General features: G+C 39.5%; 1 protein-coding gene across 1 annotated transcript; it reads right to left on the reverse strand.

Annotated features, from left to right (window-relative positions):
• Positions 1–5365: 5365 nt before the first annotated feature.
• On the reverse strand, positions 5366–103410 carry GPD2 (glycerol-3-phosphate dehydrogenase 2; the record flags this gene model as incomplete). Its single annotated transcript, XM_080690136.1, has 16 exons — positions 5366–5491; positions 8394–8492; positions 8661–8739; positions 8818–8930; positions 15779–15937; positions 17286–17417; positions 17986–18161; positions 18387–18521; positions 25778–25971; positions 30603–30747; positions 31581–31745; positions 62418–62581; positions 64481–64578; positions 65908–66032; positions 82528–82699; positions 103309–103410. The coding sequence occupies 16 exons, from the start codon at positions 103408–103410 to the stop codon at positions 5366–5368; spliced, it is 2184 nt and encodes a 727-aa protein (XP_080546262.1).
• Positions 103411–144179: the final 40769 nt, after the last annotated feature.

The following is a 144179-nucleotide window of genomic DNA, read 5'->3' on the forward strand; positions in this document are numbered from 1 at the left end:
AAGATAAGAAAAGGAGACTCTTCACTTAAACCTTTGAGGAAAGAATTTAGTACAGAGGAAAGCCTTTGCTTAAAACAGGGTATTGAACTCAGGTTAAAGAAAAATGATGTGTTGAGAAAGCTCATTATGTTTAGATAAGCAAAAAAAGATATATCCAAATTGGACTTTTAAAAACTACTAATAGAAAATATAGACCCAGTTTTATAATGTAATGTGAGAACAAATAAAGAAATCCCATCTGGAAAAAAATTCACTCTATAATTTAAGATTCTCCTCAGGTAAAACTTTTGTTAGATACAAGAGTCAAAATAAAAATATTTTAAACACATTTAGTTTATACCTCCCCAACTCCTTGACACACTTAAGGAAAGCTAACAGTTAACTAAAAATGAACCTGGTTCTATAAGAGCCATTGTGCCTGAAAAATGAGTACAGAAATGGCCTGCTTAAGACACAATATGGTGTACTTGAAAGGCTCAGGAGCTCATGGAACAGCCACAGCACCTGCCATGATCCAATATCCAAGGCGGCTCTCTGCAATTCAGTCCTCCTAATTCTTCCACCGAACCTGACATATTAAGATTAGAGGACACATTTCAAACCTTCAGTGTGAATACCCATGGTACGGTACAGTGTGCTGAGTAATTCAATTCAATGCCAAATGTGGAGAACAAAGATGGTACCGGCAATTCGGCTCTGCTTGACAGTATTTTGCTTAGATCTTGTGGATCTTATTATTCTGGATCAGGAACTTAACAAAATGTAAAGATACCTATTGGTTTTGTAAAAGGCCCACAATCCTCTCAGCACAGGGCCTGCAGGACTGTCAGTGGTACCATCCAGGCTCAAGTTAGGTAGTTCACAAGTTAGGTAGCTAATTATAGACCTCAAATTACTAAGTATAGGCAAAAACGGCTCATCATTTCTGCCTCTTATCCAGAAATTCTCTCATTGTGAGGGTGCCAGATCAATTTAAAACTTTGGTTGTTTCTTCCCTTCATGAGTCAAATGCCATCAGGTGAAATCTGACAACAGTAATAAGGCAATGTTGACAAAAATGGCAAAATATTGATGCGAGGCTCACATTTTCCTATTCTTATGACCATCAATTTTAAACATCTTGAAAACTGGGGGCAATATGTTGACAAAATTTAAAGTGCTATCCAATTTGATAAGCTGGATCAATGAAAATGTTTTCAAGTACAATGTATTTTTCCAGGCACAAAACATTGTTCCCCATCTGTCTAGGAGCTGAGGCTTTTGGAGTATTCTCCACAATTTTGAAGAACCTTTAGATGCTCATGGATGCCTTTGAGCACAGAGCCAGGAGGCAGAAAAAACGAAGGATGTCCTCCATGTACACGTGCAAATTAAAACTTACAAAATACCAGGGGCATTATAAAATTTGCCCACTGTTAAAGCTGATAACGGCTTTACTGATTTACTGACAATGGAAATATATAACATTTTTTTTTCTGTCAGAGCATTTATCAACACTTGGCAACCCTGCACTAACTTGACATGTAAGATGATCAAAATGGATTATGTAATCTTTCCCATTCATTTCTATTGATTTTAGTTATGATAAAATTCATCAGCGTGCTAGGGAACACATACGCTAAAGGCTCTGGTTGACATAAAAAAAAAAAAAGGAAAGAAAAAAAAGAATTCCAACTGAGTTGTAATAGGATGAATATAATTTTAGAATAGAATTGCACAAATACAGAAGTCATGCCCTAAAGGCTGCAGCAACAAATTAATACAAATAATTCTGTTTTCTCATAAAATTACATCTATGCAGATATTTCACTTTGGAGATAATATTATCGAATACCCAGCTAAAAGAACATGCATCATTAAAAAATTTAGTTTCTGCAAAATATTTTCAAACTTTTTTTTAAAGTTCAAGAGTAATCAAAGTTATGTGTCTGACTGCAAGTAACATCAAAATGCAGGCAAATGGACCATTTTAATCAGTTTTATTGATTCATGCTTTCAGTTCTTATTCAGTTAAAAACAAGGCACATTAAATACATCCTCTTATTGCTCTATAAATGCATGCAGCTCATTCTGTATATCAAAAGTAATAAATAATGGCGATAAAACACCAAGACAGTTATAAAAATGACAACCCAGCCTCAAACATAGTATTTAACAGTCCAATCTAGAACATTAACCTGACACAATACATAATAGTGCCACAGATGAACATGCAGTGTGTATCTCCACTCCAGGACTGGGCTTATACTCTTTGAAAACATAGTAGGGCTTTTGTACTTCCTTTAAAAAAGGTAGACATTATGCAAAACAGTGCAAGGTATAGCGTCATCGATTTCAATATGATTATATTCGTATGCCAAAAATTCTTACAAATGCATAAAAAAGGGAAATAAAAATCAATGATGACCCTTATAGTATGTTTAGCGAAAGTCAGAATAAAATTGTCATACAAAAGAGGAAGCTACACGTTTTGAAGCAGGCAAAACATAGCCACAACGTAGGCACAATAGGAAGCATGCATTGAATAGTAGAAATCCTATAGTTGCACTCAGTATAAATCGATTGATTGAAAGCAAGTATATTGCAGCATAATGGAGAGGAGGCACACAGACATGGCTTAACAGATATCCCAACATTAGGACTATGATGACCAAGGCGGGGTCAGCTTAAAGGAAATCCTATTCTCCAGTAGATGGGAGGGGGGCTTCACCTGAATCCCCTTAAAGGCTGTGTGTGGGGTGGGGAGTGCTAGGGATTGAACCCAGGAGCACTGTACCTTCGAGTTACACCCCCACCCCACTTCTGTGTTTTGAAACTGGGTCTCTCTTAATACACTGCGGAGGCTGGTCTTGAACCTGTGATCCCCTTGTCTCAGTTTTCCAAGTACTGGGATTACAGGCATCCAATACTTGTGGGGCCCCTTGAATAATTGCTTGATCATAAAAGGCAATCTTTGTTTACCTATCCCCAAACTCCTACAGAATTAACTAATGTAATGTTTATACAAAAAAAAAAAAAAAAGTTTTGTGCTTGGAATGAGTTCCAAAGGAGTTATTCCCCTCTCCCCCTTTTAAATCAAGTAAATAAGCTATGTGAGTTTAATTAAGAACTTATACAAAGATACTGGGGTTCTTTATTCACAGTAATGGCTTGAAACTAGTTTGTTTCCTAAATGAGTCTGTGGGCTTGGTAAAGGAGCATATGTTTTAGAAATAGCAGATCTTAAGCAAAAGCAGACATGGTCAAGACAAGCGCACTTTTCTTTGTCCTCAAAGGAACTTCATTCACTGCAAAGCGTGCACGCGTGAGGCCTGTTTTACAAACACAGATCTGCCCAAGCCACATTTTAAGCCTGTCCCTACTGTAACTGAATCAGGGAGGACACAAGTCATCATTATCTTGTTCTAACTAGAAAAAGAAAGAGAGAGAGAAAGGGAGAGAGAGAGAAAACAAATGTATACTACTGTGGTAAATCACTTGGGATGTTTTAAAGGACAGGTATTTTACCTACTTAGTGTCACTGGGTTCTAAACAGGGAAATATATCTTCTTGATAGAAAAACAATTAAGTTGCAAAGCCACATGCTTCCATTTATTAAAAAGAGAGAGAGAGAAAAAGCCAGTGGAAAAATATTCACACTTTAAAAGAAAAAATTTCACAGTAACATCTGGGAGGATCACTTGCTCTGTTTCAGGTTTTCCTTTAAGAAGTGGTAAGTATCTAAACTTCATTAAAAAAAAATAATAATAAACGGAGATGCTGTTTCTCCCTGCAGCTTCTGTTTGTTTCAGAGGCAGTGGGTGAGGGCTTAGGTGAGTGGACTTCCAGTTTATATTATGACATACAAACGGCATAAAGATATTCTACAATGTTAACATAAATAGAAATAATAGCATACAGCTGTTTTATGGACCAGGTTAAAAATCTAGGACTTCGTGTCCATGCAATGAAAACCTGTAGTGAAATAAAGTGTTCCATTTCCTCTTATATGTACAACCTGATCCTGGGGGCAGATAGTGAGCTTCAAAATAAGAAACATAATTAATATTAAGATTATTAAGATGACTTGTTAAGATGCTAAAAAAATATATAGCAAAAGCATCCCAAACTGGCATTTTTAATTCAGTACATGATTTGCTAAATTCAATGTGCAGTGATTTTTGTTTTGAGGTTATATGTATATGGGGGACCATGTGTATGTATGTATGCATGCATGTATATATGTTCATAGTGGGAGAAGGTGCTGAGTGTGGGTATTTCCTTTTCTGGACCCAGAATTTTTCTGTTGAGTACAAATGGAAAAGGGCATTGCAACCAGGCTGACCTTGGACATTGAATTGTTGTGCCTTATTTTTCACATAATTTTTATGAAAATCAACTAATGTCTATTCTACTCTCTTTTACTATCTTCTTACAAATATACCCCAAAGAGACCAGGTTTGACAATACCACCTACCTCAAAATTTAGGATTTGAAACTTGAAAATCATGTAATCATGTGTAAATTTATTAAGATGTTATTAACCCTTAAATATATTACTACTAGAAAGACTGGAAATATTTGGTGGTCTCATCCCTTTTATCTGACTTGCTGCTTACCTGCTGGTTTTAAATTAAGAAAAAAAATATAAAGGATCTTCCTGGCAACTATAATAGTCAAAGAAAACCAGCAGTGACTTGGGGGAGGGGAGAATGAACTGCTGAGATGAAACTATCACAGTAACTCCCAGCAAATGTCAACGCTATCCTTATCTCATACCTGCGATTCTGGCAGCTTTCAGAGTTTCTCTTTTGAGACTTGTAACCAAAACTAAACCAGACCTCAACTTTTTCTTTCCAGTTTTGCCAAGCATCCTCAAGATATAAAATTGTGCAATATTGCGTCGAAGAAAACGGAAATCAAGCTAGAGGAAAAAGGGACTGAAAAGTCTCCAGAAACTATCATTTTGACAGGTCATTCTTTTTAAGATCTAATGTTACCCACAAGCTTAACATCCAGAGCTCTGTACAAGTCACAAAATTTTCTTACTTTTTAAAATTTCTGCCTCTAGAACTGATTTAGAGTAAATTAATAAAAAGAATGTCAAGTCTATCAGGTCACAAAATTAAAGCAAAACATTAATCAATGTGCACTGAGGATGAGAAATATACACTTTTTAGAAGCTAGATTGAGTGGCAAATACAAATGAAGTATTGGCAAAGTAAGTTGGCAAACAGACCAACATTCTACAGTTTTGGAATGTTTTCCAGTGTTATAAAAGGCAGCTACCACAGCCATTACTGTAGAGTGGTTTAAGTCATTTCTGGTTGTCACATGGTGATTTGCTGTTCCTATTGTTTGTTGGCTGTGGATTTACTGGTCAGACTCACAATCCTCCACAGCTACGGTCCACTGGAATCGGCACTCTTTGGTCAAGGTTCTCCTCTGCAGTTTTCATTAGTATAGCAAGCCGGCTTCCAGACACCCTTCCTTTCTGAATGGCACTCATCAGCTTAAAGAGAAAATATGCAACAGACTGAGAAGGCAGGCAACACATTCCCTCATCTTCAGCATCGTAATGGTTCCTACAGCAGCGGACAGAGGAAACTCAGTGCTCCATCAAAAGCTGTAGCAAGGACTACAGCTCAAGTAAGAACAACACAATTTTTTTAACACTTCAGGAAGAAGGGAAAGGCAGGTATTTTACCACGATTGCAAAAAACGTCTACTTAGCAAATCAACCTGCCTTTAAAAGCAATTTGAATGTATCTATTTCGGGGGGTGGGGATTGCCTTAATGTACTCAGGAACATTTTTTTAAGCATCTTCAAATATTGAATTTTTAATTCCATTTAAAAATCTTAGAAAGGAATCTTGGGGATTGCACAAAGACAAAGCATGGCCTACATTTACCCTTTTTTAGTGTTACTGTACTTGACAACATCAAGTCCCCTAAATCCAAATTCCTTAAAGACTTTTTAAAATAATTTACATTTAAGTCCTTAAAAATGGACCCAGAGATCTACCTTAAGAATTGAAAGCACTCCACAACCCAGATTTTCCCTAATTCATTTTTATCCAGTGGATAAAATCAGAATTAGTCTTGAAATTATATGCAGTCAGCAGGCAAAGGCCTTTAATCTGGAAAGCACCTTGCAATTATGAGCATGAGGGTATTTTTTCCATTTCATGTTGATGTGGTTTTAACTGTTTGCTTTTCTTGATTTAACTTCTCCAACCTTTTTATTTATTTACTTTATCAAGAACAGAGTTAGCCATTCATCAGAAAAATGCATGTATAAAAAAATTTAAAATGTTTTTAGGCTTATGGCTTTTAAGCCTCTAGAGAAACGTTTCTTAAAACAGTTCTGCATAGGAGTCAGAAGCATCTGCCAAGGGGCAGGATCAGAATTTCATGACCTTATTAAAAGCTGTTTCACAAGAGATTGCTTATTAGAGGTGTACTCCTACATGCAGAAGTGCCATTAAAGCCAAAACCTGGAAATAAAGTCATGTAGTCAGGCAAAACCTATAGTGATCCTTTTGTGAAGATGTTTGATAAATAGTATCTAAATTCAAAAGTAGATGCTTAATAGGATAAGTGTTGGTTCTTAATCTTCAGAAAAGGAAAATATTTTATTAAAGCAGACAAACAAACCTGGAATCATACTTCACAACAGAGTAATCATGTAATATAAAGAATGTTGGTATCTAAAAATAAAAATAGTAGGCATCAAAATATGAAAATTATTGTCTCTGATTCCAGGAAGACCATCAAAGTTTATTAGAGGTAACAAAACTGAGAGAGAGAGAATTTTCTTTCAGATACAAATAGCATAACATGCACCAACCTCAAAAAGCTAAAATTAAAAAAAAATATTATCTGTTTGTAAAAACCATAATACAACAAAAAATTAGTGTTTGGTAGAAATATATTTCATGAAAAATATGGTCAGCATTTTAATTTAAAAATTAAGCTGTATATTTTGACTGACTAGAAGCATGAACAGTCTATTTCATTTAGAATTGGACAAGAAATACTCAATTATTAAGAAACTCTATAAGAAAATCTGCAGGTGGTTTAAATTATTTTCTATGTTTAACTCTATTCCATTCAAGAAAATTACTTAAAACCCAAACCACATAGCATATCCATTAAATTAGATTCTTAATGTTTCTAAAACCCCAGGTTTTTCAACCCTTAATGCTGTTGTTTATTTACAATATACATGAAATGAAGCGTAAGCCATTTCTTTGAAGACAAGTTTCCAAGATCATGAGACAATACAACATTCTCCAGGAGAGCTATACAAAAAAATACATTAAATGGTTTTTGATTCCAAAACATAAATTTTAAAATTCAATTTAGAATGTGCATTTAGTTCAAGAGTGAGCTAAAGAACTAAACATTCTTTTTCTAATGCTGGACACAACCTGTGAAAATTTTCTGCATTTAGATTCAACAATGTTCTTATCTGCAGCTCATCTCCAGAGAGACAATTACCATTTCCTTTGCCTTGATCTTGTTTGTTTAACTTGACACAGTGAAGAAAGGGCTGACACTGACCAAAATCCTCAGCATTAATTTATTTCATGTTCAGCATTCATCATTGCCGTGGTGCAAGCAAGACCTGGCATTCATTTGAAAATACCTGTCCAAGAAGCACTACAGAAAAAAACCTGACTGCTTAGAAACCAATACATTCTTCACATGATCAGAGTCATATGGACAGCTACAAATAATGTATTGGCTATGTTGAATTTCTTTTTCGTAAGGAAATCCTAAGGAATTATGTATAGCATCTAGTTTGAAGTGAAAGTAACTACATTTATTTCCTTATTGGTTACAAAGATTAAACAAATGAAACTTCAGTAAGTTGAAAATTGGATATGGAAATGTTTAAATGATATGGTCTTGATCCCAGAAAACAAGTTTTCTTCCTTTTGCTCTTTTTTTTTTTTTTTTTTACAAAGGAAGAATCTAATCACTGCATCCCTTAGTAAATATGATTCTCAAATGAGTACAATAATTTTAAAAATTCCATAAAAATTACTTTCCACATTAGAAATATTTGCTGCCTCCTTTGGCATCAATAGAGAATAGTCCAGCAATGATATTCCATGCCATACTTCTTTTTTAAAAAATGCTTTTAGTTCAACCTTTTAATCCTCATTAATTTGGATTTAACCTTAATTGTCCAATGTAACAGAATATTTCTTATAAAAAAGAATATGTCCTAAATAGAGCATTATCCTGGTGAGCAGATATGCCATCATTGCTGGCTTCAAGCTTTCTGTTTTTCAGAATGGAGTCACAAATGTATGGGCTTAAGAATTTATTCTTGAACATTCATTTTCAATAACGACAACTAAAAGATAAAAGCAGATACACCTACTTCTTTTGCCACAACTCACCTGCAAGAATTCATTGAGTTCAACCTGTCCATTTTTGTTCAGATCTACTTCATTCAGAATTTCATGTAGTGTGTTTTCATCCATTTGCAAATTGATACTCTAAGTTAAAAAAAAAAGCACAGAATAAGGTTAATTCAAAGTTGTGCAGTTCCTTTTACTGTCACTAAGCTTTCAAAAATTAAAATATTACTTGTAGAAAACACTAGATATGAAAAATTATCTTCACATTTTTCTACTATCAAAGACTGATACTAAACAAAAAATTACCTCTAATACACGTTGAACATCAACAGTGGTAATAAAGCCTTTTTGGTCTGCATCAAACTTGTGAAATCTCTTCTTGTACCTGTAACACAACATCGAATAATGGGAAAATATACTTATGTAGAGGAAGAAGAAAGAGAGAAAAATTTACTAGAAATACCTGTCAATGTCTGAAGGCAGCAGGCTGATTTCAGTGCGATCTGTTAACTGTTCCGATCGAGATTTATAACCCATTTCATAATAGAGAAACTTTGTGGCAGTTTCAAGTTCTACCTAAAACAGATATTCAAAGTTCAAAAATTGATATAATTAATGATTTTCTTTTCTCATTTTATCTTTTGATCTGCAAAAAGGACACTGATCCTCATATACCTGACCATCACATTTCTTTTATTTCATCCAGTTTTATGGTCAATAAAATTCACCTTTTAGGCATGCAACTTGACATCTACTTTAATACAATCAAGATACAAAACATTTCTACCACCCTAAAAACTTCCACCTGTCCATCTGCAGTTGATTCCTTCCCCTGGTCTTGCCCAAGCATCTGCTGATCTGTTCTTGGTCTCCAGGGGTTGCCTTTTCTGGAATTTTATTTATATAGAATGTAGTCTACTGTGATAAACCATTCTCACATAGCATAACGATTCATGTTGATACATTTTTTTTTTTTTTTTTTTGGTGGTACTGGGGTTCCTGGAAGCCCTTCTACCTCCGGGCTACACTCCCAGACCTCTTTTTACATTTTATATCTGGAAACAGGGTCTCCTAAGCCAGCGCGCGCGGCTGGCTTCGAACCTGCGTGATCCTCATGTCTCTGCCTCCCAAGCGCGGGGATTACAAGCGTGAGCCACCACGCCCGGCGATACATGTTTTGATATACATTTTTATTGCAGAATATTCTTGCACAGTATTGGCCAACAAATTCTATACAATCAAATTCTTATATTCTGTTAATAAAAAGCAGTTAAAAGTGAAGATATCTGTGATTTGAGTAACAACTCTAATATATAACATTCAAAGCCAAGGCAGACATCCTAAGATTAGCTATGTTGAAAGTTTGTCTGATTTTTGGGGGGGTCATAGGAGGAACTCTAAATGAAGAAGAAACCATAGATGAGCAAATAAGGCTGCCTAACTGGGGAGGATGAGAGAGGGGAAGAGGGAAATTCCCTAATGTACATGACATACATTCACAAACATCTCAAAGTCAGTAACTAAGCCAAAGGAGGAGGGAGGGGGAGGGAGCGGAGTGGGAATTGGGGAAGAACTAAATGAGTGATGTGAGAGTATAAGCCTCTACCATCTTGTACTCCATTAAGATGTGTGACTACAATGCACCAACAGAAAAAGAAAAATGTTGACTCAAAAAAAAAAAAAAAAAAAAGACTGAGCATGGTGGTGCACGCTTGTAATCCCAGCATTTGGGAGGCTGAGAGAGGAGGATCACGGTTTACGGACAGCTTCAGCTACTTAATGAGGCCCTCTGCAACTTAGTGAGACCCTGTTTCAAAATAAAGAATAAAAAATAGGGCAGAGGGTGTAGCATGGAGGTTGAATGACCCTGGGTTCCATACCCAAATCCGGAAGAAGAAGCAGGAGAAGGAGATGAAGACAAAGATGAAGATGAAGAAGAAGCTGGGAATGGTGGTGCACACTTGTAATCCCAGCATTTGGGAGGCTGAGACAGGAGGATCACTGTTCGCAACCAGCCTAAGCTACTTTAGTGAAGCCCCTTGGAACTTAGTGAGACCTTGTTTCAAAAATAATGAATAAATAAAATAGGGCTGGGGGTGTAGTTCAGAGGTAGAATGCCCCTGGTTCCATCCCTAGTACTGAGGAAGGAAGGAAGTCATTGGGATTCTGCTAACTAGAGTCAAGAACTGAGCTGTCCTCAATACTTACCCTTTCTGTTTTCAATGGCCCTAGTCTTAACAGATACTGTTGCTGCAAGCACTAGCCTTCTTGGTTTTCATGTCAGTGTGTGACCTAAGTACCTCTAAACTGACTCTATTGTAGTGAATTTTGCTTTCAAATTTCTCTTTTCTCATAAATATGAATTTGCATGTAAACACACAGACACTTATTCTCTGTACATAAACTTTTCCACCCAGGTTTTGTCCGCTTGGCTGTGTAGCTGACTTTTTTACAATGGATACAACATATAAGCCACTTTTGAATGAAAGCTTTTAAGTAACTTCATAGTTTTCCTTGATTTTCTGGCTCCTGTGCCATGACGAGGGCAGGCATTAGATGAGATATAAAGTCATTTTGGACAGGGAAAAGGGCCAGAGCAGCTATCATGCAGCTTTCATGAAGTATAAGTGAAAAATAAGGGCTTGCTGAGGTTTACAACTATGATTCTGAAGTTACAGATTATACTTTATAACTTAGTAAAAAAAAAAAAAAATCATTGCAAGTCTTAAGTTCCCCAATTTCCCAGCAAAGGACATAAGTAACTCAATGAGTTCCCAGTTTTGGTCTGAATTGTTAAGTGCCAGTGAAGGAAAACAAGGAAAATAAAACAATAGCACATATCCGTTGCGAGAGATGTGTTCGTATTCCTTTTCTTAGGCCAGTGATAAGACTTTTTCCCCCCTTACTTTCTCTTAAGAAATAGAAACCATAAGTGTTCTTATGTAGCAAAGACAAAGTTATGAATGCTAAAAAAGTTCTGAGTTTAAAATACTGTGTGTGTGTGTGTGTGTGTGTGTGTGTGTGTGTGTGTGAGAGAGAGAGAGAGAGAGAGAGAGAGAGAGAGAGAGAGAGAGAGAGAGAGAGAGAAAGAAATAACACTTGCTACTGAAATCTCTATCACTAGTAAAGGGCATTCTTTCCTAGCAGAGTTCTCTCCACACACAAGAAAATCCACCAGTCATCATAAATTAGTTTGCTGCTCCTCTGCTAATTTTGCCCAGCCATTGTCTATAAAGCTAGTTTAAAATTCCTATTGTTGGAAATGCCTTCTCTGAAACTTCTCCAACAGTCCCTTTCTCAGTTCATTTTCCTTCATTGTCTATGTAATTTTTCCATCATCCAACAAACAAGGAATCAGAGTTTTTCCCTCAAGGTTACAATGTACTGTCTAAAATCTTTCCTAAGATTCCAAAAAGGGAACCATAAGGCCACTGTCTAAAGAATTCTAGCAATTTGGGGGGTAATAAGTTTCGCTGAGAGTAGCCTATGAAATGATGGCCCCAATTCTTAAAAAGTTTTGTGTTGAGATTAAATCTATCTCCTTGCACGCATCTTTCAGATGAGCAAAACTTTCCTACCATACAGAAACTTAATGTCTATTTTCTCTATCACAGTGCACATATTTAAAGATGTAATCTATCATGGACTTTCCTTTTTCTTCTCTTTTCTTTTTTTGTTTCAGTATAGAACTACTCTTTTGTATAAATGTGACTTCAAATCCTTATACCACACTGAATAATTTCCTCTAGACCACAAATGCTCTTTCACATAATACAATTATCATAACAAAACATTATAAACAAACAGAGATCTGTCAGGTACTTAGAAGACAGTATCTATTCAGCTTCATCAACCTAGATATATGATTTCTATTAATGAAGCTTAAGACTTCAAGTTGATCCACAGTTAACTATTATATATTCACAGTTAACTAAAACCATATTTTTTCTACATGTTCTATGATTCAGTCTTGTTCAAATGTATGCTGAATTGTTAAAGTTGTTTTTCTACCTAACGCAAGATTTGCCATTTATCTCCATATATACCTAATGAAATTTCACCCATTATTTCACTGTGTTAACAAACATTCTCTCACCTTTCAGTTTTTGGTTATTTGGTTACAAATCTACCGGTTTTACAAAAGAAAGATTGCACAAAGCAACTTTAAGACTATTTTATTTGTAAGACTCAATCTACTTTGGCAGTCTTCCTTCTAAAAAGTCTCTAATTAGAAAATGTATCTTTTGTCTGAAAGTTATAAGCTCTACTTATAAATTCTACAGGAAAGCATTTCCCAACACATGTCCTAAGCAATACTAACCCCCACTTCCTGCTCAGCTCTCCCAAAATATGAGGGTTCAATCTATCTCCAAATAAATTCTCTTTGGAAATTGATAACACACTTCTTAAGCATTATGATTCCAAATTACTTAAGTTTCCTGAGAATTTTCCCAACTCTTTTGACCATATAGTGATCTTCTTATATTTATTCATTTATACCTCAGTGTATAAATGGCCTCCTGTCTGAATATCTGTTCTCCATGACCAATATTTATTTTGCTGTTTCACACATTAAAAACCAAAAGAAAGCACTGGTTTTAAATTATAATCTAACCAGATTTGGCAGTGTTGCTTTCTCTAAATGTCCCTGCCAATTCCTTTACCAATCACCAACTCAGTAGACAACACCTTTCCCCTAATCAATTCTTCCAGGTCAGTTGAATTTCAGTCTTGAGTATCAATTCCTCTAAATGTTTCTCAAATTTTAAAAATATAGAGACATTTCTAAGGTATATTTGTATTAAATCCACCCAATTAAATTTTAAGATCCTTGATACTATGAGCTATTTATTATTCCCCTAAAATATTTGGTACAATGTTCGGTATACAAATCACTCATTAAGTATTGAACGGTAAAAACAACCACAATTCATCTACAGACAGTTATTTATCACCTTGTTCCTCTTTCTCTTTTTCAGGTTAAATAATCCCAATGCTTTTAACCTTTTCTCAGAAGTCCAACTTTCTAACCTTTTAATTCGCCCCCCCCCCCTTTGTTCTCTCTAAACTGCCTACAGTTCTCATTAATACTCCCGTGTCTCAAGCATTGAATAAATAACTAGGTCTTTTATTTTTTGCTGCTTTGTTAGGAGAAAAGGAAGAATATTTATTTCTAAGCATATGAGTCTGCTCATAAAATTTGAAATGCAGTTAAATGTAGCTTCCAAGGAAGGCCACGCACAACCAGTTTAGAGAATTTTCTTCTTCCTTCCTACCTCCCACCACCTGAATTCCTAGTACAAAATATGTTCCTACATATTCAAATCATTCCAACCATAATTCTTGTAAGAACAGATTATCACCAATCCTTCTATATGGAAAAATGACACAGCAGTAAGTTTCATTCTGTGTTGCCTTGGTATGGAGCTTTAGCTGATCAAACTAAAACTCCAAACTAGAAAAGCTAAATAGCAGACCGGATGATGCAGAGGCAACAGGGAAAACTGCTACTATGGGATCACAACACCAGGTGTTAATCCCAACTCTATAATTTATTGCTATTAAGAACTCTGACAGGGATTCACTCTGTGAGCCAGTTTCCTCAAATACAAAGCAAGCAGAGATTATACCTCACAGAGGCAGGCACGGTAAGGATTAAAAAATGGTGACTTCTGTCTTCAGTATACTCTAATACAACACATTAAAAATTTCAAATGATACTCCACTTGAGAATATGGCAAGAAGACAATAGTCTATGAACCAGGAAATGGGTCCCTACTAGATGCAAAATCTGATAATCCCTTACATATGGATTTAGCCTCCAGAACTATAAGTACATTTTTGTTCTTTAAACCACTTAGTCTACGGTCTTTCTGTTATAGCAGCCCAAATGGGCCCAGTTATTTTCTGCGTTACAACTTCCTCTTAGTTTCTCTCATACTTCATTTAATTTGACTATTACCTTCTCTTGAATTCTCCCTTATCTTCCCAAATTCTAAACTTGAGAGTGTACCAGGGGTCAGTCTTGGGGCCGCTTTCATCATCTAACTACAATAACTCCATGATTTCACCCAGGTGGATGGCTTAAAATCCAATTTAAATTTATATCTCTAGCTCTGGCCTCCTTCTGAATTTCATTCTGACATACTCAATGGCATGGATTTTGTTTTAATAGAATCACAAAAGTTGTTAAAGCACAGACACCAGCTTGGGGGAGAGGATCTACCATGATAATTCATACAAGAGATGCTTGAATCAGGGTGATAGCCACTGAATGTCTTAAAGCTTTGAATTGACCCACTATTAAAATAAATATGGTATTTGCTGATGAATTTAGATAAGGTGTGAGAAAATACATATAGTATAGTAATAAGCAACTGAAAGGTAAAATAGCTATTTATGTCATGGAGAAGTCTGTGGGAATAGTAGTTGGAGAAGGTAGGAAGAGGTAATCCAAGAGAAGTGGACAGAATCAACTGTGTCAGGGGCTGCTGATTGATCAAATAAAAAGTGCACTGAGAGTGGACAAGTATACACTGAGCAATGTGGATGTTACTGATGAACCTGGCCAGGTCAATATAGCAAAAATGGCCTACATGAAATGGATCCAACTGGGGAAAAAAAGAATTTTTTAGCTTAGAAAGTAATTCTAATAAAAATATTAAAATGTTCATAAGCCTCTGCATATCACAAAAGTTTGGGTTAGTTGAAAACCATGAAAATCTATTTATTGCATAAGCCCACACATACACAAGCATGTGTATACAAAACAGATATACCTAATCATCAATTAGCTTTCTTTTTTTAATTTGGATATAAACATAAACTCTCAAATGACACAAAGGAGAAGCGCTGGGTGTTTGATAGTAAAACTAGTGTTTCTTAACCAAAAAGAAACTAGCAGGATTGTGAACCTCACTAACTACATCCTGAGAGTTTTCAGTGAAAATCAGAAAAGGTTCTACTTCACAATTGTTCATATCTTTCTTTTCTATGAATCATGGCCATGAATTTATGAGCATTCTCTACAAGATATTTTCCAGGAGCAGTGAAGTTTGGACACAAGAATCTCTTTCCATTTTCCTAAAGCCTAGCATATTGGATATATATGAATATAGACATTGACAAAAAAATCTCAAGTCACCATCAAAAATTATTCTACAGAGAAAGCTGTTACAGTTTTGTAAATGGAGCAGTGGTTTTAAAGACTTCTATATAATACCTTTTTCCTAGGCCGGGCGTGGTGGTGCACGCTTGTAATCCCCGCACTTGGGAGGCGGAGACAGGAGGATCGCGCAGGTTCGAAGCCAGCCGCGCTGGTTTAAGAGACCCTGTTTCAAAAATATAAAATAGGTCTGGGAGTGTAGCCCGGAGGTAGAAGGGCTTCCAGGAACCCCAGTACCACCAAAAAAAAAAAAAAATACCTTTTTCCTATTTTCATCCCAATTCAGTTCTCTGCCCATCAGTTCAACAATTCTGGGTAGGGCTTCCTCTGCAGCCTGGACATTGAGAAAAGCCAGACGAGTGCGCCGTGAAATCATATCCACTGCGGTGCAGGCATACTCCTTAATCCCATATTTCACCTACATTATAAAAAAAAAAATCAGTTAAGACCATTCCCTCTCTCTCTCTCTCTCTCTCTCTCTCTCTCTCTCTCTCTCTCTCTCTCTGTGGTACTGGGGATGGAACACAGGGGCCTTCTACTTCTGGCCTATGCTCCCAGACTTAATTTAGAAATAGGGTCTCACTAAGTTGCAGAGGGCCTCACTAAGAATCTGAGGTTGGCTTTGAACCTGAGTGATCCTCCTGTCTCAGCCTCCCAAACACTGGGATTAAAAGCGTACAGCACCATGCCAGGCTCAGTTTAGACCTTTCTTTAAAGAGACAAAATAAAGTTTTACTTTTATAAAATTCATGCTTTGAAAAGGGGACATTTTTCTTTACACTCTCACATTCTCCGGAAGCACGACACAATATACAGGACACAAGTCCTCCATTAGCTGCGGTGGTGGGTGTGCGTGTTGGAAAATGGCTTCATCCTGAGTAGAACCTGCATAAGCAGGTAGACCACATCACTGCTCATCAACAGGCCACAGGAAGCATTACTGCTCTTCCCCTACACCCATGGAGAAGTTAACCTACATAGCGAACAGGCCAAGGATGAGCTTGGGAATGCTCTGGTCTCATCTCTTCAAGCTGTGAGAATACTAGATGGCAGAGGCCTTGGATTCAGTCAAGGATGTGCTTATTGGAAACTGGCGATTTGAGGTCCAATAAATTATGAATAAAATAAACCATGGCCTCTGGTTTCATAAAATATGAGAACGATGATAAACAAGGCTTAAATCTTTGAGAAATTTATCAAAGCTGGATATGTCACCAGGAAAGACAGGTGTGGTACATACTAGAGAGTAACAAATTTACAAAATGGACAAACTGAATTTGCAAGACTTGGCATAGATCTATGGAGAAAAAAGAGATCCAAACTTTATAGTATTACCATGATCAATATCACTTCAGAATTTAAGTTTTATGAGGGAAAGAACCTCCACTGGGCAGACAGACACTTTATTCCTGACTTTAGCTGACACGAACACATTAAAGCTTAGCTACCTAAAAGCCAGGCATGGTTGCAGGCATGGTGGTGCACACCTGTAATTCCAGTACTTGCGAGGTTGAGACAGGAGGACTACAGGCAAAAGGTCAGCCTTAGCAACAGAGTGAGACTATGCATCAAAATAAAAAATAAAATTAAAAAAGGATAGGGCTGGGGGCATAGCTCAGAGGTAGAATGGCCCTGGGTTTAGCCTCCAGAAACAAAACACAAAACAAACAAACATAGTTACATAAAAATTTTGAAGACAATAAGGAATGAACGTATGAGTTGGAGCCTCTGCCAGACAAGAAGTGCCCACTCGACCATTCACATACCTCTGCTTCAATATAGGGGAATTCTGACACCAGACGTACTCCAACAATAGGCCACCTTTTCCCGGTCACACTTGCCATTTTGGCCACCTCGAAAGCCTTGTCACCGTAAGTGGCAGCAAGATGCTGTGCCACCTAGAGAAACAAAACTACATTAGCAGGCACGCTGAATTTCAAGAACTTTCAAGTACAAAGCAAAAAAAAAAAAAAAAAAGTGTGTGTTTATCTTGTCAGCTTTCTTGCGGTGTGTAACTAATAGTTCTCGGAGAGTATTAGGTTTTGATTTTGTGGGAGGAACCACTTGGGCTGTGAATGCTTAGGCCAGCATGAACTCAGCTACTCATGCATCACTGTACCAATGACTGATGAAGCTTCAGCTTCATTTTGCTCCTGATACCACTTTGAGGAACGGCCTTCCTCAGGTTTGGGATGGAGAGAATTTGGAAAGCTCTGTAGACTTGGAACAAACCAAATATACTCCAGGTTTCAAAACTGGAAACTAAAAATGTCCATTGCTTTCAAAGCAACTCTAGCAATAACTCCTTAGTTTACTTTCTCAAAACACAGAGCACAGAGTAATGCACCTGTCCAGCAAAAGGACACTCTCAACCGGGAGGCCACCCCACAGTTGGTTGCTGATGCTGTTTTTGGCTACCGTGAGAAATGAGGGAAAGAGTGAGAAGATGTGGGAATGCACACTCACCTCACTTTCAAGTCCATAATCTTGGACGAGCCTGATGTAGAGTGTGGGGCTCCAGTCTTTGCCACCTTGAAGGAAAAGCCCAACAGTTCTACTTGGTCCTGCTTTCAAATTGTGCATCTTGATGGCAGCGTTCACGGTGTCCTCTGCCATAGATCGATAAGTTGTCCACTTCCCACCTATGGAAAGGTTAGTAAATAATTTGTAAGGGTTGCCAGCCCTTAGTTTTCTTGTAATTAACCATTTGTAAGCTTATTAATAAAATCTACTAGTTTATATCAAACATGTCAAAGCAATGTGTGAAACTGGACTCAAAATCATAAAAATAAACACTTTTTTTATTAGAATTAAATATTACAAGCTTGTATTTGAAGCATATCTAAATAACCCACAATAATCCATACCTGCTATTGTTATAAGGCCACTCTCACTGACATCAACAACGTGATTTCGGGAGATGGACTGAGTGTCCGCAGACTTGGGATCGGTAACGAGGGGGCGAATGCCACTCCATGCTGCCAGGACATCCCCTCTTCTCACTGGTAGGAATCAATACCAGGGGTTATAAAGAGTGCTCAAAACCATTTCAACAAAAGTAAGAAATAAGTAACAAGCAGGAAAGCATTCAGCAAAAGGAATACATGAGGGTGCACTTAAAAAAGAGAGAAAATTTTTCAACAGAAGAACTCTAAGACTGGATAGTACAAGAAAAATTCACGAGGCATCAATCTGCAACAAAGATAGATCTACCTGAAAGAGAACTTGAACATCACTGTGTATTGAAGAGGAAGCAAAAGAAACAAATGTTAGCAGCCCTTCAACTGCGATAACCTGGAGTATTTAAAAACAAAAAGAAACTAAGGTGGAAACAAAAACCATCCAAGAAGCATAAGAATTGTTTAATTTCCTTCGAGAATATATTCTGCTATCTATTCTTTGAGAAGACAAAGATCCTTATTAAACAAGTCTGTAGCAGAATATTTTTCCTATCATCACTATTACTTATTTATTGAGAATTAACAGAAGACTCAGGACTAAGCAAAACACTAAACACTAAACACACACATCCCAACTCCTTAGTCTCACAAAGCCCTAAGTTGGGGATTATTATTCTTACCACAGAGACTGAAAAAGTTTTAACCAATCATGTTTGGCAACCAACTTGCCAAAAACAAGCATCTTTCACATGGTGAAACAGAATCAGAAGCAAGTTCTTTCTGATATTAAAAATCTATTCTTACCTGCTAAACAGTTTCTCTCTCTCTCTCTCTCTCTCTCTCTCTCTCTCTCTCTCTCTCTCTCTCCCCTACTGACAATTTTCATAGTCTACCTTTTTCTTTTTTTTTTCTTTTCTCCTCCTGTTATCTTCATAACTGACACAGAAACAGGTATATTGGCTCTTCTAAGTAGGTATACTTAATACTTGTGGTATAGGGTATTGAAGTCCCTTCAACATCCAAGACACTTTAAAATCATCCTCACAATCTCTGCCAAAATACAATTTAGTCATGATACCAAAGTTTATATTATTATTAGTTGTACAAGAGTACCTAAAAATAGCTGAGAAGAAAAATAATAAATAAAAATAACTGAGAAAAGATTAGATGTGGTTCTGTTCTAACACTGAAGCAGGAGCAAGACCCACAGGCGGGATTTTCAGAATCCACCCTTTTTCTTTTTTATCAATTTCAAGGGTACCCTAGTTCTTGTTTCTGCTTTTTTTATTCCTCTTTTTCAGAGAGATGACTATATGCACCAATCCAACAGCTGCCCAATGGTGTAGACTATAGAAAGGTGAGTATCTGTTTTTTCTGCTGTATTTACTGTGGTCAATCAGTTAACCCAATCTTGATAAGAGAAATATAAGCACAATTTTGCTTTATTTGTGCTGGGTCATGCATGACCTCCTTCATCACACACCCAGCCATTACCCGTACAGTTAAAACATCCACTGTGAATACTTGAAAACCTCAAGACAAAGGGAAAACTGGAGCTTCACATATGAAAGGATGAAGTTGAACCCTTACTTTATACGATAAACAAAAATCAACTCAAAACTGATCAAACACCTAAATATTACAGCTAATATAGCCGGGCGTGGTGGCGCACGCTTGTAATCCCCGCTCTTGAGAGGCAGACAGGAGGATCGTGCAGGTTCAAAGCTGGACGCACTGGCTTACAAGACCCTGTTTACAAAAATAAAAAAGTATAAAATAGGTCTGGGAGTGTAGCCCAGAGGTAGAAGGGTTTCCAGGAACCCCAGTACCACCATAAATAAATAAATAAATAAATAAATAAATAAATAAAATAAGAGCTAATATAAAATCATAGAAAAAAACAAATGGGAAAATTTTATGACAGTGGATTTGGCAATGATTTCCTCAGCATATCAAAAGTATCCAGTAAGGGGTCATATAGAATCATCATTAAATATTAAGAGGAATATTAAAGCAATCTATGAACTTTTTATGTCAGGCCACAAAAGTTTTTATTACAAAATTAAAAGTAAGTTTTCTTGGCCTTAAAGCCAGTATACTGGTCTTGACATAAGATTTCTAATTACTCTATATTTAAACAGCTGGGTGACTTCTTTCAAAATATCTAATTCTACAGGCAAATTATAAGAAAACTATTACATAAAATTGAAAAATGCTTCATCATTAAAGACCAAGTGTTTTGCCCAGATAGCACCTAGTTGATGTTTTAGGTGCTAATTCTCCAGATATTGAAAAAAAGCCTAGGAAGTACTTTCTTTTTTTTTTTCTTTTTTTTTTTTTTTTGGTACTGGGAATGGAACCCTTCTACCTCTGGGCTACACTCAGGGTCTCTTAAGCCAATGAGGCTGGCTTCAAACCTGCGCAATCCTCCTGTCTCCGCCTCCCAAGCGTGGGGATTACAGGAGTGCACCACCACGCCGGGTCTAGGAAGTACTTTCTATCTTAAAAAAAAAAATTTTTTTGACAATTCTTTTTTTCAAAAAGTATTAAAAAATTAAAATAGTTCTTTTACACTCATGTTTCAGATTCATTTTTATAACAACCCAAATAACTCATTTAGGTCTTACAATAGGTAAAATATGAAGAATAAAATATAAATAGTATCTGGGAATGGTGGCACATGCCTGTAATTCCAGTACCAGGAGGCTGAAACAGGAGGGTTGTAGTCTCAAGGACAACCTCAGCAAGTAATGAGACTCTCAGCAATCTAGCAAGACCCTGTTTCAATGTGAAAATAAAAACAGGGCTGGGGTGTACCTCTGAGGTAGAATGCCCCATATTCAATCCCCAGTAAAACTGTGTGTGTGTGTGTGTGTGTGTGTGTGTGTGTGTGTGTGTGTAAGAGAGGGAGAGAGAATGTCTATCTTTATATATATATTCGAGCAGATATTTTTCACATCCAGTTGAAAAAACACTAAGCACGATGTGACTGTTTTAGATTATAACTAATATTTTTAATTACTTGGCAAATCAAGTGTGTGTTTTAAAAATTAGTGGGAAGTGAAGCCCATGGGAAGTGACAATTAAGAGCTTAATATGTGGTTTTGCTTCACAATGGTTATTTAGGCATACATTTTTGAGGTGTCCTTCCTCATGTTTTCCATTTTCAAAAAATATCAATAAAAGCCATGTGAAAAAAAATCTAAATGAACACAGAGGAAATAGTGTCAGAGATCAAGACTTCTCCAGCAGCATGTTTAATCTGCTGAAGTGAAGTGTTAATCACAGAAATAAGATACCATATTACATTTCTAAACTAATGAAACTAGAAAAAGCAAAGCGCGTGACGCTGTAATTAAACAGCTGGAAGACATCCAAGCCTGTGTGAGTGGATAACTCGGGTACGGTCCCTGGCAGTGAGAAGGCAGGTCTGCAGTGAGTTGATATGGCCAGTTCAGTTGTTAATTGAATAACAGGCAATCTATAAACACTGCTAATTGCATATGTGAAAATCTGTGTACAAGTAAAGACGCTGCCCCAGAGAAGCACTCCAGCAAAACTACATGGATAAAGCACCTGGCAAACCCTCTGTCCCTCTCAGTCCTGCAAAGTCATAGCTTAGTCTCAACACTGCAGTGTTCTGATTAACCTCTACATGGCAGGCTTAATGATACACTTTTTCAAAAGATCATTTTTCTTCCTAACTCAATATGAACCGCAGAACTATCAATTACCCATTTCAGAAAAGAACAAACAAGTCATCTAGAAGATTCAGCCTGTGAATGGAAAGCTTCCTAAATTGTAAAAGAAGACATGGTCTTATTCCCAACAGGCAAAATGCTTTTCAGAATTGTTCCATCGTGTTTTTGCAGAAGTGTGGCAGCTGCTGGGAACAGCATGGAGTGTTAAGATTTGACACTTCTTTTTTTTTTTTTTTTTTTTTTTTCCCTCTTAAGGATATAGCCATTTGGGGAGGCTCAGAAACTGTTGTCAGAATTTTACTTATCCATTTAATAAAAACTTTCAGAATGATTACTTCAAACCTGGTGAACATAAAACATTTCAATACTATTGATCTAGGATCTAAACCAAACTTTTTTTAAGTGTATGAGAAGGATTAGTTATAACACATGAAACCTCCTCTAGTTTAGTATTCAAATGCAAATAATGCCAAGAGAGAGCAAAGTTCACTCACAATTCTAGAGGTACCCATGAAATTAATTCATAGACTTCACATCATGGGAACCAGAACAACTACTCAGAATACTGTGCAGTATTTTAAGGACATATTTGAGACAATTTTACTTATACTCATGAACGGCTCCAACTCTAACTAGCTATAGGCAAGAAACTTAAAGCCTCAGTTTCCTCAACTACTGTGGGAATTGCAAAATAAACCTCACAAGGTTGTTATAAAGAATCAAAGAGGTAATAAAGGCCATATGCTTGCTTAAGAGAGTGCCTAAAATAAAAAGTGCTAAATAATAGAGTTTAAAAAATAAAGCATGCAAATGTAAATATTAAACATATGTACCAGCTGCCTGTAATCAAACAAGTAAATGGTATCTGAACTGATTTTCTTTTTCACATTTCATTAGTATTAGAAGAATGTCAAGTCTCACCAACATTCCATGGGAAAATATATGAATGTGAATGTCTTCACTGTAAGGTGTAAATATACTTCTCCCAACTGATGCTATGTATAAAGATCAAGTGTGCTGGCCATGGTAGTGCGTACTTGTAATCTTAATACTTGAAAGGCTGAAACAGGATTCCAGGTTTGAGGACAGCCTTGGTGACTTAGTGAGACTTTCGGCAACTCAGCAAGATCCTATGTCAAGACAAAAACATAAAACGGGCTGGCAGTGCGGGTAGTTTGGAGGTAGAATGTGCCTAGGTTCCATCCCCAGTATCACTCCCCCCAAAAAGACCAAGTGTAACTCCTCAAACATGAGCTAGATATAAGAATTTTTAAAAATGTGAAGAATCATTGTCAATTAGCTATTTTAAAAGCATAAATATGTACACAGGAAAGCTACTATAGATGACACACACAGAGAAATAAATGAAGTCTATGACTGGACTGTTACCTCTACTTTGACCCTATCCAGGTGCAGTTGTTACCTGGAGGACACTTACTCTCAACATCCCTAGGACACCAAGAGAAAGGCCTGACCTGCGATGTTTAGGTGTTGATTTCAACCACTTTTATCAAATATCAGAATTAGCAATAACTTTATTAGTTCCACCAATTCTCTGACTACACAAAAGCATGTTAAGTGAAAAGCTGTTTATGGACCAATAAGATATTCCATCTATTTATAGACAGAATAAAAGTTAATCAGTCCCTGTGAGAGGACTGGTGGAGATCCCCACCCACCGTATGGGCACAGCGGCCTCCTGGAACCCACACTGCTTCCAGCACATCCGGCCTCCCAGCAGCATAAGCAGTTAGATTTCTCATCCTTACTGCACTTGAACTTTAAGATTTTGGAAACTGTCAACATAGAGCTCTCTGCTCTTGAATTAATTTTATGTTTTGCTCCAACAAACTAAATTTCCTGATCTAAAAGCCCAGATATAAACCCACTTTAAAAAATATGATGTAATACATAATATAAGGTAAATGTGAAATGAAGCAGGATTCATTCTCAATAAAAAATGTATTGAAATGCAATCATATCCAGATGCTGAGGCTCCTCCTAGATTTCAAAAGGAAAACTACAGTATAAATATACAGTTGCAATGCAGTTTGAGTATTTAAATATGGATGTTAAACAAGGAATGACTCTTTCTCCCCAAATAAGTGTGAGTGTGTATTTATGTGCAAGAATAAACATTGATCGTGAATGCAGGACATGATGGCATGTGCCTATAATCTGAGCTACTTTGGCGGCTGAGGCAGAAGGGTGGCAAATTTGAGGCCAGCCTGGGAAATATAGTGAAACATCATCTCAAAAAAAAAAAAAATAGCCATTTAAATTTCAATTATATCTCTGTAATATATTTACACTATTATTGTAGATAGCCAAAGAAACTTTATTCAAAGTGAAACTGTATCTATTACTTTCTGATTAAAAGCAACTAAGAGTATACGTATTGATTATTCAATTAAACTAAGAGACAAACCTGAACCATTTTTTAAATCAGTTTGAATGTGATCACACACACACACACACACACACACACACACACACACACACACCCTGTAGGGAAATAGTGTTTCTATGTTAGTTAAATCCAGGTGAAAATATCTAAATTTCCTTCACTAAAGCCAACATAAGAAGGTTGATAAAGTAAATAAAGACTATTTTCCCCAAATCTAAACTTGTCTGCTCTAATAGGCAAAGATTTTTCCAAACTGCTACCAGTGTCAAAACCTATTTTAAGTCAGACATGGTGGCTCACGCTTGTAATCCTAGTTCTGAAGCTGTGACAGGCTGTGATATACTAGCAGTGTGACCAATGTCTCATCAGAGTACAAAGGAAAGGTGGTTTCTGAAATACAAGTAATTTGCTGAGATGAGGAATTGGTGCAAAAACATACCAAAACATCTTTGAATGAAACAAGGCATAAGGGTTTGAAAGGGACTGCCTAATTTGGAATTGATACTATAATGATTAGACCACAGACTGCATGGAAAGGAAGCAGCTGAATATAAACCTGCAAAGACAGTTGTAAAAAAGCCTTATCTTCCATAAGTCAATGAGGAGATTTTTGCAGGAAAGTGATGATCAGAATTATGTTTTAGACACTGGGCGTGGCGGTGCACGCTTGTAATCCCCGCGCTTGGGAGGCTGAGACAGGAGGATCACGTAGGTTCGAAGCCAGCCGTGCTGACTTAAGAGACCCTGTTTCCAAAAATAAAATAGGTCTGGGAGTGTAGCCCGGAGGTAGAAGGGCTTCCAGGAACCCCAGTACCACCAAAAAAAAAAAAAAAAGAATTATGTTTTAGAAAGTAAGTTCTGATGGAAAAACAAACTGGGTAGGGATGGAGACCTACAATATGGAGGCTAGTCAGGGGCAATACAGTAGCTCTGGATCCATCTCAATAATAAGAAAGCATTCCTGGATGCAATCCACAGCATAGCAAAACTAGCGAATGAACAAGAAGAATTTATCAGAAACAAACAGCATGAGTTTCATGATGATGCAGAAAGCAGAGGACAAACGGCAATTACTTTCCACTGAGTTGCATTTTGGACCTCATGAATCTTCTAGAAAAAGTGGACTGCACATAAAAGTCATAGAAAGCCAGGGGTGAAGTTGAATCTGACTAAAGACGAGACAGTTCCTTTGAGAGCTGGAAAGGCCTGGGACACATCAGCAAGAGGACCGGCTTAAACGCTTATGTTACCTTCAACATCACAACTCAGGTAGTTGCGCACTTCATTCAAAATGAAGTTGATATCTTCTTCTGAAGGAATAGGGTGGTGTGTGATATCGGTTGGAGTATCGGTAGTGCCAGCGATTGTCATCTTTTGCCAAGGTAAGAAGAAAATAACTCGTCCATCACTGGTCGCTGGGTCGAGAAGTCCCATGCTCTCTGGGCTGAGGTAAAGAGAAATTTATTTCTAAAATTAGCAGAAGTTTGTTTGCTATTTTATTGGTACTGGAGATTGTACCCAGGAGTGTTCTATCCTAGCCCTATTTTATTGTTTTTAATTTGAAGCAGTGTCTCATTAAGTTTCAGACAGCCTAAGTTGTTGAGGCTGGATGTGAACCTGCAATTCTCCTGTCTCAGCCTCCCAAGTACTGGGATTACGGGCGTGCAAAACCTACCATCACACTCAGCTCTTATAAGTTTAATATTAATCTGTATTCCCTAAGCCTATTTTACTCACTAAAGTTCAAATAAGCATACAAGAAAATTATTACTTTTACTACCATCCCTGCCCTAAGTCAGAAATTCCTAAAAGAAAATAATAATTTGAATTAAAAAATACCAAGTACTTGTAAAGATATTCTTCTGGCACAGAACCATCCTACCTTCTTCAAGAATGCTAGGTTAATTAACTTCAAATTTGGATCATTATTTTCCTGAGACATTTGACATTTGTCACATCTTTCAGTAGAAGGTTCAGAAGCACAGGAGAAAGTGAAAAGTCTAACTTTCTAGAAACTAAAATGTAATCATAAAGTTCTTCACTCTTTTGTGCCTAGATGAACTTGTGCCACTTCACCAAATAACAGATTTTTTACCTCGTTTCAAGGTTACAGAAACCTCAAGAAGTGCATGCAGAAAAATAAAAATAAAAACTCAGCTTTCTATTAATACCTGAATAATAGACTCCTAAGATGGGTCAAAGGGAGAGGGATGCCTTAGCAATGAGAACCATTCAAATAGAAAACACTGGTGTATTATGCTATTAGATCAGGTACAAGGCTGCCTCTTTAAAAAACAAACAAACAAACAAAAAAAAACTGTAGAAAATCTCCCTAAATACTAGCCAAGAATTTTCACTAATAGAAACTGAATAATCTAAAATTTTAATTCAAAGAAACTGAATAATCTAAAAATCTAATTATAAAACTATTTTGAAAGCATGGGCAACTTCAAATAAACACTAACAAACCCATCAGATTTACCACTAGAAATTGTTATTTAAGTGCATTCATTAGTCTTTCAAAGAAATTTGGAGAAGTCCTTTGAGAAGTGAAAGGAATCAAAGTATCAGATTCAAATAGAGAGCTAAAAATGTTCAGATCACTGTTTCAATTTTACTGAATTCTCATATAAAACCTATTAAAGGTATTCTATGTAATATATTTAGCTGCTTCTTTTTGTGGTATTGAGGATGGAACCCAGGGGCATTCTACCTCCAAATTACACCCTCATCCCTATTTTTTTATTTTTTATTTTGAAATAGGGTCTCACTGAGCTGCAGAGAGTCTCACAAAGTAGCTGAGGCTATCCGTGAACCTCAATCTTCCTGTCTCAGCCTTCCAAATACTGGAATTACAAGCATGCGTGACCACGCCCGGCTCAATATTTAGCTTCTATGAATGTAATTTCTTAAAACATTAACACAATTCTATTTGATTTGGACAAATATCAAGAAACCACTGTTACAAATTTAAAAGGGCATACAGTCAGTAGGGCTCAATGGCACATGCCTATAATCCCAGTACTTGGGAGTTTGAAAAAGGAAGATCATAGATTCGAGGTTAGCTTTAGCAACTAGCAAGACTCTGCAATTTAGACCCTATTTCAAATTTCAACATTAAAAAGAAAAAGACATGGGGATATGGCTCAGAGGTAAAATACCCCTGAATTTAATCCCCAGTAAGGGAGCAGGGTTGTGTGTGTGTGTGTGGGGGGGGGTCGGGGTTGGGAGGACAACAAATAAATAATCAACTTTTTATGCTTTCCATTCTCTTAAATTTTAAAGATTCATCAAAATGTGTAAGGACAACAGCATAAAAACCACTAAAAATTAAACCAAAAATACTTGTATATAAAAATGAAATCTCGCCGGGCGTGGTGGTGCACGGTTGTAATCCCCGTCCTTGGGAGGCAGAGACAGGAGGATCACGCAGGTTCAAAGTCAGTCGCACTGGTTTAAGAGACCCTGTTTCCAAAAAAAAAAAAAAATTTTATATATATATATATGTATGTATGTATGTATATATATATATATATATATATATATATATATATATATATATATATATATGGGTCTGGGAGTGTAGCCCGGAGGTAGAAGAGTTTCCAGGACCAGTACCACCAAAAAATAAAAATATAAAAATATATTTAAAAAAAATTAAATATCCTGGCATAATGGTACATGTCTATAATTCCAGCTACTCAGGAGGCTAAGGCAGGAAAGAACAGAAATTCAAGGCCAGCCTGGGCATCTTATTCAGACCCTGTTGTAAAATAAAAACTAAAAAAGGCTGGCGAAGTAGCTCTGGTTGGACACTTGAATAGCATGCACAAGGTCCTGAGTTCAGTTTACAGTACCTTAAAAAAAGAGAGAGAAAGGGAGAAGGAAGGGAGGGAGGGAGGGAAGGAGGGAGGGAGGGGAGTAGGAAGGGAAGTCTCAGCTAATGCATCTTCACGGTACTAGTCTTTCTCTGCAAGGGACTCTCAGCCTCATTAAATGCCTGCCATGGCCCCTAGGCCTGTACATCACCACCCAGAGCCTATTTGAGATACAAAAAAGTAAGGGGATAGTTGTTCTATTTTGCAAGTCTGAAAAGTACATAAGTGTGTCAATGATTTAGAGCTTCAGCCATGACTCTCACTTTCACTCAGTGTTACATGGGGCATATAGTTTAATTTTACCTTCACTCCAATAGACTATAGGTATGGAGTATTTTGGGTCTCCAAATATGTACTTTTTTTTTCATTGTATTTATCAAAACACTCTAAAAATCTTAAGTTAGTTTATCACGTTTCTTAAGCAGCTTTTGTGGTCCCAAATTGATATGCCTTTAGATTAAGCTGAATCAGAAACGGATGCATTCAGAGTTCAAGCATTCGACTTGGGAAGCATTACTTTATTGAAAAGAATAAATTTCATATTCTAATCTTGGAGAAACAAATTATATAGTCTGATATATTTTATATATAACCCTCATATGGACCAGATAATATATAATATTCCTAAAATAATCAACCTGGTAAATCTAGGCATAAAATTATAATATCCAGCAACCCAAAAAGGAACTTCAGTCAGTCAGAAAAGTCCAACTATTGAATCTTTAAAAAATGTTCAGTGCAATAAACACAGTTTAAAGGGTGTAGGTGATAGTTACCCACACACACAGAACTGGAACCTGTAGAGAATCAACTGCTTAAGTGAAGACATATGTGCCAAATATAAAACTAATGAGCATGGATGGAAGACAGGGCTATTAATGAATGGTATAAAAATTTAAGAATCCATTTGGAAACATCTTTCATCAAATCTAAATTACCTAATTTGTACTCTCCCTCAGGGAGAGGCTTGTTTTCTTATGAAAGATTGATTCTGCAAGGTCACACTAACGTGTGATAATGGGTATCAGCTATAGTGATCACATGTACAGCGTGGCGTGGCACAGGTTTCTTTCTAATCTGTATGATTCATGTGACATCAGAAGGAAAAGCCTGCTAATTTATGGTGTGTCTAGGATTAAAGGTAACGAACATTTTTCTCTTGCAGACCATTGCCTTCCTGAAGTACCCTTAGTTAAACTGAAATCAATTTATTGTTAACTACTTTGTAATCAGTGTTGGAGCTAAGAGTAGGTATACATTATAAGGGAAAAACTGACCTCTTGTCAGTAATAAAAAGATTCAGTAGACTTGGATGATTATTTTCACGTATTTCAGGCAGTTGGTGTATTTTTACTGCTTTTGGAAGAGCACCTAGCCACAACTGGAATGGAAATTCCAGATTTACATCTAATAGAAACCAAAGAGTGGCTTTTAAACAAATTATGTCTAAGCTGGGTATGGTGGCACGCACCTTCAATCTCAGTACATGGGAGGCTGAGAGAGGAGGATTGCGGGTTCGAGAACAGCCTCAGCAAGTAACAAGACTCGCATCAATCTAGACAGACTCTCTTTCAAAACAAAAACAAAATAAAATGAAGTAAAATATAATAAAAATTGTGTTGGGGTGTATCTTGAAGATAGAATGCTCCAGATTTAATCCCCAGTACCAAAAAACAACCAAAAAAAGATATCTATATGTTGGGTTTTATGAAAAAAAGTTGCTATCATGATGTAAGAAACTTCTATATGTGGGACATTAGTGAGGGTGAAGACCAAACCTAACAAATGCCACAGAGATACTTCTGAAAATGGCCTGACAAGATAGAGAGCACACATGGTCCTCATCCTTCATCTACTTTTCCACACTCAATAGATTGATGGACACTAAATGCTGTGCTTCTAATCAGGCTCTAAGTGAAATGCTTGGTCTTACGTTATCTTCAATCAGTTGTAGAGCAGTTTCAGATGGTCCAGACCAACTCTGGTTCATTCCTGAAGACCTGGTCAAAACCCTAAGTTACACTTAAATGTGACTGACCAATGAGGTGAGAGAGGCATTTCAGTCTGAGATCTGCTAACCCCATCCAAGAGAATAATTTGGTGGGGAGTAGAAAACCACTCGAAGAAGTCAAAGGCACAGGTGATTTTGTGTGCCCCTCTTCCTCGGGCGATGCCCACCAAGATGGGCCACATTTACCTGTAATAACCAGGCATCACAATATGAACACCAGCACTCGGCTGGCATATTGCAGCAGCATCCTTATCATCCATTTTGCGCACAGAGTCTGTAAAAGGTCCTGTAGCATTGATAACACATTTGGCTTTCACATCAAACTCCTTCCCTGTGAAAGAAAGCGGCATCAATCACACAGCCCATTTGTTTCTCTGTTCGCTGATGCTGTAGATTTTTAATTCATCTATTAAGTTAACCTATGGCGAAGTATATTGCATACTGCACTAAGTGACAGGAGCAGCCAGAGGTATTGAAAAGCCAAACAAGAGGCTTGCTCCTGAGTATATTTACCAAAAACAAGTTCAAATTAAAGAAAAAGCAGGCCATTTTTTTCACCGTGGTTCTCGGTCTGTTTTTAAAGTGCCCAGTTTCAAGGTATCAAATGACAAGAAAGTGGAATGAGTAAATAAGCTGCTTTCTCCTCAAAACTCAATGTGTAAACAGTGCTGCTGTGAGACGCTGCATCACCCAGTGCAGATTCTTTGAAAGAAATAATATAATTTTGTAACCGCCTGTGTGACCAAAGGATCAAGACAAGAATGAAAATCTACTGGAAGTTAAAGGTGATTGACTTTAATGACTAAGAAACACGCTGCCCGTGTCTCCTAAGTGATACTTTGAAATTTGGCACATTTACTTAATTTTATTAATAATATGTTTTCGTAAAGAAAATGGAATGCATTCAGATCTGTGGGAATTTCATGGCCATTTATTATTATCCTTATCATTGTTACTATTATTTAATACAAAAGGGGAAATTGCCAAGTCGTACAAGGGAAAAATTTTCATGTAAAACCAGTCATTATTGACAATAAGGAATATAATTAATATGCCTCTGAAGTCTGGCTTATATGAAAGAAAAGTGACAGAAAAATTGCAGTTCAGTCGTTACACATGCGAGGTAAGATCCTAAGAAATGCCTCTCCGAGAGACGTGGCCCACCTGTGAGGACATCTCTGCACCGTGCGCCGCTCACGCGCTCTCTCCCCGTTTCAGGGTCTGTCTTCTTGAGCAAGCTCACCACCTCCATGTAATTGGCAGTGGCAGCCCCGTACCTGGCAGCGGTGAGAGCAATGGCAAGGTTCATCCGTGCATCGTTGTGTTGTCCTGCAGCAGGGAAAAGCATTAGGGGAGTCACCTCAAGCCACAGGCTTGTGGTTTAGAAGTGTGTCACAATAGATATGTCACATCTGTCCCTGTCACCCAGAATATACGTGATGGCTGGGCAACTCTACTATGGGGCACAGTTTGAAAATCCATGGTCATTCCTGGTCAGGCATTCACCTGCCACTCTGGCAAGCGCACGTTGTACACCACGAAGATGGTGAAAAATATCCCTTTCCTACAGCGTTCATGTCAATTATCTGAAAGTTAAGAAGTAATTATTCTCTCCGTATGGGAACATATGTATATGTCAGACTTTTCCTAATACAGAAAAACCATAAGCAACGAAAACGAAGCAATTCAGAACTTCAGAATATTTGACACCCCAACTGGTGTTGATGAACAATTTTTATGAGTATGCGTTCTATCTAATATTCAAAATCAAGAGCTTAAGACTCCATAGACAGTCTCTCATCCCAGTATTCCATAAAAGGATTTTTTTTTCTTGGTATGAATTTTGATCGGGGCTCTTTAAAATGTAACATTTTTTTAATCGCACATAAAAGGTAAGAAATTAAGCAGGGGAAAATTTAATTACAGAACAATTCCTACCTGTATTGTTAAAGATTTATTGCTGAAAAATCCTAGTTAAAGAAAACTAAGGGGGAGGAGAAAGGGGGAGAGATGATTAATCACTTTAAAATACTGGCATCACTGGAGACTTTTTCTATTTATTATTGCCAGTGGAGTTAACGCTGACCAGGAAGAATTACTCTACATTGCAGGGGCCAGGTTCTCTGTGCCCTGAATAATTAATTATCCCGGGCTAGATGTATTGAAGCAGAGTTCAAATTCCCACACATTGGGATCGGTTCAATCAAGATAATACTGATAAAGGGATGAATTTATAATGGATATTGTTGTTGATTTATGTTGCCAGCATACCAAACATTTAGTATAAATGGTTTATGTAAAGTTTCTTCCTTGGGATTCAGCCTGTGCAGGGAAAGCAGCTCTGCACGAGTAATCTGTCCCAGCTAAAAGGGCAAAGTTATGAAGAGAGAATCAATGACTGAAGATTACACAGCCCCTCCCCACAAACAACTTATTCTAAAACCACTGAACTAATACAATCAGTCCAGAACCTTCCCCCCCAAAAAATAAAATTATATGTGCTATCGAGTGGAGAGCATATATTAAACCTCAACATGCAAAAGTTTTATTATTTTTGAGTTGTTTATCCAAAATTTAATACAACCAAATCAGGAGGAGAAAGACAACCACCATAGAAACCCAGTTGAGCTTTGAGTACGGAGAAGGGTAGCAATTCTCTTGGTTTCAACTCAGATTGACCTGAAAGTTGCTTCAAATAATCACTAGATAGATTTAAAGTTTAATAAGAGACCAGCTTATAGAAATGTAGAGCTTAAATCTGGAATGTGCTCTACAGAGTTAAATATACACATACCAAAGGAGCCAAATAAAAATTCCCCTGTAGATTTTCTTTAAAATAAAGTGACTGTAGAGTATCACCCCACCGCATCCCAACCTTTCTACCAGATGTCTATGCAGAACCATGAAACTCTTACCCAGAACCCAGAAGAGGTAAGAAATTCAAGCTATGTTTGCTCTCACTATGGACAAATCATAGAGAAACTCACCCTTTTTGGGTGTGTTGACTTATAGGAAAGTCATGTATCAATGGACTATTTTAAGTCCTAGAAGAAATCATTGTTCCAAGGAGCCAGGCAGAAATTCCATTTATTAAAGAAAAGATGTCTGTGTTAAGTGGTATATCTATTACACAATCATCTGAACCTGAGCTGACTCTGAAAATAGAAGTTTCTTTTAATACATTTAGAAAAAATGAAATTTCATTAGAGCATCAGTGTATCACACTTGTATAGCTTACATTGGAGAATGAGTATAACTCATCAGTCTGTTGCTTCCTTACTGAGAAATCTCTCTAATTACCTTCTAACTAACAATACATGGTAATGAGGATTAACTGCAGTTTTAAAGCATGAGATAGACACACACTCCTTTTCTCTTTGTTTTTCCACATCCACCCCTGGTACCCAGTAGTAACTGCCTTGACTTGAATGAGGAATGCTACTTATTGGCAGAGGCCCTTCCTGATAGGATCCTCATCTCCACCATTCTTCTATAAGAATTACCAAGTTACTTGTAGCTCCCTGAACATTCAGGCCATTTCACACCTTCTTGCCTTTGGTCACATGTATTCTTCTGTCTGGGTACCATTCTGGAAAACCACTCTGGGAAACCACTGTTCATCTCTAATAAACTGGTTTAAATATACCCTCATGTAGGTCTCCTCTTATCCACATCCCATCACTCCAAGGAAAAACTGTTCACTCGTTCTCCTGGGTTAGCATTATATATTTTATAATCTTTTCAATACTATTTTTATCCATGTATCTATCTACAAAATAAGTCTTTGTAAAGAGGCAAGCACTGTGACAAATGTAAGGGACACAAGAGTGAGAAAAATAGAGGGTAGTTTCTGGTAGAATTAACTTTTAGTGTAAATGCTGTGTGATTCCCATATTTGGGGATGGGGGAGCAGTCTGGCTTTTCATCCTCTCTCTCATCCACAGCTACTAGGTAGAGAACTGGTATCCAGAAGTGTTGATTTTAGCCAAATTTGATTCAATATATTAAATAAACAGGTACTGAAATTCTTACCTCAAACTATGAAATGAAGTCCCTTACCAAAATAATTTGAGACATCTGAAAGAGGTAGCAACACATTTGAAGAGCTTGAGGAACCCCCAGGAATGTGTAAAATCTATAACCCTGATCCTCAACTTGTCCTCACATTTAAGTTGAATAGATGAGAAAGGAAGGAGAAATGGTTATGTTTGAGTTCCTCAGGACTTAGCCCACAGGTTGCCCTTTGTACTGCAGGAGAATGCAAATGTTGTTATTATTAGCTCAACACACACACACACACACACACACACACACACACACACACACAAGCTGAGGAACAAGGAATTTACTTCTCAGAGCCCAGGTGCTCACCCTGCACCGCCAACCAGGAATCCTTAACCCATTTACCTCCTTGGATTCGGGAACCCTCCTGCTCCCCCACGCACCTGAAGCCTGTCCTATACAGCGAGATACCCAGATGCTTGCAGTGTGTGCTTCCTGGGGTATAAGCGATATATTTTCATTATTCTTAACTAAATTTTCCCAACCCTCTTCCCTGACATTTTGAAAGGTATCTCTATGCCTCCTGTAATTTTATTTCTGGAGAAAAAAAGTTTTTGACAACACAGCATGTCACTGGAATGTGATACAATAATCTCAATTCCCTATCCCATTAATCTGCTTATGAAGTTAAGATTTTCAGATCCGTTTCCTTAGAGCCAGGCAACATTACACTGTGTTTCACTGATCAGTGAGTAGCTTTACATTGGCACTTAAACAAGGACCCAGACGGCGACTGTGAAAATCTGTTTCCTGCTCTGTTCTCGTTTGCACTTGAAATCTTACATATGTGCACATACAGAGCTTACAACTCATACGGGAGGAAGCACATAAGAGGTGGAACTATAACTGTTTTCCCTTGTTTAGAAAAACAAAATATAAAATCTACCCACCAAAAAGAATAAAGGCTGGTGGTGGTAAAGAAGATTTTGTTTTAACCCTCAATGGCCTGGCACACAGAAAGAACAGTTACAGACATTTTAAGTGAAATGTCTGTGGCCACACATATTTTAGCATGTAGCCATCTAAAAGATTGGTCTTACATATAAATATTTTGGAGGCACAACAATATTGCTCTCCTTGGAGTCAAAGTTTGGCAACCAAGTTAACGTGCAAAATAGCTAAAGAAAGAGAAATAATCAGTGACTGTGTAAAGGGTTTGATGAATGAGTAAATATGAAAAAAAATGGGTAAAAAATTAGCTGGCATTTTCCTGTTCCTTCAGGTCTAGAATGCTGTTACTTTGTGAAACTGCATACAATCTTCCATTTAATACAGTAGAATTTTAAATGGTCTTTCACTGTACACAGACCTATATATTCACAAACCTATCTGATATTTACCTACCAGTTCAGAAAGTCTAAATGTTAGAAAAAAAAGTTTTTCATTAAAATGATGCCTGCTCACACTTTCATCATCAATCAAAATTACCACTTTACGATGCTGAGAATATTTTCTTCTATCTCTCTGTGCCCTGACCTGGGTCTTACACAGTCACATCGACTAGTTGTAGCAACAGGGAAATGAATACTTGCAAGAAAGAACACCTCCCTAAAACTTTAATCCCATTTCCAGCAAAACCTACAAGGAATGCTTCATTGTCTCAGGCTGACAGTGTCATAGTGACCTCTCTGGCAGCTTCCCCTCTGCAGTCAGGCAAGGGTAATTCAAAAAGGCTCATCTTTCAAATTCACAGATTTAATATAACCAATGCATTCAAAACTTTCTTTTCTGATGGAAAGAGTGCAGGTAGAGGTAGGGCGAAAAAGGTGTGTGTGTGTGTGTGTGTGTGTGTGTGTGTGTGTGTGTGTGTGTAAGGGAATTGTTAAATTGTCTTAAGTATGCACAATAAGGAAGCATAAAATGAAAAAGTCAAATTGAGAACAGTCTTCATAGGAAATTAATATAAAAAACAAGTTTTGAGAGTAAACCTGTTACACAAGGGCTTAGTGTGTACGGAGTGGCAGGGTAAGGAAAGCACACAGAGCACTGTGGAGAGACTATATCTTACAAGTAGTGATGCACAGTTGCATGAGCTTGGAAGAACCGGGTACCAACTTCTGGGTGTGTCCTAACTTGACTGGGGAACGTGAGTGTTGCACTGCTTTCCTCTGGGCTCGGTGACCCATACATAAAGGAGAGTTGGAGACTTCTGTTTAATAATAACCTATCCTTGCCAGGTGTGGTGGCTCACGCTTGTAATCCCCGCACTTGGGAGGCAGAGACAGGAGGATAGCACAGGTTCGAAACCAGCCACGCTGGCTTAAGGGACCCTGTTTCAAAAAAAAAAAAAAAAAAGTATAAAATAGGTCTGGGAGTGTATCCCGGAGGTAGAAGGGTTTCCAGGAACCCCAGTACTACTACTACTACTACTACTGATAAATAATAATAATAATAATAATAATAATAATAATAATAACCTATCCTCTTCCAAGACTCCACTTCAACCTTTTCTCCACTTCCAGCTTCTCTGGCTTTGCCCCCTATTATGTCTAAAACAGGTTCAGCATTCATAAAGACCAAAGGACACATGCTTTGTAAAGAATATCAGGAAAAAAAACAAATAAAAAATCACGCTCTTCTACTGGCTCTAGAATTTTAATTAAATTTTGATTCGATGAACTCTCATGAATGATGTATCTTTCAAATATGGCCCCAATCTTCTTCCCTACCTGTAGCCTGCCCTCTCTCTCAGTCTTCAGTGTTCCCTTCCAAAGTGATTCTGGGCTCAGCTATGTGTTATTGTTTGGTTGATGAGATATTCATAAACATGATAAAAAGAGAGCCTCACAGAACACCTGTGGGTTTGTATGTGCTCCTGCCCTCTATCCATGCCAGGAAAAGACATTCCCGGGTTCACAGGTGCCAGGGGGGTTAAGAAGCATGCAGCAATCTGCTCCAGCCTCCGGCCAAGGCCAGCCCGAATCAGCTCACAGTCAGTCAAAGCCTCCACAAAGAAGTGCAAGCAGAGACCAGAGACTCGCCAGCCATTCTGACAAAATCAGAGGAGACACACCGATGACCACTCCACTGCGTGAGCAATGACACCTGAGCAAGTAAGGCAATTAAGTTTTAACAGCAAGAACACCAATAAACTTAGATCACTGCTGATATGCAGTTACATCCAAAGCCAAGCATAAAGTAGCAGAAATTTGGCTATGGTAGTAGTACAATCCCAGTGTGTTAAGAAGACTTGCAAAGGTAATTTTTCTTTCATTTATATTTTATTCACTTATGTTTTATATATGTTGAATCAGAAAATAAGTTTTAAAATATCTTCTAATATAGACTTGTACAACTCAAAATAAAGGCATAATATTCTAAGTTTATGAATTGGAGTAATTTGCTGTCAACCTTCCACACTACAGTTCTCAAGAAGGGACACCTGTTAGCACAGAGCATGTAATCATTTTTATTATTAAATACAAAGGTACAATTAAATGCCGGCACAGGATGTGACCTGCATCATAATTCTGCCTGGCCTCTCTTCACAATATCCTTTTCATTATCGTGGCCCTTTTGTTCCTTCCTGTTTCTTTTGTCTCACACTAAGTTCTCCAAGAAGCTATTTACAATCCGGATAATTAGCAATCAGGGTGGATCTGTGGTCTTTGGCCCCATGTAAACGAAACACTGTCAAACGCCTTAACATGACATATTTAAGTACATAAAGTTTCTATACCCTCAGGACTTTTCTTTCTTGAAAAAAGTTTTAAATAAATCTAACGAGGAGTTAAGTTTTCTACTTCTCAGACACTTAGGAATCTAGCTAGAGTTGAACAAAAATGAAGCCACATTTAAACTGCAAACAACAGAATGCTGTGGGTATTCATTAGCTATTTCTGTACAAAAATGTTCTATACATTAGTTTACAATGAAGACTCCCTGTGTCTGCTCCGGGACAATCAATTCTCTCTTTAGCACAAGATAAAAATAGTGTTTTATACTTTGTAGGAGGAAAAAGGGGAAGGGAGCAATGTGACAAAAATTAATTGAAATGAACATGGAAAGACAGAAAGCCGGCATGCTACTGAGACGCTCTTACAGACCATGCAATTATGTGGCTTGCAATCCCGGGTAAGCTTCCTTGCTTATTTGTGAAATGCACTAAATTCATTGGTAGCCTTCTTAGACTGTCTATCTTTAAGGATAAAAATCTCTTTATTAAAAGCTGCAGTCTAGACAGCATGGTATCTTAACCCAAGAAAACGGACTGGAAGATGCATGAGATTCATTACTTTGGCAAATATTTGTTGAGTGCCTACTATGTGATGGCTACTGAGCTAAGTTTCCCTATGAGGAGTAAAAAAGAAAAAAGGTCAGATTCATTCTGCTGCCGCTTTTTTTTTTTTTTTTTTTTGGTGGTACTGGGGGTAGAGCCCAGGGCCATTCTACTTTCGAGCTACACTCCCAGCCCTATTTTTTTTTTTATTCTTTATTTTGAAATAGGGTCTCACAAAGTTGCAGAGGTCCTCACTAAGTAGCTGAGGCTATCCTGTCTCGGCCTCCCAAGTACTGGGATTACAAGCGTGTGCCACCAAGCCCGGCTTGTGCTGTTGCAGTTTGCTGAGCTATAGGAGCAAGTTTACAGACTATCTTGGAAAAGTCGTATGTTCTCTAAAGTCTTCCCATTTCCCTTACACACTTCTTAGTCTTTCCTCTGCAATTTTCTTAAAATATCATCAAACCCAATGCTCCACATATATCTTCTATCCTATCGTAAGGTATAGGCAGGTTGCAAAGTTTCTTTCATGAGTGTATGCTTTACGCCATCTATGCAAGGACAATAGGATTGGACATAAACTTGTGAAAAACAAGCCAGACAGATAACGCTATCACATAACAACTCTCAACAATCTATTTTATTGTCTTTACCTTTTGTTATTAAAAGGTAAAAAATACTGGAAAGCCAGGACTACTTTAGGTTTTATTTTAGGGTTTTTTTTTTTTTTAATTTTTGGTGGTACTGGGGTAGAACCCAGGGGCTTTTCTACCTCCGGGCTATACTCCCAGACCTATTTTATACTTTATTTGGAGACAGGGTCTCACTACATTTCTGAGAGCCTCACTAAGTAGCTGAGGCTGGCTTCGAACCTGAGATCCTCCTGTCTCACCTCCCAAGTGTGGGGATTACAGGCGTGCGCCACCACGCCTGGCTACTTTGGGCTTTAATTACAAGTTATGGCTACTGCCTAAACTTCTTTAAAATAAAAAATAAAAATCCACCCTGAATATTTTCTAGTTCTCAGTGGTTTTATTGCTCACTAGTCTGGTAAACCTTCCCTAAAATGGGTAACAATTTATGTTTACTCTCTGTACTTCCTGGTATAGCTTGCTTTTTTGACTCTCTTTCTCTCTCCACATGTTTTACTACTGACCAACAAGGTATTTTTTTTCCTGTACATCACAAAGAATAGGAAGACAAGAGAGTGATTTTTAATCCAAAGAAAAACAATATTGATAGGATAATTATTTTGAAATATTAGAATTACTAAATCTTAATCCAGGGAATTTCATTTTCTCTTAAAAACTAGAGAATCTCTGCCAGTTTTTACAAAAGAAATCAATACATTTTGACTATAAATTTACTATCCTGGGAAATGTAAAAAAAAAAAAAAACACATAAGTTATAATCCCTTAAACAGCCACTAATGGATATGTTTCCATAGTAGATAATTGTCTGTTCTGTTTTAGTTTGGTTTGGGTTTGTTTCCCAGCATCTAACCTTTCCCAGCTTATAAATCTTGTGGAGAAGTAGCCCTTCCTCCCACATGAGGGGAAGAAAGGTCTGCTGAGACTGAGGCCTCTAACCTTAATCTGCAATCACACGCTGCCTTCGATCTAGAGCTAGTGACCCAGAGAGCTTCCAATCCGGAGGTAGAGACAAGGCAACCGCAATGTCCTTTTTCTAGGGGCTATGATGACAGAGAAGTCAGCAGTGGACGAGCCAGATGCCACATGCAGCAATCAGCAATAGTCTTCAGCACTGATTCTGGGACAGGATTTGGCCTAAGGCTTTAAAGTTGCTGCAAATCATTCCTGGTCTCTTATTTCTCATGCTAGGTCTTTTACCTTCCCAGCCTTTCTGCTGCTGCCCAATGTCATCTCAAGAAATTAGTTTCATCCTAAAACCAGCCAGACCACCACCACCCCTGACTAAAATCCCGGGCAAGTCTTCGCTCCTGGCTTCTGGCTTCTGTGCCTCAGTTTCTTAAATGTTCCAGGCACAAACTGGAACCTGATGATTTCTCTGGGATCTCTCAGTTGTACGCTTCATATAAATTACAATCACAAAGCTTCAAATAAGTCAACTGCAAACTGTAGAATCTGATTACATAAAACATGAAGAGGAGCCTTTTGATTAAACTAAACCATCTTTCATCAAAGGACCTGCGAATGTAAATGAATTCTTTCCTTTCACTTCCACAGAACCAGCCTTCCAATCCTCCTCCTCATTTCTGTGTGAGTACACGCACACAACTTTTTACAAAACACTGGGATGGCTCGACCTGCCCCAGGGGTGATTTCAAGTGTGAGCTACATATAAATACATGGAGCAGGGAACCAGCAGGGAATTCTAACAGGAAGCAGGCTTTTGAGAACCTTTATCTGTTTGGGGAGAGTTCCCTATCTTATCAGGTTTCTCTCTAATCAGAGGAAGATTCTATACCTTATCAAATTGTTATCAAATCAGCCTGACCAGAGCCCAGCACAGTCCTGCTTGTCTGATTTGTCCAGACTCTGTACTGGAGTGTGGCATGAACCGCAGGCTCACATACTCCCAGGGGCAGGCTGGGCTTAGAGATTCAGGATGCCTGAATTCGGGACCAAGCCTGCCATCTACGAACCCCAGGGTTAGGCAGTCTGTTTCTTCATCTATGAAGTGGGGCTAATATCGATTTCTCTGTTAATTCACTAGAGTTACTGAAATGACCAGATTCAAGCACATATGGAAGCATCATTAGAATGGAATGGTGACTGACAAAGACAGCTTCCATCTAAAATGATCTTTCCTCTCTCTTTTTGTTGGAGGCAGCCTTTTGTTTAATGTTCAAACCATAAACATTGCTCAGTTATCAGAATGACACCTCTTGGCAACCCAGGTTTAATGTTTATTGGGAAACTTTATTTGGCGCTTGATTCTTTTAAAGAAATGGAAAATAAGCATTTAATATTGTTCTTACCTACAAAAGCCAAACATTCAGATTCATGTCTTGACAAACAGCTTTAGCAGATATTGTTTCCATCTATAGTGAGAAATCCACTTGCCTCTGCTTGAACTCAATAATTATTAAGCAAAATCCTGATCTTAATTTGATTATTCAAATAGGTTTGCCCAGCTGGATTTTTTTTTTAACAGAAATCTGAGTCATCTGATTTACATGGATGTTTCACTTCTTGGAATGAATAAATTAGAGGCAGGAACTCTGGCTCAATCTTCCACTATCATATCCAGGACTTTATCTCTAGCAAGGACAATAATGCCTGCCATATAGGGCAGTATTCAACTAACATTTTTATCTAAATTAACCAATTTATCATGGCTGTCAGTTGTGCTAATGCCAATCAATTTATCACAGCCTGATCACCCAGTGAGAAACTATTTTTTTTCCAATGCCAAGCTCAGTGTCTTGTATGGGGAAGGGCAGGAGTTTGGAGGGAGTTGGGGGAAAGCACACCAAAGGCTGTGTTCATGTAGGTCACTATCACCACGAACTACATTATAATGTGAGACTACAATGCACCAATAAAAGTATAAAAGTAAAAACACAACAACTATTCTGAACTTTTAAACCAAAGTTACAGCCAGGTGTGGTGGTGCACACTTGTAAGCCCAGCGCTTAGGAGGCTGAGACAGGAGGATCGCGCTGGTTCGAAGCCAGCCTCGCTGGCTTAAGAGACCCTGTTTCCAAATTTAAAAAATATATAAAATAGGTCTGGGAGTGTAACCCGGAGGTAGAAGGGTTTCCAGGAACCCCAGTACACACACACACACACACACACACACACACACACACACACACACACACACAAGCCAGCCTCAGCTACTTAGTGAGGCTCTCAGCAACTTAGTGAGACCCTGTCTCCAAATAAAGTACAAAATAGGTCTGGGAGTATAGCCCGGAGGTAGAAAGCCTCTGGGTTCCACCCCCAGTGCCACAAAAAATAAATAAAGAAATAAAATGAAAGTTACTACTGAGGCAAAAAAAAAAAAAAATTGAGGTACAAATACTGTGAGAATCAGTTTAATTTCACTACCTCCTAATAGCTAGTAGAATATCTGATTTATCTTCTAGATAAAACAACATGAAAAGGAAGTTTACACACGATATAGTGACAATGAAATTATGTCAATACCTGTAACCACATACATCAAATACTATACCGGATGCTATAGCTAGATTTTTAAAGCCACTGAATTTTTTTTATGTGAGACATGTTAACATGTGAAACAAAACTTCCTTTCTGGGGAGATGAAAGGGGGAAAACAACTACAGATATAATAGATATGCCCTGTACTTGAGAAAGATATTTCCAGTATTCTAGTCAGTTTGATTAGAATGTAGGAGCTTAAAAGTGAAATATTTCAATAAGTAACAGACTCACCTTTCATAAGCTACTACCTAAGTTCTAATTATTTCTTATAATTTAAAAATAATTTACAAATTTAGATTTTATGAAATGTCATGCCAATTTGAAAATATATTCATTATTTTTACTTTTAACTTTTAAATACAAAGCTGAGATATTATATAACCGTTAATACTGGCAGCATTCAACCTGTAGGCTCAGCCTCATGCCTTTCCTGAGTCAATTCTGACTATACCTGGTAGCATTTAAGGAGCCTCTATTCCTCCAAAAACTATTACATGCCCATCACTGTTATCCACCTTTAGGAAACTCTGGACCCGGAATCCTTGGCTCAACAGGACACAGTCCCTCCCACCATCTACATCAAACATAAAACACCCTGCTCCATACATGGTCTGTATTCTATTTGTTTGGACCAGAATTTCAGACTGCTTGCTTAGACTTTCCTCCAAATACTTGCTTCTTCATTTCAAAGCATTTCCTGTAGCCTCTGAATGCCTCCCCCTTCCCAAAGAAACTCCAAAATGAATTTGACTCCGTGGACCACTTCACTCAGAAGACTACTGCCTTGCTCAGACTTCAATCAGATCACACACTTAAGAAATGGGGGATGGGCATTGATTGCTGAGTCAGCAGGGTCAGGTGGCTTGGACTACCAGTCACCACCCCACTTGGAGCCTGCTCAGAGCCAGACTAGAACTGGAGTCCTACCTGTTGTAGGCTCATTTCTCTATTCTAACAAACCTCAAAGTCGTGCCCTCCAATGTTATCAAAGTATGTCTACCTTTTTAAGGACAAGAAACCTTTTAGGAGACCTATGTCTCCTAAATGTTGCCCAGGTGGCTACGTAAGTAGATTATGTGAATTTCTTACCAGCTATAGACAATAAGGAAAATACTCTTGGTCCGGTCTATTAGATCAGGTTACAAATTCAAAGTTGATTTTACTTTATGAGTTAGTTCTTAATTCATCTGGTTACAAAAAAATTTTTTAACATGTCAAAAATGCTGAATTCTAATTAAAAACCTCAGCTTAAGTATCAGAAGACTCAAGCAGACTAGAACAGACTACTCACCTTAAGGAGAGGGCAAAATTATAATGTATTACTCCATTAAAATACAACTTAAAATACAGCATATTAGTCTTCAACTTAACACACGTCTCTAAACTTCTGAGGAGCACTGCACAAAAAATGCTTTTGTAAAACACTCTCCCAGCACTTTGATGTGACCGTATGTTCATTAAAAGGAAGTATTACTACTTACATACATAAGGTACATAATGAATTCAGTATGTGCCTAGAGTTGGCTAATGCCATTAAAGCACATGCCAAAAACACAGACTATAAATCAAAATGTGATTTGTCAAAGTAAGATCTTAATATGATACAGGTTAAAATTAAATAAATAAATAAACCACCATGGTCCCAGCAAGCTATTGTTGAGGACAGCTAAGCCCAAACTGAGACCAGGTTGCAACTGACATGCCTTTGTTCTATCTATAGCTTTGGCTATTCCTCTCCTTTTTCCACCTGGATAAGTACAAAATTAGCATGCACCAGGCATTCTTCACTCTCCAGAGGGTTTATATCTCTAACACCGCTTTAAAGACTGATATTCTTTCCAAAATGCTGACATAAACCAGTTGGGCAATCACAGATTTTCCAAAGCCCATATTACTGAAGTTTTAAAAGATCTAGATTATTCTTAAAGCAGAATTTGGAAACACTTGACATTAGTTTATTAACTCATTCCCAAGCTGAAGACTTAACAAAAGACTTGAAAGGGTACACATACAAATGAAGGGACAAACCTCCAAAGATAACTATCAATAAAATAAAAAATCTAGGTGTGGATACTGGTGTTGTCCAGCAAATTACAGCAAAGGCACAGACACCATCCCGAGTGTTTTCTATCCCCTCTCCCCTGGGCCTTCACTTCTCCCTCTAGCCTGGAGTCCCTTCATATCAGCAGGAAATGCCATCCACGACTTGCTCCTCGGTCATCCAAACATGCTTCCGAGATCCTGAGTTTCCTGTATCAAATGTTTTTATTCACCGTATTCCCACTGCCTACACCACGCTAACTTAACTCCTGAGCAAGGCAGACTTGGTCTTTGTGATCTAGGCCTGGCTTCTGCTCACCCGGCTCTCAGGCTCCATACTATGGCCTCCTGCATTCCATAGGCCTCCAAGCCTTTGGTCACAATGTTCCCTTTGGCCTCCCCCCATGCTGACTTTACCTAGATGTACTACTCTTTCCTAAAGTTCAGAAAAGTACTGCATTCTTAAGGAAGCCTGCCTCCGTTACCCTGTACTCGCCTTCAGTACATGCCCCTCACAGAACACCTCAGACACTATTGTAAGTCATTGGTCGGATGGTCTATGTCCTCTGTTAGTCAAAAAGCTTTTAAGAAAAGAACATATTTTTGTTATTCCATTCAGCACCTATGACACTGCCTGCCTTCTAGATGGTGCTAATGTAATTGATGAGCATATGCATAATAAAATTGGTAGTCTCATAAAAAATAACTAAAATAGTGTCTTCTGTAGAAAAATATGCATCTACACATCGTTTCAACTTGCTATAAAAAATGCTGTCTCCTTTATAATCATTCTAATGATTCCAAAATAGAAAGTCAATTCTGATTAACAGAGTACAGAATTAAGCAGGAATATCTCAGGAAGTATTGATACTCATAGAATTTATATAAGTGTGCCAGTGATATAATGTAAGCCTAGACCTCAGTAATGGGCATACTTCAATTCAGAAGTAATCATGTGTCAACTTTTAATCTACTTCTTCCCAAATATCACATTTCAGGAAGTTTAGTAATGTCACATGAAAACCACCTTTCCCGTCTTGGAGCTTCTCACTAACTTCCGGAGGACAGACTCAACAAAAGCAACTAGGTACAATAATTACCCAAGCCTGCCTGGGACCTTGAAGATTTTTGTTTTGTTTGTTTTGGGGTTTTTTGTTTTGTTTTGTTTTGTTTTATTTTATTTTGGTGGTACTGGAAACTGAACCCATTCTACCTCCTAGCTACATACCCAAACAATTTTGTTTTGTTGTTAGTAGGGTCTTGTTAGATTGGTAAGAGAATTACAGGAATGTGCCACCACGTCTGACTCATGCAGTGTGTGTGTGTGTGTGTGTGTGTGTGTGTGTGTGTGTGTGTGTGTGAGAGTTACTAGGGGTTGAACCCAGAGTCATTTTACCACCGGGCCACACCTCCACCCCTATTTTATTTTTATTTGAAACAGGGTCTCACTAGTTTGATGAGCATCTCACTATATGTTGGGGCTGTTCTGAGGTCTTCCTGTTTCAGTCTCCCAAGTACTGGGTTTACAAGTGTGCACTACCATGCCAAGCTCCTGCAGATTTTTATTTTGAAGCTAGATTATTGAGAGTCTCACTATTTGCTGAGGCTGTCCTTGAACTTGTGAGTCTCTTGTCTCAGCCTCCAAAGTACTAGAATTACAAGTGTGCACCACCATGCCCAGCTTACTGCAAAATTTCTAATGGGCCAAAAAGCCAGCACAGTAAAACACAGGCTGATCAAGAAGCCCTGCAACCTGGGGAGCTATACCTTCCAAAACCATGAGACTAAAACTCAAGTCCTGCTTTCAGGGTGTACCATATTTCTCTAGGATCCAGAGTTCATGAGTTGATGGAGAAAAAGACTGCTGAGCTTTTCATTATTTTCCTTCCACAGATCAAACAAACATATATAGAGACCACCACAATTAAGTCAAGTGATCCTCAGGGCTGCAATGGTACAGAACTTCTAGAGGATGCCTGTTTTGCCCTGGACACAGAGAAACGGAAAGCAACAAGAGTGGTAATAGCTTGCACAACAGTGGCTGTGCTTCCTTCTGCCCTTGGAAACTTCCATTCTTGTGGAGGATGGAAACCAGTCTGAAAGCCTGGAGTAAATTAGGGCCCCAGGATTACCTTAACTGTAACTCACTGTCATTTGGTGCTCTGTCCAATACTAGACAAAATATGATTTCTCTATCAAAGAAAGATAGTAGAGGTAATAATTAGGGAACTTCCGCCCAACCATCTGATACTCAATGGTCTTCGAGGTTCCCTTCACTGTTAGTTATCCTCGGAATCACTGGGTTCTGAGGGTCACTGCTCAGAGTAAGTCCAAAATAATTTCAGGAAGAGCTGTTGGAAGGAGACCTTCGTAAATGTCTCTAGAATTCCAAGTTGAGTATCTATAAATAATGGCTAAAATATCGTAATTCAAAAGGAAGTAATAGAGGCAAGCAGTCTAGAATATAGCGCTCAAGAAGTGCAGACAGTAGTGAAAGAGGGCCTTCCCAAACCTGAGGGAGCAGTTGGGGAGAAGAGCAACCAATCGCAGACAATCACCTCGCACACAGATAGTCCTCAATTACACCTAGATGCACCTGAAGGCTTGTCACACTGAGATACATAATGTCAAAAAAAGGAAGAGAGATGAGATGAAATTAAAATTTATAGGGTGAATTAATTCTATCCATATTTGGGGTAGGGTGGGGAGAAGGGAGGGCCCAAGGTTGCATTAAACAGCAAATGTAGCAAATTAAAATAATTAAACATTAGTAAGTGAGGTGTTTAATTGCACCTAGGTATTTATATTACTTTAAATGTGACTCTAAATTATACATGTTTCATTATGTTTGTGGTGATAATGTTTATGCTTAGCTTTAAAAAAAAACAAGTTATTTTGCTACTCTAAGAAATCAACATGATTGAGTGAATATTTTTCTTTTCATAGTTAAGGTTCATGACAATACAAATTTTACCCAAAGATATAATGAGAAAAAGAAGCCTACAAGTAGGAGACAGAGGCAAAAGGTAAATATGCATGCATATACATGTGAAATATATATGTACACACATGTACACAGCACTTTCTTGCTTTACACGACATACACATTTAATCTAAAATATATTATTTCTGTCCCTTTTTTGTACTGGGGATTGAACCCACTGGTTTTCTACCTCCAAGCTATACCCTAAGACCTTTATTTTTATTTTAAAACAAGGTCTTTCTAGGTTGAGGAGAGGCACTACATACAGAGGCTGTCTTCGAACCTCTGTTCCTGCTGTCTGAGCCTCCCAAGCACTGGGATTGCAGGTGTGGACCATCATGCCTGGTCTGGTTTCTATTTTTAAGAAATAGAACTGGTAGCACACTCCCATAATCCTAGTATTTGGGAGGCTGACACAGAAAGATTGCAGGTTCAAGAATAGCCTTAGCAACTTTGAGGCAAGCCTGTAATCCCAATACTTGGAAAGCTGATGCCCCCAGTACTTGGAAGATTCTGTTTCAAAATTTAAAATAATAAAAAGGACTGGGGTGCCAGGTGTGGCAGTGTATGCTTGTAATCCAAGTATTTGGGAACATGAAACAGGAAGACTGCAGGTCCACAGCCCGCCTCAGCTACTTAGTGACTCCCCGCACAACTTAGTGAGACCGTGTTTCAAAATAAAGAATAAAAAAATAGGGCTGGGCTGGGGATGTGGCTCGGAGGTAGAATGCCCCTTGGGTTCAATCCCCCTTACCAACGAATAAATGAATAAATATATACATACATAAAAATGGCATGAGAAGAAGAAACTGTTGAGGAAGATAATTTAGTTTTATGTTATTCCCTTGTAGAAATGAGAGTAGTGAATTTATCCAATTATTAACCCTTTAGTATATTCAGATTTTTTTTTTTTTTTTTTTTTTTGCAGGTCTGGGGATGGAACCCAGGAGTGTTCGACCTTCCAGCTACATCCCCTGCCCTATTTTTTATTCTTTATTTGGAAACCATGTCTCACTAAGTTGCAGAAGGCCTCACTAAGTAGCTGAGGCTGTCTACGAACCACAATCCTCTGGTCTCAGCCTCCCAAATGCTGGGATTACAAGCGTGCGCCACCACGCCCGACTATTTTTAATGATTTTTATAACTTCTTTTTTGTGTGTATCCATGTGTATGTGTGTAGTGCTAGGGATTAAACCCAGGTACATTCTACCTTTGAGCTATAACCCCAGCCCTGTTTTATTTTTTTATTTTGAAACAGGGTCTTGCTAAGTTGATGAGGATCTCTTGATACTGCTGGAGCTGTCCTCCTATCTGAGATTCTCCCTAGCAAGAGAGAAGGAATTCGCTGAGAATCCCTTCTCAGTTGTCTTTCAGATTTAGAGCTTCATAAGGCAACATAAAACATGAATCAAGTTCATTCATTTTAGTACTCCTTAAACTAGGAAATATCCCAGAAAATATGAAGTTCCTGGTTTACTGTCAGCCTTCACTGTGACTTCTCTGCAGTTAATTCACAGTTACATATTACTCATCTTTGACAGAAAAACATAATACAAGTTATTTGATTTTGTTCTTAATCTGGTAGTTGCTTTCATTGAATTACTGAGTTCTTTTATTATCTTCTTCTCAAAGACTTCTTCTAAATAGGCAGCAAATTATATGTTTGTAATACTTTCCCAGTGGATGTAAGAATATATATTTGCTTTTAGACAGTAAAGGAGCAGTAGTTATATAAGTTGTGTGAGAAATTGGTTGTGTGGGTATTTAATGAGCAGAGCTGAGGTTTATTTTTTTTAATGGTGTGGTGTGGTTCATGCTTTTTGTGGGTGGATATAATGACCTAAGGAGTGTTTTACTAATGTAACATGTGAAATGAGTATGTATTAACAGTAATAACGAAACTGATTTAAAAACTCACGTTCTAAAATAGTTATCTATTTGGCTCCAGAAAATATAAATTACCAAGGTATTAGTTATACTTATAAGGACTATGTACCAATGAATATTTTCACAACTTCTCTATTATATTTCCAGGGCTTGTAATAGAATTGATGGCTGAAGCTAAAGGGTGGGACTTTCTAATTGCAGGGTATTTTCATGACTGTTCTTGCTTGGGAGGTTACAAATATACCATCCAGCACCCATCCCACCAATATAACAGCAATGTGTTTTCTGCCCAGCACCTACTAATGGACTTTATTATAGTTTTTATGGCTTTCTTCATTTTTCTAAGTATGTTTCTGAGCAAATCCTCTTGATCTCAATGAAAGGATGCTGTAAAACATGCTAATTGGAAGAGTGGGTACCTAACAACTCTGCCAATAGATTTGTGAGGCTTTATATTATTGTAAAATATGGTTAAAAAAGCAAAGTAGAATATTTATGGCTTCTGACCCCAATAATTACAGCCTTTTATTTCTTATTTTTTTCCATATATATTAGTGTTTATTTCCTTCTCTCCTTTTTTCCAGGTGGGATGTACAAAATTTTATTTTCTGAAGAACTGCTTTGAGACAAATGTACTGCAGAGTTACTTTAAATTTCAACATGCAGCACTTTTTAACATGGCTCATCCTTCTTGGGAATCTATTTTACTGAGATCTCTAAAACAAAAGGATAAAAATATATATTGTTAAATTAAGTATGCTGTCTGGACTATGACTGTTTTGTTTTCTTGTGGTGAAGTTTAAAAGAGACAACTATTTTACTCTGATATATTATTATAAAAAAGGAATATTAACTTTGTACTTGAAACTAACTGAGCAATTTTACATGTTTTAGCTGAGGCATTGAAGTAGCGGGTGCTTACATATTTTTGGAAATCATATATTCATACTGAAAAATAAACTCCGTAACTGATTTGGTAATAACTTTTACTGTTACAGATGATTTCACTTTGACCCTGGTGGCAGAGCACTTTTACTCCACAGTCCCTCAGATTTTAAAAGCTTAACACTAAGCCATGCATGGTGGCTCATGCTTGTAATCCCAGCATGTTTGAGGCTGAAACAGGAGGATCACGGTTCCTGGCCAGCCTCAGCCACTTATTGAGGCCCTTTGCAACTCAGTGAGACCCTGTTTTAAAATAGACAATAAGAAACAGGGCTGGGGGTGTAGCTTATAGGTAGAATGCCTCTGAGTTCCATCCTCAGTACCACACACAAAAAAAAAAAAGATGGAAAGAAGAGGGAGGGGCTTTGTTTGTTTAAAGAGTCTGCTTTTGTTTCTTACTGTGAAACTCTATATTTTACATAATTTTTAAAGGCACAGCTTTAAAATATATCTCTAATAAGTTAAAGCAAAGTTATATTCAGTTGGTGGCATAACCACACTGATAGAAACTATGTCAAATGATGTTATAAAGACAGTAATTTGCCTGTGTGTTCCCACTAGCAGATACGCTAAGAACACTGACAATACTCAAAACAAAAACTATTCTTAGGAGCAACATTTTTGAAATTATGATTGATGAAGTTGAATAAAAGCCATATACTCTTGAACTTAAACTATGTCTAAGAATTTGTCATGTTTTTACTCTTTAAACAAAAATTTTCCTAACTTGTTATATAATAGCCTAGAATACACTGTGGGCTCTAGTAGGTGCTTTGAAAAATAGATTAGTGTATCCTTTGTATAAAGATGACAGGCAAATTCATGAAGTATTTCATATTTAACAATTAAAAATTATTTTCTCTAATTACCATTATGCATACAGTGGGGACAAGACTTACTGCAGAAATGGCTACTTCCAAGGCTGCAGTAGAAAAGTTTGAAGGTGAGCCTGAACTATTTTGTGAGAGCAGGTAGCACAGAAGGCATCACAAACAACTGAAAGTAGATCTCGGGGGTCAGAAGCCTCTTCCAGGAAGTGCCCCTTGGCCAGAGAATAGGAGACCTCACATCAGTCATTCTAACGGAGTGACACTTGTCACATATACATAAGTTCATGAGTTTATGTTGATAATTCCCCCCAAATCTAGCTGGGCATAGTGGTGCATACCTGTAATCCTTGTACAGGATTGGAAGGCTGACACAATAGAATTGTAGGCTCAAAGCCAACCTCAGCAACTTAACAAGGCCTTGTTTCAAAATAAATAAAAATGACTGTGGTTGTGGCTTAGAGGTAAAAACACAGACTTAAAAATCATTGGTCACCAGGCATGGTGGCGCATGCTTGTAATCCCAGCATTCAGGAGGCTGAGACCCAAGGATGGGGGTTCGCAGACAGCCTCAACTACTTAGTGAGGCCCTCTGCAACTTAGTGAGACCCGGTTTCAAAATAAAGAATAAAAAATAGGGGAGAGGGTGTAGTTTGGAGGTCAAATGCCCCTGGGTTCAATCCCCAGCACTGCAAATAAATAAATAAATAAATAAATAAATAAATATCAGTGGTAACAAAAAGAGGACATGATATTATATTCATTTTGAAACGTTCTTTTTAGCCGGGCATGGTGGCACATGCTTGTAATCCCAGTACTTGGGAGGCTGAAACAGGAGAATCATAGGTTCGAAGACAGTCTGAGCTATTTCGTGAGGCCCTGTTTCAAAATATAGAATAAAAAAATAGGGCTGAGATGTAGCTCGGAGGTAGAATGCCCCTGGGTTCAATCCTTGTTGCCACAGAAAAAAAGTTCTTTTAGCTGAAAATAGCAATTTTATATATTCACAAATACAATGATCAATATTGTATATTCATTCTAATGTGTAGCTGTTTTTCTTTTTCCTTCCTATAAAATAAATGTCATACTGTGCCATCCCAGCAGACATATCAAGATGAGTTGACAAAGATAATTTTTGAAAAAACTATTTAGAAAGCAATACTGCTACACAAACATAAAACACTGTTGGAAGAAGGGACATGCATTTGCCAAAATATATGGCATATCTGGAGTGAACTCTCAAAACCTGCTAGCTCAAAATTCTATCTTTATTGCATTTGGCCCTGATGCCAGGCAAACAGTAGTGGCTCCATAAATACTTGTGGACAAATGAGAAGATTGGGAAGAAAAGTGGACAGAGATTTTTAGCACAATAGCTTTTATCTTTGATCCTACTTTAAAACAAAAAACCAACAAAAACAAAGGCCAGGTGAGCAAAAACAGGGAAGAGAGTTTATTGTAAACCCACCAGAACTATCTGCTCATTTTTAGCTCACGTTTTAAGTTTTTATACAGAGAACAATGTGGGTGACTACTATCCTGCACTCTACTAGATTTGACCAAGTAGAGTGCAGGATAGTAGTCACCCAGAGTGAATGCTTTGTTTACTTTTGATTAATCAATTTCTTTATTCATTTATTTTTAACTATTTGTATGAGAATCAAAGCCTGGTATTTAATGCATGCTGGTCCAGTGAGCAGTAAACAATTGCAAAGCTTCCTAAGGGCTCTTTTCCTGTCTCGTCAACAGGAATCTAAAGCATATGCTGGATGTTAGCCTGGGTGCATACAGTGTGTCCTATGTATTCAAGGTTTCTTTTGAAGCCACAATTTATAAGTTTTGTTTCTTAGGGGTACATGTCAAATTTCATTTAGCATTAGTTGGTATCCAGATACACTGAATAGCAAAAAGGCAGTATTTGAGGGCAAAAAAAAAAAAAAAAAGCCTGCTATATGAGCAATAATGTCAGTTTCATTTATGTAACTCACAGAAAACAGGAGGAGAAATACAATGGGAAAGCTGATGTGGGAAATCAAGATAAAAACTATCTATTTAATTCAGAAGTGCAAAACTGCACAAAGACAAGGAAAAAACATTAAAACAAATATGTTTTTTTTTAACAATGTCTAAAAGGCAGAGAATTTTTGAGAAAAATGTTATAAAATATTCAGTCATTTATTTATTTATTGAGGTACGGGGGTTGAACTCAGGGGCATTCTATCTCCAAGCTATACCACTAACCCTATTTTATTCTTTATCATTATTTGTGTGTGTATGTGGTACTGAGTGTGGAACCCAGGGGCTTTTCTACCTCCGGGCTATACTCCCAGACCTATTTTATACTTTATTTGGAAACAGGGTCTCACTAAGTTGCTGAGAGCCTCACTAAGTAGCTGAGGCTGGCTTCGAACCTGTGTCATCCTCCTGTCTCAGCCTCCCAATTGTTGGGATTACAAGCGTACACCACTACTCCCAGCTTTATTCTTTATTTTGAAACAGAGTCTCACTAAGTTGCAGAGGACCTCACAACTTGCTGGGGGCTCACCACAAACCTGAGATTCTCCTGTCTCAGCCTCCCAAGTACTGAGATTAAAGGCATGTGCCACTACAACCATTTCTCGTTTTTAATTTTTTTAATTGTTTGATTCCGCAAACTTCAGAGAATACACAGATAAATCCATTATCATAATAGTCTCTGAGTGAGAAAAATCAAACTTTAATTTATGATGACTTAAAATCCTAGAACCATGTCTGAAGGCAATAGGAGAAACAGGCATCAACTGGTTTTTAATTTTTAAACTTCAAACATTATATACATATCTGGAGCGTGTTCTCATGCACAATATTTTTTCTAAAACTGTTTGGCAATTTTTAAATTAAAGAATCCTCAGGTTTTTAATAAATAAAGAGATGGTTATATGAGTAGGACATAATGAAACCAATTGTTCTGTGTAATTAACATGCATTAATAAAAATGAAAATTGTATGTTATTTTAAGTTGTTAATAAATAAGAAGTTAAAAAATTAGGGGGTGCTTTTGAGGAACTGATGCCTCACTCTGGAACATTATCATGAAAAGTATAAATTTGGTAGATTGTAGAGTGTTCATAAAATAGGCCCAAATAATATTTAATAATGTTTTATACTTATAAAGGCATTCTGCATTTATTCATTTAAAATTCAAAATCACCTGTGAGTAAGGTATCATGATCCTAAATTTATGGGTGTGCAATATATGGCTCAAAATGAAGTTAAATTTGTAACTCCAGGTCATCTACTTCTTCCATTGTTTCAACCATGCTGCAACACCTTAGAAGCACCTTCCTATTATAATCGTGACACTTACAGTTGTGAAACAATTTTTATCCCATTTTCAATATCATTTCCCTAAGACTCAACCATGTTGTTCAGTTTAGTTATAGTCTATTCACTTTCGATGCTGTTTTACTCTATGACATGATTAGAAGATCATTCACATGTCTTTTGATGGATATTTTTAGTGTTTCCCAATTTGAAATCATACCCAGTGCCTTTATGCGCTTTTTTGTACATCTCTCCTGATGGAATACATAGAAAAGTCTATCTGGGGCATAAGCCTAGTAAGAGAATTACTAGTCATACGGTTTATGTTTGCTCAGCTTCACGATGTGTGTTCAATTACTCTCCAAAGTATTTACATCAACTTACATAACACAACATATATTATACTTTTACAAAGTCGGAAAAACTAAACCACATGTCATTTTTGTGTGTGTGTGGTATTGGGGGTGGAACCCAGAGGCTTTCTACCTCCGGGCTATACTCCCAGACCTTTATTATATTTTATTTGGAAACAAGATCTCACTAAGTTTCTGAGAGCCTCACTAAGTAGCTGAGGCTGGCTTCGAACCTGTGCGATCCTCCTGTCTCAGCCTCCCAAGCGCGGGGATTACAAGTGTGCGCCACCACGCCGGGCACCACATGTCATTTTTAAATGTAAGTGTATGTGATAAGATTAAAAACAGAAGGGAGAGAGAGAACCTCATTTATAAAATCCAGGATAACATTTACTATCTAGAAAAAAGGTAGAAGAATGAAATGTGAGTAGTCACAAATCGCTTCAACATATTGTTAATATTCTAGGTTTCTAGGCTGGGTTTGGATTCCAGGTGACTAAGCTTTACAACTTACATATGTGATATTATTTTACGTGGTGGGGGGGTGGGTAAGGTACTGGGGACTGAACTCAGGAGCATTTTATTTTACCTCCAAGCTACACCCCAGCCTTTTTTTGTTTTTTATTTCAAAATCCTTGCTAAAGTGCTGTAGGTCTCAGTAAATAAAAACCTAAGATTAACAAAATCACCTCTGTGAAATGGAGTAATTGAGGGTTTTGGGGGTAGGAGGGTTGTGTATACGTTTTTGGTTTTGTTGTTGTTTGTTTTGTTTTGCTTGGGGTTTTGTTTTAATTTGGGGGTTTGTTGGGGGGTGGCTTTTTATTTTTATTTTCAAGTAGATAAAATCAACACCTTAAAATACTTGTCTTTAGCCCAGGCTTTCTTTTATTAATGTGCACAATATACACCTAAAGGAGTGACAGTTTGCTCCTCACAAAAGAGTCTGGATTCCATGATTTGCCTTTTGCCAGAGGCATCCTTCCCCAAAGCAGAGCTAACTGCATCTCCTGCTGTACCTGTAACAATTTAATTGTGTAAGTCAGCCTAGTCAAGCATCTCCAGCTCATGACTGGGAGACATGAAATTCATTGTCATTATTGTCCCTGTCATTTTGGATCATTATATCCTGCTGCAGAATTTTCCTCACTTCAGTGCATTTTTACCTCCAGGAGCCAGGGATTATAGCTGAGGTTGGGGTGGGGGCAGGACCATGAACTACATTTACCTCAGGGGAGCCAGAGATTAAATTGGCTTTGCTCTCTCACAGGCTGAATTCATCTATTTGTATGCTGTGAGTTTTAGGTTGGAATAAAAATGAATATTCTAGTGAACGCTGGGCTTTAACTCCCCCTTTGAAACATGGATGAAACCAACTTTTATTTACATTAGGAATGCCGCTGTAATTTTGTGTAGCTTGCTATTCTCATATGTGCATGAGAAATACTTACAGACACTGGCAAGTAGGAAATAACAGACAATTCTTTCAATGTCTTGGATGGCAGAAAGAAATAGTGTAAAGTTACAATTTTGCTCTCCAGTTTCATTTTACAGAGCCTTAAAGGGGGGGAGGGTATTTAATGGATTTAAATATTTGATGATTTTTAATTGTATCTCATTTTCTATGCTCTGAATTGGATGACTGAAGCCCAACTAAAAAGGCTCCCAAGATCCAGATGGGGAACGAGAAGGTTTAAGTGAAGTGATCAAGAAAAACAAAGTAAGTTCCTGACGACCAGGGCCACCCCAGCGGCTGGGCCACACAGCCTCACAGCCGACAAAGCGCCCAGGCTGAGCATGCCTTCAACACTGCTTGCTGACTTGGAGATGCGGCTTGCTCAACACTGTCTTGGCCTGGCAACCTTCTCTTCAGTGCAAGTGAGTCTCCACCAGGAGAAGGCAAGGGGCTGGAGAGAAGCACTAGGAACCCAGGAAGAAGACTGTTTAGAGAATTCTTCTCTAGTAGAATAAAAGAAGAAAATCTAACAGGAGGGAAAACCTGGTGTGTCACTTTGTATCCCAAACTTTCATTTCATCTGGATTTTACTGAGCACTGTGACATTTACTCTGTCTGCATTTAAAAAGACAGCAGTGTTCCCACCATATGTGTCCATTTGGTTTTTAGCAGTCAATAATAAAATGTGGCAATGGATCATATATATGCTGTACACAGAATAGCCACTCTGAGTACTACATCAAAAAGTATGGGGAGATGCTGGGTGTGGTGGCACACACTTGTAATCCCAGAATTTGGGAGGCTGAGATAGGAGGATCGCAGGTTTGCCATCCTTAGCAAGTAGTGAGACTACCATCAACCTAGGGACACCTTGTTTGTTTTTTTGTTTTTTTAAAGATAGGGCTGGGATGTGGCTAGGAAGTAGAATGCCACTGAGTTCAACCACCAGTACTACAAAGAACGGCATGGGAAGTTTAGTCTGTTATCTCTATGAACTACTGGGGTAAAGAGAACTTGCCTTTATTGTGTGCAATGGCCATCATAATTTATTTAGGATGAATTATGTTTATGAGTACTTAAAAAGTCTTTTGCCCTTAGTATATTTTGGACTTCAAAAGCACATCTTGGGCTGGGGATGTAGCTCAGTGGTAGAGAGCTTGTGCAAGGCCCTGGATTCAATTCCAGCACCCTTACATCTGTGTTAAAGGCACCATAAAGGTTATCTCAGTCCCTAGACCAAATTTACAGTAATACTAGGCTGTCCTGCTATTTTTTTCACACCCTTATATTTCACTTTTCATTGGTGAAGTGACTGTATGATAATGCATCATTAAGAAGACTTTTTATTTAGCAAACTTCTGGTGGCATTAAGGAGTTCATTTGGCTGGGCGTGGTGGCACACGCTTGTAATTCCCACTCTAGGGAGGTGGAGACAGGAGGATCGTGTAGGGTCGAAGCTAGCCGCGCTGGCTTAAAGAGACCCTGTTTTTAAATATAAAATAGGTCTGTGAGTGTAGCCCGGAGGGAGAAGGGCTTCCAGGAACCCCAGTACCACCAAAAAAAAAAAAAAAAAAAAAAGAGTTCATTTGATTTACTTCTACCACTTTTTCAACAGAACAAAGATTCTCCCTAGTGGGGACTTATAAAAACTATTAGTTCTGTTCCCCTTAAAATGGGTACTTATGTGAACTTTAGGTATTTTAAATGTTATTTCAAGGAATTGGAATTCATTTTAAAATCATCTGGATGACAACCATGGTTTGAATGGGGACTGTCCTTCAAAGTCTCCTAGGCTTAGGGCTGGTCTCCAGGGCAGCAGTGGTAGCCGTGAGCTTTGCTGGCCTCACTGGTGAATTAAGTCCCCAAGTGGATGCCTGGGAGGTACAGCGGGGGTTGGGGGTTGTATGAATCATCCGGAGTGCCACCACCACCAAACAGGTGCTAAACCTTTGAAGTCATGAGACAAATCAAATCTTCCCTAAAAGCAAGGCATGGTAGTGCACACTTGTGCTCCCAGTATTTAGGAGGCTGTGACAGGAGAATCAGAGATTCTAGGCCAGCCTCAACTACACAGTGAGGCCTTCCACAACATGGTGAAGCCCTGTTTCAAAATAAAAAAATAAAAAGCCGGGCGTGGTGGCCCACGCTTGTAATCCCCGCGCTTGGGAGGCGGGGACAGGAGGATCTCGCAGGTTCAAAGCCAGCCTCACTGGCTTTAATAGACCCTGTTTCCAAATAAAAAATATAAAATAGGTTTGGGAGTGTAGCCCAGAGGTAGAAAGGTTCCATCCCCATTACCAACAAAAAAATAAAAAAATAGAGAATAAAAAATAGGGCTGAGGGTACAGCTCAGAGGTAGAATGTTCCTGGGTTCAATCCCCAGTACCACAAAAAAATATTTTTCCTATTAAAGTTATTGGTGTCAGGTATTCTGATCACAGTGCTGAAAGCTAACTGACCTAATGACTGCTATTATATTTTCTTAAGGGGTATTTTTAGAGGATTTTTGGTTAAAAATTATTTATCTTACAAATTACACATGTAGGTGGGTTTGCAATGGTTCATGTTCATGACGGTATTTTGATCTCTCTGAAATACTTTGAAATACTGTTTTGTTTGGTTTGGTCAAAGAGTTAGGCATGTTCCTTCTTCTGAATAAACATTTATTTCTTTTACCAAATGCTCTTCTCTACCTTATTTCCATTCCAATATTTATTTATTTATTTATTTATTTATTTATTTAGGTACTGGGGATGGAACTCAGGGGCCTTCTGCCTCCAAGCTACATTGCTGGATATATCTATATATCTATATATCTATATCTATTTATATCTATCTATATCTATCTATAGATAGATATAGATAGATAGATAGATAGATAGATAGATAGATAGATAGATGATTTTCTTTTTGTGGTACTGGAGATTGAATCCAGGGGTATTTTATCTCTGAGCTACACCCCCAGTTCTATTCTTTATATTATTTAGTTTAAACAGGGTCTCACTAAGTTGCAGAGGGCCTCACTATGTAGCTGAGGCTGTCCTTGAACCTGCAGTCTTCCTGTCCCTGGACCTATTTTACTATTTATTTTGAAACAGGGTGTCACCAAGTTGCTGAAGGCCTCACTAAGTTGCTCAGGCTGGCTACAAACTTGGTGATCCTCCTATCTCAGCCTCCCAAGTACTAGAATTACAAGTGTACACTAGCATTCCTGGCTCTCCATGTCAATATGTAATTTTTCCCTTACATTATATTAGGTAAAGCAGAGCTCTATCTGCGAATACAGTTATTGTTTTTGCCTCACTTCAGGAGAGGACAGATTTGGACCTATATCATTTTATAAGAAGAATGTAAATAATTTAAGAAATGACCAGAATTATTTTTACTCACTTCAATTTAAGACTGAAGATTTTACAACCAATTTTCAAATAGCAATTGAGATGATTTGAAATCATAATTTTTGAGTTTTTAAATAATCTTTGCTGCCGGGTGTGGTGGCGCACACTTGTAATCCCCGCGCTTGGGAGGCGGAGACAGGAAGTTCACGCAGGTTCGAAGCCAGCCGTGCTGGCTTTAAGAGACCCTGTTTCCAAATAAAAAGTATAAAATAGGTCTGGGAGTGTAGCCCAGAGGTAGAAGGGCTTCCAGGAACCCCAGTACCACCAAATAAATAAATAATAAAATAAAATAATCTTTGCTATGCTTATAACTTTGCAACCCATAACAAGCCATAAATATGATTTCTAGATCAAAGAAATTCATCTTCTTAATTCCAGTAGAATAATCTTTCCCCTAAGTTAAATCATATAGGTCTCCTTTGGTTTCTCCATGGAGAATCAATAAGAATCTATTATTATAACAATACCAAACTAACACAGGATAGTCACAAATTCGGATATGATATTCATTAATATTCCTCATTAGCTGACTTAGATGTGCACATTGAATGAAAATTAGTGCCCCACACATCACAGGATACAGAAAATGAATATGAATTTAAGAGGGTCTGCAAGGGAAAGAGGAGTAATAAAAGGCAAAGGCCACAAACATTTCCATGTCAGGATAGGCAAGATGCTATTTACAGAATGCCTCGTACTTCTCTTTGGCCAAAAACCTCTTTACTATAATCACCCAATAAACTACAATGGATTAACATTAGGGGTCTGATGCAGAGAAAGCAAATTCACAGTCAAGGTTGTCCTTTAACATGTAGGCTCAATCAAGGGCACCAAAAAAGTAGTTAAGTGGCCCCCCTGTGGTGCTCAGATGCTGGAAGGCACCGCAAACTGTTAATTTTCTAGCTTTTAATGTTTGTCTAAGACCCTTAACATTTTTCTAATATTGTTGCTCCTGGGACATTTTCTTGAGTTTGGCCCCCATTGCCCCCTCTGCACGTACACATTTTGCATTTATATATGAAAGTCTGACAGACAGCTGAATTGATTCAGAAACACAATACTGGAAAGAAAAGGTAAGGCTGGCCTTGAGGACATCCCATAATATTAAGTATAAATATGAAAATCTCCTGAAACAACTACATCAACAATGAAACACTTGGTTGAGATCAGAGTTTAGATATCTAACACTATAAAAGACTACATAATTGGAGGAGGGGGTGTGACTGAGCTAGAGCCTAAGCTGTCCTTTGTGCTTCAAATTTCTGAGACCTTTTAAACATGTACAATTATCTGTGTCAAGCTATTTCCTTATAAATAGATATCCTTAGACTATTTTCCAGTTCCACACACCCTTTAAAATGATCAGTAAAATTTCACAAAGGCTTTGCCTGTTTTGCTTTATATTGTTTTGTGAATTCACACTGAACACATGGCAAATGGACAAGAGGTAATGTCACCAACAGAAAGCATCTAACAGCAATAAAATAAGCAATAAAACCTGAGGGTTTGGTTAATAAATGCAATCCTCGTCTACCTTCATCACATAAATTATACCTTCAAAAATGTGTCCTATGCAAAACACAAACATGTCAATTTCAGCCCAAGGGGCATTTTTTCCCTAGGTTTATAACCCCTTGAAAATAGAGGTTTCATCTAGAAAACCTAACAGATCCTCAACTGCTTTCAACATTATAATATATTCATAAGGCAAGTATTCACAGGCAAGCATATAACAAATTAAATGGCATGAGGGTGGAGTCCAAATTCAAAATGATGAGAAATGGACCAAACCAACCATGAGACACAAGCAGAAATCAAAAAAGAAAACAAATATGGCAAACAAACAATAGTAGAAGCAAAATGTTATGGGTAGTTTCTCAGTACTAGAGAAAATGGTGACTCTCCATGTCTGTGTGAACAACTACATGTCGTGTAAGCACTTAATTTCATTAAGAGAACAATGTGTCAGGCACAATGGCGCATGCCTGTGATCTCAGTACTTGGGAGTCTAAGACAGGAGGGTTACAGGTTCAAGATCAGTCTCAGTAATTTAGCAAAACTCTAATCAATCTAGTGAGACCCTGTTTTCAAATAAAAATGGTTGGGCATGTAGCTCAGAAGTAGAATATTCCTGAGTTCAATCCTAGTACCAAGAAAAGAAAATGAAAACCAAAAGAATACTATGTGGATGATAATATGTTCTAAGTGATCATGGTAAAAGAACAAAATACCTTGTAAGAAAGAAAGAAAGAAAAGAAAAGAAAGGAAAAGAAGAGAAAAGAAAAGAGAGAGAGAAAGAAAGAAAGAGAGAGAGAGAGAGAGAGAGAGAGAGAGAGAGAGAGAGAGAGAGAGAGAGAGAGAGAGAAAGGTCACATACCGTCATAGTAGACGATTGCTCCTACCAGTTTGTCTTTCTGGAGCATGGGGAAATGCTCAAGGGCTCTAGACTTGCTGAGGACATAACTGCTCTTCAGGCAATTACTTCCTGCAACCAGATCATACAGCTTGATTCCTACCCAGTAGTAAGGTAGCTGCCACCACCTACAACAGAGATTGGAGAAAGATGTTTTTAGAAAGAACATAACATTATAGAGTGTCATCCCAAATTATAAGAAACTTTCCGTTTAAGAAAAGCAACACATACTTATGAGTGGACTGGAAGAGAAGCCCTGGATAAATGTTTTTGACAGGAGTCTAATTGAAATATGCAAGAAAATGAATCTGTACGATTTTAAATGGACCTTCTCTAAGGCTCTCATTCTGGCTGTATATTAGAATTGTGTGAGGAACATTAAAAAGAAATACCAATGCTTGGGCTTCACGTGTACAGATAATGATTTAGCCAGACTAAGGAGGTGCCTGGCTGATTGTAATGTGTATCAAATGATGACAATACCTGAACTAAGAAATCCCAAGCAGCTTATGGCAAAAGATGGACAAAACTGTGTAATCTGTTTCAAGCCTGCAATATTCATGTAACAAAAAGGTTTTTAATACAGGCTAGGCATGGCGGTGCATGCCTATAATCCCAGTACTTGGGACGTTGAGATAGGAGGATGACAAGTTTAAAACCAGCCTCATCAATTTAGCCAGACTCTCAGCAACCTAGAAAAATCTTATTCCAAAACAATAAATAAAGAGCTGGAGTGTAGCTAGAAGGTAGGATGCCTCAAGATTCAATTCCCAGTACTACAAAAAAAAAAAAAATAGTTAAGTAATCTTTTTTTTTTTTAAATTTTACTAAACTTATATTCCAACTCAGGGAACTTTATGAATAGTTCTAACACATTAAGAAATTGGGTTTTAAAATTTATAATCTGACATGTCCTAGCCAAATTGTAGTTTTAGTTAGCTTAGATGCTTAAAATGACCCAAGAGAGTTTGGGTTTGAGTTGCATCATGGTAGTTTCAGGTTTTGTAGCAAGATACTTTTGAGGTCTGCATCTTACACTCTACACATGAACATCTTATAATCCTCAATGCATATGCAGTTGTTCATCTATAAATTTTGAGAACTAGAGTAAGATACTACTAATTATAAATACAGAACACATTTCTTTTCCTTTTAAGAAATGGAATTTAGAGATGGGTTTACAGAAAGCCGGGCATGATAGCACTGACTTGTAGTCCCAGCATTTGGGAGGCTGAGACAGGAGGATCACAGTTCAGGAACAGCCTCAGCTACTTAGTGGGGCCCTTTGCAACTCAGTGAGACCCTGTTTCAAAATATAGAATAAAAAATAAGGGCTGGGGGTATAGGCCAGGGATAGAATGCCCTTGGGCTCCATCCTTAAACCCGCAAATAGAGAGGGATGGGGTTCTACAGAGAGTATTTAAGAAAAAACCCACAGTTTTGTTTGTGTTTGTTTATTTGTAGTACTAGGGACTAAACCCAGAAGCCTTCTACCTCTGAGCTACACCCCAGCCCAAATTAATTTCTTATTTGGAGACAGGCTCTTACTAGATTGATTCTCACTGCTCGCTGAGGCTCTCCTTGAACCTGCGATCCTCCTGTCTCAGCCTCCCAAATATTGGGATTAGACATGTGCTACCATGCCTTGCTTAAAAATTCACACTTTTAAAGAGGCAAAAGGACGGGCGTGGTGGCGCAGGCTTGTAATCCCCACGATTTGGAAGTGGAAACAGGAGGATCGCGCAGGTTCGAAGCCAGCCTCGCTGACTGAAGATACCCTGTTTCCAAATAAAATATAAAATAGGTCTGGGAGTATAGCCCAGAGGTAGAAGGGTTCCATCCCTAGTACCACCAAAAAAAAAAAAAAAAAAAAAGAGGCAAAAGAAAATGTTTGCAAAAGATTAAAGATTAGGATTAATTAGAAACACACTAAGAAATACACATTGAGGGATTATTTCCATTAAAACTGTGTTGTTCTATTGACCTCAAACATGCAAATAGTATACAGGTGATACCAAAAGGCTTACTTGTAAATTGGAAGCATTATGGGCAATGGAGCTGATAAATGGGGAGCGATTTCTAGTAGGTTGGCACGCTCATGAAGGGCTTCTTTTACCATCCTATACTGAAAATCAAAACAGAGAAAATTAGTTTGGCAGTAACAGATCATAATATTTTCAAATGGCAAATAGACACCCTGCCAACTGATTGATACACAGAAACCTTCTACCTCTGAGCGAGGATAGCTTCCCTCCTAATCAAATTTCTAATAATACATCATGCTGTCAACCTCAAAGATTTTTTAGAAACCTTAACTGTATTTGCATAGGAGAAAAACATGCTGTCAGAGTTCCCAGGTGTAAGATATTTTCCTGACTTGAGTTACAAGATTATTGTTACCATTTATCTTGCCTTCTCCATATTGTCCCCCCTTTCTCAGTTCCCCATAATATTTTCTCCAGGTAAGAGATAATGGATTGTTCAAATCCATGCTAAAAAGTTCCCCTCTTGCCTCCACTAAACCCAGAAAAGATGGTATCTCGCAATGTCACAGGATTTTACAGATAGATTATAAAAAAAAAAAAACATTTGTCCTAACTCCTCTGGTCCTTGTTATGCCTCTTTCCAAAGCCAGCATTACAATTATAATACTAATTTTACAAATGAGAAGACTCAGGTTCATAGATGCTGACTAAATAAGCCAGAACTCGTCATGAGTTAGTGGACTCAAAACTATCCTGTTTTCTTTGCGTTCATCTTGATGCCTAAGAGGAACACAGGAAAAGGGGACAGATTCAAAACCAACTTGTCAAGAGAAACAAAGGGGACAGACTCAAAACTTGACAATGTCAAGGCAGTGGTGCTGCTGTGCTTTCATGTAGGAAAAGCAGATAGTACAGCTGACTTTTTTTTTTTTACCCCTCTGGGAAATGTCATCTTCCACACTGCCTTGGCAGTTTTCAAATGGTGGCAGACTGGACACAATAACGTGTGACATAGGGAAAGCATGACTCAGTTCATCCTTTCCTTAAGAATATGTCAGTGACAATATGAGCGTAAGACTGTATTGCAGTCAAGAGGATGGACTTGGCACTCCCCCTGCAGTGCCACAGAGCCCCCCCCCCCAAAGCTGGTTGCAAAGTAGCAATTTGGCCGCCATTGGTAAAAACCCAATCACAATTGTGAGAGGGCAACACATCCAAAAGTGATTTTGTAAAGCTGCTACTTTGACATGCTTGTGTAGGGGAAAAAAAAAAAAGCCCCTGATTACCCATAAACATAATACTACGAGAAAGAACTGACACACCTCTCCTGAAAGATATTCCAGCAGCAAACACTAAATAGGTATTTCCAATGGGAAGAAATGTTAAAAGCCATAAAAAAAGAGCCTGATTTAATTGGGTAGAAAAAGCATAGCCGCAATTTTTGTTTAACAACCAGCATACACAATTACCTGCTCAATATCCAACTTCATGATGGCCTTCTGAAGATATCTCACACCACCATGGATCAATTTAGTGCTCCTGCTGCTGGTCCCCGATGAGAAATCATCTCTTTCTACAAGGGCTGTTTTTAGTCCTGTGTAACCAGAAAACCAAATTAACTTCTTAAATTACACAATTTGTATGTAATTCATTAAAGGCACTTCTCCAGGGTAGAGACAATCACAAGAAAAATTAGTCTGAACATGGATAAATTTGTATTCAAAGTGCAGTACACTGTCTATATTATAATGAAGAGATTTTAGGCTCTTCCTGGGGGAAAAGTCAAGCCAGAATGAGAAGCATATTAAACTGTGAATGAATCACAACTAGAAAAATATTACAGTGCAATCTCATGTCGGCAGCATACTTTAGTACATTTGGGGGGCCAAAGGAGAGCCTGGCACCCACTTTACCCATGCCAAGATAACTGTATGTCATTACAAAGCCTTCTGGAAAACATGCTTTTCCTTCCCACAAGAGTTCAGACCTGTTCCAGCTCCTTATCTCGGACCTATTCAAATAAATAACCATTACATTCTCACCTAGACCTTCTCCTGTGTGCTGACTTCTATATGGAAATGTGTCTAGGGAGGAGTTATAGTGGGCAAAGAATGGGGAATGGCATCCAAGACATCACAATAGGGTGAAAGAAGAGAGCAGCTTAAAAGATTGAGGAGTTTACAATTCAATTTAAAACATTTTAAAATGACAATATTTTAGATTTGCAAGGAAATACATGCTCAGAAAAATAAACAGTGTAAGAGTGCCCATGTATAAAAGAAAGAAAATATTCTTGATGAGGTAAAGCTGAGCAAAAATAGGTCAACTCTAGAAGTCACCTGTCTCTTTTATCTAAGAGTTGCTATAAGACTCCTTGGTAGGGGGGGACCTAGTTTTGTATTCTTACAGAGACAACCCTGCCTCTTCAGGAATGGAGGAGACCAGCAAGTGTACCACACTTGAGAAAAGAAAGCTGAAACCTCATAAAATCCACAGCATAGATCAACATGAAACCATGAGGAATTCCCACAGGTTAGGGTACTCTAAGAAAATGAGAGAATGTCATGGAATCCAGTCACAATGCGAATATGCAACTGGCGCAGTCTGGGTTCACAGAGCTCAGACAGGAGAACCATGTATGTATTCAGTTCAGAGTCAGCCATTATTTTTAATACCAAAGGGTCATTTCTATAACTTTTAACAGTTTAAATATTGTACCCAAATGTCATCATAAAATCAGAGCATTTCCCTTGACTTAAAAGAACATACTTGGAAACTGTGGAAAGAAAAGTAGAGATTTTTGATTCAAGGTCAAAAACTGTTAATGCCCTAACTAACTAGTAAAATAACACAGAAATCATAGGTATCACAGAGTCACATCACTTTTTTAAGCATGTATTTCAGAGAAATTTATGCAACATTCCCAAATATTAAAACACTAGCAATAAGCAATACTCAAAAAACTTAGTAATGGATGCATTTAAGACACAGAATAAGATAGCAAGTTAGTTCATATTTTTTTTAAAATATTAAAAGCCATAGTGCTACCGTTACACATGAATTAGGCATGGACCAGACTGCCAAGTAGCTCCCAGCTAAAAGAGAGGCAAGTAAACCAAGTGCATCCAAGTTTTATGGAGGCCACACTTGAGAACACACAGGGGACTCTCATCTTACTCCATATTAGAAGTTGAACTCAGGACATAAACCCAAAATTGAGTGTGGTCAAAATTACACTTGCAAATGTCTTAAGAATGCACTCAGTGAGCTGTATCACCTTTACTGAGTAAGTCCAGCACACAGAGTTCTCCTTTCACCACTAAAATAAACCTTTTTTTTCTTCAGTTGAAGTTCAGATGAGGGAGTTGACTTTTACATGGCATTTAGCAACCAGATTATTTAGAATATTTAAAGACTGTGGTTCTTGAAACCCTGGAATCAGTCATAGCATCAACATGCCCATACCAGGAGAGGCAGGGAAGAGAAACTGAGAAGACAAGTGGTGTCCCGTCCAACCACAGCATCCTCACCTGGGCCTGCTCCAAGGTGTCTTCCAGCCTGTGGCAGACAGACTCCTTAGATAGTCCCCAGCAATACCCACATCCCACTTAGTATGTGACCCGCTGCCTTGCATGTAGGCTAAACTTGGTACCTTTCTTCTAATAAACAGAATACAGCATGGAACTTTGGGGTTCAGTTACAAAAGATGAGGACATGCCCTTTCTTGCTACCTTTTCTTCTTTTTGCTCTGGTGAAGCAAGCTCTCATGTTGTGAGTCTAAAAATCAAAGGAGAAGCTGGGAGTAGTGTCACACACCTGTAATCCCAATACTTGGAAGGCTGAGAGAGAAGGACTGCAGGTTCAAAGCCAACCTCAACTACTTAGTGAGACTCTCTGCAAACTGTCAAAAACTTGTTTCAAAACAAAAAATGAAAAGGGCTGGGAGGGCTGGGGGTGTAACTTGGAGACAAAGGAGGCCCCTAAGGAGGAAATGGAGGATTCCCACATGAAGGGTATCACTAAGAAGCACTGTGATCTGGGAGTCTCAGAGCCACAGGACCCAGCAAGGCTTGCTCAGATTCCTAGCCCACCAAAACCAAGTGATGTGGCTCTTGTATCCCATGAACTTGTAAGGCATCATTTATTGGTAACAAAATTACTTGTGTGAGGGCCAGGCGTGGTTGGCACACGCTTGTACTCGGGAGGCTGAGACAGGAGGATCACAGTTCGCGGACAGCCTCAGCTACTTAGCAAAGTCCTTTGCAACTCAGTGAGACCCTGTTTCAAAATAAAGAATAAAAATCAGGCTGGAGGTGTAGCTCGGAGTTACAATGCCCCTGGTTTCCATCCCCAGTACTACAAAAAAAAAAAAAAATTACTTGTGTGAGGGATAATTGCCACCAATTTGAGAGTTTTTAATAGTGTGAATAAGGTCTTTAGAAAACACTGAGGGGTAGAGAAGAAGAGAGGAATGCTAAATTGTTGGTGAGGCTGGCCTTGTACTTGTGATCTTCCTGTCTCAGCCTCCCAAGTACTGATTACAGAAATGGGCTACTATGCCCAGCTCCCATTTAAAGTGTTTTAAGCTGTGAGATCTTATTAATGCTCCAGAAGGTTTTCTCTGGGGAGCAGGGACATGGCTAAAGAAGGGCTGAAGGCAGGAGACTTTTGAGGGGACCCATGTCATACAGCTGGAGGGGCACTAAAGAATCCAGCCATAAGGCACAAAATGGTAATAGAGGGTGATTGTGAAGGGAAGGTTTTTGGGCTGAGTTTTCAGGGTGCTGTTTTTTCCTTTCCCAAATGGACTCGATGTGAGAACTACTCTAGGAATTAGAAAGCCATCCCAGAAGGATATTTCAAGATATTTAAGTGAGAGCTAACACTTTCAAGTTCTCAAAACTGCTTTTTTCCAGTACTGGACATTTTAAAAAGTTATTCGCATGTATGTGTGTGTGTGTAAAACTCCTAGTGAATAGCAACAAAAATTAAAATGAGCCTTTTGGTAAAACCAGCCTGGTTTTGTTGTTGTTTTATACCATTATTTTCAATTTCCAAATACTGTACCAGTATTTCCAGTATTAGATGTTCTGGATTTCTCATTTTTGTTGAATGAGAATGAGAGAAGTAGGAAAGAGGAAAGTAACACAAAATCAAGGCATTACTAGAAGTTATAACTGATTCTTCTAACTTTCTCAACTGACTAACCAACTGAAATGAAAATGAAAAAATTTTAAGAGGCCTTTTTTTGATGTTCATATGTGGCTTTGTTATCTTTTTTTTGGGGGGGGGCAATTTCCTCAAGAAGTACTGATGGCTGAAACAAGAGGATTGCAGATTCAAGACCAGCCTCAGGAATTTAGAAAGTATCATTGCAACTTAGTGAGACCCTGTTTAAAAACAATACAACAATAACAAAAAAAAAATAGGTCTCAGAGTGTAGTTCAGAGGCAGAATATCCCTGGATTCAATTCCCTGTGCCATCAAAAAAAAAAAAGAAAAAGAAAAAAGAAAAAGAAAGAAAGAAAGAAAGAAAGAAAGAAAGAAAGAAAGAAAGAAAGAAAGAAAGAGGAAAGGAAAGGAAAAGAAAGGAAAGGAAAGGAAAGAAAGATGTACCGATCTAAAATATTAGTTCTCAACCTAGTGTGGTGGCTCACCCTTGTAATTCCAGCATTTGGGAGGCTGAGACAGGAGGATCTCAGTTCACAGACACCCTCAGCTACTTAGTGAGTCCCTTTGCAACTCAGTGAGACCCTGTTTCAAAATAAAGAATAAAAAATAAGGCTAGGGTGTAGCTGAGAGGTAGAACACCCCTGGGTTCCATCCCCAGTATCACTAAATAAATAAATAAATAAATAAATAAATAAATAAGCCAGGCATGGTGGCACATGCTTGTAATCTCAGCATTTGGGAGGATGAGACAGTGGATCGTGGTTCGAGGACAGCCTCAGATACTACTTAATGAGACCCTTTGCAACCCAGTTAGACCCTGTTTCAAAATAAATAATAAAAAATAGGGCTGGGATTGTAGCTTGGAGATAGGATGTCCCTGGGTTTCATCCCCAGTACAGCAAAAATAAATTAATAAATAAAATAAAACAAAATCTTAGTTTTTTAGTTTAAGTAAGGAAACTCTATCCTCTCGCCCACTGAATTGTATTTTTAAGTATAATTCAATGCTCATATTCAGTGTTCTTACATAAAACAATTAAGTTTTAAAGACATAAATAATGTCCTCAGAATTCAAACAACTTCATGTTGCTATGTATTTGAAGAAGCTGGTGAATACTGTCCTTCAGAATAGAAAAAGTGACTTCCCCACCCAGGCAGGAAGGGCTGGCCTTGCTGTGCATTTAGAACAATTTACTAAACTAGTTTAAGGTTTTACACAGAGGGGTTGGGACATAGCTCAGCAGAAGAGTGCTTACCTAGCATGCTTGAGATCCTGGGTTAAAACCCCAGCATCACAAAAAATAAATAAATAAATAAATGAAAAAAAATCATGAGGAATATTTTGTGGATTTCTTTTTTGTTAGAAGTTACTTTTTATTATATATTTTTTCATCTTTTTTTGGTACTGGGGATTGAATCCAGAGACATTCTACATGTCCCTTTTTATATTCATTTTGAAATAGGTTCTTGCTAAATTGGCGAGGCTGGCTTTGAATCTGCTATCCTCCTGTCTCGGCTCCCAAGTACTGGAATTGTAGGTGTGTACCACTGCACTGGCTATTAAATTTTATTTTTGTTTTTATTATTTATTACTTTTAGAAGTCTCAGGAATTTCATAATAGTGATAAAATATTAACACCCATGGTGAATTTTAATACAGAGAACAAGATTAGTTATAGTAAAAGAATAGTCACTTTGAAGTCTCCTTTTCACTCATCTTTCCATCTTTTAGCAAGCTAAAACTGTGATTTCTGGGCAGGGTATAGGGTCTGGACTAAGCACAGCTGTTCATAGCTTTGTCTTTTCTGACCTGAGTGAGACTGTCATGCTACTTTCAACTAAACCAATTTATGGATCAAGACAGTTGGATGAATATAGACAGATAATTACAATCTAAGGGGAGAAATGGTACGACATTTAACTTTCACAACATGGAATAGAACAGAAGTATATTTTAATACCTTTTACTGATTATCTTATTATGCATGAAAACATGCTCAATATAATAAATGCAGAGAAGCAAAGATAACAAAATAAAACTCTCCTGTAATTACACTGCTCAGAGATAACCACAGTTGACATTTGGGTGTTTAAATGTTCACATTTTCTATGCATGTATATAATCACATATGTACACTTTTATAAAAATAAGGTCATATGGTATATCTAAGATTTTTTTTAATTTGACACTGTTTATTGTAAACATTTCTCTACATCAATAAATATTTTTCTATAATGTCATTTGAAAGCATGGATAGTGCTACATTAAAAGTTTACCATGATTTATTTATTCATTCCTTATTTTTCAATATTCAAGTTATTCTTTTTTGCCATTACAGACAGTACTGCAAGATTGTATTTTCACTTAAAGTTCTTGTATCTTTAATTATTTCATTAGGATAAAATTTCATAAATGTCATTGAAGTGTTTTTAAGTTGGAAGGCAAGAGTAATAACTATGCAATAACTATCAGAGGCCCCAAGAATGGCACACAAATCAGAAAACTTAGGATAATCTGCACATCACCATAAGCATAGTATTAAGTCCATATGCTCCATGAAGAAAAACTGATACAATTTAAAGAAAGGTTAAAAAGCTTTGGGCACTTAACTTTGGATTTCAGACAGCCACTGCCACTAATAAGAAAAAAGGCCTAACCCAAAGGCTGAACCTTTCACGAAAGGATCAATTTCTTTAAAAAATAACACCACTGTAGAGCTGCAAAGTCATCCTGGCTTGTTAATCCCCATAATCAGGTTCCTGCACTTTGCTCAGCATTTTCTAACAGTGAATGTTAGCATTTTATAGAAATTTGAAATTGGTTGTTCCAATAAGTATTTCTACATTTGCATTAGGAAATGGATGAATTAATAATAAAGATATTAGGTTAAGGTAGATTTTATCATTCACATACCTTTTCTTCTTTAAATGCACATTTGATTATCAAAGAGAGACAAACCTGTATTAAGTTGCAACATAAATACTGCTTCTGGAATAAGAGTGGCTAGTTTTCTCTCTTTTCTTTGTTATTATAAAAAATAGCAAATGTTCAATTTTATGCACACCTGTAATCCTAGTTCTTGAGAGGCTGAGACAGAAATATTGCAGGTTCAAAGCCAGACTCAGCAACTTAGCGAGATCCTGTTTCTAAATATAAAACAAAATAGGGCTGGGGTAAAAAGCTTAGAGGTAGAATGACCCTGAATTCAATCCCCAGACCCATAAAAAATAAATAAATGAATAAACAATAGCCAATGTTCAAAGAGAGGAAGAATATCTAAGCTACATCAAAGGAAGATGAAAATATCTTGTTGGCTTCCTACTTACAAAATCCAGAAATAATAAAAATTAATTATTTTGAGTGCTTCACATATATGTATGTATGTGTGTATATATAAACAAATTTTCTGCTTATGAAATGATACAACCTGTATATCATTTTGCCTGAAAAATTAACATTCTTCACAACTCACTTTGTTAATTTATAACACAGCCATTTTCTCCATAAACTTTTAAGTCCACCTCTTTCCAGTAACTAAATATACTCCAATTTATTAAACTAATCCCCAGCTTTTTTACCATTATAAATATTACTACAAAGTGGCACATGCTGTAATCCCAGTACTTGGGAGGCTGACACAGGAGGGTTGCTGGTTTGAAGACAGCCTTAGCAAGGAGTGAGATGCCCATTAACCTATCAAGACCATGTTTCAAAGAAAAAAGAAAAGAGGCTAAGGGTATAAGTCAGAGGAAGAATACCCCTGGGTTCAATTCTCAGTACCACAAAAATAAATAAATGAATAAGTATTACTATAAGTAAAATTGTGATTGATATGGCACTGTACACCCAGCTTTGAACTCCTCTTCTCCAAATTTATACCACATTAAAGAACATGGTTGACTTAAAAATAAAGTTCATGGACTAAAAATGTAGCTGAGCAGAGTACTGACAAAGGCTTCTGTCTTGCTGGCCTCAGGATCTAGAAACAGGCAGAGTCAACCAAGATATTGGCCCCTGGAGGGTAACAGGAACACAATTCTCCATTCTGAGGATAGGTAAGGAAGCCCGATGAACACTGGAATGCAGGCACTGAAGGAGGACTCAGTTTCTTGCAAAAGGAGATTGACAAGCTGCCCTTGTCTACTGTCTGGGGATGAGGACTGTCTGTCAGGACATGGCTAGGGTGAAGAAGACAGATACAGCTTGAACATCAGCACCAAAGCCAAGGCACAGGCTGCTCGGCAGATGATCTGCTGGTTCCACAAGATCAACACAGGTCAGAAGCCTGAATCTGCTTCCAGGAAAAGCCCTGATGGTACCTGAGGGTAGTAGTGACTGCATCTACAAAGGTGAGGGCATGGAAATAGAGCATGACACGAAACATCTTATATAGAAGACATAGAACATAACGAACAAAGAAGAAAAGTAAAAGGATGCAAATTTAAGAAAATACAAAATAAATGCACATGGAATCAAAATCAGTGTAAGTGGATTACATTCACCTATTAAGAGTCTCTTAAAAATAAAAAATAATGAGCGCCGGGCGTGGTGGCGCACGCTTGTAATCCCTGCGCTTGGGAGGCGGAGACAGGAGGATGGCGCAGGTTCGAAGCCAGCCGCGCTGGCGTAAGAGACCCTGTTTCAAAAATATAAAACAGGTCTGGGAGTGTAGCCCGGAGGTAGAAGGGCTTCCAGGAACCCCAGTACCACCAAAATAAATAAATAAATAAATAAATAAATAAATAAATAAATAAATAAATGCAATCAGAAGACAATATGGAAAAGTTGAAAACACTTGAAACAAGCATTGTGATTGGTAAATTATAAATATTTTTCAAATTTCCCATGTTTCTTACTTTATTAATTTTTGCCATAGACAAATTTTAATATTTATGAAATCAAATTAGAAGACTACTTGTGGGTTTTTCAGTGTTATACTAAAAACATCATTCCTAATCCATGTTTTTAAATTGGTATAAACTTCCTTCTAATAGTGTTGTGGTGTTTTATTGTTAAATAAAACACATAAATAGAATAACAAATAGAATTCATATATAAATACAGGTATATACATATGCATATGCACAAACACACACACACACATACACACACGGGTGAGAGTGGATATTTCAACAATTTTTTTTGGTACTAGAGATTGAACCCAGAGACATTCTGCCTTTAAGCTAGACATCCAGCCCTATTTTTTATTTTAAAACAGGGTCTCTCTAAGTTGCTGAGGGTCTAATTAAGTTGCTGAGACTGGCCTCAAACGTGCGATGTCTCAGCCTTCCATGTACTGGAATTACAGGCATATCCAGTGTCCAACATTATTAAGTAATCAATAATGACAGTTTTGAAATGCTATCAACCATATTCTAAACTTTATGTATGTTCATCTACTTCTAGACTTTTGCTTTGTTACAATGATTTCTTTATTCCTTTACCAAACTAAAATAGCTTTAGAATACACTTTATGTCTGATGGAGCTCTACTTTTATCAGTACTCTTTTTCAAAATTAATCTAATAAATCTCACAAGTCTGTTTCTCCAGGGCAAAGTTTAGTACAGTTTCTCAAGTCACCCCCAACTTACTCCCTGCCAAAGGAAATCAGTATATCAATCAAAATTAGTTGGATTTTCAGACAAATTATAAGAGGGGTTTGCAATCTAGTGTAATCAGTAGTACTAGCAAAAAACAAACTTTCTGTGGTTCTCACCTGAAGTGGGATTCTCCCCTACACTCATGGAAAAGGGACAGAGAGCGCCGAGGGAAAGGCCTGTAATTCTCAGAACACTGTTCCCAAAGCTTTCTCTTCTCTGCATTTTTTTTTCTGCAGTGCACAACCTCCTCCCTTTCCCAAAAACTTTATTTGCAGAAGAGAGTTATTATTGTCCTTCTATTTCTGAAAAACCTGAGGTTCTCTAGAAGGTTAAGATACTTGCAAAGTCCATGGAGCTAAGCAAGGAAGGAAGCCAAGATTTCATACTAGTTAAGACTACTTCCAAAACCTGTGTCCTTAATTATCATGCTATATGGCCTTAGACATAAAAGAATTATGGTGAGTTTCAAGAATTGCAGCTAACCACCATTTTTTTTTTTTTTTTGTGTGTGTGTGTGTGTGTGTGTGTGTGTGTGGTACTGGGGTTCCTGGAAGCCCTTCTACCTCTGGGCTACACTCCCAGACCTATTTTTACATTTTTATTTGGAAACAGGGTCTCCTAAACCAGCGCGCGCAGCTGGCTTCGAACCTGCGCGATCCTCCTGTCTCTGCCTCCCAAGTGCGGGGATTACAAGCGTGCGCCACCACGCCCGGCCAAACCACCATTTATAAACTAAAAATATGTATACAATTTTAAATAAGTGAATTACAGTAATGTTTTCCTCTTGCAAAAAGACTTCTTTAGAATTTAAACTGCAGCTATAAAAGTTAAGTTTATAAATCAGATTTTAAACCAAAAATGCACTGGATGACTCTGGAAAACATACAGTAACAACACATGAATGAACGTAAAGAACTAAAGAAAGCCCTTTGGGGAACCCCGAAGGAGTGAATGTATTTATCAGAGTCTCTTCATCCCTGCCTCCTCTGGAAGCAAAGCGCCCACACTGGGCTTCAGGGCTGGGCTTTGCCCAGAAACTGACACAGAGGTGTTAAATGGTGAAGAAATTTCTATTGATCCTAGAGACCTACAGGAGAACGTGAGCAGAATTGTTCATATTATAAAATAATATTCCCACATGAAATAAATGAAAATTGATTGCTGAAAAAAGCCAATGATGTGAATGCAAATAAATATTCACTATGAAGATGCCAAAACTTCTTCTCTTCCTTCTAGAGCCTTCATCATTCCATTACCAAAATTATATTTGGGCACACTGTTTCATCAAAAAGCTTGTGCAAACACTCTTCTACAAGCCCTTTAACATCTAGTGGCTCCCCCAAAACTTTGATGTCCTGAAAAATCTAATTATTACTGGTAACTTTAAAAGATCACAGTAATTTATTTTTGTCAAATGTGACTAAAGATTAATGGATACAATCAGGAATAATTTGGTAAAAACATATCAAACGCAGAGAAAGCAAAATTTGTTGTTAAGTGAAGCATCAAATATAATAAAAGAGCAAATTCCATGAATGAACAGCAACAATGCACAATTCATTAACCAAATGCCCATGATTATTTCACACTTCAGAGGGCTACTGATATGACCAGAAATTGGAGTAAAAAAAGATAAATATAGATTATCTTCAGCATTTCTTTATGCATTTTAATTATAAATACTACACCCAGAGAGCTACCAGTATAATAAAAAAAATTCAAACCAGGGTTTGTTCATCCCTTCTATGAATCATAATTCCATGTAAATATAAAATAAAATATTCAAGCAGCTATCCTAAGACAACAGCAAAATGTTATATAATATTAAAAAATATATCACTTTACTTGTTATTAACTACAAAAATTTTAAATCTGATCAACATTCAGACTCTGGAAACTCTTATCATAATCATTAATATCCTGTAATCCCAGTACTTTGGAGGCTGAGACAGGAAGATCACAGGTTCGGGTCCATTCAGCAATTTAGCAAGACCCTCAACAACTTAGTGACAGCCTGTTTCAAAAATAAAAAGGGCAAGGGTGGAGCTCTTAGGTAGAATACCCATGGGTTCAATCTCCAACACCAAAAACAAACAAAAAATTGTTATCATCATCACCGCTGGGTAGTCATGTGCTATTGTACTAGTTAATACCTTGAACACTACTAAATCCCCTCACTGCTCAAAGAAAAACTTTGTTTAACAAAAATTGATAAACTAAGCTCCTTGAGGGCAAGGCCACATCTTATTAGTTTCTGTATTCTCAGAGCTGCTTCAGTACTTGACTCATAAATTACATGGTTTTAAATAGAAGAAAAAAAAGCTGAGATGGGGATATAGCTCAGTGATAGAACATATGCTTAGCATATTCAATCCTCAGCACTAAAAAAACCCAAGAGTTTTTATATTCATCCATTGACTGAAAATAAATAAAATGGAGATTTTTTTATTAAAAGGAGTAAATACTACATACATATAAAGTTGACTAAATATATTAATGTTTCGAAGGAACATACTGTCACAGAGCAATTATGCTAGAAGTGGTGGTGCGTGACTGTCATCCCAGTCCTGGGAAGGCCAACACAAGTGTCTAAGGCTCCAGGCCAGCCTCAGCAACTGAGAGAGATCATGCTTCAAAAAAAAGTAAAAAGGGCTGGGGGTATATTTTTGAGATAGAACACACTTGGTTCATTTCCCAGAATCCTCACCCCAAAATAAAAAATAACTACATGAGCCGGGCATGGTGGTGCACGCTTGTAATTCCAGCATTCAGGAGGCTGAGACTGGAGGATGGCAGTTTGCAGACAGCATCAGCTACTCAGTGAGGCCCTCCGCAACTTAGTGAGACCCTATTTAAATTAAAGAAAAAATAGGGCAGAGGTGTAGCTGGAGCTCGAATGTCCCTGGGTTCCATCCTCAGACACATAAAAAAAAAAAAAACTATATCATTTGTCTATACTTTTATTTAATATATTTATTTTAGTAGTAGTGATTGAACCTAGGGGCATCCTACCTGTAGGCCACATTCTAGCCCTATTTTTTGCTTTTAATTTTTTTTTTTTTTTTAATTTTGAAGCAGGGCATCACTAAGTTGCTGAAGGCCTTGCTAAGTTGCTGAGACTGTTCTGAACCTGCAATATTTCTGTGTCAGCCTTCCAAGAACAGAGATTACAGGTGTGTGCCACCAAACTCAGCTTGTTTGTGTTTTTAAAAGATATATGGAAAGTACATAAAAAGTAAGGCATGGTGGCACACACCTATAATTCCTGTACAGGTTCGAAGCTAGCCTCAACTACTTAGTGAGGCTCTCAGCAATTTAGTGAGACTCTGTTTCCAAAAAAAGTATAAAATAGGTCTGTGAGTATAGTCCAGAGGCAGAAAAGCCCCTGGTTTCCACCCCCAGTACCACACACACAAAAATAAATAAATAAATAAATAAATAAATAAATAAATAAATAAATAAATAATAAATAAATAAATAAGGCTGGGAGTATAGCTCAGAGGTAGAATGCTTTTGGGTTTAATCCCCAGTGTCACAATAAATAGGACTGTTGGTATAGCTCGAGGGTAGAATGTGCCTGGGTTCAATCTCTAGAACGAAAACAGAAAAGAACACAAAACATGGGTGAGAGTTTTCAAAAGAAGAGGAATAAGTGGACTGCATGAATGCCTTATTATTGTTGCTCTCACAGTCCTTAAACCATCCTAGCCTTCATTGGAGCCTGGCTTCCCAGCTTCCCTTTCCCTCCGACCCCTTCAGCTCTGAGTCTACCTTTAAACCGTTTCCTCTGCTTCCACGGATTCACTTCTCATTGATACTCAATGAGAAATTCTGAATTTTCAATTCTGAATTCTATGCTATTGTCTATTTTCTCTTCCTCTACTCCCAGGAATATTGGACACACACACACACACACACACACACACACACACACACACACACAGATTATAAATCTACATTTTCTTTTGCCTGTGTGTGGTACTGGGGATAGACCCCAGGAGCAGTCTACCTACAAGCTATACTGCCAGGCCTTTTTATTTTTTGTTTTGAATAGGGCCTTGTTATGTTGCTGAGACGCTTATTATATTGCTGAGGCTGGCAGCAAAGGTGCAATCCTCCTGTCTCAGCCTCATCAGGACCAGCTACAAATCTACATTTTCCAATCTCAACAAATAAATCTCTGTTCTCTATTACATTCTCCCTAAGGTAGTGATATTTTTTATACTAAAGTCCCCTCCTCCCACCACATCACATGGGGGTGGGGGGATTGGGAATTGACCCAGGTTCATGGTACCTCTAAACAGGGACTCACTTAGGTTGCTGAGAGTCTCACTAAATTTCTGAGGCTGTCTTCAAAACTGTTATCCTCCTGTCTCAGCCTCCCAAGTCCTGGGATTACAGGTTACTGCATGTGCTACCATATTCAACAAAATGTCACATTTGGGCTCTATATTTAAGAATAGTTCACATGCAAGCTCCCTTTCTTTATATATCTTAGAATTTTTACCTTTTTGTTCTGTCTCTGAGAAATAAACCTCATCTTCCTGCCAAAACTAAGACACATCTTTGAAATCCCTTTTCTTGCTTTTTCACGAGACTCTGGTCTGCATGCTGTCCTTCTATTACTTACACATTGAGGTTCTCCCTTTGCACTGGCTTTCTTTTCTCTGAGGTCTCCCCTATCTTAAAAAAGGAAGAAGAAGCCGGGCATGGTGGTGCATGCTTATAATACCAGTACTTGGGAGGCTGAGGCAGGAGGATCACAGGTTCGTGGCCAGCCTCAGCCACTTAGTAAAGCCCTCCACAACTTAATGAGACCCTGCTTCAAAATAAAGAATGAAGCCGGACATGGTGGTGCACATTTGTAATCCACGCACTTGGGAGGCTGAGATAGGAGGATTGCACAGGTTCGAAGCCAGCCTCAGCTAGTTAGTGAGGTTCTCAGTAACTTAGTGAGACCCTGCTTCCAAATAAAGTGTAAAATGGGTCTGGGAGTATAGCCCGGAGGTAGAAAAGCTCCTGGATTCCACCTCCAGTACCACATAAAATAAAATAAAATAAAATAAAATAAAGAAAGAATAGAAATTTTTAAAATAGGTATTGAGGTGTAACTTGGAGGTAGAATGCCCCTGGGTTCAATCCCCAGTACTTCAAACAAAAAAGAAAAAAGAAAAGGAAGGGAAAAAGAAAGAAATCTTGGATGTACTACCTCCCATTTTACATTCTTCTGCACCATCCGGCTCTCTCCACTTTCATTATTTGTGTCCAGATCTCTTGAGAGTTTGTACCCATCTGTGCTCCTTCCTTATCACCAACCTCTTCTTCATCACCAAACTGAATGCATTTCAGTATCTCAAGTGGCCTTTCAACAAAATCCCAGGCCTTTCCTGGACCTCCAGACCCAGCCCTGCCTCTCTACGGTCTCCTCACATGCACACTCTCTGGCTCAGGACTCCAAGTTAAAGCACCGTCTGTCTCCCACCTACAGAGTTCATGCTGGCCCTCCTGACTATTCCTCTAGTTTGGAGCACTTTCAGCAAGCAATATTTGCCTATTAAAATTTCACCTATTATACAGCAACTTTCCTGCTCCTGACCCTTCTCTGTACCCTTACCTCGACATGTTCATAATGTCCTAGAGCCTTTTGAAAGACACATCTTCTCTATAATAGAAGTGGGTCTATATAAACGAGCACTATATAACTGAAAGCAACCTAAAAATACCAAATTTATCGGTCATGTTTTTGTCCTTTTTTAGCACTTTTCATACTGCCACTCATATAGTAGACAGTGAATATTTACAGAACTGAAATAAAAGAATGGTTTTTACATGTAATACAATAGCATGAAAATAAAGAATAAAAAAAATAGGCCTAGAGGAAGGTCTTCTTCCTGAATTGGAAGATGATGTACCTTAGAGTACATCATCTAAGTAACTTGCCTAAACACACACACACAGAGAAAGAGAGAGAGAGAGAGAGAGAGAGAGAGAGAGAGAGAGAGAGAGAGAGAGAAGTAATTTGCCCAAATTTGGGGGAGAGGGGAGGGAAAAAAGAAAGAGAGAAGAAAGAAGGGAGAAGGAAGAGAGATATAACTGATCTGTTCAGTAAGAATATGTACTCAGACTCCCTTTACTCTGAACTCCAGAGTAATCTCAGAGGCATGTAAGAAGATCACATGTAAGAAGATCACTGTGTTTCACAATGAGTTTTCTTTACATGTCACGTTGCCATTTTTAGGGAACTTTCATCGTGTCTTTCCTAATGCCATCCAAGTGCAGACAGGGTGACTGAGACAGTCTTTGCCTTTATTCATGCACATAACTGGACTTTCCAAAACTACAGTTTATATGTCACTGAAGAGATGATTTTAAGGGCTATATAAGTAAAAAGAATTATTTTAATGGATTATTTCATTTTAATAAAATGACATAGGTGTGATTTCAGATGATATACCCAGATAAATATAGACCATATTCAGCTCATACATACATGAAATCATCACTATTATATATAATCATAATTTACCAATAAAAATAGTGAATGTTCCAGTACATAGGAGGCTGAGACCAAAAGATCACAAGTCCTAGGCCAGCCTCAGCAACTCAGTAAGAGATTGTTTCAAAATAAAAAATAGCCAGGCGTGGTGGTATGCACTTGTAATCCCAGCATTCAGGAGGCTGAGACTGGAGGATCTCGGTTTCATGAACAGCCTCAGCTACTTAGTGAGGCCCTTTGTAACTCAGTGAGACCCGGTTTCAAAATAAAGAATAAAAAATGGGGCTGGAGGTGCAGCTCAGAGGTAGAATTCCTCTGGGCTCCATCTCTAGTACTGCAAAATAAATAAATAAAAAATAAGCCAGGCATGGTGGCACACACTTGTAATCCCAGCATTCAAGAGGCGGAGACTGGAGTATTGCAGTTAACAGCCTCAGCTACTTAGGGAGGCTCTTAGCAACTCAGTGAGACCCTGTTTCAAATATAAAAGACTAAAAAATAGGTCTGGGAGTGTAGCTGTGAGGTAGAGTGCCCCTGGTTCCATCCCCAGTACCTCAAAATAAATAAATAAGAATAAAATATAAAATAGGGGTGGGATGTGGCTGGGGGTGTGGTAATGTCCCTGGGTTCAATCCCCTGTACCACATACACAGGTAAAAAAGAATTAAAAAATTGAGAAGGTGCTTCAAGAAGCAAGAAAGGAAAATCAAGAAAGACTAACAGAATGTGACTTCCCTGGTGTGGAGTATACACTGCTGGTATTTATACTGTGGAAGGAGGATGATACCTGTATTTCACATTCATCATACTGAGACTTACCTCTGGTCACAGCATCTAGTGCACAGCCACTTCCAGTTGCTCCTCCTCCAATAACAAGGATATCAAATTCAGATGTGTTTTGCAAAGTCAGTAACTGAGCTTCTCTGGAAGGAGGTTCCCTGTTAACAGGTTCTGCAAAGCACTCTGCAGCTTCCACATAGGCCAGGTTCACCTGTTGGAAAAGCACATTTTCAGTTGTTCACCTGGAAGGCCAATTTAATAAATCTTACAGCATAATACAAGAAGACATTTGCAATGAAGGTGAAGAATACCAAAGACAGACCACACAGTCCACAGTCCACAGGAATCCACCAGACTGTCTGTCTTGGATGAAGATGTTGGGTGTATTTCTGTTCATGAATCTCAACTATTCAGCATATAACCCCTGGTTTCAGATTCAGTATCACTTGTTCTGATTTTAAAAGAAACCAAGTCTGGTTATTTCCACCACTGCACAACAACCCCCAAATCTATCAAGTCACTTTAAAGGGTAATAAAAGGAAATATTTTACTCAAAGGCAACAATTCATTCAGACAACATGTAAAAGTATTAACATCACATGTAAGGTAGGGGAAAGGTGTACTTTATGTCTTCCTGCAATTTCTTACAAGTATATGTCCCTCACTTCTCAATTCTCAAGAAAAACTTTATTCTAGATTTTGGATCAGTAAATCTAAAGTCCGATGAGGTGTAATCCCAGTACTTGGGAGACTGAGACAGGAGGATCAAAGGTTCGCAGCCAAACTCAGCAACCTAGTGAAGCTCTCAGAAACTTAGTGAGACCCTGTTTCTAAATAAAAAATAAAATAGGTCTGGAATATAGCCCGGAGGTAGAAAGCCCCTTTGTTCCATCCTCAGTAACACACACACACACACACACACACACACACACACACACACAGAGTGCAATTTTTAAAATCTGTTTAGCAAAATTTACTATCCAGTTTAAATAATTAGCTATGTTCAACAGAAAAGATATTTTTAAAGGTTTTTAATCAGAAGCTTCCCCATTAAATATTTTAATATAAGATTAACAGTTTCATAAATTTATGCTCAGGCATAGTGGTACATGACTGTAAACCCAGTACTTGGAAGGCTGAGATAGAAGAATCATAACTTCCAAGTCAGCATGTAGTAATTTAGCATGACACTGTTTCAAAATAAAAATAAAATAGAGCTGGGATTATACCTCAGAGGCAGACCATCCCTAGGTTCAATCCCCAGTACACCAAACACACCATGTGTGCACACATTCACATACTTATCGTACACTATTTTGATTTTTGAAAAGAAAATTGTGGTACTGAGGATGGAACCCAGGGGCTTTTTACCTCTAGGCTACACTGATTTTTGAAAATTTAAACAATAATGGAAAAGCCAGGCATAGTCTTCCTGAAGGCACAGTCCTCCACTATTCCTAGTTCTTTAATAATAATGAAACTTGTAAGCTGGGCATGGTGGCACACACTTGTAATCCTAGCATTTGGGAGGCTGAGACAGGAGTATTGTGGTTCAAGGACAGACTCTGCTACTTAGTGAGGCCTTTTGCAACTCAGTGAGACCCTGTTTCAAAATAAAGAATAAAAAAAGGCTGAGGTGTAGGTTGGAGATAGAATGCCCCTGGGTTCCATCCCCAGTACCTCAAAAATAAAAATAATAATATTGAAACGTGTCCTCATCATAAATAAAAAATGATATTGTTATTTAAAAAACAGTTGCCAGGGCCAGAAGTCAGAGATAGAATGAAATGAAACAAAACAAACTACACAGAAAAATAGGTATCTTGTTTCTTCCAAACTGCTAACACTAGGTTCATTCACCACACTGAACAGTGCTGACCAGTGTTGCCCTATTAAGTAATCCACGGGTACATACTTCTATTTTCTTCTCTTTAAATTACAGCACAATCTCTAATGCTGGTGACTTTTCCATTCTGCTATAGGGGCCATGTATGAAGCTCTGAATGGTCAGAGCTTATTAAAGATTTAATCTTCGCTCTTACATAGAGATTATTCTGATCACCTAGAATAATTTTTTAGCTAAGTAGAATAAACCAAACTACCCCTTTTAGTTAGATTTAATTATTTCAGGTCAATTGAATTCCTATGAAGTTAAGTCTAGAAGCCACAGAGTATACTGAGAAAATTCTGAATTAGAATCAAAGGGGGTCCCTCTCAGGTTGGGTCTTTACACTCCTGATCATTAACAACATGACTTTTGATACATTTCTTTGGGCTTTGGTTTTACTTGTAAAATAAGCATAAAACCCCTGTGATGTGTCTGTCTCTGCATCTCTGGGTTATCCTCAATCTGAATGGAATAATAATATTAAGGTCAATGACAAACTGCACAGTGCTATCCATAATTGTTACTATTATTATTAAATAAATAAGACAAATAAACAAATTATTTAAGAAATTATTAAATAATTTGATTCCTTAATAGCAAAAATAATTTTATTCCTTATAACAAAAACTTTCAAAACATACTTAAGCATCATAAAAACAAAGGTTATAGCTAGGCACAGTGGTATACTTCTAGTACTTTGGAGGATGAAACAAGAGGATAGTAGGTTCAAGGCCAGCCTTGGCAAATTAGCAAAACTCAGCAACCTAGTAAGATCCTGTTTCAAAAGATAAACTAAAAAGGGTTGGTTGTGTAGCTCTAAAGTGGAAAGACCCTGGGTTCGATCTCCAGTAAAACACACACACACACACACACACACACACACACACACACACACACAGAGAGATATAATCAGGTATCATAATTTTAAGCTATTAATTCAGATGCCAACCACAAATATTCTTCATATAATTCCTCCTAATTATCTACTAATGACTACTTTCTCATTTTTACCTTTACCTATGTTTAAAGTAATTAGTAAATGTAACTGGTAGGTGCTATTATGAACGAACATCTTTTAGTTGTGGTTTTTACCTTTCATCATCTAATGAGGAAAAAAAAGAAAAAGGAAAACATATATATATATATATATATATATATATATATATACATATGTGCACACATATACATACAACACATATATATATATATATGTATATACAGTATATGCATATATAACAATTATGTAGAAAGAAAAAGTGCCAGAATACAGAAAAAACACCACCCGGCGATGACCACTCTGATAGGGGAGGGAGTCTTTCATTTCAGGGTTTCTACTGCACCCCGACAGATGGGCAGGACTTGGACACGAGACTGACAAATGACTAAACCGTCGGAGCATTTTCACACATCAGAAGAATTGCTGACATTTTCTGCTTGGTAAGTTTCTAGAAATAGTTGAGAAATAAGTTTAAAGACCATATTATGCTATAGTTCATTAGAACCTGGTAATACTAAAAGCTCCCTGTTCTAATCTGAGTTTGAATATTAAACTCAAAGTTTGAGTCTTCCCTACAGTGGGTCAGCTAGATCTGATGGGTATCAGTCATGCCCACTGGCTACAATGTTCCTCCAGTCCTCATCCCCTGCCTTGCCCACCGCCCTCTAACTTGCCTCTTCTTAACAATTAGACACATACACAACCATCCTAAAAGTCCTTGAAAGACATACAGCCCTTGTTTTTCTAACTTACTCCTTACACCTCAGCTCTAATCTGGATTTCACATACACACCACCATCAATAACAAGACAGATGAATATTCACTACTATATTACAGCCATCACCACACAACTGTCCACTCACCTGGGCATTTCCAAGACAGCTATTTTTCTCTCTCAGGCCTCTGTGAGCCACTCTCAGCTTCCTCTGGATGGTGTTCAACCACCCAGTCTTAATTTAACTTTGCTCCCCTTGGGTATGTCCTCTTCCCTCCTGTCAGATCGCTGAGACTCTTTCTAGAGAATCTCATCTACCCTGTATCACCAAATAGCTACCTTGTGCTACAAGACTTCTAATTTTGTTTCCCAACTCTGTAACCCAGACATCAAACCGCCTGGTTGGCACCTCCATTTAGATGTTTCACCTGTGTCTCACAATCTGATCACTATATCTCCCCAAAATTTCCATCAGTGTGCCTCATCTCAGTAAGGGTGAATAATGTCCAGAAGCCAACGTGCAGATAGCTCTTATGTGCCCAATGCTCTAACAAGGACTCTGCTTTTCTGTACTCATTTAATTTTCATAATAACCTTATGAGTCAGGTACTAGTATGATCTCTATTTTACATAAGTAACTGAGATACAGAGAAGGTAACTGTCCCATAATTACATAGCCACTTCATGGAAGAGCTGAGAATTGAACTTATACAGCCTGACAACAGAGTATGTCTTAACGAGAGAAACAAAATTTAAAAAGCAAACTAAATAGTTATAACATGATGAGATATAATTTTTGGTGTAGACTTGTTGCAGAAGCTTTACTGAACAGTCCCCTCAAATTTTTTTAAATAGACAGCACTATTGAGGGTAATTTATTTAATTTCTAACACTACTTTTAAAATAACATTTTATTTTTGTTTATTTCTTGCATAAAAGCTGGAAAGTGTTGCAACTGAGAAACTAAGCACCATGTTTATTTTAGTGGCAGTAAACACAGCCTAAGGCCCTACTTATAATTATGACAGAAGAAAGACTCATTTTGGCTTCATATGGCTTTGAGTCACAAAAACACATCTGCACCCTACCTTCTCTAGAATATGTTGATTTCAAGGAAATAAGGAAGAGAAAGGCAACAAGAATGATAAAATACGAGTGATGAGTAACAGTGTGCTTTAAGAAAAGAGGTCTTTGAGCTCCAGATCTTCCCAGATCCACCCAGTCCTCAGCCTCCTTCTTCTAAAGCAATTAGATTAAATAGGAGTCAGAGAGAGAGACAACCTCCACTGAAGGACTGATCCAGAGGTGTGGGGAGAAGGCTTGACATAGCCACATACCCTAAATCACCTGAGAGAACAAAATCCTTCATATCCAGTCCCTATTCTGGAGAAGCCCTCGAGGATTCTGTACATGAGTAGATAAAACAAAGAAACAAGGAATCGATTACAATATTAATTATAAGGGAATTTAAAATTGAGAAAGGGCTGCAAGAGTCACAAGAGGCATCTCTTACCCAGGCTTATTAAATCAAGTCAAGAAGGAATAGTAAGAAATAGCTAAGCCGGGCGTGGTGGCGCAGGCTTGTAATCCCAGTACTTGGGAGGCTGAGACAGGAGGATTGCACAGGTTCTAAGCCAGCCTCAGCTACTTAATGAGGGAGGCTCTCAGCAATGTAGTGAGACCCTGTTTCCAAATAAAAAATATAAAATAGGGCTGGGAGTGTAGTCTGGAAGTAGAAAGCCCCTGAGTTCCACTCCCAGTACCACAAAGAAAGGAAGGAAGGAAGGAAGGAAGGAAGGAAGAAAGAAAGAAAGAAAGAAAGAAAGAAAGAAAGAAAGAAAGAGCGAGCTAGGGGACACAAACCAGGAAAGGAAGTAGGAACAGCATTGCTAAAACCAGAAGTCATTATAGCATTATTTTCTCACTTCCACGAACTACTTTAAAACTGAGCTAAGTATGGTGATGCATGTCTGTGATCGCAGTACTTGGGAGGCTGATCCAGAGAAGGATCAAAGGTTCATGGCCAGCCTCAGCAACTTAGTGAGGCCCTGCTTCAGAAAATAAAATAAAATAAAATAAAATAAAATAAAATAAAATAAAATAAAACTGGCAGTATGGCTTGAAGATAGAATGTCCATGGGTTCAATCTCCAATACTGTGCATTCACACGCATGCATACACACACACACACACACACACACACACACACACACACACACCTGTATGCATTCACACGCATGCATACACACACACACACACACTGGACATGAGTTATATGTCCAGTATTTAAATGCTGTATTTCACTAAGCATGGTGGTGCACAAATGTAATCCCAGTTCTTGAGAGGCTGAGACAAGAGGATCACAGGCTCAAAGCCAACCTCAACAACTTCGTGAGGCTTTCAGCAACTTGGTGGGACTCTATTTCTAAACCAAAAATAAAAATAAAAATGGTCTAGAGGTATAGCTCAGAGGTAAAATGTCCGTGGGTTCAATCCCCAACAACTAACACACACACACACACACACACACACACACACACACACTGTCTCTCTCTCTCTCCCTCTCACACACATACACACCACACACACACACACACACACACACACACACACACACACACACACTGCTGTATTTCACAGAAAAATAAGGATTCCTATCAGAGAGTAATCTGCTAAAGCTGAGAAGCAGCTGTAGCCCTTGGGTGGGGCACGTGAGCTCTCTTGACTCAGGACCCCTATTCTCTGGCTCTGCAGTTGTACTTCCCCAGTCCATCCCCTTAGGCACAAGAGTTTGCCAGCCCTGGCCTACACACAGGCCAAGTGCAGAACTACCATACAAGGTCAGGATCAACAGCCTAATTCAACCTCTGAAGCAAGGAGAAAGGTGCCCCCCACACACACACACAAAGCAAACTGGCTTTTTCCAAGCACAATCCCAACAATAGCTCCCAAATAAAACAAAACAAAACAAAAATCTTATTTTGGTGGAGTTGGGATAATATCTAAAATTTAATACCATAATGTTATCTGTGAGGAAACAAGTTCTTGTTTAACTTATAAACTAATTTTCATCTACATTTTAGAAAGATAAAATTCCCCCAGTTCTGAAAGCAAACATACAGCTTTTGTTAAGAGATGAGCATGCACATCTACCAAACACTGGAATCCAGGTTCAGAATTCTTGAGTGTTTGCAGCCCAGAACATTCACCTTGCAGAGGATTCAGAATGAGATCTGTTTTACTGTGTCTGTGCACCATTAGACTTGCAAATCAAAGAAAAAAAATTCTAGACATTTGCAACTTGGGGTGAGACCGAAAACAAGATCTAATAATTAGTGTCTATTTCTGAAAGAAGTGCATATTTAAAGAACACAGGCAATTAACAGCCAGGTTGTCCTGTAATCATGTACAGTATTAATTGGAGTATAAAGAAGGGTTTCATGCAAATCACTTTCAGACTGCAACTATCACTCTGGCTGTCTCTCCTATCTTGTGGTTCAATCAGTGGAATCAGATAAGAAATTGCTTCCTGTTTTGTTATCACTAAAAAACTAACAACCAGGTAACAAGTATCTCAAACATCAAATCCTGAGATGTTTCCCAGTGTTCCTGGCCCCTTGGATCACTTTGTGATCCTGAACACTGATAGCATTTCTCCACTTACATGACAGTAAGCAACATTTCTCAGTGAACACATACTAGCAAGGAAATCATGATGATTCTGTAGATATTCATTAATGGGTTCTCATCTCCACTGAGAACCAAAAAAGAGAAAAGTAGATAAGCCCATCATTGTGGGGTGCCTGAGAGGGAGCTCTAGCTTACCTAGAAGGTACACAGTCCAGCCAACAAGCAGAAGCTCTCACTAGCTATCAGAATATCCAGATATCCAGAATATCCTGTAATCCCAGTACTTTGCAGGCTAAGACAGGACAATGGCAGTTTCAAAGCCAGCCTCTGCAACTTAGTGAGATCCTGTTTCTAAATAAAAAATAAAATAGGGCTAGAGGTGTAGCTCAGAGGCTAGAATGCCCCTGGATTCAATCCCCAGCAAAATGTGTGCATGCGCACACACTCACATACACACTAACCAAACTTAATTTATCATTTTGATAGCAGAAAAATGGGAAAATGCCTTGGCTCTGAATATACTTCAAATAAATTAACTTCATAATAAGCTGTATCATTGAAGGTTTGGGGAATGCATTTTTATTGATTTTCAAATAAATATTTTTAAGACATAGAATAGGTGTTTGGAGGTTTGTAAACTTGATAGCTTTCTTGGAACCATTTGGTGAGAAGTGAAGGATCTGAACAGTACCCCGGCTGGGGAAGAGAGAGGGAAGAAAGGACAGAACTACAGTTTGCTATCCTCACACTCTCCTGGTAAGTGAGCTCCTGCGGTCTCACCAAGACCACAGAAGGCAGGCATGCTTTGAACACCGGGGAAACCAATTTATCCCTTGGACAAGTAATTAAGAGAATCAGAATTTGATTCTACCTTTGACTATGTCCACAGCTTTGCTAGGTTATCTCTGCACCCACAGATGCATTGCTGGGGTCCTTACATTGGCCAAACACCCTGCCACCAGCAACACAGATCTGTCGATGTAGCCAGTGGAGGCAGACGTTCTAGGGCACCTGCCTGACCTGTAGCCAGCGACGCTGGGCAGTCGGCACTTGGAGTCTATGAAACCACACTTTGCCTTAAAAATTTCCTAAAACAAACATGCGGACATGATCTAGAACCAAGAGAGGGCTGTCTAGTTCCTCATTCCTCTCAGGTGAGTAAAATGCTGACCCACTAAATCAAGTGTCCAGTTTCTAACCCAGATGGCCCTGAGGAACACTTTCGCCTCAGACTCAGAAGAGTTGGTGGTCAAATCTGTGATGTGCATTCTCTCTTTCTCTGAATTATTTCACCAAATAAAACATATTGAGTTTGTACTAACATAACTAGCTCTCAGAAAAATTTTTGTTGAAAAATCACAAATTGAAAAATAAAGTACAATTGAGATCTCCTAACTTTGACTTAGAGCATCTACTTTCTTCACAAATTTGCAAGGCCACCTAGGAGAAGCTTTCCTAGAACAAACAATTTATTAAGCTAGAGGATGGGGAGAGAGTAGCTAAAGGACTCTCCCCAAAGCATTTATAGAAAGTTTCCTTGGTCCCATAATATCTGTAAAAAGTTTCTTAAAGAAGCCTTAAAATGAATAAATAGTTGAAAATGAAATGCAAAGTCAAATCAAATGAATGTCAATGTTGCTCAGTTAGCAACAGCCTAGCAGCTCACCAGCTGTCAATGCTAATCATAGCTCAGCCGTTGACTCACTGTGTGACCTATAGAAGTACAGTTAACCTCGCTGATTTTGTATGCCAGCAACAAAATAGCATCACAAACTCCTCGAAAGACTGATGTGAGTTATAACTCCAAGTTATTGCCATGGCCCCACTTTGGGGGCTAAGTGTTAAATAAAAACCAAAATTAGAAGGAAGATGATAGGATGCTCTTCAGAGAACATTTCCAGCTCTGTCTGCATAATTTTAGTGCTTTTTGATGAAACAGGCTTCTGAAGAAACAGTTAACCATACAGAGTGGTTAAGAATAGTCTCGACTGGCCTTATCTAAAATACAGAGTATTCAGAATCCTCATCAAGCTTTAGATATCAGGCACATTCCCAACATATTTTAGTTGTATTTCTAGGAGAAAAACAGTCCTTCCAGGAATCTATGCACAGAGTTCTAAAAAAGAGAAGCAAATGAATGATATAGTCTTTGGCATAAACCCTAACAATAAAACCCTCATCAAAAGGAATACAGCTCTTTATCAACTAAATAAGAAACTAAATTCAGGACACATATGTAATGGCTGGATGCTTAACTAAGCAGTCTCCCTTTACCCAGAGAATACTGCTGGATTACACTGCATTGAAATGATCCAGAAAAGCCTGATAGCTGGGTAGAGCCAATTGATCTAGAATGATCACAATTAAGGCCTTTCACCTATCTACATTAAACAGTAACATGAGCAATAAATAACCCTTCCTTTTGATAAGCCAATGAGCTTTGGGAATTGCTTAGGAGACCACTTAGCTTACTCCAGTTAGTACATCACTATAAAACATGCCTGGCACTAAAACCAAGACTTAGAATTCACCTACTCTACATATAACCCATATACACTTCTAAATTTTCTGATGGGTAAGGATCAATCATTTACAGAAAAAAATTAATCTATACAGACCAAACTTGAGAAGGAAAAAATGACCAAGTGCAATCCCAGAAGACCCTGGTGCAAGGAGATTGCTGCCTTCCCATTTGGCATTGTGCTGATGCCGACAGCTCTCCAAGCAGGCAGGTAGAACGAGAAGCCTAGTCCTCAATCACTAGTTCTTGCTCTGTCCTTCAAGTACATTCATTCTTCTTCGTATGGTTTCTAACACCGTAGTTCCACAACTAGAACTGGGACTATGGTGTTAGATACCATACGAAGATTGTACTCACAATGTATTCACAACAGCCAAGATCCAGAAACAACTTAAATGTCCATCAACATAATAATGAATAAAGAAAAGTGTTATATGCTTATCATGGAAAATTATTCCACCCTAGAAAATAAAAAAGTGTTGCCATTTATGATGACCTGGGTGGATCCAGAGGATATTATGCTAAGTGGAATAAGTTAGACAGAGAGAGACAAACCCTGAATGACCTCAGCTATATGTGGAATCCAATAGTCAAACTCATAGAAACACAGAGAATAGTGGTTACCAAGCGCCAGAGTTGGGGCAGGAAAGCGGATAGAAAAATGTAGTTTAAAAGGTACAAAGCTGGGCGTGGTGGTGCACACTAGTAATCCCAACTCTGAGGCTGAGACAAGAGGATCAGAGTTCAAGGACAGCCTCACTTACTTAGTGAGGCCCTTTGTAATTCAGTGAGATCTTATTTCAAAATAAAGAATAAAAAATAGGGCTGAGGGTGTAACTCAGAGGCAGAATGCCCGGGTTCCATCCCCAGTACTGCAAAAAATTAAATAGATAAAAAAGTACAAAGTTTCAACAATGCTCAGAAATTTGTTTTCTTAATTAACAATAAAAAAGACTGTTTACGAACATTTGTTTTCACAATATTTTTGCACTAAGATGTTTTAAAGAGAAAGGCAGCTTTGCTTGTAAACATGAAAAAATGCTTCTGGAGATGGAAGATTATTTATACAGGATGAACAAAGAAGCCTGGTAGCCCGAATGGACTCATACCATTAAAGGCAATCTGGCAACAAGCAAACATATCAGATAGTAATGTCATTTATATGGGTGGCTCAGAAAGATTTCAAGTCCAAGGGTACTCCTTAAACCGGAAGAATATTTCTGAGATAAAACTCTTAAAGATGTCAAGGGTCAAAAAATAGCTACATTCAAAAGTACTGCTGAAGAAAGATACGTAAGTGGGATTTTTTATAAGTAAATTATTTCTTAACTGACATGTCCTAAATAATACACTTAATATGATTTTTATTTCTTTTCTTTTTTTTGTAGTACTGGGGTTCCTGGAAGCCCTTCTACCTCCGGGCTACACTCCCAGACCTAATTATTTATTTTTTAATTTGGAAACAGGGTCTCTTAAGCCAGCGCGGCTAGCTTCGAACCTGCGGGATCCTCGTGTCTCCTCCTCCCAAGCAAGGGGATTACAAGCGTGCGCCACCATGCCCGGCTATGATTTTTATTTCTATTCAATCAATTTAAACTTCAAGTTTCTCTATCTCTAACCAATTTCTCTGTCCAATCACTAATATAACCAAAGTATGCAAACCAACAGCTTAGACATTGAGAAGTTTATTATATACTTTTTTTCCCATTTTTTTGTAGATGTGTGGAAGGTGGGGTACTGGGGATTGAACCCAGGAACATTCTACCTCTGAGTTACACTCCCAGCCCTATTTTATTTATCTATTTTTTTTTTATTATTTTGAAAAAGGGTCTCACTAAGTTATTGAGGGTCTTGCTGAATTGCTGAGACTGGCTTAGAACCTGCAATCCTCCTGTCTCAACCTTTCAAATACTAAAGTTACCGGGATGGGCCACCACATTATATCTTTCTTATTATATACTCAACAAGACTAAGGTCAATTTCAAATGTTAATATCCTATATTGGGAGAAGAAACAAAATATAACTACTACTAAAGTTATGAGACAGGTATTCTGATCATTGATTTGTGTATATACTCACTAAATTTAGTGTTTGGACTTGGTGGGGGGCAGAGTAAAATGACATTATCCTCATTTTAGGAAGATATTCAAGTTCTGAAATCTTCATAACCTATGCATGAAAAACAGGCTCACCAAAATCAACCACATTCGTATAAAGACACTATTTGAAGCTAATGTCTTTTCAGTTAGAGTTCTACTAAAATAATGCTACAGTAGAACTTTCTTTGACTCAAGTTGATCATTCTATTCTTTTGCTTTCTCACCAACCTTATCTTCTGCTACTGGCTCAAAAACTTTTATTGGTGCTCCAATAAAAAGTTCTGCTTTATTAAAATCTTACAATTACTGTATTAACAGGGAGACACTGAAATGAAAGTTAAAACAGTGTTCTCAAGATCTCTGTGATGTTAATGATCCGTGTGTCCTTTTAATCTTCAACAACCCTACTAAGGAAAGAATGGCACTATCATTTCCATTTTTATAGGAGAGAAATAAGGCTCGGGGACTTTTTTTGTTTTTATTTTCTTTTTTTTAGGCCCAGGGAATTTAAGAAAATTGCCGGGAGTCACTAAGCTGCTAGGAGGAACAGCCAGGTGTTGAATGAGGCAGTCTTTTGTCAAATATCACACTCTTGTTTTTTCTGTTACATTGCTTATGAATAGAACACTAGTCAATGAGAATCCCTCAGTTTCCAAATTCTATTAAGGTAGCTTTGAGGCAAGCCAAGGCAACTCAGCAAGACCCTATCTCAAAATAAAAAATGAGAAGAGCTGCTGTTACAGCTCAGTACCCCCAGCGTTTAATCCACAATATCGCACACACAAAAAATTGAATACTCTGAAGCCCACTCCCTATGTATGGTGCAAAAAAGAAGAGAGAGAGAGAGAGAGAGAGAGAGAGAGAGAGAGAGCGCTTTCACATCCGGTTCTCAGACTTTACCTCAGAGTTGGTTCACACTGCCCACTGCACCTCCAGAGGAGGTAATGGAAGAAACCACCCCAGCATGTATAACACGGGAAGGTCACCCTCAGACCTCAACAGAGCTATCACGTCAGCCACACCACTGAAAGCCCATGCTATTACATCAAATTTTCCAGTTAGGACCCAGAAAGCATCAAATAAATTTTGAGCAAAAAGTTTCAAAAATGCCTTTGGCCTGTAATATACATCATAGTGAGGGTCAAAGTCATACAAACATACAAGTACACAGTACTTGGTATTCATTTTGAGTCACCCCCTCATGCCATTTTGGCATGGGGCTGTATTTCTATTTTCTGTATTTCTATCTTTCTTTTTGAGCTTTTGGAAAAGCTTACCCATTATGGCTTCCACTAGTTGCCGGTGACTATGACCTGCCATAGCGACCAACAGGGTACACGTGGCCGCAGTTGCTAATGGTCATGCTTCCTAGACCCTGCCGCTAAAAACAAACTAGCTTATCTCCCTAGAACCTGTTTTTAACCACCGGAAAAAAAAAAAAAAAAAAAAAAAAAAATTACTACCATTTGCTGGCTTGCGTCTCCTGTTTGGAGAGCTTTCTCTGTCCATTTACCCTCCTTTAGCTTATTTCCTTAGAACCTGTTTCTAATTGCCAGAGGAAAAACTCACTGCTATTTAGAAATGGGTGCTGGCTAGCATCTTCCTGTTTGGGAATTTTTCTGGAGGTGGGCCATGGGCATTTCTCATAGATTTAACCTTGTATAGGGCTTTTAAAAGTGTCCCATCTGTGATGTGGGCAGAATGGATGGGCATTCATTGGGCCTATCAAGCCTGTGCTACTTAAAGGAATTTCTTCCTGGAGGGGTTTCGGCCACGGGCTACTCCCTTGGTCAGGGGTTCCCCACGAAGCCAGAATTGCCTCCCAGACGCCAGACGATCACAGTCATTCTGAGGGAACTCCTTATCGTTCCAGGAAGGTACATACCTTTTGGGGTGCAGTGGTACTAGGACCACCGACAAGATGCCCTGGAAGTCACTTTCAGAGATGCCGTGATGCAAAGGCTGCTCTATAGTTGTTTTAAAGCTCAACAGCTCAACAGCTCACCAGCTGGAGCTAAAACTGCTACTGCCCACCGACCCATAGGCCAAAAAAGTCCCGTGAAAAATACAGAGCCACGTGCCTCACGTTGAAAAAAAAAGACGTTGGGGCACCAAATACGATATGGTTTGGCACCCAAAACAAAGTCAGCCCCGCATGGGCGCCAAATAATATTATGGATTGGGAGAATATGGTTTGAGGAAACTGTTCCCCGGGAACCCCTGCGAGGGTCCTGGACACACTTTCCCCCAACCCATAACAATTTGATCCCGGCGTGGTGGTGCACGCGTGTGATCCCAGCATTCGGGAGGCTGAGACAGGAGGATCGCAGTTTGAGGACAGCCTCAGCTACTTAGTGAGAACCTCTGCAACTCAGTGAGACCCTGTTTCAAAATAAAGAATAAAAAATAGGGCTGGAGTTGTTGCTCAGGGGTTGAATGGCCCTGGGTTCCATCCCCAGTAACTCAAAAACAACAACAACAAAAAAAGGACTGCAGCCTGTTTTTTAGTGCTTTCCACTTTTGTTCCTACTGAAGGCTGACCTGCTCTGGAAGTATGCCAAGGCCCTCTCCCCTGCTATAATCCCTTCTTCAGCTACTCCATTCTCCCTGCAGTTTGGAATTAGAAAAAGGGACCCCTACTGGGAAGGGTCACCTTCTTTTACCCCATGCAAGACTGGATAAGATGTCCTCTAAGTCCCTTCCAACTAAAAGTTCGTTATTAAACTACCATGTACTACATAGGGAATCACAATCAACTTTCTCTCAGAGTCTCCACAGGACCATAAATGTGTCTGCCTGCTATGTCCTCAGTAGGATGTAGATAGCGGTAGGACACTCATATCCCATTAGTCAGTCTCCTGTCCTTTAGCATATTGTTGATCTGGGGAGAACAATTAAGATGTCTTTGTGGAAATTCAGCCACTTACTTTCACAGGAGGAAATAAAAGAAGGAGAATATGAATAGGAGACTGCTCCAGGACTACTCTAAAAAGCCTACATGAATAAGAAGAGAGCCTAGAGTGAAGGCCATTGGCAGTCGCAGTCCCTCTACCTTGCAGGCGGACAGTCAAAAGAAATCAGCCCACTCTCATGTTCTTCCCCTCATCCGCTTTTTCAGTGGAATTGAAGGTTTATATTGCCCGACGCCAAAGGAGAAACCATAAAAACAATAAAAATAACGATGATGACAGTACTTTTCTTAGGCTATAATGACCCTGGTCTTGCATCATTTCTTCTAAATCTGACCTATTTGCCTCAAAAGAGAAAAAAAATCTCTAGGTTTCACCTGGGTCAAGAGTGGGCATTATTCATCACTGGTAAACATAAGTGTTAATAATATCCTGTATGAAAAAAAAAGCTAAGCCAGGTGTAGTGGCGTACACCTGTAATCCCAGTACTTGGGAGACTGAGGCAGAAGGATGACAAGTTTGAGACCAGCCTCAAAAATGTAGCCAAGACTTTCAGCAACCTAGCAAGACCGGTTCAAAACAAATAATAAAAAGCGCTGGGAATGTAGCTTGGAGGTAGAATGCCCCGGGTAAGGTTATAGCTGGGTGTGGTGGTGCAAGCTTGTAATTCCAGCATTTAGGAGGCTGAGACAAGAGGATCACAGTTCGAGGACAGCCTCAGCTACTTAGTGAGGCCCTTTGCAACTCAGTGAGACCTTGTTTCAAAATAAAGAATAAAAAATAGGGCTGGGAGGTGTAGCTCAGAGGTAAAATACCCCTAGGTTCCATCCCCAGTACCACAAGAAAGAAAGAAAGAGAGAGAGAGAGAAAGAAAGGAAGGAAGGAAGGAAGGAAGGAAGGAAGCCAGCCAGCCCCAGGTATGATCTCCAGTACTACAAATGGAAGGAGGGAAGGAAAGTGGAAGGGAGAGGGGAGGAGGGAGGGCCATACTCTGAACTGAAACCAGACAAAAGATTACAGATACCACCTCTAGACCTTACCCCATTCCCCGAAAAGCCAGTTGCCACAAGGTCTCTAGCTTGGTTAAAGTAGGTAGAATCATATCTCACACTATTTCATTGCATTTTCTGTTTAATTAAATATTTTAAAAGCAAGTGTAGCTTGCCTAACGGACTTGGGTTCACTCTCCAACAATGCAAAGGAAAAAAAGAATATATAATCATTTTTCTCTATTCTTTTCATTCTTTTCCATACAAATACAAGCTATAGCTGAGAAAGTTTTCTGCGAGCTGGCTTGGTGTGTAAACACTCCCATAGCACTATCTCATCACCAAACATATATGAACAATTTATTAAGATCCACCCATTCGCACTTAGAATATAACGCCTGCTGCATTTTAAGAAGGAAACTTTGTGTTGTAAATACCAATCATGCCCAAGCCAGTAGACAAGGAGACAGCATGGTAATGCAGCAAAATGTACCAGAACCTAAAAGTCCATAGGCAACTTTCTAGGACATTAGTATATTAGGGTTTCAGCATCAATTTGTCCTTAAAAGAGGAAAGCTTAACACAAAGAGAAGGGACGTATGTTTTCTCTAATATGCTTGAGCGAGGGAGTATTGGGGATAACAGAGGGACTCCAGATAATGGAGGAGATCCCCAGTGGAGCCAGGGAGGAAGGGGAGGGGAGGAGGAAGGCTGAGGTTCATTAATGGAAACACTAGCTTCGACTATATGTATACATGTGACTATACCATTGTCAACCTAAGCACTTGGAATTGGGGAGGGAAGGAAATGGGGAGGGGGGCACCAAATACTATGTAAATGTATGCTATTGTCAATATGATCTGCATTATGATGTGAAACCATAATGTACCAATAAAAAATTTTTAAAAAGAGGACAGCTTATCAGCTGGGACAATATTTGAAAATTAGAAAAATATAAAAATACATTGGGTATACCTACAAGCCAGCACGTCACACATCACTACAGAGAATTGGAGATATACCTAGTCACATTTAAAGACCAAGTGTGTACAAACAAAAATAGAGCCAATTGATGTGTCTCAGGAGATAGATTTTTCTTGACTATTGAAGTAAGAAAAAATTCCCACTCTACAGTGGTTCTAACTGGCAAATACTTTCTGGAAAAGAAAAAAGACAGTGGAGTTAAGAAAATCCTGTGGCAATTTTATCTCAATCACTAAATAGTTTCCTCTTCTTTTTTTTTTTCCAATCCCTGTGGCTACATTACACCTGCTACCCAAAAAAATACATGCTCATGACAGTATCTTAAAGGGGCAAGAATCACCACAAAAAGAGATGTACGTACACTGCTAGATTCTTGTGCAACTCACTAATTGAATGTGACTATAGTGAGTTTTTTCAACAGAATGTATCAGGTTAAAATTATAAATAACTTCAAGCTGCTAACATTCATTTCATTTGGCTATCAGTTACTCAGGATGTCTAACTTAGGAAGGATAAAATGATAAATGTTCTGGTAACCGATAGGCCCTTATTTTACCTTTTAAAATGCACCCCAACTTGGTAATTTGGAAACAGTATCTTCTGTTTATTCTATAAGATCAATTATTAAAGAGAAACCAAACAAAAAATAGTTGACCAGTATTACTAAGGTACAAAGTTAAGTCATAAACTGTGGAGTAGAACATGCTTACTATAGCTAAAAGACATATGCCACACACAAATTTAGCAACAACTATTAAATATCGTGACCTTTGGCACTGGCATTCTCCAGTGTCGTGTGTCAGATAACACTGGTAAAGATGGCAGAAGTAATCTAATCCCCTAATGCCCAAGTCCCAAATTCTGAAAGCGTCTCAGCAGAAGAAACATGTTTTCACTTGAAGAACCAAGGGAATCTTTTAAAAAGAAATAGAGCAAGGCATCATAGTGCATGCTTGTAATCCTAGTACTCAGGAGGATGAGACAGAAGGATCACAGATTCAAGGCCAGCCTCAGTACGCTCTTAAAATAAAAAATAAAATAGGGCTAGGGGTGTAGCTCAGAGATAGAATGTCCCTGAGTTCAATCCTCAGTCCACCAAAAATTAAAGAAAAGAAAGGAAATAAAAAAGGAAGAAAGAGTGTATCGAACATGATCAAAAGTTTCAACAGCAAGTCAGTCCATTAATTATAACTGCACCAATCCCCCCTTGGAAAACTTTAAAGGTAATGTACTCATGGTTCAGAGTGAAAAACAAGATGAACGCAGCCTCTTCAAAACCAACCATCTTTACAGGGAAGCAGCTAAAATAAATTCTGATTTTTAACTATAAACCAGCACATGATTCTTTCTAATGATGCACGATAGAAGAAATAAGTTAGTAGAAAGGAGACAGATAAAAAGAAAAAATAAAATATAATTTCAACATAAAAACCTGGAGCTAAAGCACTTCAGCCTTTACTCCTTAAAAAGTTCTCTTTCCCAGCCCTGATTCTCCCAAATTTCTGAGAAATTTGTAGACCCTAAAGTTAACTGAAAAAAAAAACTATAATTGCCCAGTGCATTGTTAGCAAGACATATATGGTATTTTGAGAAACCTATAATTTAGGACACTCTCCAGCTTGTTTGTCAATCAGATAATGAAGACCCCCATCAGCCTGAGCACCCTAAAATTGATGAGACCACCAGGAGCTGCCTCAGGGACTACTGAACTGAGATCATCTTCACACACCCCCAGCTCACCCCTCATGAAAGTCTGTTAGAGCTCTGCACTCCCAAGAGGCCTTCTTCATCTTGAGGTGGCCCGCATTCTCCCTTGAATATGTATTTCTTTCCCTCTGTCCATGACTGACTGGCACATGCTGAAATTCTTTTCTATCACATTAGCCAAAGACCTCACCGATCCTGACTTCCTGGGTTGAGGAATCAAACCATCACCCCAGCACTAACATGTTTTTAAAGTGGCATTTTCCATTCAGGATATGGTTTTCCCCATCATATGCCTGGTTCCACCACCTTGCAGCACAAAGAAACAGAAAGAACAAGTACAAGGTCATCAATGTCTTAAAGGTTACATAACCAGTTATAAACTGCTTACCAGATCCCTTCACTTTCATCTTTAAAACAGGAATATGGGAGAAGATCTTTGCCAGCTATCCCTCTGACAGAGGACTAATATCTAGAATATACAAAGAACTTAAAAGACTTTACACTAAAACAAACAAACAATCTAATCAAGAAGTGGGCAACTGAACTGAATAGACACTTCACAAAAGAGATACAAATGGTCAATAGATGCATGAAAAAATGTTCAACTCATTAGCAAGAGAGATGCAAATCAAAACTACAATGAGATCCCATCTAACTCCAATCAGAATGCCAATCATCAAGAAGTCAAATAACAAATGTTGGCAGGGATGTGGGCAATAACTCTTCTACACTGTTAGTGCGATTGCAAACCAGTCCAGCCACTGTTAAGATCAGTGAACAGATTCCTTAAAAGACTGAAAATGGATCCACTATATGATCAAGCTATACCACTCCTAGATATCTTTGCAAAGAGGTCGAAACCAGAGAACTACAATAATATATGCATATCGATGTCCATAGCAGCACAATTTTCAATAGCCAAATTATGGAACCAAACTAGGTGTCCATCGATAGATAAATGGATTTCAAAATTATAAAAAATACACACAATGGAATTCTACTCAGCAATAAAGAACAAAATTATGTCATTTGCAAGAAAATCGAAGGACCTGAAGAACATTATGTTAAGTGAGATTAGCCAATCACAGAAAGTGAAGGGTCATATGTTTTCTCCAATATGCTCAAGCTAGGAAATAATTGGGATACCAGAGAAACTCTAGATAATGGAGGAGAAGTCTCAGTGGAGCCAGGGAGGTAGTCTAAGGGTAGGGGAGGGGGAAGACTGAGGTTCATTAATGAAAATACTCCCATCAATTATGTGTACATATGTGTATATACTCTCAATCTCAATACTCTGTATGTGGAAGGGGGAAATAGAAAGGGGAGCCACAACGTGCTGTGTGCCACTGTCAATATGATTTACCTTATGATATGAGACTATAATGCATGAATAAAAGCACTTTTTTTTTGTGGTACTGGGGGTTGAACCCAGGGTATCTACTTCTAAGCTACACCCCCAGGCCTATTTTTTCTTTGTTTTGAAACAGGTTCTCACTAAGTTGTGGAGCACCGAAGTACCGAGCTTGGCCTCAGACCTGTGATCCTCCTGTCTCAGCCTCCCAAATACTGAAATTATAAGTATGCACCAACATGCCCGGCTAAAAGCATATTATTAAAAAAATAAAAAAAAACACAGGAAAATACACCCATCCAGTATCACAAAATGCCCTAATTAAAATGGAGAATAAAAATGGGAGGCTGATACCAACCACTAATGTGGCCATCAATACTTCAAGCCTGAAAAGAAAAAAAAAATCTTTAGCAAAGTTATTTCCTGAATCAATTAGAACTATAGGAAAGCACAGTTGTAGTGCAAAGGGAAAAAGAAAAAAAAAAATACAGAAATAAACCTGAACACTAAATTATTGGAAATTTTCATACCAATCTCACTGTCATAGCTTTCCTCTATTAAAATCTTCACCTAAAATAAGCTAATACTACATAAGTGATTAAACCTTTAAGAAATAAAATCAAGACTAAAAGTTGGGCTTTTTCTACTTCCTTTCTCTACTGCCTGCCTTATAAAAAGACAAACTTTTGGCAGGGACATTATAGAAGGTATCCAGACATTTCGATGAGTTAGACCAGGAAAGTCTAACAAGCCCTGGCACTCATGAATGAAGCAGTCATCTGAAAAGCAGAGAGCCAAAACAAGCTAAAGAATGCTCTCTGAAAAAGAAACTCACATTTTAAAAAATGAGATACACATAGTTTTCAGGGACTATTAAAGCAGATTTCTAAATTTGTGTCTTTCACATCAAACTGAAAAATTCTGACAATTAAAAAAAAAAAAAAAACCACCAGTGCACACACTCCCCACGCACAGCTCTTCACAGCTTTAGGTTGCTTATGATGATCCATCCACACAGGGTCACTTACTTGCTTCCTTCTGTAGTGAGCGAACTGGGACAGTCCTAAGACAGTAGCCAGCGCACCTCCTCCAACAAGAACAGTGCCTTTCACTGCCTTCTGAAATGCCATTTCTTAGCCTACAAAGAAAAGGGGAGGGGGGACAAGAAGTTAATTGGGATTTTTATCACATAAACAATCCCTATAACAACAAGAGACTGTGTGGATTATAAAACTGTTAAACTAGAAAAGGAAACAAAATAAGGAAGTTACTAACATACCAACTTGTACACCCTAATTCCCAAGTGATAGCCTTCTCCTCCCCCCAAAACATACCTAGACAAGGGACTTGATCATGTAAACGTTAACGAAGACACAACTGAGGATATTACACAGTATAAAGTCAAGAAAGCTGTGAAAAGAAATGTCACTGTGTATTTAAGACAACTGCATGCTGTACTTGCAAATTTGTTGAGCAGCTAATCCCCTCCACAAGGAGAAGTGGTGGAGGCTTGGGTCGCTCAACAGGAATGTACCTCAAACCTGCTTTGGTTCTCTGGCAAGTGTTTAATTCAAACTGCAGTATAATTCCCTTCTTGAGCTTTCCCTTCTTAATGAAGTTTTCACTAGATCCCAAAACCAACAACACACTCAGATTTCTATCACTGGAAAGAGTCTTTGCTGTAAAGGGAAAGGAAGCCAAGATACAAAAACTCAATCTTTTCACACACTGATATACAACCTGTAGTAATATAATTCCTCTCAAAGGAGAACCTAAAGTGAAGAAGTTTTAGGCGGGCACGGTGGCCCATGCTTATCTCAGTACTTCAGAGGCTGAGACAAGAGGACAGTAGGTTCAAAGCCAGCCTCAGCCACTTAGCATATCTCTCAGCAGTTTAGGGATATCGTTTCCAAAAAAGAAATAAAACAGATCTGGGAGTGTCGCCCGAAGGTAGAAGGCCCCGGAGTTCCATCCCTAGTACCACACACACAATAAAAGTTTTGCCAGGCACAGTGGCACACATTTGTAATCCCAGTACTTGGGAGGTTAAGAAAGGAGGATCACAATTCAAGACCAACCTCATCAAGTAGTGAGACTCTCACTCTCTCAATCTAGTGAGAACCTGTTTCAAACTAAACATAAAATAGGACTTAGGGTGTAGCTCAGACATAGAATGCTCCTGGGCTCAATCCCAGTACCACATACAAAAAATAAATGAAATATATATATAAAAATGCCTGGGGGTGTGGCTCAGAAGTACAATGCCCCTCAGCTCAATCCCCAGTACTCAAACCCCCTCCCACAAAAAATGTTTTCTTCTAGCCAGAGTTGCCCGACACCATAATTTCAAGAGCACATCCTTTATATCAAGCACTCTTTTGCCTTAGCTGTGTATTTCTAAGTAAAATACTGCATTGTGTCAGCTTCTTCTTTCTTCTCCCTTGTTTTCCACTACTAGACTGAAGTTGTTTTAAGAATTCAAAATTAAACTTTTCCAGAAACAAAAAATGAATAGTAATTAAAATTTCACTGAAAATCCTGTCTGTCTTCATTCATCCTGTCAAACAAAAAATATAATATTGTGTAATCACCTGATTAAAAAAATCTTAGAATTGAGTAATTTGACTTGTCTAAGACTTTCCTTCCATTCACAAAAGCAGCTGGCACCTGCCCCTTACAAGGATGCCCTACCCTAATTTCCGGGGTGGGTAGGGATTTGACCTGTCTAAACAACACACCTTATACTCTCCTGATACCTCATAACTCAAGAATGCTCAGAGGTAGAATGCCCCTGGGTTTAATCACCAGTGTCTGTCTGTGTCTCTCTCCCTCTCTCTGTCTCTGTCTCTCTCTCTCTCTCTCTCTCTCTCTCTCTCTCTCTCTCTCTCTCTCACACACACACACACACACACACACACACACACACACACACGAATGCTTTAATTATAAAGATAGTTTTAACTTAGGACACTAAAAACCATATAATATCTCAGCATAAATTAGTATATAGTCATATGATGTTTGGGTCCATACTGGATATAGAATATCTATTATAAATTAAAGAATTATATACTAAGATAAAAGTTAGCATTTCTTAAACATTTTATTTTTGCTGATCTAATTCTTCTTCATAAACTCTTAAATTCTAAGATAGGTTTTGTGGTGTGTGTGTGTGTGTGTGTGTGTGTGTGTGTGTGTGTAGTACTTGGGATTGAGCCTAAGGCATCACACATGATGCTAGGCAAACACTCTACCATTGAGCTACATCTCCAGCCCCTTACTAAAAAGGCAGCTTTTTAATTAAGATACTTACTGGGACAGTATTCACATGTATACTCTGCTTCCTGAGGCCTTTTCTTTCCAATCCCTTCTTTACATAATCATCCTCTCTTTCCAAAGTTGTGCAAGACATTGGTGTATGCTAGCTAAACACTTCATGTATCATTCAGTTGAACTGAGGTAAAAGCTTCTATCCTAGGCTGTGCTCACAATAAAAAACACAACTTAGAAGGAAGCCATTGTCATAGCTCACCATTCCCATTCAAAGCACTGCTATAATCATTCACATGGTTGCCTATCACACAACAAAGGAAATCCTAGCAGCCTGGACACAGCTTACTTTCTCAAGGCTAACTGTGTTCCTGTCAATCCAGAACAGAGAATAGAGACCTAGTCCTGCTCACTTAAACAATGCACGTGCCTACCCCATCTGGACAGCAGCCTGGTGGTGGTTGGATGTGACCACTGTGACTGACTGACTTCAGCTCAGTATCATTGCTTCTGTCTTGCTGATAATGTCATTGATGACCTCACAAAGGACCCCAGACATCAACATGGACGACTGAGAGATGTTATAAAGGTCTCAGTGTCAGAGGTCTTCACTCAGCCAGATAGATTTGGAGCTAAGTTTTCCCAAAAGTGTGGGTTCCCTACCTACCTACCTTATTGTATTGTTTCAATTTGATTTGTGTGAGATCGAAACTTGCAAGAGACGTTTTCATGTATTTTCAATAAATACTAATACTAATAAAACATTACACTTAAATATTGCCAAAGTTAGCAATAATATGGACTATGATCATTAGTTTCTTTTTCAATAATTATATAAAATAACTTATGCTTATGGGCTCATTATTTCTACTGTAATCAAATCCTTCCCTAAGATCATCTAGTTAATTGTAATGATTAAACCACTCTCACTGGCAATTCAGGGGGGAAAAAAAGCACAGAAATCAGCCAGTTTTTCATGCTCTTCTATTATCAGTATTATTTGTTATTATTATGAATTTTACAATGATGATAGCTGCCACTTACTTTTAAGTAGTAAGAGCGTACTTTTAGTTTTTTATAAGTATCAGCTCATTTCCCCCTTAACGTGTAATTCTGTGGATGTAGTTCTGTGGTAGAGTGCTTGCCTGACACACGTAAGATTCTGGGTTCAATCCCAAGCACCGCAAATTTTAAAAAAAATTTAATTTCACAGAAAAGACAGCAGTGGCCGGGCGCGGTGGTGCACACTTGTAATCCCAGCATTCAGGAGGCTGAGACTGGAGGATCGCAGTTCACGGACTGCCTCAGCTACTTAGTGAGGCCCTCCGCAACTTAGTGAAATCTTACTTCAAAATAAAGAATAAAACATAGGGCATGAGGTGCAACTTGGAGGTCGAATGCCCCTGGGTTCCATCCCCAGACCAGTAAAAAAAAAAAAAAAGAAAGAAAGAAAGAAAAGACAACAGTGAACAGTGGTTCAAAGGAAATAGGAGTTTGCCTAAAGTCATTCCCTGTAAAAGAAAAAACCAAAACTGTTTGGGTTTTTAATCAGTAGGTGGTTCTTTCTGTTCTCCCTTTGGTCACAAAAAGTAACTTCACCCTAAGATCTATATTATATTTTGCTGTCACTCCCAAGGGGAGGCCGCATTCTCAAAACAATCACCCAGAGCAAAGGGTCCCTCAGCATTCAGGTTTCTGGTTTTCACCTGAGGGTGAAACCCAGGGGTTTTCTATCTCCTAGATATACCCTAAACCCTATTTTATTCTTTATTTTGAAACAGGGTCTCACTAAGTTGTAGAAGACCTCACAACTTGGTGAGGCTGCCCATGAACCTGCAATCCTCCTGTCTGGGTCTCCCAAGTACTGAGATTACAAGCGTGCACTACATTGCCCAGCTTCTTTTTCCTTTGAAGACAAAAAAAAAAATTCTTATGAAGCTTCAAGATTCTGAAACCTTTTGAAACCGCTCAAATGTAGAAGGAATACAAATAAGGCCTTATACATAACAAGTACCAACTAACTTGGGCTTCATATAATAAGTACCAACAAAACTGAAAGTATTGCTTTGTGGTTCTGGGGACTGACTCAGGGGCATTTTACCTCCAAGCTACATGTCCAGCCTTATTTTATTTTTATTTTTGAAATAGTCTCGATAGGTTGATGAGAGTCTCACTCCTTGCTGAAACTGTCCTCAAATCTCCTATTCTCCAGTCTCAGCCTCCAAAGTACTGGGATTACAAGCAGCGCCTGGCTCAGCATTGAGGTTTCTAAGGCAGGAAAGAAACCTCTGACAGTGTTTACTCACAACCTTGTGCTAGTGAAGGGAAGAACCTTGCAGCAATGTTACAATAAACTTAAGACCAGATAAATATAAGCCATAGGCTGTGAATATGTACCCATTTACATTTCCTTATAAGAAGAAATGTTTTCACAATTATTATAAGCAGAAAATGCTATTTCCTTTCAAATAAAAGCTGCAACTAGTGAGGAGGTAGAAAAGGAGTAAGCAGGTAGAGAAGAGGCCTCGGTAGAAAAAGCTTAATTTCCTGAGGGGCAACGAATACTAATTAAATTCCAAGGCTCCTAAAAAGAGACCAGCTCTTCCAAGGTTCAGAGATAAGAATGACCAAAGCTTCACAAAACCATCTGTTTACTAATCAACAAACCCAGGAGACATGCCTGGAAAGCCTGACACCTCTACTGAAAGGAGACCCCTCAAAGGACATGCAAATACCCTATGCAAATTTTAAGAACTGCCTCCTAGACTCCAAGTAACAGAGGACTTACTGAGAAATATAAACCCCTTGACCAGTCACCAGGAGGGTTACCCACTCTGGGAACCCCTCCCCGTTGGGGAGCTTTTCTCTCTCTCGCAGGTTGCGTTGGCTTTGAGAGAAGGTGGGGTGCAATTGAAGGCACTTGGCCCGGGCTACACTCAGGAAGTGACCTGAAGGCCTCCACTGGACATCAAGGCCGACCAGGGCCCCTAGGGGTGACCTGCACTTCTTTTCTGGCAGATTGCGTGGACTTTGGGAGAAAGCAGCTTGCAACTGAAGGCATTTGGCTGGGGCTACCCTCAAGTATTGTCCTGAAGGCAGCTGCTGGGCACCAGGGTCCCGACAGCCCTTAGGGGTGTTCTGCCACTTTTCCCTATTCTCTGCTGTTTCCAATAAACTTCTTGCTCCCCTTCCTGCCGTCTGCAGGTGTAATTCTTCGCTCCATGCAGACAAGAATCCAGTAAGGAAACGCCGTGTTTCTTCTCAAGAAACCCTGTTTCACTAGGACATTAGCAAAGAAGGAGACCAAAAGTATTGACACATCTTCATCTTTTGCAATTTAAAGTAAGAGAAAACCACAGAGAGAAAATGATCTGCAAATAAATTAGCTTAGCTATCAGAACTCAATATCCATGTTTTGTAACCTTTGATTAAATTACATATGCGCTGTCTTGGGGCTGGCTCAGGGCAAAGCTGTGCTAACCTTCTACTGCAGTAGTCCACTAAACACATCTGTGAGTTCATCAACTACCTCAAGGAGTTTACAAAATTTGTACAATGAAATATCAAAATCTGTCTTCTATGTCTAGTCTGTCTTCTGTGTCTTTTAACTAAGAGTTCCAAATATTCTGGTAGAAAAGAAAGCAAGGTGCCATATTATTATTAAAAAAAAACAAACCTAGGTTTTAAAAAGAAGCCGAATGGAAGAGAAAGGAAGACTTTTGTATATGTGAAGTGAATTACTTTGATAATTTTGATAATTCTGTTGGTAATGGGTGTTAAGTTGGGTCCTGCACTCATGTGACTTTGTGTCACATGACCTCTGCAGGGCAAGGGAGGGGCTGAAACCCCCGCGAGAATTGAGCATTCCCGCGAGTAAACCCCCATCTCGCGAGATGCATGCCTTTAAAAGGAGAGTCCGCGTCCTCTAGCTTCGGACAGGCGCGCGGGCCCCACGGTGCCTCGCCCTGATCCCCGGGAGAGCCGTGCCATTAAAACTTTACATGCCACGTGTACCGGACCTCTCTCGTGTTTTTCACACTCCGCCGTATGCACATTATTTTTATTTTACTCGCATTTAATTTTTTATTTTACTTATCATTTGGTGCCGAACCGGGAGAACTCTTGGGTCCCTCCCCATTTTTTTTCCTTTTTTTTTTTTTTCTGTTTTCTCTTTTTATTTTTACTCTCTTTTTGAGCCCCGGACTCTCCAACCCGCCAGCAGCTCGCCTGTGAGGTCCCACACCAGCGCTCCGCTTGCAGGCGTTGCTCCCACCACTGCCGCCGCTGCCGCCCCATGCCTGCGTGGACTACCTCCTGCATGGGCCAGGACCTCTGCCTGCCGCTTGGACCTCCTAAAACCACCGTTCCCGCCTGCCCACGCCGCCCGCCGCTGGAATGGGACCGCGCCGCCCGCGGACTGCGCCACGCCGTGCGCCTATGTTTTCTCCGCGCCTGGCGTTGCTTAGACCCGCCTGCCAGGGCCGCCTGCCTCCTCCATCTAGGTGGCCGCCACTCTGCTAAACAGCCCCCAGCCCGCGCTCCAGCTGGTTCCTCCACTCGGACTCGCGCCCTGGCGCCCTTCACCCTGTGCCCGCCCACCCCCGCTGCCTGGGCCTGGCCATTCCGGTAAGCAGCCACATGGAATTACTGGGGGATGGGGTCGCCAGCTTTGGCCCGCCATCTTGGACACGTGGAATCACTGGGGGGCCGCCATCTTGGCCCCACCATCTTTAACCCCTCCCACCTCATGGCCTCACTGGAGGCCTCGCCATCCTTAACCCCTCCCATCTCATGGCCTCACTGGAGGCCTCGCCATCTTTAACCCCTCCCACCTCATGGCTTCACTGGAGACCTCGCCATCTTTAACCCCTCCCACCTCATGGCCTCACTGGAGGCCTCGCCATCCTTAACCCCTCCCACCTCATGGCCTCACTGGAGGCCTCACCATCTTTAACCCCTCCCACCTCATGGCCTCACTGGAGGCCTCGCCATCCTTAACCCCTCCCACCTCATGGCCTCACTGGAGGCCTCGCCATCTTTAACCCCTCCCACCTCATGGCCTCACTGGAGGCCTCACAATCTTTAATCCCTCCCACTTTCCACTCCTAACCAATCCTAGGAGTCGGCGGCCATCTTTCCGGCCCGAGCCAGGCAGCTTGGCACTTGCTCTGCCTGCCAACCGCCTGCGCGGGCCAGGACCTCTGCCTGCCGCTTGGACCTCCTAAAGCACCGTTCCAGCTTGGTTCTCCGGTCACCGCCGGGACCTCTGGCCGGTTTGCCCCACCCGCCCCGAGCCAGGCTCACTGGCGGTGCTCCTCGGGGCCCAGCCTCAGCGTCTGGCGCGTGCCTGGAAGCCATTTTGTCTCCACGCCGCGGGCCCGGCAAGCCATGCCGCCCGCGCACCCCCACTGATCCCACCTGCGCCAGCCGCCAGTGCCGTCCACACCAGCCACCGGCATCCACGCGCCCCAGCTCCACCACGCTCCCAGCAGCTTCTCAGCGCTTCTGTCGCAGCCAGCGCTGGCTGGCAACACTTCACTCCGGTAAACTGCCTCCTTCCCTTGGTTAGCGGGTTCCGAACTTGGGTCTTCCGGTCCACTGGGACCTAAAAATCCAAGCGTTTGGTGACCCATTGTCCCCCGGTCCACTGGGACCACGCTGCGGATGACCAGGTCATCCTCCGGTTTTGAGAAGGAATGAAGACGTTCTTCCCTATCTCTTAACCTCTGTTTCCGAACGATTGAGCAGGGAAATCGGGGACGCCCATTTCCTGTTCTTCGTTTCCGCCCGCGAACCAATTATGGGGAGTCGAACCTTTATACTAGCAGATGCCCTGAGAGCCTGTCTGCCTTGATACGAGTTGGGAAATAGGTTGCGGTGGCCCAGGAACAGTTAGGAACTTTTCTAAGTGGTCTGGTATCCCTCCAAATGCTCTCCCCCATCAGCTTCCATTTATTTTCCCGCCATCTGCCATTTTGTGATGGCGCGTAGTCACTGCCTGGTGATGTCACAGTCACCATCTTGGCCTGCGCCAGACTGCAATTTTGCTGGACGGCCCGCGTGGGCGCGCCCTAGGTGCTGTGGGAAACGCCGGGGCTGGGGCGACACTCTGTCTGCCTGTGCGGAGTCCGCGTTGCCATTCTTGCTGGACACCCGTCTCGGGACGTGCTCTTTGTGAGTATAGGTCCGTCGCAGCTGACAGAACCTTAACATAGCATCTAAGTTTTAATTCCAGAGAGAAACAGGCGGAAATGGAGCATACACTCCGACTTTGCCAAAAAGCAGATCCCTGGTAGCTGCCCTTCGGCTGGCGGTGGCGGCTCAGCCCCCTGGAGCGCCACCTAGGTGTGGAGGACTGCAACAACAACTACCTCCAGGAGCCTGCCTCAAGTGGGGCAAAGCCACGCCTACCAATCAGACTGCTCGGCGTGTGGCCAGGAGGGCCACTGGAACAGTGCCCTTGAAAAAGGTTGAGCCCCAGGTGCCTCAACACAGGGGGAGCACCTTTCCAGACCAGGCCCCGCCGCTGGCCCTACTCAGCCTGGCTGAAGACTGATGGCTCCTGGATCCCTCAACCTCCATCCTCTTTGCCAGCTCAGGGTAGCTCTCCAGGTACTGAGTAAACCAGTCTCCTTTTTGGTCGCCTGCTCAATCTCATGATTTGTTTTTTTTTTTTAATAGCCCTTGCCTGTTCAAGCCTCCTCAAGCGCACATCACTAAGCTGTCCAGGGTAACCTCCAATTCGCACTGCAGCTATGCACCCACCTGCACCCCCTTCTGGGGGACTGGACTCCCGACTCCTCCCGGCCTGGGGCCCCTGACGATGCCCCTTGACAGCAGGAAGAAGCTAGAGGGTCCAACGTCATCCATTATCCCTACCATCAAAAGGCCGGGATGTTAAGTTGGGTCCTGCACTCATGTGACTTTGTGTCACATGACCTCTGCAGGGCAAGGGAGGGGCTGAAACCCCCGCGAGAATTGGGCATTCCCGCGAGTAAACCCCCATCTCGCGAGATGCATGCCTTTAAAAGGAGAGTCCGCGTCCTCTAGCTTCGGACAGGCGCGCGGGCCCCACGGTGCCTCGCCCTGATCCCCGGGAGAGCCGTGCCATTAAAACTTTACATGCCACGTGTACCGGACCTCTCTCGTGTTTTTCACACTCCGCCGTATGCACATTATTTTTATTTTACTCGCATTTAATTTTTTATTTTACTTATCAATGGGGAGTTGAGGCTATAAATTGAGGAAGATGGTTTTTCCCCATTTATATTTGCAGAGTGTTGGAGTCAATTTTTGTGTTGAAGTATATGAGAAAAAAACAGCTCAATTAGAGGGCCAAAGGGCTAGTCACCATGTGAGAAGACAACAGCCTGGTTTAAGGCCTCACAAGAAAGTGCATTTGCAGAGAACAGGGCTTTACAGACGTCTTCAATGACAGCACTCAACTTGAGGGCCTGACAGGACCTTGAAAACAGGCAACTGACTACAAGAGGAAGGGGGCAGAGACTGCGCTTGTGAAAGAGTGCGAGCCTGGGGAGCTGGGGATTGGCCCCAAAGTTACAGTATTAAGATTCAGAAAGATAAGCAGGCTTAAGGGAGAAAAGGAGCTCAGGTTGGAATTAAGAAAACTTGAGCTCTTGAGACCTTACTTGAAGGAAAAGGACAGTTGGATATGTGGGCTTAAAATTCACAAGACTTGAAAACTCTCTTCAGCATAACAAAGTGAGTGAGGTCGCTAGCAAACAAAAACTGGATGTGCTGCTTCACAAATCCACTGACCAATGCTTCTGGGCTGACTACAACTTATCTGCTCAACTAGCTTTTTAGATGTCTTTTAAAGAATTTTATTTTATTTTTTGTGGTTCTGGGGATTGAACCCAAGGGTACTCCACCTCTGAGGTATACCCCCAGCCCTATTTCATTTTAGTTTGAAACAAGGTCTCACTTGGTTGATGAGATTAAGTACTTGCTCTCTCCTCAAACCTGCCATCTTCCTGTCTTAGCCTCCCAAGTCCTGGGATTACAAGTGTACACCACCACGCCTGGCTTCGACTTTGATTTTAGACAAAGTGACTTCAACAGTGAGAACTACTCAAGACGTATTTGATACACCCAAGGGCTGAGTGTCCCTGCCCCAGCCTCCTCCCAGAGGCAAGGTCACTCTCCGAGCTAAAACACAGTGAATTACTTAACCACACCCTTAAGACTCTGTGTGTGTGTGTGTGTGTGTGTGTGTGTGTGTGTGTGTGTGTGTTCATTACTGGGGATTGTATCTAGGAGTATTCTATTTCTGAGTTACACCCTTGGCCTTATTTTATTTCTTATATTGAAACAAGGTCTCACTAAGTTGCTGAGGCTAGTCTCAAATCTATGTTCCTCCTGTCTCAAACTCCCAAGTACTGAGATTACAGGCATGTGCCACCACACCTGACCCTTTAGATTTTTCAAAACAAATTATAAGCCTGGCCAGGTGGCACACACCTATAATCTCTGTTCTTGAGAGACTTAGACAAGAGGATCTCAGGTCTCAGGTTAACAGGTTTGAGGTCTCAGCAACCAAGGGAGACCCTGTTTCAAAATGAACAAACAAACAAGAAAAAGGGGGTTAGGGGTATGGCTCAGAGGTAGAAAGCCCCTGGACTCAAAACCAGGCACCAAAAGAGAATAAAGAAAAAGGCAAATTATACTCACCAACTGAAAAATACAGAAGGTTGCCTAAGTAACAACCCACAAGCAAACTGATTCCAGAGCAGGAGTGTGCTTACAGGCCCCCAGGAGAGTTCCCAAATTCTTCCACCCTCAACCTCCCAGTCTTATCTTCTCTCCCAGCAACCTTCCTTATCACGATGGAGTTTCAGAATAAGTAAGAATCCATGCTAATAGATTTATCATTCCTCCCAGCAAGAAGCCCCAAGTCCCTTCAGTTTACAAAACTCTCTTACCCTGCTGGCCTCTGGTGTCTCCATGACCTTTCTCATCTCCATGATGACCTTTCTGATTTCTGTGCTCTCCATAAATTAAAGATAAAAATGGGAACTGCTTAGGATTTTGATTCTTTTTGCCAGCATAGGAGTAAGAATATTTCTCCCCTTCCCTTATAAGTGTGACCCATGCAAGAAAAAGTACAACTCAAATATCATATTCAGAAGACTAATTCTACCACGGGCCTTGCAGACCTTGGGATCTGGGCTCACTAGCAAGATATTAAGGCAATCCATGCTGTCTTGATTGCCTACACTGAAAAACACATTGAAAACACAAGGAGGCTGGGTGTGGTGGCACGCTTATAATCCCCACCCTTGGGAGGCTGAGACAGGAGGATCACACAGGTTCAAAGCTAGCCTCCGCTACTTACAGAGGCTCTCAGCAACTTAGTTGAAAGGTTCGAGCCACCCCTGCCCCGCAGGGGGCAGGGCCGGAAAGCTAGGAGGCGGAGCATGAGAGGGGACCACGCCTCCCTGTCAGGGAGAAGTGAGTTCAGAGGGGCAGAGGGAAGCCCGACAGAGAGACGCACTCTCCCCCACAAGCCCCCGCGGGCACGCAGGGGCTGGCAGCCGACTTCCCACAAATAAAGGCATCCATATCATATAATGGATCTCCGCGTGTCTCTGTGCGCCAGGGGAACCCGCCATATCTTTCATTAGTGAGACCCTGTTTCCAAATAAAATATAAAATAGGTCTGGGAGTATAGCCCGGAGGTAGAAAGCCTCTGAGTTCCACCCCCAGTACCCCCCCCCCCAAAAAAAGAAAGAAAACACAAGGCATTTCAAACATAAAATGAAATCCCTAGGATGTAACCTAGAGGTAGTAGCACGTGCTACATCACTATGCCCTTTACATAGTAGGCAATATAAGCAGGTCCAAAGGAGCAAAAAACCCTTCATACTTCAGTTGTAAAGCCACCCCCACCTTGTAGCTGAACATGGGAAACCACCCCCCATGTATTTTGAGTCAAGCCTCACCACACACTGTCACGCCTATGAGCAGCACAACTCAGGGGGCCAAGCCACAGTTACCACCCACACAGAAATCTACTGACTTATGAGAAAGGTGCATGAAATCTTACAAAATAAAAGTGCAAGACCTTTTCAGAGGAAGTCCTAATCCCTACTGGGTAAGTCTGCAACTGTGGACCTGGACACTGTGTCCACAGCCAAATGAATGAGACATAGCAAACTCGAAAACATATTCCCACCAAAAAGTCCATTTTTTAATACAGAAGTCAAGATTTATTGGTACTCTGGACTAGACATGTCTTAATCAAGCAAACATTATTTTATTATCCCAACTAATATGGTATTAGATGCTTCGTACAATTCCCCATAAAGAGGTTCAGGCATATCAAATACATGCTGAAAAAGTGCCTAAAAAGGCAAGTAACAATTAGGCATTCAGAAGTCTTTCTCTTTCCACAAGGCTTACTCTACAGTAGGGACCATGAACAGCTCTGCCAGCATCCCAGTCACACATGGGAAATTCCACATGCACACAGCTTACACGGCTTTCCACAATTCTTACGGAAAAAGAGATCCCTCCTGTGTGTGTGTGTGTGTGTGTGTGTGTGTGTGTGTGTGTGTGTGACAAAGGTTTGAACCCTGAACCTAGAGGCATTCTACCTCTAACCTCTAGCCCTAACCTTTTATTATTATTAATTTGTTTTATGAAACGTCTCGCTATGTTGCTCAGGCTGTCCTTGATCCTGTGATCCTCCTATTTCAGCCTCCCAAGTGTCCAACATGCCTTTTCTTTTTTCTTTTCTTGTTTTTTTGTTTGTTTGTTTGTTTGTTTGTTTTTGTGGGGGTTTTTTGCAGGTCTGGAGATGGAACCCAGGGGCATTCGACCTCTGAGCTACACCTCCTGTCCTATTTTTTATTCTTGATTTTGAATCCAGGTCTCACTGAGTTGCTGAGGCTGTCAGCAAACAGCGATCCTCCTGCAGTCTCAGCCTCCCGAATGCTGGGATTACAAGCATGCACCACCACGCCTGGCTCCAGCATGCCTTTTCAAAGCCATCAGAAATAAAACAGTCCATATCAGAGGCAAACCTGTTCTCTGGAGACAAGAGTCCTAAACAGGAGGATACAAACTGCACTGCTTTGGACATTTTAAAAATGGATTTAGGTCAAGACACAGTAGGATATGAACACAAGGGCTGTTTATTCACAAGGGATGAGCCCAGTGGAAAGAAGGGGCTATATCAAGGCTTGAGAAAACAGGGGACACCGGGCTTTCAATCACCCTCAGCTATGAGGAAGGTATCACTAAAGGATTACAAATGACAAAGGCTCTTCAGCGTCACTGAGAAAGGCATTCTCTTAATAACAAGATAAATGAAGAACCAAGGAGAAGTCAAAGAAAAGTTAGAAATATAATGAATCCTCCAGCTCTAGATGCACAAATGCTGGTGTGTGTCCAATGAGGAGGCGAGGTAACATGTTCACAGAGCTGGTGCAGCTTGGAAGCCCAGTTTTGTCCCTGACTCCCACACCCTACCAGGGAGCCAGGCTGCTCCAGGCAAGGGAAGATTCTTTTATTTCAGTCCATTTTCCCAGAAGTCCCAAGCCAGCAGGGCACAATCCCAAGAGATGGAAAAAGTCTTTTTAAAAAAAAAGGAAAGCTGGTTGTGGTGGTGCACGCTTGTAATCCCTGCGCTTCGGAGGCTGAGACAGGAGGGTCGCACAGGTTCAAAGCCAGCCTCAGCTACTTAGTGAGGCTCTCAGCAACTTAGTCAGAGACCCTGTTTCCAGATAAAATATAAAATAGGTCTGAAAGTATAGCCCGGAGGTAGAAAGCCTCTGGATTCCACCTCCAGTACCACAAAAAAAAAAAAGAGGAAATTATTCTAATAAAGAAAAAAAAGACAAAAAATCAGAAAAATAAAACTATATTTATATCAAGTCACATTTTTTATTTTAAATTTTATTAATTGATTGATTGATGACACTGGGGATTGAAACCCATCACATTCTACCTCTGAACTATAATTCCAGCCCTATTTTTAAGTTTTTATTTTTAAACAGAATCTTGCTATGTTGATAAGAATTTTACTACTTGCTGAGGCTTTCCTCAAACTTATGATTTTCCTGTCTCGCCCTCCTGTTCCAGTACTGGAATCACAGGCATGCGCCACCACGCCCTGTTGAGTCACAATTTTAAAACAGAAAGTACTTTGGAAAAGTTTCCTTCTACTCTCTCTGAGGTGCCATACGTCAGTTATATCATTTTAAGAGCAAACCCACAGGTATGAAAGACAGAAAGAGGTTAGTCCAAGAGCCACTTGGCAGCCTTGAAAGAGGAAGGAAGCCTGGTAGCTTGACAGAAGGAGAGACTAGCCAAGCCTGGAGCTGCTTTCAGAGGTTCCAATCAGAAAGTGAATAGTGTACGTGAATGACACAAAAATAAAAGGAAAAAATAAGGTCAAGAACCATTTTAAGACAACTGAAAATCTGTTTATGAAAAATAAATTTCTCAAGCACTATCACAAGAAGCTTCTTGCTGTGTAAATTTGGGGTTTACTTAATATACAATGCCATAATCATAAAGCTAGCATTTATTTTGATTACTTCCACAGTGAAAATATGTTAAAATGGAGGCTGCCTTGAAGGAATGCATGGATAACAGCCTCACAATCCATGTGGTGGCCCTGGCCTATACTTAAGAGGCTAAGACAGGAGGAACACAGGTTTGAGGACAGCCTCAGCATATTAGCAACTCTCAGCAACCTAGTGAGACCTTGCTTCAAAACAACACAAAAGGGCTGAGGGTGTAGAATGCCTCTGGGTTCAATCTCCAGCATCACACACACACACACACACACACACACACACACACACAAACACACACAAGATATCTTTTCTTACAAAATAAATACTGTTTCCAAGTCAATTGCCATGTTATAAACATATAATTGTACTTTTTCTATAATGCACACTGGAACTAGAGTCACAAATTTGACCCCTTTTCCTTATTCTCAGAAGGTTCCCCATAGGATTACAAGCAATCAATAAAGCGCATCTCTGGTAATAATAATTGATTTATATTTATTAAATACAAATAATTACAGTTTAATTAATAATGAAATGGTTTGTTGTGTTTCCTTTTCATAGAACTGCTATAACAATCATGAATAAAGCTGGGCATGGTGGTGCATGCCTATAATTTTAGTAACTGGGAGGCTGAAACAGAAAGATGGCAGTTTCTCGGTCAGCCTCAGTATGTAGTGAGACTCTCATCAAACCAGCAAGACCCTTATTCAAAATAAAAATAAAATATGTCTGGGGGCTGTAGCTCAGAGGTAGAATGCTCCTGAGTTCAATCCCCAGTACCACAGGAAAAAAAAAAATCATAAACAATTTCAGTCAGTTTATGCAAGTGAGTAGGTGTTCCATTAAATTCAATTTAAAATCAAAATTAATATATATTCTATATCATCCTATATAAATTCATGGATTTTTGCTTAAAGTCATATAACACTATTTTTTAATCTTCATTAAAATCTGCTTCTGCCTTGTTTACCATGTATGTAATTTCGGGTGACCTTTAAAAGTGTAAAAGAAAATGACCTTCACAAGTGAAAACTTGGAATATTCTTTCCTGAAAATGGCCACTCCTTATAAAAACACGACACGTTGAGGAACTGAGTGAACAGTGTGCCTCAAATGAAATAAACTTGTATTTATGTATCAACAAATAGGAAATACCTGACCTAGCATTAAAAAGAGCACAGTATGTGCAAAAACCACATTAATTCTGCCTTGAGGAAAAAAAAAAAAAAAGAATGCCATCAACAAGTTCATTAGACAAACAGACCACATCAGCCCTGTTCTTCTTTCAGTCTTTTTTATTAACCCTATTACTGGGTTAGAAAAACAGTTGACATTCCTCTGGCAGCTCAAATCTTTTTCAAATTTTAGATGCAATTATAGAATCCACCTCAGTAATTAAGAAAAAAGCCTCTTTTTCTTTTTAACAGAATATACTGCACACTAAACAATAGAAAATGAAATGGCTGTCTTCACAGGAAACTATATCCAGCCTCCCATCCAGATTTATTAAAACAAAGCTTTACAAATTAACAACAATCATGGCTACTGAATATACACTGCAGAAATGTTTCATAAAGGAAGCAGTGTCATGGCTACTGAATATACACTGCAGAAATGTTTCATAAAGGAAGCAGTGTCAGAGTGGGGATGTAGGTCAGTGGTAGAGCATTTGTCTAGTGTGCACAAGGCCCTGGATCTCATTCCCATCCCCACAAAAAAAACTTGGAAGGCTGGACCACACATTTGAGACACTCTCAGCAAGTACTGAGATGTTCATCATCCTAGAGAGAGACACTGTTTCAAAATAAAAAATAAAAAATAGGGCTAGGGGTGTAGCTCGGAGGTAGGATGATTCCCAGTACCAAAAAACAAAACAGCCGGGCGTGGTGGCGCATGCTTGTAATCCCCAAGCTTGGGAGGCGGAGACAGGAGGATCCCGCTGGTTCACAGCCAGCCATGCTGGCTTAAGAGACCCTGTTTCCACATAAAAAAGTTAAAAAATAGGTCTGGAAGTGTAGCCCGTGGGAGTGTAACCCGGAGGTAGAAGGGCTTCCAGGAACCCCAGTACCACCAAAAAAAAAAAAAAAAAAAAAAAAAAAAATGTTTTTAAAAGACTTACATGATATAAAGAAATGCAAAGGCATTGTGAATCAAATAAGTGTGTGTGTGTATGTATGTATATATATATAAATGATAGTAAACTTAATAGTGAAGAGAAATACACCATAAATTTCAATTAAACATGCTTAGAGAAAGCGATGTCTTAGAATGTTTTCAATTTACCTAAATCTTACTCAGATCTTACCTAGACCCTAACCTTTTATTATTTTCAAATATCTTACTATGAATTAGGATAGACTGTCTACTGAATATAAGCATTTTTCTTTTTGCAGTACTGGGGATTGAATCCAGGAGCATTCTACCTCTAAGCTATACCCTGCGCCCTATTTTATTCTTTATTTTGAAACAGGGTCTCACTAAGTTGCAGAGGGCCTAAGTAACTGAGGCTGGCTTTGAACCTGCAATCCTCCTATCTCAGCTTCTCAAGTACTGAGATTACAAGTATTGAACACCATTCCTGGCTTCATTTTTCTTTGAAGACAAAAAATATCTTATGAAGCTTCAAGATTCTGATACCTTTTGAAACAGCTCAATGTAGAAGGTATACAAATTAGGCATTATACATAACAAGTACCAACAAACTTAGGCCCCATACAATAAGTATCAACAAAACTGAAGCATTGCTTTATATGGTTCTGGGGACTGAACCCAAGGGCATTTTATCTCCAAGCTACATGCCTGGTCTTATTTTATTTTTTATTTTTATTTTTTAAACAGTCACAGGTTGATGAGACTGAAACTACACTACTCACTACTTGCTGAAACTGTCCTCAGACCTGAGATCCTCCTGTATTAGTCCAAGCGTGGATTCCAAGTGTGGGCCACCATGCCTGGCTGCTTTTTCTTTTAACCTCAAAAGGCTAATGTCAATTAATCTTTTTAGTTTTTATTCATCATTTTTATCACTGTACAATGTACAAGTGAAGTGTGGTGGCGCATGTTTGTAATCCCAGTACTTGAGAGGCTGAGACAGGATCGCAGGTTTGCAGCCAGCCTCAGCTACTTAGGCTCTCCACAATTTAGTGAAGCCCTATTTCAAAATATAGAATAAAAAATAGGGCAGAGGTAGAATGCCCCTGGCTTCAATCCCCAGTACTGCAAAAAGAAAGGGGGGGGGGGGACAAAATATACTAATTCTTTCAAAAGTTTTGGGAGCTATTTGTTAGTTTATGAAATCCTGAGCTTATTACAAAGACTATTAGCTGGGCATGGTGGCTCACACTTGTAATCCCAGTACTTAGGGGGCTGAGACAGGAAGATCGCAGGTTCAAAGCCAGCCTTAGCTACTTAGTAAGGCCCTCTTCAAGTTAGTGAGACCCTATTTCAAAACAAAGAATAAAATAGGGCTGGGGGTAGTCCAGAAGTAGAATGCCCCTGGGTTCAATCCCCAATACCACAAAAAAATACTATTATCATTTTTATAATGAGTTATAACACAGTAATTTCATCTAATTTATTTACATCATAAAAATTGCTCTTAAGTTTGAATATAACACTACAAACATTTAATGTCCATGTCATGACTAAGTCTATAACAGAAACTGAGAAGTACTTTGGGGTGAGGAGACCAGTTACTCTGCTTCCTTGAGATTAAGAAGATCCTCAGGAAACAAAACTAACCAGTTTACATCCTGTGCTCTTTTCTCCAGCAGCCTGCTGAAATTTACATTTAAATTCACTTCTTTAGCCGGGCATGGTGGCACATGCTTGTAATCCCCGCACTTGGGAGGCTGAGACAGGAGGATCGCACGGGTTCGAAGCCAGCCTCAGCTACTTAGTGAGGCTCTCAGCAACTTAGTGAGACCCTGTTTCCAAATAAAATACAAAATAGGTCTGGGAGTGTAGCCTAGAGGTAGAAAGCCCCTGGGTTTCACCTCCAGTACCACTAAATAAATAAATAAATAAATAAATAAATAAATAAATTCACTTCTTTACACAGCTAATAACTCATATGTATAAATGTGGGTACATGAATTATACACAGTGTATACATACAAAAAATCTGAGGTATACCTGAGTAAAAATAATCACATATTATATTATTTTGCCAAATGATCACATTCCCTAAAACTGTCTGACTAAAGAAAATAAGTATCAGAAATAGAAGAGAGAAGAGCCTGGCATGGTAGCACACACTGTGTGTGTACTTGGGAGGCTGAGACAGGAGAATCGCAGGTTCCTTCGGGGCCAGCCTCAGCTACTTAGTGAGGCCCTCTGAAACAGTTTCAAAATAAAAAATAAAAAATAGGATGCCAGACATGGTGGCACACGCTTGTAATCCCCACACTTGGGAGGATGAGACAGGAGGATCACATAGGCTCGAAGCCAGACTCAGCTACTTAGTGAGGCTCTCAGCAACTTAGTGAGACCCTGTTTCCAAATAAGATATAAAATAGGTCTGGGAGTATAGCCCAGAGGTAGAAAGCCTCTGGGTTCCACCTCTAGTACCACCAAAAAATTAAAAAATAAAAATAAAAAATAGGTCTGGGGGTATAGCTCAGAGGTAGAATGCCCTCAAGTCCCAGTAGTGCAAAAGGAAAAATAAACAAATAAAAGAGAGAAAAAGATTGAAGTGATTCATGTATCTAACAGTCCTATGCAAAATTATGTGAAAATAATATAATACTCTCTAAATGCCCCTGTGTTCCATTCTTAGTACTGCAAAAAAAAAAAAAGCCTTATAATTTTTTTTGTAGTACTGAGGATGGAACCCAGGGGCTTTCTACCTACAAGCTATACCCTCTGCCCTATTTTTTTATTTTATTTATTTTTATTTTTATTTTTTGAAGATTTAAAGAAGTTTATTAGAAAGATAGAAATACAGAAAATAGAAATACAGCTCCATACAGACTGGCACGGAGGGGTGACTCGAAATGAATACACCCTATTTTTTCTTTTGAAACAAGGTCTCACTAAGTTGCAGAGGGCCTCACTAAGTAGCTGAGGCTGGCTGTGAACCTGGATCCTCCTGTCTCACCTCCCAAGTACTGGGATTACAAGCCTGCACCACCACGCCTGGCTTTATAAGGCTTTTATATGCTTTTTATAAGGCTTATTTTCCTCTTCTCAGTATTCTCTCTAATTCTGTCATTGATTTAAAATTTAAAAAAAAAAAAAACTTACACCAGGAGTAGTGGTACACACCTGTTATCACAGTATCTGGGAAGCTGAGATTGGTGGGGGGGTCCCAGATTGAAGCCCCTCAGAAACATAACCATACCCCGTTTCAATTTTTTTTTTAAAAAAAGGGCTAGGGGTATAGCTCAGTGATAGAATCCACCCCCCCACCTTTTCAATCCTTTGTACCAAAAAATACAAAACAAAACTCTGTATCCTTTCAACTCCCAAAATACCAGATTAAAAAAATAATTAAAAAATCACTGGGGGTATACTGGAGAGAATAATAAGGGGGACTTATAACTCTCTTTCACTAATTTGCTTTATGATCTCAAGTAAATTCTTTGCGTTCGTTTGCTGATTCTCACTCCAACTATAAATAAGGTATTCCTAAAATTGTCTAAAGCTATTTTGCCTTAAATTTTTTATTATTTTATGGGTTTTCTTCATCTGATTGATGCAGAAACAAACAAAAAATCATGCATGAATGGCAGTGTTACGGTTTAGATCTTAAATGTCCCTCAAAGGCCCACGTGCTACCTTTCATTACCAGCCTATGGCGCTATTGAGAGAAGGTGGGATCCTTAGGAGGCGGAGCCCTGTGGAAGGAAGTTTGACCACTGGGGCTGTGCCTAAAGGGATGTCAGGTTCCCAGCTCTCCTGTCTCTCTCATTTCTCAGTAGCCACAAGGTGAAGTTTCCTTCTGCCGTGCATCTCAACCATGATGTAAGAGCCTGCACACTGAAACTGCAGAAACCACGTACCAAAATAAATCTCTCCTCCTTTATGTTGATTTTCCCCAGCATATTGTCCCTGCTGACTAATCCAGGTGGCCTTCTCTTAGTGCCCTATTTATTAAACACTGTTGAATTAAAGATCACATTCACTCATTTCAAAAACTATTTATTGACCATCTATCATGTGCCAAGCACTTAACATACAACTGAGAACAAACACACAAATCCTGCCTTCCTTATTTGGAGTTCATAGTTTAAAAAAATGAATGAATAAATAAATAAAACTTAGCTGGGTAGGAGGATTCTAAGTTCCAGGCCAGCCTGGGCAAACTTAGTGAAATATGTCTCAAAAAAAGGGGGGGCTGGGGTAGATCAGTGGGTGTCCATGGGTTCTATTCCAGTACAACAAAAATTATAAATATATAATAAATATATAAATAAAGAGCCTAATGTATTCTGCATTAAAGTATTTCAAAAATCCATTTTCCATTTCCCCACATTGTCTACTTAGAGAATTTTGACCAGGAACTCAATTATTGATGATGAGTTATACATACTACCCACTGTGCTACGGTTATGACCTCAGAAACAGTAGAAAAGAGCACTATTAACACCTTCGTTATGAGGCCCTAAGACACAGACAGCGCCTACCTGAATGGTTTTGCCAAGTCAGCAGTAAGGGCTGCCTACCCCTGGAGGACGCGTGAGGCAGGCCCTCTCAGCTTGGATGGTGGCAGGGAGACTACGGTAGTATGAGGGAAAGACCAGGCATCCACTGGACATTTCAGTCCTTCCTGTCATGAAGCGCCAGCCAGCAGGAAGCTGGGTCAAGGTCCTTGGGCTCTGCCTTCAGGTACACTAGTCCTGAGCCAAGGCGGCTTTGATGGCAGCCACCAGCTTCAGGAACTTACTCTCCATGTCCATGAAGCCATCACCTCTGTTAGAGTGAACCAACTTCCTGGATACCATCACTTCAAAACACTTGGTGACCTAGGGAGTCCCCTCGCCACAAATGTCCAGACACCCGGGGAACTCATCTTCACCTTGCACTCCGGCAGCTGTGGTTCAAGCCCAAAAAACCAAATTCATATTTCAAATTCAGCAATATCTATACAGGCCCACATCATCTTGGTGGGGGTGGGGAGGTGACATAGCTCTCTGCTTCTGTTCTAGATGTAATTAAAACATCTTTTCAGCCGGACATGGTGGAGCATGCTTGTAATCCCACTATTTGAGAGGCTGAGACAGAAGGATCATACAGGTTCAAAACCAGCTTTAGCTACTTAGGTTCTCATCAACTTAGTGAGACCCTATTTCCAAATAAAATATAAAATAGGTCTGGGAGTGTAGCCCAGAGGTATAAGGCCCCTGGGTTCCATCCCCAGTACCAAAAAAATCTTTTCATGTTCTCTTGGATTTAAAGTTCACAGATAAATAGACCAAAAACCTATCTGCCTCTCCTAAAAAACTTCAAAACTCTTTGTTAGAAACTGCCTTATAAAAAGCAATTATCAAGCTGGGCGTGGTGGCATACGCTTATAATATGCTTAAAATCCTAGCCTTTGGGAGGCTGAGACAGGAGGGTCGGGGTTCATGGCCAGCCTCAAATACTTAGTGAGGCCCTTTGCAAATCAGTGAGACCCTGTTTCAAAATAAAGAATAATAAAGTAGGTCTGGGGGTGTAGCTCGGAGGTAGATTGCCCCTGAGTTCCATCTCCACTATCACAAAAAAGTAAAATAAAATAAAATAAAATAAAAAGCAATTATCAATCAGACAGGCATGGTGGTAAACACCTGTGTTCCCAGTAGTTGGGAGTCTGAGACAGGAAGATTGCAGATTCAAGGCCAGCTTTAGCAATATAGCAAGACCCTATTTCAAAACAAAAATAAAAAGGGCTGGGAGTATGGCTTGACATAGAATTCCCCCAGTACCCCCTCAAAACACACACAGCATAGCTATCATTACCAAGGGATAAAAATCACTCCTTCTTGTAAAATAACCAAAGCAGGCATCCCATCCAATACTTTGGGAAGTGTCACTGAAGGATCTTCCCAAGTAAGGACAATAAAAGAGGGGCTCCGTCCTGGAGACATGCATGCACCTGGAAGGACAAATGGCCGCCAGAGTACTGGCTCAGCTCTGGGACTGGGACTGGGACTGGGAAGTCCTCTGCTCTCATGGATAGTGGGAGAGAGAAAAATGAATGTGTAAACAATAAGTGTTTCGAAAAAATGGCAAATGCAATGTTGTCTTAGCCAATCTCAGCTACTTAGTGAGATCCTTTGCAAATTAGTGAGACCCTGTTTCAAAATAAAAAATAAACTAGGGCTGGGCATGTAGCTTAGAGGTAGAATGTCCCTGGATTCAATCCCCAGTACTACACACAAAAAATAAAAATAAAAATCTACTGAACTCGCATACTTGAAAGATTGTTCCATCTCATTGAGTCTGATAAGCAGGTAACAACGAACAGAGTGTCAGATACCAACAAAGTCACTTTTCTATTTCTACACCTGCTGGGGTTCTTTTCAGGTGACTCCACACACACATACAACACACTAATTATGGCAGGAACTGGTTGTGAACCCATCTTGGAAAAGAACCCTGGGTCACATTTAAACTGGTGAAGACACCCAGGGCATTCCCCCAACAACCCCAGGCTGGGCTGCCAAGGAGCTGTGTGAAACTGATTGACCCATCTGAGTGTTGACTTAATGGGCAAGAGGGGCCGCATATGATTACTTACAGTTACTTATATTTATGGGTTTGAATCTGGAGGAGGATGCCTGGCCTAGCCCCATATTATTGCATAATTTTCCCCCACTGGAGACTGAAGAGCAAAAGTCAATTGCCTGAGTGTTGGCATCACGCTGGAAGCTAAAGGGCTGTACATTTCAATTCCAGCTCAAGAAACACTCTGGTTGAGCGGATGCAATTCAGCAGCCCCCAGTGGGCCCGCTCTCACCGCTGTCAGTCAAGGCACACAGCTCATGGAAATGAGCAGAGCACATTAGCAATTGAGACTCAACAGCCTCTCCCTGACCCAAAACACTGAACCGGTGCTAAGGGAAACTCGGTTCATCCAGAATGTTTAGCCCGCAGCATGAGTCTGTTTGTACCATGAGGCGGTCAGGAGGCAAGTGACACAATGGCACCTCCGAGAGGGCTGCTGTCACAGCTCCAGGTTCCAGTCTCCTGTGCCGACCTTCAAGCCTGACCTCCCCCAGTGCACTTCTGCCTACTCCCTGGTCACTAGCGTGGCAGCTGCCAACAACATGATTCCTTTTGCAGACTACATCCTGATACAGCTGAGCACTGCAGAGATCACGACCGGAGGCATCGCCCCGCCCATGACAAGTGCAGCCTGGACTATGCCACCTGATTTCTTTGGACTTCAGTTTTCTCACATGAAAGACCAAGATCATCTCCACACTCTCCTCTTCCTGGCACTGTTGGACCTCCATAACCCTGGCCTTCAGCTCACCACGGCCTCCCACCATTTTCCCAGCAAACAAGATGATGAGTGTGGTTCACTCATCACAACAAAAGACTGCCATCAGCCATGCATGGTGGTGCACACTTGTAATACCATTGCCTGGGGGGTTGAGACAGGAGGATTGCAAGTTCAAGACCAGCCTCAACAACTTAGCCAGACCTAATGAGGTCATGTTTCATATATATATTGAAAAAGAGGCTGGGGCTGTAGTTTGGAAGTAGAATGGCCCTTGGTATAACCCCCAGTAACACACACACACACACACACACACACACACACACACACTACTTTCAATATCCCCCTGGTCCATTCTGACTGAAAAAGCATTTTATGCTGATAAAATATTATAATAAAGTGAAGAAAGTTCTAGGAATATGTAGATAGTCTTGCCAGGCTTAGTGACACAAATACCTGTAATCCCAGCTATTTGGAAGGCTGAGGCAGAAGAATTAACAAATTCTAGGCTAGCCTGGGTAATTTGGTGAGACCCTGTCTCAAAATAAAATAAAAAGGGCGGAGGATGTAGGTCAGTGGTAAAGGTCCCTGGGTTCAATTCCCAGTAACACAAAAACAAAGAAAAGAAATATGTGGATAGTCTTAGACAAGTTAAATGTTCTAGAATTTCTTTACTGCTTAGGAATTTGTTCTTTGTGAATTAACTATATTCTGGATGGGGATGAGATAATGGACAGGTAAAAAATTATGAAAAGAAAAAAGCAGGTAAAACAGAACCTATGTGTATGTATATGTGTATATATATTTCTGTTTAAAACATGTGCAGCCAACCAAGGTGCCACATTCCTGTAATCCCAGTACTTGGGAGACTCAAACAGGAGGATTGTAGGCTCAAGACCAGCCTCGTCAACTTAATGAGATTCTCAGCAACCTAGGAGATCCTATTTCAAAACAAAAGGTAAAAAGATTGGGTTATAGCTTGGAAGTAGAATGCCCTGGGTTCAATCCCCAGCATGACAAAAATAAATTAATTAATAATAAAGTAAGTACATGTGCATACACAAGTGAAAACTAGAATATATTAAAAATTTTTTAAATCTCATCTCTAAAAAGAAGTCATTTTTATTTTCCTCCTTGTACACAGCATTGTCTAGATTTCTAAAATGAACATGTATTATTCTTATAATAAAATTGTGTGTATGCATTTATGAGAAGTAAGGGAAAAAAGTAAAAACTCCAGCCGGGCATGGGGGTGCACACTTGTAATCCCAGCATTCTGGAGGCTGAGACCGGAGGATCGGGAGTTCGCAGACAACCTCAGCTACTTAGTGAGGCCCTTGGCAACTCAGTGAGACCCTGTTTAAAAATAAAGAATAAAAAATAGGGCTAGGGGTATACCTCAGAGGTAGAATGTCCCTGGGTTCCATCCCCAGACCCGCCAAAAAATAAAAAGTAAAAACTCCAAAAAGCAGCAATGCAGACAGACCACAGGTATTTGACTAAATCTCCTATTATCTGACCATTACTTGTGTGATTTTCCTGTTATGCAACTTTTCTTGTCTTTAATGAATGAAAGACCCACACAGAGAAAGGAAAAGGATAGCTTCCATTTGCAATTTATTAGGAATTTTGGAGGAAAAACTAGAAAATGTGCTAGAATTACCTGCCTTATTCTAAAGGATCTAAAGTCTCCACCCCAACTAGAGTATATGCCTTGAGCATTAGAAAAATAACTATTTAAACCTGAGTTACGCCAGGGTGCACACTTGTAATCCCAGTTCTTGGGAGGCGAAAACAGGAGGATTGCAGTTTTGCGGCCAGCCTCAGCTACTTAATGAGACCCTGTTTCAAAATAAAGAATTAAAAATAGGGCTGGGGGTGTAGCTCAGAGGTAGAATGACACTGGGTTCAATCCTCACTTCTTTAAAAAATAAAAAGTAAAAATAAAATTTTAAAAATCATAAAGTAGGCCAGGCGTGGTGGCACAAGCTTATAATCCCCATGCTTAGGAGGCTGAGACAGGAGGATCACACAGGTTCAAAGCCTGCCTCAGCTACTGAGTGAGGCTCTCAGCAACTCAGTGAGACTCTGTTTCCAAATAAAGTATAAAATAGGTCTGGGAGTATAGCCCAGAGTTAGAAGCCCCTGGGTTCCACCCCAGTACCACAAAAAAAAAAGTAAACTAGGAGCCAAGCATAGTGGTATTGCTTGTAATATTAGTACTTGGGAGGCTGGAACAGGAGGATTTCAGGTTCAAAGCTAGCCTCAGCTACTTAGTGAGGCCTGCAACTTAGTGAGATCCCGATTCAAAATAAAAAATAAAAAATAGGGCTGGTGATGTAGCTCGGAGGTAGAATGCCCCTGGGTTCAATCCCCAGTACCACAAAAAAAAAAAAAAAAGTAAAAATAAACCTGAATTATACTGCACCTCAACTAGCACTTCATCTTAGTTATTGAACATTATATCCTCTAGGGGATTTTAACATTTAGTACAACCAACCAATCCAGTGACCACAAAGCCCATCAAACTTCCTGGAATTAGGTGTTCTCAGCATTCAACTGCGTATAAGTGTGGAATCTCTCTAGCCATCAACACACCCAGGTGTCCTCACTATGATGAGCCCTGAAGGAAACCCTCAAAGAAAGGAGAGCCTGCTCCAGAGGGGTCACCTTCCCTTTCTCCAGTCCCAGTGACAATGCAAAGCTCCACTGAAGGACACAGACACTCCCCTGGGTACAGCCAATCCTGCCAGTGTGTAGGGGGTTGGGGGAGTCCTGACATACTCAAATGAAACCACTGTGAAGTTCAGTAGAACATTCAGTGAAGAACATTCCTCATGCATGCAGGACCTGTGCACTCTCTGCGCATGCAGGACCTGTGCACTCCCTGTACATTCCCTGTGCATGCAGGACCTGTGCACTCCCTGGGCATGCAGGAATTGTGCACCAAATACCATCAGTCCTAGACTGAATTGCAACTTAGCCACTTATGAGTGGTGTGACTATGAGCTTTAATTTTCTCATCTATAAATTTATGTCTATATCAAAAGTTATATAGAATCTGAGATAAAGCAAACAGAATGTAAAATGGATCTGCTATCAGGGACTCTTTCTAATACCTAAGATGGCAAGGCATCTTCCATGAGCTTAGAACCTTCCACCCCTCTCGCAATACAGAATTGAACTATATGGTAAGATTTCTTTCAGAAGTGGGAACAAAAGAAGCCCAAACTCCCAGGACCCAACCCTGCTTCAGCATACATTACCAGCACTGGCTCTGACTAACCAAGTGCCCTTAACACTCACAGGTTGGGATAATAAAGCCCATATCTTCCCTGGGGGGAAAAAAAAAAAAAAAAACACTAGACAAGCTTCTCCAGCATTTCTCTAGCATCTCTCTCCAAAACAAATATTCTCTCAAACAGAAGAGATAATGTTATTTGCGGCATGTTCTATAAAAAAAAAAAAAAAAAAAAAAAAAAAAAAAAAAAAATCTCTAAGACCAGTAGAGAAAAGGTACCAGGGGAGGAAGGAGGGGAAAGAAAGGAGAAATACTAAGGAATGATCCAAATTATGTTCTGTGCATTTATGAATATGTCACAATGAATTCCCACTATTATGTTTGTATTGCACCGATAAATAAACATAGGTAATCCTTCTAAAGCCCAGAACCTAAAGCAGATCTGGGCCACAGGTTACCTGTTCCCGAGGCCAGAGGGAAGCAGCTGGCTCTCATAGCAGATCAGGCTCCAATCACGTGGAGTCCAGCGTTTATACCTCTACTGCTAGTAGTCTAGTTAGCTGGTGGATTTAAAACATTCCCAGTAAGAAGCTGATCAAAGGTTTGTGTGACCTGAGTTAACCCAAGTCACTGGGACAACTGTGTCCAACAAGAGTGGTTTTTTTGTCCTCTAATCAGAATAATACTTCTTGGTGTTTATTTTTAGTTCAGAGAAGCTGGGGAGCTGTTTTCTGATTCTATCACAAATTCTGTATACCTTCTCCCTCAGAGAAAAATATTAACACAAAACCAAAATGCCACCAAAAACAGTCAATTTTAGGTTATTTTGTTTTTTTAAGGAAGTCAAGCTATTTCTCAAGAATATGTCCTTTCAAGCCAGACATGGTGGCGGACACTTGTAATCCCAGTACTTGGGAGGCTGAGACAGGAGGATCACAGGTTCACAGTCAGCCTCAGCTACTTAATGAGGCCCTCTGCAACTTAGTGAGACCCTGTTTCAAAATAAATAAAAAGACAGAGCAGAGGTAGGGGATGTAACTCAAGGTAGAATGTCCCTGAGTTCAATCCTCAGTACAAAAAAAAGAAAAAGAAAATATGTCCCTTCAAGGATGATAACCAGATCTCAGGATATAAAAGCATACACCATAATTTGAGTCAACTGATAGCAAGAACTTGAGAATGAAGGTCAATGAGTCTGTCTTAACGTGCCAAACCAGTTTTGGTCCCTTATACGAAGCACACCAACCACACAACCCCTCTATTCCTCACAGACTCCTAAGCAGCCTGCAAGCCATCAGAGCTCTATACACCAGTCCCCATCCATCTGCGCTGAGTGGCTAGATCCTGCCCCTCATTTCAAGTTTGTTCATCCCACTCTCAATAAATTCAGTTGATATCTCAATTCTTTGTATCACAGAATTAATTATTAGTTCATGCAGGGCCAAGGAAACCGACATTTGAAAAAAAACACCATATGAATTAGACTTTGAGTCAACATTCTGGAAAGCTCCGCGTAGCAGTCCTGCGGTCATGAGTGGGCGCTGGAAAATACCCAATCGATTCTACTTAAACACACTGCAAAACCACGTTTGTTTGATGTTTGTATTTCTTTGAATATATTACTGGAAAAGTTAATGGTTACAATAGAGCATAAAGGAATGAAAACGGTGAGCAAAATCACTCAACCAGTGAAAGTCATTCAGTAAGAGACAGAGCACAGGTCAAACTGGCTTTCCATCCTAATCAACCAAGCCTTGCAGGTACAGAAAATGGTCTGGGCTTATCCTCTACTTCATCAGAAAATTTCTCTCCACTGTCAAGAAAGAAAAAAGCACCTACTTTTTTGAAAATGTGGGTGAAAAATTTATGGGTTTTGCCTGGAAAAAACACATGGTAAGCCAGGCGTGGTGGCGCACGCTTGTAATCCCAGCATTTGGGAGGCTGAGACCGGAGGATCACGGTCTGTGGACAGCCTCAGCTACTTAGTGAGGCCCTCAGCAACTCAGTGAGACCTGGTTTCAAAATAAAGAATAAAAAATAGGGCAGGGGATATAGCTCAGAGGTAGAATGCCCCTGGGTTCCATGCCAGACCCGCAAAAAAAAAAAAGAAAGAAGGGGTTAAGGGAATCATTACCCCCTCAGGGGAAGAGGAGACAGGAAATGTAGCAAGAGAAAATTCAACTCTAATGTTGAGCATCTACTATGGGTATGAGCAGAGATGTGATGGTAGCATGAACACAGCATTTTTGTGTTGTTTTTTTTTTCAGTACTAGGTATCAAACCCAAGGTCCTGTCTCAGCCTCCCAAGTCGTGAGGTTGCGTGCCTGTGCCACCACACCCAGCAAACAGCACTGTCAAGAATCTGGGATGTGGTGTCTTGATCTGACGAGAGCTCAGGGTGGAAAGAACGCTCATAAGCCAGGAAGTGCTGAGAAGGAACCAGCAAACCAGGGTAACAGCTGATTATCTGATATGACCCATATGAAAGCAATTTGTACTTTGCCCAGTAGGCGATGACTGCCGTGGATGAAGGCTACAGACTGTGCTGCCAGACTAATCTAGTCAATTTATAGGTTCCATTAATTCTTACAACATTCCTAGCAGGAATGGTTGGAATTACATTTGAATTTAAAAGGCCATTCCCTCATTCTCTATACCGCATCCGAAGCAGTGCTGGGAGTTAAACTAGCAGGACATGAGACTGAGACCAGGAAAACCAAGAGACATAAACCTCCAGACCCTCTCCCAGGGTCCAGGGACAAGGACAGCGACCACAACCACAGAGGAGAGCCCAGAGTTACAGCACAGCTTGGAGAAAAGACTGCTAAGCTGGCTGCTTTCTGAAGCAGCAGTCCTTAGCTTCTGCCAAACAGAAGAAAGGCCTTTCCCCAAGTGCTATCCCACCATGCTGGCTGAAAAGAGGCCCAGAGAGGACTTCCTACCACCCAAAAGCAGTCCCCACTGAGCCCTGGATGCTCTACTTGGCCACCAGTCTTCTGGAGGTGACCTGGGGACACAGATTTTCTGAGAAAACTTTTGCTCACCTTTGACCACAGTGTCAATGGGAGTTGCCACACAGTCCCCACCCAGCTTCCCCCAAGACAAGACTGGGGCTAACCCAGCACACAACACCCTCTGTTTCTCAGTCATCCCCAGATGCCAATCTGCCCCAGGGCTCTCCTTCCCAGCCGCTCTCGGGTTTCACTCTCCTAACCCTCGCAAATTATGTTCAGCTATGTTCTCTCGATGTTCCTTTCACCACCCTGAAGATATGAGAAAAGATGTCACTTGAATTTTGAACGCTGAGCCCTAATAAAAGTGCTTCCCCAACATTCCAACAAGACATATGGGGAGTGTTTTCCTCTTCATATTTCAGGCTAATTTCGGGCAATATTAAATAAGAATGGCTGTACCAGTTACTAAAATATCAAAACATCTCTGAGTCACTTGGTAACTAGCCCCTTACCCAAGGAGCTTCCTATGACCAAGTGATTAAAGAGTTGGTGACTAGCTTCAGAAAACATTCTCAGAGACTTGTCGATTTGGAAAATCATCAAGATCAGGGACACAGGTTAACTTGGTACAGAGAAGGTCTACAGAGAGAAGATGGCAAATAAGCTGAGGAAAGAGTCTGGGAACTCCAGGGTCCAGGGTAAGAACCCCCAAGGAGAACCACGGGGTCACGGTGGCCTAGAGAAAACTCGATTTCATAAGGGAGAGACTGAGCAGAAGGAGAGAAACTTCAAGACATAATAAGACCTCACTGATTTCCTATATAGCACACTAATAAACACAAACAACAATAGGCTCATCTGAGATGGAAGCCAGAATTACAAGTTAGCCAGTGAGTCGACGGTGCAAAAGTAGAAAAACATTTAAAATGTGCTTTTAAGCGAGGCACTATGGTTTAAGCCTTTAATGCCAGAACTTAGGAGGCAGAGAGAGGCAGATTACAGGCTCCAGACCAGTCTCGGCAACTTAGTAAGACTCGGCAACTTAGTGAGACCCTGTTTCAAAATAAAAAAATAATAATAAAACGTGGCTGAAGGTGTAGCTCTAAGGTAGAATGGCCCTGGGTTAAATCCCCAGTACCAAAAAATAAAAATAAATGTACTTTTAGGAAACAAGGAAACTGATCATGTAGCTAAAGTAGAGGGTAGACAGAACAGCTTTGGAGATTGTTCTTGTTTGATTTTTTTGCTGGGAGAACCTAAGCATTCTTGCAAATATTTAGAATGCAGAGCAGGGAGTGGTGGTACACACTTGTAATCCCAGTACTAGGGAGGCTGAGGCAGGAGGATCGCAGGTTTGCGGCCAGGCTCAACAACTTGTGAGCCCTCCACACTTAATGTTTCAAAATAAAGAATAAAAGTAAGGCTGGAGGTATAGTGTCCCTGGGTTCCACCCCAGTACTAGAAAAAATAAACTAAAGTGAGTGAACTGAAGGTTTAGCTCAGTGGTAGAGCACTTGCCTACCATGTGCAAGACCCTAGGTTCGTCCCCCACATCACAAAACATCAGAAAAAAAATGCAAGTGAGCATGAAGAAGTTTCCTAAGGCATCTGAAGGAACAGGAGATCCAAAGTTTCAGGTATCTGATATACCTTGGATGACTCTAAATTGGGAGTTAATGGATTAGATCAGAGAAAGACACTGAGAGGAAGTAAAATATTAAATGTTGGCATGATGTCTCTATGTTCAGTGTAATACAATGGAAAGACACTGTAACAGGGACATAACTTTAAGGATCCAAATTCTCATCTTCCTGGGCTCCCTGCTAGACTAAATTTGTCAATCACCTTTCAAGATAAAAGCACACAGCAGAGTTCCAGTTAACCCGGAGTGAGTAAAACTTACACATTAATTTCATTTAAAATGGTGCATATGCATCTTCCCTTTCACCTGCAACCAAATGGGTACAATTAAAAACAAGGGCCTAAGGAATGGCTAAGTCACAAACAGAAGGGTCCAGGGTGCCCAAATCATCAAGGGAGGAAAGCTATTCACCAACCAAAGTATGGCACAAGCAAGAAGTAAGCTTGTGTTTGAGCTTGTATCAAACTACAGATCTCTCTGCTTTAACAGTTCCGTCTGCAGGGACCACTAACAAACATCTGAAGGCACAAAGAAGAAACTTCAAGTCTGGAAAAATTGTGGCAAGAAATACAAAAAAATGCTGCCTAAGAACAAGTAAAATAACTGCCTTGTGACTAAAGCTGGAGAACATATATTCACATGTTCCTACAACTTGCATGATTGCACTCATTTTCCCAATAGCATTCACAAACCTGGGTGCAAGAGTGGAAAAAGAAGATTAATACCAAGTTACATGTTGCTTCCACATCCATTAAGGCTAAGAGGCTTTTTACCAATATCAAGGGATCCTAGAAGTCTATTCAACAGAATTATTTTACCCAGGCATGCCATGCTGTGCATTCAACTGTTTGCACAACTTCAGCATCATTGATGGAAACTGTTGAGCCACAGGGTAAAGTATTACAAAGTGTAAGTGTTACAAGACAAAGTTCAATTGAGTTGAGCAGTAGAATCCAAAGTAGCAAACATCAGGGGATACATTAAAGAAGTGGAAGAACATCATCTTTTCACTGTGTTATTTTTGACAAGGGTTTCAAGTTTGCCTTACAACAAAAATTAGGTATGAGACTGAGGCACTTCTCTGGACTTATATTTGCTCATTGATAGGACAAGATTCACTGTTAATAGATAAAATAATGTATGCAAAGTATGCAGTACAGTACCTAGAATGATGGCAGCAGCTCAGTCAGTACTTATCACTATAATTTATTATTAATAATGGCGCACACTTGTAATCCCAGCATTTGGGAGGCTGAGACAGGAGGATCCGGGTTTGTGGCCAGCCTCAGCTACTTAGTGAGGCCCTTTGCAACTCAGTGAGATCCTGTTTCAAAATAAAGAATAAAAAAAATAGGTCTGGGGGTATGGCTCAGAGGTAGAATGTCCCTGAGTTCCATCCCCAGTACCCAAAAAAATAAAATAAAAATTATCATAAAAATAATAATTTTTAAAAGTTGGGTTAAATCTCTATGCTCTATTTTAAAATTCTATGAATTTATTTTTTAGATTCATATCTCAGCTTTTTAAGGGCAAGCTAGGATTGGGAGGAGTTACTACTAGCAAACATAATTTTTTTAAAAATGAAGATATACTTATGATAGGCTCTGTGGACACAAGTCTGAGGTAGATGTAAGGGTCTTCTGGATATGAAAGCTGAATCCAGAGAGGCTGAGAGGAAGGAACTTCAAACTCTATTAAGAAAGAAGAAAAGGTAGGGCAGGGTTCACAGGGGCACAGAACCCACTGGCCAAGATCAGCTTCCTCTTAGGCAGGACAAAAGTAATGCAACACTTCATAAGGGGTTTTTGTTGTGTGGTTGGTTTGTTTGTTTGTTTTGTTTTTGCGGTACTGGGGATGGAACCCATGGGCATTCTCCGAGAGATACCCCTAGCTCTAATTTTTTTATTCTTTACTTTTGAAACAGGGTCTCCCTGAGTTGCAAGGGTTCTCACTAAGTAGCTGAGGCCATCCATGAACTGTGATCCTCCGGTCTCTGCCTCCACAAAGCTAGGATTAAAAGTGGGTGCCACGCCCGGCCAACATTTCATGAGTTTTTAAGGACTTTAAATTCACATAGTCCAAAACCAGGCGTGGTGGCACAAGCTTGTAATCCCAGTGCTTGGGAGGCGGAGACACAGGTTTGAAGCCAGCCGCGCTGGCTTAAGAGACCCTGTTTCCAAATAAAAAAGTATAAAAATAGGTCTGGGAGTGTAGCCCAAAGGTAGAAGGGTTTCCAGGAACCCCAGTACCACCAAAAAAATAAACAAAATAAATTCACATAGTCCAGACACCTCATTTTACAGAGGAGGAAACTGAAAAGGTGTAAAGACTGACCCAAGCCACAATGAAGTAACTATAATGTGACTTCAAGGTCACCCCATTTCCTTCCATCCAGCCTTCATAAATGGTTCCCAGGGCCGGGCGTGGTGGCGCACGCTTGTAATCCCCGTGCTTGGGAGGCGGAGACAGGAGGATCACGCAGGTTCGAAGCCAGCCCCGCTGGCGTAAGAGACCTGTTTCAAAAATATAAAATAGGTCTGGGAGTGTAGCCCGGAGGTAGAAGGGCTTCCAGGAACCCCAGTACCACCAAAAAAAAAAAAAAAAAAAAAAAAAAATGGTTCCCAAAGTCTTCTTACCTTAGGATCCAGAGGCATTTGTTTGATTAGGATAATTTATCAATAACTTTATGCTAAACTACTTCTCCAGGTCCTCCCTCCCTCTCTTCTTTTCTTTTTAAGAGGGTAACTCATTTGTTTATAGTTCTGGAGGTCTTTAGAGGTCATGGATCTGCATGACAAACTTTAGGGCATGGTGATCATGTCAGGGAGCAGAGAGAAGGTGAGAGCTTGTGCAGAGAAGTGCTCCATATCTTTGTTGTGTGTGTGTAGTGTGTATGTGTTGGTACTGGGGATTGAACCCAAGAATATTGTATCTTTGAGCTACACCCCCAGCTCTTTTCATTTTTATTTCAAAACAGGATCTTGCTAGATTGCTGAGTTTTACTACTTGCTGAGGCTGATCTGGAACCTGCAACCCTCTTGTCTTAATCTCCCAAACTGAGATTACAAATTGGGATTACAAATTTGTGCCACCTTGGCCAGTTCTCTCGATCCTTTCCTAACAGATGGGATTAGATGAGTGGGTAGAGAAAATGACATTAGCAAAAAAGTAAGCCTTAGGATTCCTGACAAAGATGGACACTGAGTGACCTCCTCTTCTGTTTGTAGACTTCTCCACTGATTTTCTTCAGGGATTGCTTTTACAATGTCAGGTTCACCGGATGTAATTTCCCTTGCTCTTCCCAAATATTTAAATATTAAAACTGCCAAATGTGTAGAGTGTAAAGGGAGGCCTAAAGAGTTTTATCCAATTGATATCCAATTGGATATATCTCTTGATATATATATTGAGTATCCAATTGAACTGATTATCTTGAAAAGAATCTGCTTTGTGTTATCTGCTGTCCAACCACAAATAAATCCTGATTATCATTTCATTGTTTTTTGTTTTTAGTGTGTGTGTGTGTGTGTGTGTGTGTGTGTGTGTGTGTGTGTTTTACTGAAAATTGGACCCAGGAGCATTCTACTTCTGAGCTACACTCCCAACCCTATTCTATTTTTAAGTTTGAAACAGAGTCTCACTAAATTGCAGAAAGCCGCTCTAAATTACTGAGGCTGGCTATAAACCTGTAATCCAATCTCAGCCTCCCAAGCACTAGGATTACAGGAGTGTGCCATCATGCTCAGAGACAGGTCTCCCAACTTGGCCCAGGCTGGCCCTGAACTCAATCCTGTCATCTCAGATTCCCAGTAGAGATGGGATTGCTAGCATAGATGAGATTATAGGAATGCACCACCAACGTTTGGTCTATCACTTACTTCCTGAATAATTATGGGATGACTTGCTAGAGAATCACACATCCAACAACTATTTACAAGATAATATCAAGTTCCGGAGACTTGGGGTAGGCATGAGAGGGCTAATTGTTTCTCACAGCTCCCGCTTTGCCTAACTTTCTACAGAAAAGGAAATGATGCATATTTTCAAAGAAGTACAGTACAGGAGGAGTATTTGAAGGGCTTAGGTCATGTACAAAACACTTCTGATGGGGGCTGGGAAGAAAAAGCCTCATGAAACTGGAAGGTAGCAGTCAGGACCTTCACAAAGGTGAAGTGGAAGGAAAAGTATTTGCGTAGGGCAGCTGTAGGACAAGGCAGATTAAGAGAATTCTGATTAGTCTTATTTGGCTGGATCCCAGAGAAGATAAGGGCAGAACCTTGCAGCAAGACTAGGGAAGTCCAGGAATTCTAAGATGTATACAAGGAACTTGGTCCCACAGGGCAGAAAGGCCCCAGGAAGGGTGGAGCAGAGAGGGACAGGATCAAAGGAGTTTGGATCTTACTACAAAGAAACAAAACATTCTTCTTCAGTTTTTAAAAAGGAAAACAAGCTGGTCATGGTAGCGCACACTTATAATACCAGCGTTTGGGAGGCTGAGACAGGAGGATCACAGGTTCGCTGCCAGCCTCAGCTACTTAGTGAGGCCCTCCGCAAATTAGTGAAACCTTGTTTCAAAGTAAAGAATAAAAACTAGGGCCTGGGGTGGGGCTCAGAGGGAGGTTCAATCCCAGTACCACAAAAAAAGGGAAAACTTTGGAGAACTTAGTACTTTGAACTGTATTATAGTCTTCTCTTTTGAAATACATTTAGAAGGTTATTGTTATACTGAAATAATAATGAAATAAAATCTCAAATTTTTCCAAAAATGGAATATCTCAAACAATTTTTTCCAAAATGTTTTACCTTGAACATAAAGTTGCCTTCCTTATATGTGTAAAAGCATCTAAGATTTCACCCTGGCCTTAGTGGTGCAGCAGCAGATAAGATTAGTAGTACATATAAGGTATATAAGGTAAGGCTTTCTTGCCAGGTGTGGTGGTGCACACCTGTAATACCAGTACTTGGGAGGCTAAGGCAAGAGAACAGTAGCCATGAAACCAGTCTCAGCAATTTAGAGAACCTCAGTAACTTCTTAAGACCCTGTTTCAAAATAAAAAGGGCTGAGAGTATAGTTTGTAGGTAGAATGTCCCTGGGTTCAATCCTCAACAAGGTGGGGGGAGACTTTCTTAGCATATTTCACTGCCCGGTCATCAAGGGACAACCAAAAGCAGCAGCTTTTAGAAATCTCATTTTCAGAAAGTGGTTTCTCTGTTGTACTTTATGTTCCCTCCTCATCCAAACTTTTATAGGATAATCAAATACAAAATGCCATTAAAGCCATCAGTGTTGGAAGAATATAAAAACCTGAAAAATCTAAAATAAATATTGTTTAAAATATGCTCACACTGTAACAGTATCATTGCTGAAAAATAAGATAATTATTTTATTTTACCTGAATATTAAAACATTCTCCCAAATGTCTTAAAATTTTCCATACACACACACACACACACATACACACACACACACACACACACACACACACACACACACATATATATATATATATATATATATATATATATATATACACACACACACACACTGTTCTCTACTGGCAAAATTTTTTTTTGGAGGGGAGATACTGGGGACTGAACCCAGGGCTAGTCTACCTCCAAGCTAAACAACTATATTTTTATTTTGTTTTTTTGATTTTTGGTTTTTTGGTTTTTTTTTTTTCTTTCAGTACCAGGGATACCAGGCATTCTACCTCCAAACTACAGCCCCAGCCCTATTTTTTATTCTTTATTTTGAAACAGGGTTTCACTGAGTTGAATAGGGCCTCACTAAGTAGTAGCTGAGGCTATCTGCGAACCATCATCCTCCTTTCCCAGCCCCCCACACACACACAATGCTGTTTCTCTAGGTTGCTGAGGTCTCACTACTTAATGAGTCTGTCCTTGAACCTGTGATGATATGCCTCAGCCTATTGAGTACTGGAATTACAGATGTGTGTCACCATGCCTGGCTACAATCAACAAATCTGGCACCTAATGTGTAGATTTCCCACATTAAATGATTCTCTAGTTCTCTAAGGGCACCAACTAAATGCCTCATTGTGAGGACCCACCAGTTAAGGACTCAGTCCTACAACCCTCCCCCCCCTCACATACACACACACACACACACACACACACACACACACACTCTTCAGACAGCAGTCACAATTATTGGATCTCCTGGTAATCCACAATTTTGATATAAACCAGGGGCTCCCATACCTTTGCCTCAGGCTCAATAATTTGCTATAACAGCTCACAGCTATACTTAGCTTTATAGGCTAATTATAAAGGATGGTATAAAGGATACAAGGAAGCAGGGAGATTAAGTAGAGTGTAAGTTTGGGGGTTATGGCATGCAGCTTTCATGCTATATCCCTGGACGAACCAGCCTCCCAGCACCCCCATGTGCTCATAAACTTGGAGTGTTCCAAGCCCCATAACTTGGCATTTTTCTGAAGACTCTACTATGTAGGCTTGGTTGATTTAATCATTGACCACTACAATTGACTCCAACTCTAGTCCCTTTCCGCTCCCTTGAGGTCAAGGGTTGCGCTAAAATTTCCAACTCTAATCTTTATCATAGGCGCCCAGAGCAAACAGCTCCCACCCTGAAGCTACGCAGGGGCCAAGAGTCACACATAATCTCATTAGTGAACAAAAGACAAGCACTCAAGCCATACCAAGGATCTTCAGGGGACATAGTTGGCTGAGAGTCTCCTAAATTGCTGATCCTGTCCTTGAACTTGAGATCCTCCAGCCTCAACCTCCCAAGTACTGGGATGATAGGCAAGCACCACCATACCCTACTGAGGAGACTTTTAATTATATGGCAATATGTCACAATTTTTAGTTGAGGAGGAGGCATCTTCACTGACTCTTTGCATTAATTTTGGTGAACAAATAAAACCAAAGTTTGACCTACTTAAAATCAGAAGCCATAGTTTGCTGCACAGATCAGAGTCAACACAAACCAGGTATGGTGGCATATGCTTGTAATCCCAGCACTTGGGAGGCTGATACAGGAAGATCGTAAATTTGTGGCCAGCCTTAGCAACTTAATGAGATCCTCAACTTAATGAGATCCTTAATGTAATCCTCAGCAACTTAGTAAGACCCTGTGTAGCTTGGAGGTAGGATATCCCTGAGTCCAACCACAGTACCACACACAGAAAAAAAAAATTAAAAATAAGCCAGGCATGGTGGCACATGCTTATAATCCCAGCATTAGGGAGGCTGAGACCTGGAGGATTACGGTTCGAGGACAGCCTCAGCTACATAGCGAGGCCCTCTGCAACTCAGTGAGACCCGGTTTCAAAATAAAGAGTAAAAAATAGGGCAGGGGGTGTAGCTCGGAGGTCAAATGCCCCTGGGTTCCATCCCCAGACCCGCAAAAAAATATATAAATTAATTAAAAATAAAAAGCAAACAAGAGCACAGACATCATATGTATATGATGTATATATCTCCAAAGAATCAATAAGAACTTCCAACCAAAAAAGAAAAGAAGAAAATCCTAGAAAACAAAGGGGTAAAAAACCACCACCATAATAACCACCCTGGTCACATTCCAGAGACAAATTAACATTCTGGACAAACTCTGACCACAATCACTCCTGAACATCCTCAGGTATTCAAGCCAGCAGCACTCCCAGCTTCGTTTTCTTTCTAAGATCAATCCTTGGTCCTGTATTACAGGAAAAGGTCTAGTCTAAAGTTGTTAAGAGATTTCCTGGCTTGCAGCCATCTAGGCCCTTGTCTTTCTTACTCAGATTCGAATCCAATCATCTCTCCGTCAGACATTTCTTTTTACCCACGATATCAACAACTATAAAACAAGTAAAAGTTTAAAAAAAAATATGTCCTTTATTAGTTTCTCCTTCCCTAACACCCCTAATTTTGGGAGAGTATAAGAATGGGGATTGAACCCCCAGAGGCATATGACCTTTGGGCCACACCCCCAGCCCTATACTTTTTTTTTATTTTGAAACAAGGTCTAAGTTGCTGAGGGCAGGGCAAAAATTGCTGAAGTTGGACTTGAACCTGCCACCCACTGATCTCAGCCTCCCAAGTACTGGGATTACAGGCCCAGAAGCCAGTCTTGCAACCACACCCAGACCAATTTCTTATCTTAAATATGTTAAGACAAAGGAATTATCTAAGTGTTTAGTTGAGTAACCCAAACCTTTTTGATGATACCTTCTTAGTTTAGTTCCACTGGATCCTTCCCTGACTCCCCAGATAAGAATCCTGAAAGTAGTTTAGTGAGGGATCCCAACTTCCATCACTAGTAATTTTCCCTATGCTTCTGGTGAAAAATATTGTCACAACTAGACAGAGCAAAGGGTAGACCATCTGTAATTTTTTTTTAAAGCACAAGTGACAATAATGTTACAAAAGTGACAAGAATGGAGTTAAAGTGAGATAAAGACCCAGGCTTGGTAGTATATACTTGTAATCCCAGTACTAGGGAGGCCAAAACCAGAGGATCATAGGTTCAAGGACAGCCTCAGCAAGTAGTGAGACTCTTCTCAACCTTATGAGACCCTGTTTCAAAATAAAAGTGACAAAGGGATGGGGGTATAGCTTGGAGGTAGAATGCTCCTGGGCTCTATCCCAAGGACCATAAAAAAAAAAAAGCCAGATATATAGTGAAAAGTATTATTCATGCACATATAGAATTTTACTGAAAATGTCTCACATACTTTCACAGAAAGATCATTTTTGACAGTACATGATTGTGTTGGTTTTTCAATACACTTAACATTCTCAAAACAACATTCTCAAAAGAGAACCAACATTCTCAAAACAAAGCCAATC

This window comes from Muscardinus avellanarius (assembly GCF_963383645.1).
Source record: "Muscardinus avellanarius genome assembly, chromosome: 2".
Classification (NCBI taxonomy): Eukaryota; Metazoa; Chordata; class Mammalia; order Rodentia; family Gliridae; genus Muscardinus; species Muscardinus avellanarius.